Source organism: Drosophila takahashii, chromosome 3L (assembly GCF_030179915.1).
Source record: "Drosophila takahashii strain IR98-3 E-12201 chromosome 3L, DtakHiC1v2, whole genome shotgun sequence".
NCBI lineage: Eukaryota > Metazoa > Arthropoda > Insecta > Diptera > Drosophilidae > Drosophila > Drosophila takahashii.
In genome coordinates, this window is record NC_091680.1 from 539,033 (window position 1) to 678,907 (window position 139,875).

Here is a 139,875-nt window from a genome sequence, read left to right on the forward strand (position 1 = left end):
ATAGTTGCAGTAGAAGAAGAAATAAAAAAGACGGCACACAGAGAAGGCAGAGAAAGAAAAGCACCGAAAAAGAAGAAAGGCTTCACAAAAGATGTTGTTTGCTGCAGTTAAATTAAATGAAAAAGTTTACAACTTTTTTAATGAAATCATTTTATGCAGTAGAGGCATAAACAAAAAACCCGCCCCTCCCCCTTCTCCGTTGCAACAATAGCACAAAAAAAGAAGGATGCAAGACAAAAGAAAACAAAAGAGGGAGCGAAAAAAAACTTGATGTGCAACTTGCACACACAGGCTGAAAGAGATCCCCTTGGAAAAGCGAAAGAAAAGTCCAGGAAAATCAAAGGATGTGTGGATGATGCCGGGATAGAGGCGGCCTATGTTTGTTCTGAACTTTGCCAAATGAAATTGTGTCCTTTATTTGATTTACAATGGGTGGCGCGGAGCAGTCTTAAAGCGTTTAACGTGTCGTATGCGTAATCTGACTTGAAGCGAATCGGAATCGAAGAGCATTCAACTGTGACGGGACCGAGGAAGCCCAGAGGCTAATGATGCCTCGTCCTTGGCCAGGATAACAAGGGTCGGGAATTCTCTGTGTGCTTGCTGGCTGCTAATCCAACTGTCATTTTCAGGGACGCGCGAGCAAATGGCTGCGGGAATTATGCCAAAAATAAACCAGAAACGGAAGGTTAACCAGCAAAACACAAACAGACTTAAAGCCGCGCACTCGAGTGGATGGGCGAAGAAACTAATGATTAATTTTTAGGGAATTTAATTTAAATATATCCATTAAATTGTCTTCCAAACTTATTCTTATGGATATTCGTCATTTAAAACTTTAACCGTTTATTCATTTAAAAAAAAAGACAGTGAGGCCATATCTTTTAAATGTTGGCCAAATACCCTGTATTTTGTTCGGGCTTAAAAATGATTAAGCTTTTAACGATCTTAACTATTATATTTTCCGGAGACTTATAATTAGTTCCCAATGCAACCCTTGAGTTTCCCTTGTAATTATACAACTGCATAAAATAATTGACTGCTTTCACATTCATTCATTTCCATTTCTTGGCTTTACATTGTTTGGGTGTCATCATCACAAATAAAAAACACCATCTTTGTAGCCACATTCTGCGTACATTTCATGCAGATCTATCCGTCCATTATGGCCAACATCCCATGCACCAGTTTTTGATGTTATCGCGATGGATGCAGCCATAAAAATATGACGCCATAAAAGCAGCAACTTGTGCTCAGTCCGGTTCAGTCATCAAATGCGCGCCCTGGCTTCACTGGCTTACAGGTTGTTATCGGTTATAAACCGCTTAACTACCGATAGAACGATGAAGCGACCCTGCCGCGAACTGCTGCTGCACTTCATGCCAAATTAAACTGCATTCCGCAGTAGTTGGGGCATAGCGTTTTTATGATTAATGCGAGTATGCCAAGGAGCGGGCGAGTGGTGCGCCTTGGAGCGTAATCCGCCGGATTCAGCCACCAGAAATCACTGTGCCAATAAAAGCGTGAATCAGCCAGGAGGGCAGGTTGCGGGGGAGGGGCGTTGACAGCGCAACAGCTGCAATAAAACATAAAATTCATGATGGCAGAAGAACAAAAAAGAATTTATATAGAACCAACGCGACCGATGGGGGAAACGGAAATGCGTGCATTAAGGGCTAGAGAAAATGGCGTGCTAGAGGAGAAATAAAGGGAAGTTGTGTAAAGCACCGAAATTACGGTTTTTATTGGCGGTAGTAACTCAGGTTGAAACTGTACAAGAGTGGGATTAGTTTTGCATAGTAGTCCTTCAAAATCAATGAGAATTCGTATTTATTAATCTTAAGGGCTAGTACTCAACCCAACAAAAAGTCGTCCAAAACAAAAACTTCATATGAAACAAAATTTTTTGACGTTGTTTTTTTCATATGAAGGTTTTTGTTTTGGACGACATTTTGTTGGGTTGAGTACTAAGCCTTAGTCGCAGAATTTATAAGTTAGAAATATTTTGAGTTACTTTTTTTTTCATATCCTATATCTTTGTCTTTTACCTCAAAATTGTATCATCAAAATTTGTCTTCGACTATGTAGTTTTGTATCCCTAAACCCCTTATAAAACCGTTAACCCCTTGCACCCAATCAAATGGCTGATGTGGAGGAAGAAGAAGCCCCTCCACTGGCTGAGGATGAGCAAAATGAAGGAGCTGAAGAAGACGAGGGAGATCTCGAGGGAGAAGGAGAAGACTCCGAGGAGGATCAAGAAGGTGAAGAAGAATCCGAGGAGGAGGAGAAGGATCTATTTGAGCTCCTCAATGAAAGCGAGGAGGAGGACGAAGAACAGCAGGCAATGTACAAGGAATATCTGGAGGTGGTCAAGGAAATCGATGACCAAAACTCGATTTTACGAGAGCTTAAAGCCAAGTCAACTCGATTGATGTTCAAGAAGTGCAAGACCTTCAGGGACAAACAGGAGTACAGACGATTGAGAGCGTGCCGAGAGCAGGAAGATATTCATTTGAGGGCTCTGGTCAATCGAGCCATTCAACTGCAGAACTTTGGAGCTCCTAGGCGGTACGAGGGCATAGAATTGGAGTTTACTGAAGCCGATCGGTGTTACTTCTACACCGGAATTCAGTCGCCCTTACCAGGTACATATTCCTCTTCTTGTAATGTGTGCTGTTTCTCCGATTCTGATTCAGATTCCGACTCCGGCGATGACCTCTGCTGTACTTAGTCTTCAGCTGTTTGGTTGGGCATAAAGAGGGGGCTTTGTTGTGGTACCGAATAAAGTGTAGATTTGTAAAGATTTGTAAAACCAATTTTATTTGCTAAACACATTTTTAGGGCCGTTTTCTCAATGTCAGGTTACGTTTTATATCGAGTTAAATGGCTAGTTTAATATAATTTAGTTTTTCGATATCACGTTAGGACCCAAACAATTTCTTGTTAAATTGGCAGTCGACACTCTCACATTATAATACAAGAAATTAGGTTTCCATATTATTAAACGGTAAGTTAACTTTAACTTAACCATAGAATAACATTTAAAAATCGGTGCTTAAGTGAATAATCTGTATTATGTTCTGTTTGTAAGTTAATACCATCAATTTTAAGAAGCATTTTTCCAAAACTTTTAGCTAATCCAACATCATTTAACCCCAACTAACTTGAGTGCCGTGTTGGTACTCCAACTAAATGTCATCATTTTGGCATTTCCTCTACGCCACTCTGGGCACCACAAGCTTCATTTCTACGACACTTTGCACTCGAAAAAAGGGGGAAGACACTTCTTGGGGGAGATTGAGGGTTCAGGGAAAATGGCAGGGAAAGCGTGGCAATCCCCCATCAATTTGCTGCTCATCATCCGCACGTCTTCGGCGGGCAGCTCATTGAGCAATTCATTCAATCGGCGAATTCAATAAAGTACAACTAATAAAAAAAATAAAGAAACCAACTCAATGGTAATGGAAATGGCCAAGATGGGAGTGGGTGAATGACAGCCACAGCCAGCAAAGAGAATTACAATTTTCTCGCCATTTGTTTTTCTCTTTTTCCCACTCGGGGCTCCCTCATAATTCGCACCATGGCAGGGAAAAAATAACAGAAAAGGGAAAACTGAAAGAAAATCCCGCGCATTCTGGGTTCCTCTGTGTGCGACTGTCGTCTGTGTGCGCTTGTGTATCCATGAGCTTGCCTCAGAAAATGCGGTGTTAGTGGTCCATCAAATGCTTGTAAACAAAGCCAACAAACGACAATGGGAATGACGAGAACGATGGGCCATTACATGGAGCATGGAACAGGGGAAAAGGGACATGGAACAGAGGGAATTGGTGGGGTGTCGGGGATAGAGAACGCAGGAAAGGTTCGGGAGCGGAGTTTCACAGTAAAAAATTTTGGTATCAAAAGATTCATTTTCCCTTGCCCAATAGAGTTCGATTTAAATTCCTAAAGAATTCGCGTGTTTTTGTTTTATGTGATAAAACATCTCTTGTGCTTTTAGTTAATAAATTTTATGAATTGTTGGATATAGCTGGACATTTCCTATAGAAAGAACCAATTGAATTTTACCGTTGTTAGAGCTAAACTAAAATTGCTGAAGAATTCGCGATGCTTTTTTTTTTTTTATTGAACGTTTTTATGATAAAACATCTGTAAGGACCCTGGAAATGTTCTTTATAAATAGCACATTGAAATTCTGTTATGAATGAATGTTCTTTCTGTGTAAGGAACTCGATGGAAAGGGCAAGATAAGGGGGAGCGCAGGGGTGGGAATTGCGAATGGCGGGCGAAGTGCAGTGCAATGGCAATGAGCGCAAAAACAAAACGAATGTGCCCCCAGACAGAATAAGGGGATCAAAGCAAAACAGGCGAAGACAAATACCCAAAGGGGGGGCGCAAGCGAGACCGCAGCAGAGTGAAACGAAACGAAATGAACTGAATTGAACCAAAACCGAAACTTCTCTGGATGGTTTCTCTGCTCCTGTTTCTGTGTTTTGTTCCTCAACTCTTGACTCTCGATTCTCGCTCCCCGCCGACTCTCCAGCCAAGTGCCACGCCCATTGTGGCGCATCATCCATGGCCAAGTGGTTTTTTGGGGCTCTCTTTTTTCGCTCTACCCCTGATTATGGTATATGGTATGTCTGTTGTGAGTACAACAGCCTGGCCTGGTCAACTTTAGGAAATATAATAACCTTTTTGGCGCGAAAAAGTGGAAAGGTTCACATTTTGAATACCCTCCATTGGAATTGGAATGCATCCACAACAATAACAAACAATCAATCAATATAACAATTCTTTATTGATAAGCATTTGAGGATACTTGGGTTTTAGGTATAAAAATTTTAAATATTATTAAAATTTGTAATAAAAATTTCAATTTCGTGGAACGCTGGTATTGAACTCGGGCACCTAAAGAAACAAGTTTACTTTCCTACTGTCTAGTGATGCACAATTTTTTTTTTTTTTTTTATTCATGAGCTAATAACGGACAAATAGTTCTATAATAACTTAAGGTTTGAGGCCTTATCAAAGTATCAAAAGCTGTTGCCTAAATCAAATGCAGCCGCGCTCTTAAAAGGGGGAATGTTTTTGGCGCGCAAATTCGCCCATGGAAGAAGAAGCAGTGGCGTCGACTGCGACGCAACGTCACCTTGCGTCCATTCACCCCGTTCATCATTGTTTATGTGTATGTGAGTGTGTGTGTGTTTGGTGCCCAGACACAAAAACAAACATACATAAACGTAGAGAGCAAATTTCATTTAACTGCGCTTCGATTCGATTCCATTCCATTTTCCATTTGGTTCTGTTTCTGTTTTTGGACCTCTGCCTTGGGTCTTCTGTTCTTGGCTCTTCGACCCCCTCCTCCTTCCCGCCTCCCGCGTTATTCTACAACCCTCCTTTTGCAGTCTCCCGCTTGTTGTTGTTTTTGCACTGTCTGCGGCTTGGGGTTTTTTTATGCGCCTGTGCGCCTTCCCACGTTCCCAGTCTCTTCCCGTCTCTGTCCCACCCACCAAGCGCCATCTCTTTCCGCCGCCCGCCAAAACATGTGCGAAAAAAGAACACGAAGAAGCAGAAGAATTCTTCGCGGACTCTGATCTAGCTGAGGCGTAATTATTGTTGTTCTTTTGCGATACATATGGGGAACGATCGGCGGAGCGAGTGAGACTGGGCTAGAGACGTAGAAAGAGACAGCGGAGGAGGGGCCGTAGAATCAGAGTTCGATGCACCACCAGAAGACGAAGCTTCAAAGGAAGGGCGCTGAGGAAGAAGAAGAAGGTGAAGAATCGCGTCTCGTGTTGATGGTTTTATATCTAACAGATGCCACCTTTTTATTGCGATCAGGATGCGGTCACATTGGGTGGGGAATTCCAGGGGAGGAGAATGAGGTTGTTGTGGTGCGCGATCGTCGAATGGGGGAATTCCAGACATTTGCTGGTGGATCGAAGCACAGCGAAGGCATGACTAAGAAGGTTGTTAACCCACCGAGAAAAGAGTCCCTGGCCGTAGAGAGGAGCAGTATATGAGTTAATGAGCGAAATAAACAAGTTCAAAGTTCTTCCTCTGCGTCACCAAAAGTACAGTCGATTCAAAACATCACCCAAATGGAATGTGAGAATTCTGCGGTAGAGATCGTAAATATTTACGTTTACTAAACTTAATGTGGACAGACAAGTTTTAGTAACTGGGCCTCCTCTTGCATGCGTTAAAAAATATAGCTTTATTTATTGCAAAATAACTATTAAAAACAATTAAGTTGAAACCGCAGTTAAACTGGGTTATTATTATTTTATGGACAGGAAATACTAAATTTAGCTGTAGTTGCAATAAAGAATATGGCGGTAAAATCTAATTTACTAAACTGATTCCCAGAAGTCTCTCGTTTAGAGGTAAACATTGTTTGTCACTTTCCTTTCACCGTTATGAGAGCAATTTTCTGTTGGCCTTGTACACGCTGCATGTGAACTTTGACCTTTATGAACTTTTCCTGAAAGCCAAGTATTAACCCCATAAGTGGCACTCCCCTGTTTTAGCCAGAAACGAAACGTATTGCGTATCGTTCGCTATTTGACTGGGTATGTTTCGGTTCCGAGAAAAAGTTTTCTAAATTAATTTCGCATAAAAAAGTGCCAAACAAAGCCAGCAACAAAACAGGCGCCATAAAATTTGATGTGAGATGTGGGCGGTGAGCGGTCGGCGGTGGCGAATGGGGGAGGTCCACAAAGGTCACAGTCATAGTCGTCGTCGCAGAGCCAACAGCAACAGCATCGTCGTCTGAGGGTCAAAGTTCAGAGACGCGTAAATTTTTTGGTGCAGAGGGGAGCTGGAGCAATAATTTCGTGGCTGTCGTCTGGCAGAAAAGTCTACGCTCCCTCTTCTCACTGCGGACCACAAATCACTTGGAGTGGAAGTGGAATACAGTCGTCTGCTGTGTCTACGTTTACGCACCGAAGAAGTGAGGCAGCCATCGGCATTCGTCGTCCCGTTTGACGACAGCTGCAGACGCGGTAACACCGCTGCTCCTCAGCCTCCTCCGCGGTCCCAGGTGCTCTCCACCCATCTCTTTGATCCCCAGGATATCAGCATTCTGGTTGCCTCGAAAATGACTTGAGCTAAGAGCGTACCTGCGTGACACGCGCTTAGATTAACATTTAATCTTGGATTGTGGAATTTATATTATATATTTTACTTGTCTATCTGTCGTTGCTTATCTTAGCATTTTTAGGAAATAAAATACTACCTCTATCATTTATTACTTCATCGAAGCAATCGTTAACCTATCGAAATAATCGATGTTTGAATCGATATAATGTGGTATCGGTATCTATTAATAACTACAGCTTTATCGTTTATCGCTTCCCTTGTGTCATTTTGTAATCCCTAATAAAATATTATTATTAAGATTATTATTAAATGTTTAGCATGAATTTTAATTGTTTATCAATCTGTGTTTCATTTTTTTAAGTAAGAAAATACATCTCGCTTATTGCTTTTTATGTGCCATTAGAGTTGTATCTTTTTGATTAATCGAAGCAATCGATTTTGCCTATCGGTATAATTTATTCTTGAATGTTTGATAATTTCTATCACTCATCGGTCTGTGCAACATCTCTAAGCTCAAGAAGCTTACGGCTCCCCCTATCTCCCTTCCTCAACTTTTCCTATCTTTGGGTCTCTTTTTTTTGTCGTGGTAGTTAAAGCATTTTCGGCTGCGACTTGTCTGCGTCTTTGTCTTCGTCTTCGTCCTCCGCTGCCTTTGTCTACCCGGTGTTCAACTGTCTGTCCTTTGGTCTTTGTTTGTTTTGTCTGCTCCTGATTTGGCGGGCATATGTTGCTTCCATTGCTTCTGGGATTTCTTGGCATTTTTTATTTATCTAAAATAGCTGGCTGGGAAGAGAAGAAAGGGCGCGATGTGGATTTTGATTTCGGATCGGAGGAGCAGGCAGAGCAGGCTGGGTAATGTCGCTTTGATTTGTGGCAATCGCGCGCTAAACGTCGCAAATTTTTGAAGTGAAATTGCTCGAATTGTTCGACGCTGTCGTCTGCGTTTGCCTGCCTTTTGCTCTTGCTCTTTCTCGTCCTCCTGACAATGACAATATGCGTCTGGGATTCTGGTTTTCTTGGGTGGCGAATTTCGGGGGTTGCACTCCGCCTCCTAACGAGTGCTCCTTGTTCTTTTCTGGGCTGTAAATAAACATGTTTGGAGGGCTCCTGTTGAGTACTGACTCCTTTGTCCAATTTCACAGTTTTGCATGCAAATTAAAGTATAGAAAGACGCTTGAGGCGAATGAGTTCGATTAAGATGGTTTCTCGTTTGGTTTGAAAGGGATTTTTTAATAAGAGTTTTATTATGGCTTTTGAAATACGATTAAGCTTCTGGTACCTTTGATACCTTCTGCAGCAGCTTATGCTCTTGTTCTGTTATACCCGATGGAATGACTAATCCCGTTGACCACAAAGGACATTGAACCGGGCCCTTTGCCATCACACACATGCCAAAATAAATAACCTCGACAACAGGCAAACAAATAAACAAACCCAAACCAGGGGCAATCGGCGATGCTTTCAACTCCACCGCCTGCAACGATGACGATGATGATGATGGGGCAGGTGCAAAACTACACATCCAGAGCAGGTGCAATATTTTCGGTAGAGATACGAAGAGGAGGCGCTAACTGGTCCAACAACAAACAGCCGGGCGATTCAATCAACAACAACAGGAGTCAGGGATCAGCTTTGTTTTAGCTTGTTCCCTTTTTTGGGGTAGACGCTGGCGTTTAAATGGTTCGGGTTGCAAGGGTTAAGGGAAGCTCTGCGTTTGGGGTCGTCAAAGGGAGTGGGGTGCTTTATGGGGTTTGGGCTTGTCGCTAAATATTTAATAACGTAACGCATCCAGCTGCCAGCAGCCGCAGGACAATGACGCCAGTCGTATTTTAGTTCAATTTACAGAGAGAAAATTAGTTTGGACGATAAGATACATTCGCTTAGATGTTATATAAAGTTAAATTTAAACAAAAATACAAAACCCAAAAATTAAGCAGTTTTTGATAGCCCGTCGAATAGGAACTTTGTTATTGATTTTCTCTTTTTATCGATAAAATCGATAATATCGATAGTGCTATCGAGCGCTTACCATTGAATTTTTCTGAGGATCGCAATAAATTATTGATTTAAGAATACTTTTTTCTTAAAACTAATGAACAAATTACATCTGCAGAATGGTGCTTGTGCACTACCTCCAAAGAATTTCCCCCATTCTATTTCAAACCCCATACCCATTTGGCATAACCCCCGGCAAATACTTGAATTGTTCACTTTCGTCTGCCGCTGCCTTCACTTCAATCCATGTGGTTTTTGGGTGCCCCCTTTCGACGTCTGTCTGCAGCATCCAACAACATCCATCCATCCATCCAAAGGTTTTTGGATCTGCTGAGCGGTATGAGAGCGAGACAGACTGCTGTTGGGGGTGCGGTTCGAGCGGTATGAGCGGTAGTATGGTAAAAATTTTACGATTTGTTTTGTTTTGTCTGCTGTTTGCCGCCGCCGTCGCTTTGCCCTCGTCAAAATTCGCAATGTCAATGACGCCGGCTGCTTCTTCTTCTGCTTCTGCTGCTTCTGCTACCCGTTGCCGCAGTCGTAAAAAATCAACCCTCGGCCAAATAAATCGCACACACGAAAATACGAAAGCGAGAATGTTGGCTGGGTAGGCGTGGTCGTCGGTCCTTCGAAGTGGACCTGAGCTGAGCTCTCTAAAACCCCGATAGTCTGATTGTGAGTCTGAGCCCCGCCGTAGATCATTGTCCTTGGCCGGGTTCATTCACACTCACATGAAGCGGAATGGAGTGGGATTGAAACGGAACGGTTGGAAGGGCACGGCAAAAAAATAATACCCATAATGTCTTATTTAAAATATTTTTGAATTTTATTAACGGACTCTTCATAATATCAAGTTGATACGTAAAGAAAGAATAATTATTATTTTTATCACAGTATCTCTTCAATTCTGACAGATATGAAGTTATTTTAAACTAAATTCTGATCCCAATCATAAAGATTATTTGGATTAAGAAATCAATATTTTCCACAGATATTATAAAAACAGAATATATACTTAAATGTATCATACTTTCTTACTCATTTATAAGTAAACAGATCACCTGTAATTGTGATCTATAAAATATAAGGTTGATTTATACATAACTTACGACTTGATACTTTTTTATTCACATATTCAGCTGATTCATAATCCTCTATTATAGTTTGTAAAGTGGAATAAAATACTTTTACCTCGCGATCTTTTGACATTATCTTCTACTTCTACCCTGCTTTTGGGCAGTGCATACAATTTGCTGATGATTTTCGTTTGTCGATTTCAATATTGAAACGGCGGAACAGCAGAACAACAATGAGGCAGCGAGCTACCTCAACGCAACCTCAACCTCATCCTCGTCCACGTCCTCGTCCTCGTCCTCGGCCCGCATCTGTCTGGTGTGGAACAGCCGGGTTCCGAACTCCTGTCCTCCTCTGCGGCGAGGCCTCTGGTCTGGTGGTCTGTTGGTGGTGGAGTTGAGCCAGTGCCATTGCCATTTACCATTCACCATCTACCATTTACCATTTGCCAGTGGTGGTGGTGTAACCGACCTAGGACTTGCCATGTGGTATTGTCTGCTGCACTCGGCTCGGTTCAGTTCGGTTTATTTTGCTTTTCACTCCCCCATTTGGCGGGAAAAACTCTGCCTGCGTTTGTTGTGAGCTTCGCTAGCAAAACAGAACGGGCAAGAATCATTGGCAGGGGCATTCGGATACCAGATACAGGGGTGTAGCGAAAAAGGGGGTGCCGCACCCGAGGCACGAGTGCAAAAAAACCAGAACGGCAACGAACAGGGCAACAGGAACAGGCCAACAGACGCGGCAGAATGTGGAAAGCCAAGTGCCAGAAGCCGAAGTCAGAGACAAACTCTCCCGACTCGAAACCCGAAGCCCCTGAGAATGAGAGGGGTGCAGGCCAATCTCTCGGTGGGCCTACAGATGAGGTTGAGATACTAGCAGTGTTTAATCATTATACCCGTTACTCATAGAGTAAAAGGGTATATTGTATTCGTGCAAAAGTATGTAACAGCTAGAAGGAAGCGTTTCCGACCCCATAAAGTATATATATTCTTGATCAGGATCACTAGCCGAGTCGATCTAGCCATGTCCGTCTGTCCGTCTGTCTGTCCGTCTGTCCGTCTGTCTGTCTGTATGAACGCTGAGATCTCAGAAACTATAAAAGCTAGAAGATTGGCATTTTGCATGCAGATTTTAGGAGTTCCTACGCAGCGCAAGTTTGTTTCAAAATGGTGCCACGCCCCCTCTAACGCCAACAATCGCTTATTTACGATTTTCAAATTTTTAATTTTTTGGAAAAGTAAAAATGCAGTTTTATTGTGTTTATCAATACCTATCGAAATGTAGAAGAAATTTTTCAAATCAAACCATTCGTTAAAAAGTTATGCGTGATCAACGTTTTCTATCTCTATCTCCATCTCCCTCGCACTCCCTTTACCTGAGTAACGGGTATCTGATAGTCGGGGCACCCGACTATAACGTTCTCTCTTGTTTTTAGGTTCGATTTACAATATAAAGGTTGTTGAAGAAAAGAGATTGAGGAACTGAACTGGTACTACTTGAAATATTATCAATAATAATTATCAATAATTTATCAATAATAAAGTTCAACAGATTCGCTAGATCGTTGAATAAAAAACCTAAAATACTAGATAGTACTAGAAAATATTTATATAATGCACTTAGTGTTAAAATAGAGTAAGTTACCAGAAAGATATGTTGAAGAACCAAGGTCTTAAAGAATATCTTCATATTTATCAGCTATTAATCTTGAAATTTCTGATTTAAATTTATGAATCACGTTATGATTCTGATTTCTTGAGCTTGCCTGTTTCGTTTAAGATTGTTTTTATTGTGAGCGACATGCGAACGATTCTAAACTGTGGCAACATCATTACGTGCAATAAGGCGGGAAGCGAAGGGCTGCCTTCTGGGGTTCTTGGGTTCCTCAGTTCTCCAGCTCTTCAGTTCTTCAGCTCGTCAGCTCTTTAGTTCTTCGATGTCTGGCCAGTCAGTCGGCCCAAAGAGCCGCAAGGTGAGGATGAAACGGGAATCGGACCGGTGGTAACCCCCTCGTCACTTTACCCCGGGGATTCGGATTCGTTCCCAGCTTTTGCTTTGGGCTACTGGCTGCGTTGTGTGCGCTCTGCCATTCTCTGGTCGTAAACTGATATTGGGGTCGTCGACTGCTAATTTGTGGACAGCAAACAAAACACAAAATGCGTGCAGAGTAACGCAGCAAAATGGCGGGGAGATGATGTTGTGCCGGGAGGAGAAGAGGGTTTCCAGAGGGGTTCTGGCTCTGGGGGCTAAAGAAGCCACATGTGGTGTACAGTTGCGGGGCGTGGCAGTCCAGAATCATGTTCTTTTATGTTCGGTGATGATGAAATGGCCGTTGCAAGGTTCAAATTTATACATTTTTGGCGGGAATTGTGCTTACTGCGTTATCTTATCATGTCTGGCGTGAATCCTAATTTGTGCTTTGTTTTGTGGTATCATAAAGTTGAATATTATGTGTATTCCATTAGGCAAAAGCCTTGAAGAACTTCAGTTCATAGACTGCTGGAATATTTATTTTTAATTATATTTTAATTAAAATACGCTGAGCCTTGGCAGAAAGGCAAACAAAACGGGGGAAGAAGTTTAGGCAAATGTTTATAATTTATGGGCTAAGCAACCTCCGCCCGCCGGGCAATTAAAACAGGGAGTTGGGTGGAGTGGGGAAGAAAAGCTCAAGTAATTTGAATTGAATGAAGTGCGCGACTGCCGCCTCCTTACGCACCAGGAAGTCCAAGGAGCTCTAGACAAAACTCTTGAGAGAAGGGGCGTGGCACCGCACACGCACACGGACAAAAGGGGCAGCCAGTCTGGGGTTCTTCATTTTTTTTGTAGGTCTTTGACTGGGTTGCCTGCCCTCCAAACCCATCCACTCCATATTCTACATTCCCTTCTCGAAGCTCTGATGTTGTTGGTGGTGGTTGCTCTGCTGCTCCAGGCAGTTTTGTTTTATTTTACGTTTCTTTTTTTACATTTCGTTGTTTGTGCGTCTCACCGCCAGACGATACCCACAAGCTCGCAGGCAGGAGTGACGCACCAAATACAAATGAGGGAAGGACCCGGGATCCAAGGACTTTTCAAAAGTGCGTCGATATTTTGTGCGTGCCCAGGAAGCGACGCACGAGCTGGCTGGCTGGCTGGCCTCCTCGTCCTCCGCCTCTCAGAAGCTGAGCCGCAGACAAGGACTAACCGACCAAGTGAGTGAGGAGACGGGAGACACAGGATTCAGGACTCGGTGCTCAGTACTCAGGACTCGTTTCGGGCTTAGCTGGCGTTGAAAGTTTAACGAACCTTTGGCGTTTCCTGCCCAAGGACCTCGCCCGTCTGCCTGCCGCTCTCTGTCATTCAGGGTTCAGCGTTTTATTACACTTTTTCTTTCTTTCCACCGAGCGAAACACAAGAAGAACCAAAGGCCCACCGAGCAGAAACAAAAAAAAAAGGGACTCCAGCGTCCAGTTTTCGGTTTCATTTCGATTCGGACACGGCCGAACGAGCCTTAACCCATGTTGTGCCCCAAGGCGGTTTTACTTTGTTCAGTTCGCCAAACAAATTGTGCTTCAGGTGCTCTGGAAATATTACAATAATATTTGAAAGGGAAAAGATGGGCCTAAAAAAAGCATCCTAGATGAATTGAGAAGGGAAAAAAGATGAGATCAAATGTTCTCAATTCGAGATTAGGAAATTTTTAAATGGAGATAAAAATTGTCTTAAATTGATTTTTCGAGAAAAAAAACTGAGAAAATTTCGCCTTGATTTTAAGAGTTCAAGATTGAATCGATCTTGGATAACTTTTAAGATCAAGAGAAGTTGTAAAGCAATGATTACAAGCCTAGCTAAAAATAAAACTAATAAAGCTTTAATTGTTTAGTCTTTATTTATTGTTTTGATATTTTTTTTGGTTTGGGTTTTTTTGCCTGGGGCATTGCAAATAAAGTTAATCGTAGGGGCTAAGAGCTAAATCCATCGCTGCTTAGTATTCGAAGTCGAAGTAGGAGTAGTCGAAGGTGCCGAACTGGGTGTACTTCTTCTCGAAGTACTTGGCGAAGAAGTCGACGTAGTAGATCTTGACGTCCTTGAAGAAGCCGTTGGGCACGAAGAAGTCGTACTCATCGATCTGGCGGTCGAAGGGATAGCCGAAGGGCTTGGTGTCCACGAACCGGGTGCCGGAGCCAACGCCCGAGGAGTAGGTGTAGTCGAAGTTGGAGAACTGCTCGTACTCCTCGGCGAAGGGCGAGACGAAGAAGTAGAACTGCATGGGCATGCCCTGCTCCCAGCCCTTGGGCAGGACCAGACGATCGGGGAAGGCGTTGTGGGGCTCGCTGATGTCCAGGGGGAAGTCGTACTTGCCCTCGCTGGCCAGCATGACGTACTTGTAGAGCTCGGTGTAGGTGATCCTGTCCTCGGCGGTCCAGCTGAACTCCTTGGAGTTGCGCTTGATGGTGTTGGTTCCGGCGATGAAGGGGTAGACGAAGCTGTCGATCTGCACGAAGTTCTTGCGGTTGTAGTCCAGAGGGATCACGCGGCCGTACTCGTCGAACTTGGGGCCCAGGAAGACGCGGACGACGCCCTTCTGCACCTTGTCGGACTCGATGGTGAACTCGAAGTCGAAGGGCTTGTGGTTCAGGCGGGCCTGACGGGCCAGCAGAGCCTTGTCCCACACGTACTGACCGTCGACGAAGGTCATCTTGTCGTTCAGCAGGTTGGTCACATCAAAGTCCACGATGTCGAAGTAGGTCACCAGCTTGCTGACGGTCACATCCTTGATGGTGATGCCCTCGTAGTAGAGGTCCTTCTGGGTGTAGGGCTTCAGGTAGTACTTGAAGGTGTAGAACACGTCGGTGAACTTCTTGTAGAAGGTGTAGAAGAAGGGATCGCGCAGCATGGTCTCGAAGTTGAGGAAGATGTTGGGGAAGACCTCCATGTCGGTGTAGTCGACATCGGCGAAGTACATATGGGCCAGCATGTAGTAGTAGTTGAAGAAGTATTTGTCGAAGGTATCGGCGTTGCCCTGCAGGTAGTTGCCCACGAACTTGACGGCCTCGGGCTTGTGAAGGTCGAACACCTGACCGTCGGCGGTCTTGTAGTAGCCCGTCTCCAGGGTCTTGTAGACGCGGCTGAAGAAGTTCTGGATCTGGTTGTACATCTCGAAGTTGCCGTAGGTGTAGAAGTCGTAGTAGTTCTTGCGGTAGCTGTAGCCGATGCCGTTGTAGTAGACCAGCTGGGGATCGTAGCCGTACTCGATCTGCTTGTACCAGAAGAACTCGGGGATCTCGCCGAAGCCGTTGGACAGACGCTCCTGGTAGTAACGGGCCAGGATCTGCTGCACGTTGTAGATCCAGAACTCACCGCGACGGTCCTTGTCGAGACCGAACTCCTTGCCGTTCAGGAAGAAGGCGTAGTCCATGTTCAGGTAGTACCAGTAGGCGTTCCAGCCGAGATCCTCGGTGAAGTAGGTCATCTTGGTGTCGTCGTTGAAGAAGGCAATGTCGCGGGTGTAGTCCACGGGCATGTAGAACTTCTTCAGGCCCTTGACCACGTCGACGTACTTGGGATCCTTGACGAACTGGGCGGAGTTCTCGCGCAGGAAGTAGTTCTCCTCGACGTACCACTCGGTGTCCAGGCCCATCATCTTGTACCACTGGAAGGTCTTCCAGTCCTTGGTGTAGAAGTAGAAGTTGCCGGTAAACTCGCTGTAGTCCTTGTACAGGATGTCCTTGTACTCCTTCTCGTACATGGTCAGCTTGCTGAAGACCTCGTAGTCGAACTTCTCGGCGGCGTACACGAACTTGCTGTTAAAGAAGTACTGGGGGAAGATCTCGTAGATCTGGGGCAGGATCAGGCCCTCGAACTCGGGCTTGTGGATGACGGCCAAAGTCAGGGCGTAGACGAACATGCCCTCGTTGACGTGCATGCGGGCCCATGCCACATTGCTGGCGAAGGTCTCCCAGTCCTTGGCGTAGTAGAAGAAGTTGAACAGACCGTAGGCCTGCTTGTAGTGGGTCTTCACCAGGGCTCCGAAGAACTCTCCCTTGGGCAGCAGGGCTCCCAGCTTGTAGGACTCCCAGAATTTCTCCATGTAGTAGTCGAAAGTCTAGAGGGTGTGTTTGGGTGGAAAGAAAGCGAGAACACATGTCTATGGTTTCTAAAAGGACTTGAGAGTAGAGCTTGAAAAATGTCGGTATTTTCACAATATTCTTTCCGATAAAAATCGATCTTTAAAAATATCGAAAATATCGATATTTCGATTTTTTCAAGCTTCACTTTAGATCAGCAGTCGCTATTTACACGCTGTTTGTGCGGCGGCAGAGCTACTCTTTTTCCTTAGGTGTCGGTTTTTTCACAACATTGTTTCCAATAAAAATCGATGTTTAAAAATATCTAAATGTCGTTTTTTTTCAAGCTTCACTTTAGATCAGCAGTAGATACTCACCACATACTGAGACTTGTCGAGGGTGAATTCCTGGCCCAGCTTAATGTACTCCTCGAACATCAGGGGATCTTCGATGCGGTAGACGATCTCGAAGAGGAACTTCTGCCTCTCGAGGTAGTTCTTGTCGGCGATCTTCACCTTTTGCGTGGGCACGCTGAAAGCGGCCACACAGCCCACGAGGGCCAGTATCACCAGGGTCACCTTCATCCTTGGTCCTTCTCGGTTGCTCCTGCTTGCTGCTTTGGTTCTTCAACTGCTCCGGCTTTGGTTCGCTACTCAACGACCAACACCTAAAGTCTGTTGTCTTAACTGCAGCCACCGAGGGTCTTTTATACCCCGCGACGAGGGATTTGCAACTGCACCATATCAGCATAGGTCGTCGCATAGGTCCCGTTCCGGCTGAAAATAGCCTCGCCTCCACCTTATCTTCTGGGATGCTGTCATCCAAGTCCGGTCGCTTCTGCAGCCAAAGCCAAAGCCGCAGCCAGGTGGTGATAAGATAAGGCCCTCGTCTCCACTATGTTCCCGTTGTGCAATTGCCGATGATGATTGGCAATTGGCGACGGTGACTATGGCTTTTTGCGCTGCATCGTGATAATATTTTTTAGAGCATTGTTATGGCCTGTGGCTTTGAACTCGGTGGTCTCAGTGGCGCTGGACTGTTGCCCACCTCACTGATATGTGCATAAGTCATATCAGTTCAAGTTTATTTCGAGGTGTTTTCATTCTATCAACTGAGAGGAATATTTTCCAATGCCATGCGGAACTGTACGATCTGTTTTGCAGGGCTGCTGGTTCCAATGGAAATGTACCTAAATGTTGTTGTGTTGTACCATTGATTAAAACATTGGGTTTTAGAACTTATAAACTTGTTTATCTTAGAGAACTTTTATATATATTTTTATTAGTGGTATTAGAATTAATATAAAACAATTTTTTTGCCAGAGTGACAGATTCCGATTTTCCAAACTGGCGCCATCTGGCGACAGAAACTTTGATTGCACATAACCTTTGAATAAATGGTGCGATTTGAATTTTTTTTGGATGGATGATATTAGTGGTCAAAACCAAATCATTTCCACTTAATTTATTATTAGTAGTAAGCACTACATTAAAATATGTGGAATAAATTTTACACTATCTTAATTCTTATTCCAGTACTTTGTTTAAAATACCTTCTAAAATACTTGTTGGATTTATATTCCTTTGTTATAAATAACATGTCAATTCAACACCTCTAGTTCCTCATGGGTTAAGCCCTCTTTTTTGACCGTTTCTGTGTGCGTCCCTCCCTTGATTTTGGCTCGACCTTAACACTTACGTGATGTAACAATGCGGTAGGTTGGGAATATAAATAAATTTGCAAATAATTTATTCCGTCGGTCCTGTGCGTGTACCTTCTTCAGGTCCTGATTCCGACACTTCTGCCTCTGTATGCTTCCCCTTAGAAATCATCGCTGTCTGCGATCAAGGTCAATGTGCGTGCTGTGTCAGTAACCTTTGCCCATTGCCCACCCCTCTTCCACCCCCTCCCTCAGCAACCCCCTGCGAAAAAGACAGACATATCAGACTTACCCCTGACTGTCCCCTGTCCCCTGCTTTTTATTATATTTGGGTATGTACTTACTTTTTTCTTCGCCCAACCATGTCTGGTCGAAAATAAAAAAGAGAGCAAAAAAAAAAGGGATTCGAACAGATGTGCAAAATGTTGGAAAGCCCCTTCGCTTTTGCCTTTTCGCCCCCTCAACATTTTGTGTTGATTTTGGAGCCGAATTTGATTTGCCATAATCGCATATTAGTCGTTTGCCCAACATTATGTATTTACTTTATGTGTCTGTGACTACATGCGTGCTCCTTGTGCGAGTTCCTTGGCCTTGGCCAAAATGCCAGGGAGTGTGTCTCAAACACACAAGAGTCGCAAATTGAAAGCTGGCTTATCGCACAAATCAGTTATCAGATCCACCGTTTGACAGAGTCTGTTTTTTGGGGCTATAACTTTGATGTTTCGCCTTTCGGGGGCCGGACAGTGATCAAGTTGTCGTCTCCTCATTTCCAGATGTTGGCTAAATTGAGTTTACTGTGGCGAAAGTAATCGCAACAAGTTAAATGACTACTTCAATGTTTGGAATGATTGGCCAAATAATATCCAAATTAAAATTAAATTTTAGGTAGAAATTTTCTAATCTTGGGGATTTTAAATTTCATAAAAATTTCTCTTATTCTAAGCATAAATAAATCTTAAATCAACAATTTAAATGGGTAGGTACTTCAGTATAAGAATAATAGAGTTAAGGCTCAAATACATTAAGTATATAATTAATTTCCCACTCAATGTTCAGATATTTTCCAATCACATAACTAGTCTAACTTCTTAAAATTGATAAATTCAACCAACCTGGGATTTAATTATATATAGATATTTTAATATCTTTCGTTTTCTTTCCATTTCTCATTATTTCTCCACGCTCTCTATCTCATTTTGACTTCTATCAAAGTGAAGTTTAAGTTCTGGCTAATTACCACCAAATTCCATTCCACTTTCCTTCCCTTTGTCTTCAGTTTGTGCTGACAAATAGTTTGAATAATTGCACTCTCCCCGTTTTGTGCAGCATGCCGACCCAGATTGTTGCAACCAATATATCATTCATTATCCGCCATGAAAAATTAGCAATCGCATTTTGTCTGCCATGCTCGCTTAAATGCAAAACTAAAATTCCAAAAAATCAGTGGAAAAACTGAAGAAAAAGGCGGCGAAGAACATGGAAAAGGAGAAAAACTTTTATCAGTGCCCGGGCAGTCGAGGGAAATTGTCGACTGGGTCTGGGAAATGGGGAATGTGCAACAAGGTTCTCGCCCAAGAGGACAGGACCAAGTTTTCTTCCTCAGCTGTGTGGAGCAGCAGCAGTTTTCCTTTGGCAGAGCATAAAAATTAGGTAATAATGATGGCCATAAAATATGATTTGCACCCTGGTTTCGACGGTGCTGGGGGGATGGGCAGTTAGGGGGTTTGAGGTGCCGCTGAGAAAACTTTTCCAATAAAATCAGACACACTCAGAGAGGTCAAGCCGATGCCATCATCGATCATCGCCAGCGAACAGAAACATAAATATTTAAGAACATGCTGTACTTTTAATGAAAAACTCGAAATACCCTTAGTAAAATAAAGGCAGAATTCTATCCAACCACTGATAAAAAATATAAAGCGATATTTTTGTATAACGTATATAATATAATACTAATAAAAATCTTTAGTACCCAAAAATTGTTTGCAATAAAAATGTATTGTAATACAATTTTAAAACCACAGTCTTTAAAACGTTCAGTACAAATTCCAAAAATAAGAAAATAGTTAATACAAATTTATGACAATACCCGAAGTCAGAGTATCGCAATTCAGAAATACGAAATGTATGCCAAAGTTGCCAAATGAATTAAAAAAGTTCTCATCGCGATGCGTTGACGGTAATTAACTCAGCCACCCCCTGCTGCCCCTCAAGCTTTTGCACCCCTCCAAAAGAAGATATGTCCCCTTGTTCCCCTCCTTACCAACCATCAGCAACTCCCCACTAAAGCTGTCCGGAAAATGATTCATAATAATTGCAATGCGGCATCGTTTCGCCCCGAAAAGCTCGAAAGTCATACATCGTCCTGTTGGCACCATAAAATTGACAAATGTGTCTGTAAACTTGGCTAATAATGCTGCGTCCGAATGGGTGGCCAAGTGCTCGCCCGCCTCTCACTTTTCCTTCATCCGCAGAATTTGAGTTCTCGGCTATAACAGTTGTCATCGATGTCGGTGAAGTAGATGGCAGATTTTACGTTTCCAATGAGATGAATTATATTTTCATACGATTAAATAGCAAGCAATTTATTAAAATGCCTTTAAGGCATGTTGATACTTAATATTATTATAATAATAGAAAATTAAATAAAGTTTTTTTGAAGTTCCCCCTTTAATTGGACATTTTTTAAGTATATTTTATTGACCAAAAACTGCAAATATTTGAAACGCATTTTGACTTGAGGTCGAGAGTTCGAGGACCCTCGAAACGGGAACAAAAGATTTATTGTATGCGAAAAACAAGTTAATGAAAATTAGATGATGGCATTCGATAAGCACAAAACGCTCCAATATATCAAAGGCAGTAGCAGTAGCTGTAGCTCTGGTCAGTAAACAAACTTGCCGGCGATGGGGTCATTGTCATTGTCATTGGCAGATGATTAGAAGAAAACTAAGCTCGCTGAAGAGGGAGTGTGGATGGAGGGGGGGGGGGGGGGGGTCTGAAACTGAGTGGCATTGAGATTTTAATGGGTTTTTGTGCGCTCTTCTTGCCCAGCCAAGAATTATGACAATGCGACGAGATATTATCGCTAATCGAGCCGTTCTGACTCGCTGGTCAGTGGGTGAGATGGGTGAGTTGTATAGCAAATGGGTAGAAATCGAGGGGAGGACTTCCAAAAGAGGACTTCAGCGAGACTCTCTAGTGGACGGCTTACTTCAGAGTGCAGTTAACCGAAACCAAGTCGGCTAGACATAATTTATGGTTAAAATAGAGTGCACACATGTTTATGGTATCTATCAAGTGGGCAGTAAATCTGGAGATGATATCATGTAAATATACGGGATAGTAATTGCATGGACAGGAGACAAATAAATCTGCCCTGTCAGAAATATTCACTAGTGATTAAGCAATCATTTTTATTTTATTTAATAAGAATGATAATAAAAAACCTTATCAAAGTCTCGTGTGTCAATATGCTTGTTCATCATGTGAAGCGCAAGCTTAAAGCTTAAATCTTAATTTTGTTATGTGAAATAATAAAACATAACTTTAGGCTTCCTCTTAGTTAATTTTTATTTAACACTCAAAAATGAAAAAGATCAAACATATTTTTAACAACTACCTAAATATTAGGAACAATGATCTATAATGATAAATATACGTAATTTTTCCAAAAATGTCATGTTCTACATTTTTTAGACTTCCTTTTCTTTCAAGATCTCTACCATTTCTCCGAATTATCGATTCATTGACAAAAATGCCGCCTGATATTGATTAAGAGCGACGACAGTGCATTAATTTTGTGCTAGTCTACTGGGTTTATTTGTTTTTTGGTTCGGTTCGGTTTGGAAGGAGATTACGGCACGCTTTTGAAGGACCGACGGTCAGTTCCGAGAATCCGAACTGCAGTTATCTCCGCTCTCTCGCCAAGATTCCCACACCGAGCAGAAGACAATAAAGAATAAAGGACATGATCCGAACCCTTGGATTCGGATTCAGATTCAGCTTCATTTTCAGATCCAGATCCAGGGCGTTAATGTGCGAAGTGCGTCTGAATGGGTTTCCTACGAAAGGTTTGTATCTGTGTGAAGAAGCTGTGGCATCTATTGTGTTAGGTAGAGAGGCACATCTTCAAGGAGACAGGATGGATATAGGTAAATCACCTTTTGTTGTGTTTGCCCTCGAATTTGGTCAACCGGGAGTTCATTGTCAAGTTCAGCAGGCATCGTCTGGCATTGAGGCATCTGTATTTGTATTTGTATTTGTATCTGTATCTGTATATCTTTATATTCCATTTTGTGTGTGCGTTGCGCTTGCGTCAAATTGGTCGCTCAGACGCCCCGAAGAAAAGGGGAAGCCCCTGGCTCCTCCGCCGCACTTCTTTTCGTTTTCGGTTTTGTTTTGGTCCGAAAAGGATGCTCCATAAAACAAAAAGCTATTCGAAAGTGACATTTATGTGTTTTTAATTCCCTTTCTGTGTCTGCGTGTGTTTGTGCGCCAAAAGCGACGGTGGGGGATCTCTTTTTATGCTTTTCCAAGGAATTTCGGGCTTTCGGGGGAATTTACCTTGCAGCAGCTCATTGAACTGCACAAGACTCCGGACTCCAGACTTCAAGTGGGAACTAAAGCCAAATGAAGGTCCAAAGACGGTGGAAAGGAATTTGTGGAATTTTTTCAGGGATCAAGACTATCGAAAAACTTCTGTAGTCTTCTAAAAGTATAATATTTAAGTGTGATATTATATAACTTAATTAAGTTAATAAAATAGTTAGCTAATAACATTTTCTGAAATATTATGATTAACATTTCGGTAAAAAAATTTTAGTACGCCTATGGAACATTTATTCCCCTTTCCTCTCTAAGTTGACTTTTCTAGATAAAAGTCAATTAACTAGAATCATCATAGATAGTTGGGTTCTTAATATAAAAAAGCTATAAATAACAGTTAAATCACCAAGTAAAAGTCAAATGGTCTTCCAATTAATGCCCACCTTTAAGTTATTTGAACACCGCTTCGATTAAAACCTAACTGATCGGCGATCTGCGATAGTGGGCCATATTAATGATTGCAATTAAGTGGAGCAACTTCATTTCGAGTCGAAAACAGAACAAGATCGAAATCGAGAGGAAAGATCCGACGGGGGACTGCCACCAGGAACAGTTCCAATTTGGCCCCAAGGATATTTAAAGCGAAAATCACACGAAAGTCGCCCGAAAGGGCAATCACCTGGCCAAGATGCACAGGGAATTCGGGCGAAGAAGTCGAGAAATCCGCCACTAAAAAATAAGGAATACAAAAAATTATAACGAGCTTTAAAAACGGTTTTTGTTCTGCACTCTCTCGTCTCGAAATCTCCAAGCTCGAACCTCCTCGGGGTATTCAAACAGAAAACGGGGCCTAAACAATGCCTCCTCCCACCTGAGAACTGCGAACTGCGAACTGAGAACCTGAGAGCTCCGAGAGATGGCGATTCCTTTTCGGAGGAGCCATGCTAAAGTGGCCATAAAAATCATAATGAAGCGGCGACTTAAACAAAATGCCATAAAATGCTTTAAATGAGAACAGCGCAATAAAAAGAGCTGGGAGACCAGAAAGCAGAAGGCAGAGAGAGACGGGGAGATGTCCTTCTTGGAATTCCGACGCGGCGGCGACTCAAAGAAAAATCGAATTTTCGGGTTCTAAACCCAAGAACATACTTATATGCAGGGAGCAAAGGAGGCCAGCGGAATTCATTCAACAGTTTGTAATCGAAGTGGACAGGGACTGAAAGAAGCAGGGAGAAACTGCATTCAATGACCTGAGACAGGTAGAATAAGGTCCGAACACGAAAAGAATTTCGCGATTTCTCGTTTGATTTTATTTTCGTTTTCCGTTTGGTGGCGTTTAAATGGCGTCAAGCCAAGATTCGGGATAGTTTACGATCTGTTTGGGACTGTATTCGTTTCTTTTTTCAACGTTTGCTGAATTTATTTGGGAATTTTTTCGTTAATGAATGCAGTAGGTGTGGGCAGAAAACCAAGAGATATAAAAGATTTATAAAGGACTTTACACATTACCCGATAATTAAGGCCCAGCTCATAGGAAAGTCACTTAAATTAAAAGAAAACTTTAATTAAATGTCTTACTCTAGTTTTCCATCTGAACGCTTTCTCAACGAGTTTTGTCGTTTGTTTTCTCCTTGAAAAGTTTTATATTTGTTGCTTAGGTCTCCATGTTGAGCAATTTTTTTAACGTTTAATACTTTGCTTTTTATGATCTGGCCTAACAGATTTTTAATGGTCAATCGTAAAGTTTAATTTCCTCTGTTTTTGGGTGCACTCGTAATTGGTGTCTACAATGCCAAACCAAAATGACAGTAGACATGGAGCATTGAAATGTTTTTGCTTTGAACGCTACATGACTTTTGATCCCCCTTCTTGACCCCCTTTTTTGAGCCCCTGACGTCAACGGGGAAACTCGATAACAGATCAGAGGAAACCTCGAGAAACGGATGAATTACCCTCAATTAAACTGCTTAATTTGATATCTTTTTTATGATTACTCATTGTGACAATTTTAAAACAAGCCCATAAACCTTAACCTTTCAAACCAAACCAACACCAAATTAGCTTTATGTTTACTATCTCAACTCATTGCAAGTATTCAATAAACAAAAGATTTTTCAATACTATTTAAAGACATAAAACTAAATTTCTTAATTATCATTAAAAGATAATTTCTTGGAAATCCAAATCTTTCTCCATTATTCCTCATCCACTTATCTTAAAATATGTAATTAAAACCTTTATGGATTTAATTCGCGATTTAATTGAAATTTATAAACAATTCAAATGTAGTCATTCGTGATTCAAATTAATTTGTCAAGCTTGTCCACTTATAACCAACCACATAATGTTCATAGTCGTGAATCGCTCTGCGGTCTCATGTGAATTAATACAAAAAACTGCATTCAATTCTGCACCAAATTTAAAATAAAATAATTTGCAATCCGACATAATTGAAAGCCTGCGGCGCAGGGGGGCGTGGCAGCTGGTCGGGGCGAATTGGGGGCTGTGCTGGCTGTTTAAAAGGCCATTAAGCAAACAGGCGATGGAAAAGTGGAAAAGGGGGAAGAAAGGGGATCGGGAGCGGGATCAGGAAGTCTGGAAGCCCCGAAAACGGAGCCAATCCATCGGCAGGGGTCTCTTCTCTTCGGCGATCGAGTCGCGTCTTGGCGCCCAGCAACTCACTCAACTGTTTAACGGAGCCACACGCAAATGCAAATATTACCATAATTATCGCACGTGTCCCACAGACCATGACTAAAGCAATCGCGCCGCGTCCATCTCAGACAATCAGTAGTTGCTGCGGCCCCCTTATATGGTGTATATATCCCATGCTCGAACCCAATCCCCCTTCTTGGATCTCTCCTCCTGCTCCTCTCGTTTACGAGACTCAGACACGACGAGGCATGCAATCGAAATCTATTTACCATGCAGCAGCAGCGCCAGAAACAACAAAAGGGGAAACCCCCGAGTGAAGAAAGCGGCTCATTACAGGTTGCCGATGTGGTTGTTAGTGTTGTTTGTTACTGCATCATGGGGTGATGATACCCTAACTTATCGGCAATGCAAGATCTGGTATTGTGCACTTTATTTGATCTGATTCTTCTAGGTTATTTGATTTTACACAGACTTCAAAGCTCGAAAGCTGTAGATCAAAGTACAGATAGACATAACTAATTTTCTAGAATTTCTTTTCGAAATATCTTAATGATTTCCGCCTATTTTATTTGCTTAAAAAGAGGCTACTTAATCAATCTTCACAATTTTAAGCTAAAAGTATAAATATTACCTTGATCTGCAAATTATTTAATCTATAAATCATTGCAATATTCTTTCTTCACCTAAGAATTATTTCAGAATTACGGTTTTTGGTTTTCGATTTTTATGTTATAAACTATTCGATTTCTGCTCATCCCCCATAAAAAAGTAGGACTCTTTTATAGTATATACAAATGTTGGTAAAGGGGGTGTGCCCCTTTTAGGGCAAACCAAATTCGAGGTAATTCAATTTGAGCTCGCCAAAAACTTTGGTTATTCTTAGGCTCTCCGGCGGTAGTTCACTTTGTTTTGGTTACATGCCATGGTTATGGCAATTTATACCCCATAGCGCCCCTTTCGGCCGCCGCCCCTGCCCCTAATAAAAGTCACTTGATTGGAACTGCAAGTGGCTGCGGCGACGGCAGCGGCAACGTTTTATTGGTTTATTATGGCGACGCTTTGCCTCTGGGCCATGGCAAAAGGGGCGGAGGGGGGCGGTGCCAGCCCCCATAAAGAGTATAAAAATATAAAAAAAAATACTACGCGATGCACCTGTCTGCGAACTCAGCACCGAAAAACAGGTCGCAGCCAGTGGGATGACCAAACTGTTTGTTTTTGTGTTCTCCTGTACGGGAGGTACACTTTCGTCCTTTTCGTCTTTCGGCTCCTGGCGCCTCCTTCTCCTTCTTTCTCGACCATCTCCCACTCCCAAGCCTTTCTGGCTTGTTTTTTGGCCAGCAAGGCAATCAAATTTTATGGCCTTGTTGGCCTGGCCAAACATAATAGAGAGATCACAGCGCCGCATCTCGTCCTCTCAACACTCAATCAATGCAATGCACCAAAAGGCAAATGCACAGAGATGGACAGATTTAAGACGATAGGGGATCCAGGAATACCTATATTTTTACAAGGAACAATTAATGGATTAAATTAATTATTCATTTTACAATCAGAAACATCACTTGCTTAACCGATAAAAAATGACTTCAGAATTATATTGCTATTTGAAAGATTAATAGATATGGTTATACATTTTTAATTGTTTCCATTAAGTAATATGAAGTTTATATTAAAAATGTTTTTTAAAATACAAAAAAAGCCTATCGAACAAATGTCGATTTCTAAATTATTTTCGATTATTTTTAAAACTATTTTCATATCATATTAAATATTTAATATACATTTTTGTAGTGTTTTTTATTCTCTAGTTTATACCTAAAATCTTTGAACCACCACTGACTATCGCCTCACGATCCCATTTTCAAGAGCGACCTCATAATTCAAAGGAATGCCGTCGGGCTGCAATTGGTGGCGCTGCAGTCTGCTTAAGTGCCTCATTCAGTCAGCTCCAAGCTCATATCCATCCGCATCGGCATTGGGCATCCTCCTCGCCATCCTTATACTCATCCTCATACTCGGATTCGGAATCGTTCAGATGGCCCCGGCCTATCTCACTGCTCGCATCTAACTGTCGCATGAGTTATGGACCTCGTACTCGTTTTCGTACTCATATTCATCCTCCGATGCCGCCGCACTTGTCGTCCTTTTGTGCCTCGAATGCGGCTACTGCTGCTAATTTTATGGCCTCGTAAAAACATTAAAAATTACAAAATAAAACGAATTCGGGCTGATTCAGCCCAACTGATATGATGCTGCCTGTGACTGCCATGCCGAAAATGGTCAAGCGGCTTTTATTTCCTTTACTGGAATTTTATTGTTTTCATATTTTGTGCAACATTTTGTGCCAATTTAGCAAATGCTCCTCTCTTCCCGGCATTTTGGCATTTACGAGGCCACGCGCAAAACGGAGAGCTAATGAAGTTGATGGGGCAGGTGGTTCACAGTTCTTAAATAGATCGGTTAGATATAGCCGAACGAGAACAACTCCCCGTCGTTTTATGGCCCTCGAATTGAGTTGAGGACATTTCCTGCTGCTTAATTGAGTCGTTCGGCGAAAATGGGTTTGGGAAATCATAAACGTTCACTTTGCGGGCATCAGATTAGTGTTTATCCAAATGGGAAATGTGTTGAAATAAATATAGAAAAATTAAAGAAAGCCCCTGACCATACGATAAATATCACTTGCAATCAATAGGAAAATATATTAGATCCACTGATATGAATCCCCCAGCATTTTACTCAAATTTTCCACTTCATTTGACAAATCCTTCGCAATGGGAATAAAAGACAAATGGGGCAGATGTCGTAAATATAAAAAATTTATTACAAACAAAATACGACAGTTTTTTTAGAGCACTCGAAAGGGAAAACTGAAATCAAACCGAATCGAAGGCGAACTTTCAGCTTAATGTTAATTTTTCGACGGGGTAATTTGAGAGCAAATATTCATTCAATTTGCGTTTTTGTGGGGAGCTTTTTTACGATTACACGGCATTGGGAAATATTCGAAACTTTATGGCCGAGTTGTTTGGTACTTCTGTTTTTCTGCTTTTGGGCAGGGGTAACAATGGGACTCTGAGACAAACACTCGAACTCGAAACTTCCCTTGGCACGCAATTGACTATCAAAAATATTTTTTATGTTTTCTCCTTTTTCCGGGCGGCGGCGACAGAGGGACAAAGGCTAATGGCAACTTCAGGAGTGACATAAAATCCAATTTTATAATGCATATAAAGTTTTAATACACCAATCCCCAGTCCACACACAACACAGAGCACAAAAGCCACCCCCGAAATGTCAGGAGCAAAAATTTCATGCATACACTTTGATAGAAATTTTAGTAGACCATCAAATTTAATGCGCCACCAACAGCAGTGGCAGTAACAGGAACAACAACTTGTGCATAAAATTTTACTTCCCTCTATTGGAGGGAGGAACGGTAACTTAAAAGCACCTCCGAGCACCATCTGAAATTAACCTGGAGTAAAACGAAAGAATCTCTCCGCAATGGAGTTCCTTTTCGGACCAATTAGAATTGGCGTACAATTTTTGGACAGCTTTCTCCGCCGGAAATTAGCCGGGGCTCTATAAGAAACTCCATTTAAGTGGACCCCCAAACAAAAACAAAAGCAACGAAACCGGATATCTGAAAAGGGGTTTCTGGGCGGGGCAATTCCCATTAGATACTACACCTTCACCCTGGATGGCCATAACACTAAACATAACAACAACAGAAAACATCTGTTTTTGGGGGACGGGGGACTCCTGAACTTCCTGATTCCATAACATTTGTGAAGTCTATTAGCCAAAACGAAAGTCAAACAAACTTCACATCTAATCACATGAACTGGGAAATGGTAAATGGTTAGGGAACTTGAAGCACAGTGGTACTGAAATTGGACCATTAAAAAATAAATTAATAATTGTTTTGGTCCTACGAGCCGGATAAACCTTTAATTACCAGAATCCTTTCTCATAAGGTTTTCGATATATCATAAATTTTTTTATCCTTCATTTTGATTTACCTTCCATTGCTATTTAGCCCCACTGTTGCGAGCACGGCTTTTATCCTTGGACAGGATATGAGCGTTAGCATTAACATTAGCATTGACACTAATGTGTGGATGTGATGTGTTTAGTGTGTGTGGCACAGACGGCTTTAATGACGCGTCAGCAGAGAGCCCTCTTCACTTCACCCTTAACCCCTCGTCAAACTCAAACTCCATCCCTGAGTTTCGCCGGTGCCACAGAAGGGTTATTAATAAATTAATTTTTATGGCTTCCCTGGAGTGGGTTGGTCTAAAATAGACGCCCAAGTGCCATGAAATTCAATATATTTGAAACGGTTGCTAGAGGCCAGCGCGCATATTCTCATTCCTTTCAATGACGGCCCATTGCGTATACGTAATATTTTGAAATTTTAATAAACATTTACTGCCTCGAGCTGATTTTGCGGCAGCTTTTGGGCTATTTATAGGATCTTTCGTCATAAACTTGAAGCATAAGGATTATTTTAAAGCCAAGTCATCAAAATCGTAGAAAGTTGGAGGGGAAGGAGCAAACGAAATAGAATTTTGGTTGTTAAAGAGAAAAAACTTAGGACTTTAAAATTGTATTTTTGAAAAATACGAAAAAAATTCAAGAAATAACGTTTTTGTTTATTTGTTTAAACAAGCTCTATTATATTTAAAAAATATAATCTTAAATCTTGTAATCTATCCATGTCAGCTTCATGTTCTCGGTTCTCAAAAACCTCGAGTTCTTAATAAAAATAGGCTAAAATCTTCCGTAGGCTTGCTTCTTCAGTTTCAGTTTTCCTTTTCTTGACAAAACAGTGGCCAATTAAAAAACGAGGAATAAGCAGGGGAAGAAGGGGCCGGCGAGAAGGCATTGAACTTGTTGGACAATAAACGCATTAAGCGTACACGTGTACCGAGTTCGGCTTAATTAAAATTCGACAATGATAAACACAGAAGATACATTAATAAGGCGAGGAAGGCGATAAAAATAGTGAGGATAGGTACGAAAGGTACCAAAAAAAAAAGCGGTCTTAAACGTTTTGCTCGGGCATTTGCTTTTGTTTCTGTGTTATTGTTATTGTGTCGTTTAAGTGCGAGTCGACGCAAAGTGTTTGGCCTCAACACTTGACTTGCCTCTGGCCAGGCCCACTTTAAGCTCCATTCAGTTTCGGTCATTTGAAGTTTATTACCCGCGCACGTGTGAACCAAAAATACCGAAACGTACGAAATGTTTTTGGTTTTTGTCTTTTGGCTTTTTACAATGAAACCAGAAACCGGAAATTTGCCCAACAGCTCCGCAGATATATTGTGCAGATAGGAAAGGGTATATAGAACCAGGCGAAGATGTCTCAAATGTGGCTATGAAGACGTCTAAATGTGAAATTAAATATGCCACTTTGAATGAAATTAGACGAGAGCTCGTGTGTGTCTGACACGATTTCCATATGATTTGATGGCTGCTGCGGTTGTCTTGCCAAAAATTGGACGAAAAGGTGTGGAAATCTAAAAAGATTCACAAAGGATTTTTCTTTGATATTTGAGAAAGAAAACCCGCCTAGAGCTATAAATAAAGAAATATTTATTTACAAAGACTTCGGTTATATTTACGTTTAATCAAAATTTTTGAATTAATATGTAAAAAATAAATGAGATATTTCTTAATCATCAGTAGAAAATAATTTAATTTAAGCATTATTATAAAAGAATTTATTATAGACATTAATTGAAAATAAAGTAATTTAAGCAATAATGGAACATAATTAATTTTAGGCCTTAGAAAAGAAATAATGTATTTTAATGGTCGAAGAAGCAAATAACATAATTTAAAAGTCAGTTTCCCTTTAATACCAAAGCCCCTTTAATCTCCCTCAAATCTGTGATTTATCTATTTATCTGTCATTAGAAAAACCAAATCAATTGGAATTGAATCGACTTTCTCTGCATTGAATTGCATTGCTGGCACTCGAGATCCACTCACCTCAAAACCAGATACAATTCGAAAACAAAACCCACTCGTGGTAGAAACTTCTCGAGCTCTTGCGAAGCGAAATGAAAAGCAACCGAAAAATTGTATTTTCTGCTATTGACATTTTTTTGTTGCCTTGGTTTGGCTGACTCTCTGGCTCATTCATGAAGTTCGTTTTGTCTTGTTTCTGCGTGTTTTTGTAGATTTTAAGTCCCAGATAATTTGGCGAAAAAATCAAGTTGGCTCAAAAGGAGGGGGGAAAGGAAGCAAAAAGAGCTTTTCATTCAAGCCACGTACTCGAAAGAGACCCACACACTCTTTATACATTATCGAGTGTTACCTGTGTTGCCTGCCCCGCCGGGGGCAATCGCATTCGAATCGAATTCAACTGAATCGAACGGCAAACAATACGAAAAAATTCAGCTCCGTTCATTCATTAAATGCTTTTGGGTAAACAAAAACAACTCGCGAATATTTCGACTGCCCGCAAAATATTCACACAAAACATACATAAACTTATTGACTTTAAGCGCAGGCGCAGCGCCTTTCGCTCTCTTTTCCAAATTATTTGTATTTCAATTTTTTTTTGATTAGTCATTCGAAGTCCTCGAACTCTTGGCTCAACTTTTAATCGTAGCCAAATAATTTATATGTATTTATCTCACGTTGTTTTTATCACGAATTTCGTGGCGCATACAAAGCGGGGAAATTCATTTTGGCAATGCCCAAAAACCAAAACAACGAAAAGGAACCCGAAAAGATGAGTAAACAACAACAAGCGCAACTGGTTTGCTTGATTAAAAGGTGAATGAATTCGCAAAAAATAAGAACGCATTCAAAAAAGAAAGAATGGAACGTCGGCCACAAGGAAAACAAACAAATTTCACGCACAAGATTCTTTTTTATTACTGTTTTTAAACTACACTAAAAATTAAAAATATATTTTCAAAAATTATTATATGTTTTAAAATTGCATTGTAATATTTTAAAGTTAAATTACTATTTAGTTCAACAGTAATCCATAGCAATAGAGCATCGCAACTTCGTATATATCCTCTTTTATCCGAACCCTTCCTCTTTCCGGTTGTTTTGATCGTTAAATTATGATTTGTGCAATTCTTGTCTCGACCAAATGTCAATGAATGCATCCATCAGGCTGAAAGACAGACTTCTCTGACGTCAATGCGCAATTGTTTTCGAATACATTTCAATTTGTTTAAATGTTCATTAAAGTGACTAAAATATATATACGTTATTGTGGCTTAGGACTGGCATAAACGGCTTACTAATGAGCAGAGCAAATAATCCGAATATCGGTTGAACTCGAGGTCTAATGGAATTTTACCCACTTGGCACTTTTCGAGCAAATGCTTTTTCTTCGTTTTACTTTTGTTCAATTGATATGGCTAATGTCACTCTTTATATATTTTTTTTTTGGTAGTTTTCCTCTACCGGGGATTTTGTGGAAAAGTTTACAAAAGTTTCCATTACAAGTTGTAAACAACAACCCGAGGCAGACAGTTCAACAAGTCGGGTTCTTCCAAGGGGTCACTACTACTGCGTGGAAATGATAGGAAAAAGCATAGCACGAGACTTGGGAGTGTGTGATAATCGCTTGGCGGAGGGAAAAAATAAAAAGGGCGGAGGGGCCTCTCTGATTATCGACTCCATTGTGCGTTATGCGTTATTATGCCTCCACCTCGCCCCTCGCATTGCATAAAAGGCAGTGGAAAAATCACCGAGGGCCCAACCCTGCGGATGAATGGAAAACAACCAACCACTTGAGGGGCCGGAGATTCGCCGATTAGTTACGAGTGCGTTATTCTCGGAAAATGAGATCAATGTGCAATGTGTGTAATGTTGTTTACGAGTCGTGGGAAGTGATAAGATTGTGGTATCCAAAGGTTAGAGATCACTGATTACTCCCTGCCGATGAATAAGTTTTATTTATGGGTGATGGCTTACTTGCTTATTCATGAGAATTTACATAAACATAAATAAAATGATTAAATGACTTAATGAGTGACATTATGGCAAGTTAGTTAAGATTATTTTAGATATAATCCATAGAGGGAACCCAAGCAAACGGCTTAATTGTTCTGCGAACTATTGGGATCAAACTACCATCCTGATATGGCCAGCTTTAATGACTCTGATCTCTTTGAGGCCACCCACAGTTGCAGATTACTAATTGACGGACCATTTACATCTATTCCCACGTTTCCTCATTGCTGCGTAACCTCGATATGTCCAACTTTGGGTGTACGACGGTCACCAAGATCCACAATCCACTATCCATTCGTCGCCGCCATTCAATGTCAGTTGGATTTTGCAAAGTTTACGCACGCGCTTTGTCAACCCAAATACCAGCAGGCAATTTCCTCGTTTCTAGCCCCACACTAAACCCCCTTTTTTGAATGCAGTTCCAGGAACGCTCCTCCTCTCTGTGTTGTCCCACATGTGATGTGATAATTCATGGAATTCTTTGGCGTTGCGAAATATGAAGGAATGCAGTTGCTGGAGACGAGCCCAAAGTCTGATTTCCAGTCCGTAATCGAACTGAAAAAGGGGGTGAGGTGTGAGACAGGGGCGGTGGTTCTGGTGGCAGAGGGGGGTACAGTTGAGGTACTGCAGTGGAAAATTTCATTTTTTTTTACTTGCATATTTTAGCTAGGCTCTGTTTCTCTTTTAAGCCCAGAGGAGTATAGTCTTCAGGTTCTTCTTTGTTTTGCTTTTTCGGGTCTGGTTTTGTTTTTGCTTTCGTGTGCCAAATTGTTGTCATTCTCACTCGCTGCACTTGCCATTTCACTTAAAAAAATTTTTTAAAATTTTACAAAAAATGAAATATACAATTTTTTATGTGAGTATATGTCACTATTTTGTATTTGGCGCCCCCGGGTGGACGGAAGGGATAGAAAACACTTTAACCTGAAACCAATATGAGTCGCTTCGACTTTTTTAAATATAAAGGTAAAAAAGCTCTAAGAAAACATATCTTTTACAGTATCTCCTCTTCAGTTGCATTTACGAACATGTTTTATTTTGTCCAGTGCTGGATTGTTGTTCTTGTTTATGGCCTGCTGCATCATCCAAGTAGAAGAACGAGAAAGAGTCAGAGTCATGGGCGGGGTGGCAGGGTCACCGAAAGAGGGGTCGAGGGGTGGGTTCATCGGGACCCCACTCGTTTATACGAGTGTTGCGTTTTCAGTGCTTTTTAATGACTTCTTGCGTGCCACATGCAGCCCAGAAGAGACCAGAGAATCGGGAATTGAGAATCGGCGGCGAATGCAAAGTGGAAATGGGAATGGGCATGGGCTCAGATGGCTCAAAAAAGGCGGAGGGGCTGCAGTTGAAGGGGAGCGGTGGAGATCCGCATTTAATGCCGCATGTTGCATGGCCCGCATTTCGCTGGAATTCTCGAGGTGTCGTGGACATTTTTGGTTAAATTAAATAATAAAATGAATCGAGTGGAAAGGGGTGCGCAAATGGGGATGGTCAAAATTAAAACATGAAAATAAATTAACCACGAAAAAGGGACAAGGAAAAGAATCAACAAAAAGCGAAGCCAAACGGTTTGTTCTGCTTCCCCTAATGACGTTGTTCTACAAATTTCACCATTTTTGTTGGTTTTTGCTTTTTTTGGGCGGTAAAATGGCGTGACTGCACGGGCAAATGCATTTTTTGGCGTTCTTGCTGCAGGAATGCTGGAAAAATAAAGAAGAATAAATGGTTTGGCCGAAGTTTACGCCAGGAATGCAGAAGCCAAACCACGCGAATTTAATTTTATTTAAATTGACTTCAATTAAGTTGTACATTTTTTGTTCACAGGAAGAGAGCTACAATAACTTTTTCAATAAAAATATTAAATACTTAAAAATTGTACTTTCCTACCTCAAAAAAACGAATGCTGTAAGGAAAACAGGCTTGGTTTCAAAGTAATCAACTTAATCGCTTGTTCTCTCTCAATGCCACAAAATATTTTTGCATTGTTGCAAATAGTTTCGCTTTGTTTCGCCTGTCAAACTTCAGGCGGCTGTCATGTTGTGTGAGAGGTGGCAATCGCAATCCAAGGACAAAGTTGCCCCTGAATGTCTTCATTTCGAAAATCGAGTCGAAATCAGTTGGGCATGCCACAATCCCTCCGCTGCAGTTGCAACACGAGCATGTTGCTGCATGTGGCATGAGGATGTGGCAGTTGCAGCAGCAGCAACATCAACAACCTGCGTTGGCATGTGGCAAGCCAACTTGTGTCAAAAACCTGGCAAGTGCCACTTTGTGGCGGTTGTGGCAATGGCCCTCGTCCACTTCCAACAGCAACAGTTATGCGTCCGTAGTATCCCCTGTAGCCCCCTAAAAATCATCCCCTTGACTTTGAGGGGAGCAAGGGGGTCACCCACGTCCTGTCTGTCGGGCATTTTGATTGAAATGTGTTTGTTTGGCTGCGGCTTTTACGCTGTCCCTTTTTCCCCTCGCCAACAAACCTACACTCCACCTGCTTTTCCAGTCACCCAACTCTTCATCCAAAAAACAATAAATGCGAGAAAACAAGAATTTTGCACGAACCAAACGAAACCGAACTGAAACGAACCAAACGAGAGGATATCCGTTGCTGGCCATGCACTGCACAGAGAAAAAAAATCAGTATAATTATAAATAAATTATTTTATTGTCTGGGAGACTAGAGCTTGAAAAATATCGATATTTTGATATTTTCACAATATTGTGGCGACGATACGGATGAAAAACAAAAGGAAAACAAAATAAAATCGATTTAAAATTTTATAAATATGTTTCTAATATAACTAAAAAAAATTAAATGTTTGCAAATTATCGAAAATATCGATAATGTCGATATTTTCTACTAGAAATCGCTTTATTATCATTATTTGATAGCCCAAAGGGAAACGATTATTTCTCGCTTTAATGCTTAAGTACTTGTAGTTGGGAAATAGTTACTTGCCATTAAGTTTTACGAGAAGCAGCAAATACCAATGATAAAATGAAAATGTTAATGAGCAATAATATGGTAATGAACGTCAAGATGTCTGATGAAACTGTGTAATTAAAAGTTAAATAACTTTTGCAGACTAAAATACCATTGTAAAATAAATTATATATTTTATAGAGCTACTGAAGATAAAAAAATCAATAAAAATTGATCATCATCTTCTTGAATCGATTTAAGGTTTCGATTTCTAAGTGATAGGTATATATTCTTCAAGTGTAGTCCACAATTCCATTCCAGAGTCGAGTACAATATGACCATGGAGGAGAATCGGATGGACGTGGACATGGAATGCTCCTGTTGATGTTGTTGTTGCCGTCGCCGTCGATGTTGTGAGGCATTTCAGTGGCACACCCACAAATCCGCACATCCGCATCCGCATGGAGAGCGGTATGAAAAGTTGCAACAGCAGCAACAACAAGAACTCAAACTGTTGCAACATTTGCGGTGACTTTAGTGTCTGTCAGATGAAACAATCCAGAAAAAGGTGGGAAACACTGAGCACAGAGCGAGGGAAATGTTAAGAGAATGGTGTTTTCGAGGATATAAACATGGATATATTTAAACTTTAAAGGAAGATAAAGAACAACTATTTAATTGTCTGTAGTCGGTTTATGTTAATTGATTTCACAGCTTCTGATATGAGTTGGTTATATAACATTGAGATGACATTAAGAAACCCATTTAAATGTCAAAAAACAACATTCAAATCGATTAAAAATTTACATAATAATTATTAGTAGCTTCTCCTTGAATCTTTTGTTTTTGGCCCCTGGGTTTTTTGACCAACAGCAGCGACAGCTTTTCACTTGTCTGGGGTCACGCCCCCTTTTCGCCTTGCCCCTTTTCCGCCTTCGAAAACAAAATACCACTCCTCTGGGTATCGTTTAGTTTCGGCAAGTTGGAGTATACAATTTGCTTTGCTTTCGTTTTAATTTATTTTATTGCAAAATGCATTTCTCAGCTCGGTTGACTTGGGTTTGGATTCGGTACTTTCCTTGGCCCCCAAACCGAAAGGCGAAAAACCGAAAAGCCGAACTGAACCCCCTGAAAAGCGAAGCGAACCGAAAGTGTCGCCGCCGAAATGGAAACAAATTTAATTTAAGTGTCAGTGACGGGGTTCGGTTTTCGCGGGGAGACCGCAGAGAACTTGGCCCGGAAGAAGTTTATTTTCTTGCATCGCCTGGTGCATTATTTTCCCCAGTTTTTTGTCCAGAGTCAGCTGTGTCGTAGCTCTCGGGTCTCCAGTTCTCCGGTTATCATCATCGTTTTGTGGCAAAAACGACACGCAACACCATTATTTGCCACACACTGACAGCCGGCAATCGCAATCCGAATCCCGTCAAGGACCTGCGATTGTTTCCCTTTCTTTCCCTCAGTCCATATGGTCCGAGGGCCGTTCGTCGTTATTTGTCCGCCCCGTTGTCCTTTGAGTGTTACTTGAAACAACTTGAACTAAACTGCTGAACACCATGCACTTGCAGAACCCAAACCCCCGCTCCTTTCGTTTTTAACCAGGTTTTTGGCTAGCTGACAAAACTTTTCGCCATTCGGGGATATCGGGGATGTGTGCGCAAAGACTTTTAAGCGCACAAGGACACTTGACAGCAGGCAGCAGGACACCCGTCCCTGACTTTTAAAGCCACGTTACGTGTCCTCGCCAATTTAATTGGACCCTAAACAAGGGTTAAATCGGTACTTTCCCCCCAAAAAAAGCCAAAAAAAATAATGAAAACAAAAGGAGATAGCCGATAAGCAACACGCATGTGGCAGAGTGCAAATTATGGGTCGCGAATAAAATTGGGGAGTTACAAGCTGCATTGGGGAGATTTCACAGAGAATATTGCACGATCGGATGTGACACATGACCGGAATGTAAAGTTTTAGTCATACCACCTGCTTGGGGTTTTACGAATCCATTTACAATGGTAATTAAGAATTTACATAATTATTACCCCTTGATTAATAAATAAATTTAATTTATCGTTGAAGAAAATATCATCTTTCTCAAAAATTATGTAATCGATGAAAAAATGCATTTATTAAACATTATTTACTTTTCTTTATCGATAAACTCGATATTTTTATTAAATTCAATTTTTTCGATACTTAAAATTTCGATATATTAAACTTAAAGATATTTTCGATACTCGATTGAGCTCAAATCATTTCCATTGGCTATAAGAATGCCTTCCAAACGACCAATGAACCCTTCGAACTATGAGGTAATATGTTCATAGCTCGCATATATCGCAACAAAGTTTTTCTCAGATTTCGTACAGCCAACTGCGGACTAATGATCTACTAAGTGATCAAGTAAAACATTTCCTGATTGTTTAACGCGTATCCAAATTGAAACTAGCAATTAGCAGCTGTTTGAGCAAGGGTAAACAACACCCAGCACACTAATTATCGCACTACTGTGATGACCTCACCATCAGTGCAGATCCACTGATCTCATTTGCAGTCCGTCAGAGTCCGAGAGTCCGATAGTCCGCGAAAGCCCAGCTGATCTCAGCCTGAACGCACAAACAAGATGACGTATACGCCGTGTGGCCGCCTCAATGACGTCAGTTTTGCATTCGCCGCCGTGTGTCATCGATTGCAACAGCCAGGCAAGAGCAGCTAGCAGAGGTCTCTATCTCTATCTCTATATCTGTATCTGTAGATCCCCCGATGGCGGTGACTAATGCCCCAGCCGCCGCCAATGTGGGTCAGGCATGAATTTGCATTTGGCCAAGTCTATTTCGGGCCGACGGCAGCTAATGCACAAAAATATAACCAAAATATTTCGGTCATAAAATCAGCGACAACATTGCGAATTAATCATACGGCTCGAGTTGAGTTAAGTGTGTTCGTGGTGGTGCCAGGCAAAAAATTGTGTGGGGTGAATAATGGTTCGGGTCTAGCCAAGGGGATACCCTGGGATTTTCTACAAATGTCAGGTGTTAAATTATAAGTCCATCGAAGAAGAATAACACACCTCAGCATGTTAAAATTTCTCTGATTTTAAGATACAAAATATTTAAGATATCGAAAAATATCGATATTTATTGTATAATAACGATATATTTAAATCAAGATATTGCCTAGCTCAAATATCGAATATATCGATATTTAGATATCACCATTTTCTTTTCAAACATTAAATGTTATCGATTTATTTATCAAAATGTTCGACAACCCTAAATCATAATAAGTTCATTAGATTCTATACCCTCTTACTCCTGGCTCAGTAAACCACACACAAATACCGGGAACCCAAATCGGAGACGGCGGAGTTAGAGGACTAGTTGGCCAAAATCAATTGACATGATTTCCACATGAATTGCCATAACAACAACACAGTGCTAACCCATATAAATTGCAGCTCGCTCGCGGTTCGTGGTACGAATGTTGGCCACCCAAATACGCAAATGTATCTCCGCTGATCGATCAAACTTGGTCCGCCGCCCCGTAACCATTAGTAACTCGATTGCTCCGTCGACTTGGAGGCCCTTGAGGCAAACTAACCTAAGCCAAGTCGAAAGACGAAGCGTTGGCCAGAAATCAGTTGGGCAACAGCGAGCCAAGGAGCTGGGACGCAACGCGCAAAAATCCACAAAAAGGATTCCAGAGGAAAAACTGCAGATTCCTTAACTTCAGATACCTACACTCGGCGAAAAGATGTGCGACTGCGGCTGCTATTCGTACTGTCTGCACGACACCTCCTGCTACAGCGGCCACTACCACTCGCATTCGCACTCGCATCACTGCTGTGCGGGCTACAAGTATCTCAAGTGCCTCTGTCGCTACTATCGCCATGGGCACTGCACCTGCTCCTGCTGGCGGCGGAAATGCTACCTGCTCTAAGAAGGAGGAAGACGCTGAAGAGGAAGCCCCCCTCCCAGGATCAGAATCGGGATCAGGATGAGGAGGCGCACACACAACACCACACAAATCACAACTCAAACAACGTAAATCAGCAAAGAAATCACACGATAAAGTCCTTTAAGCAGTTGCATAACACTTGGCTGCATCCAATCGAGCAGGAGTGAAAAGTGGAAAATGAAAATGGCAAATGGTATGGGGAAAATGGCGAATCAGGAGGGGAGACGAGCAAACAACTAGCGTGCATACGGGTCGTATGTGCAACGTTTTCAGTTGTCGTGTGAGTGAGTGAGTGTGTGACTGCAGCCGTGTGCGTGTGAAAATGGTTCAAGGATGTGGCCAACACTGTTATCGACTGCGTTTTGCATTTTGCATCTGCAAAATCCCCATTCACACCCCAAAATCACACGAACACACACTTGAAACCAGTGAAGCAACTCGAATTAGTGCGTAAGTTTTACTTCACACAATACACACACTCGATTAACACCCACACACACAACACATCGTTATCGAATCTAAATACATCCAATGTTAGAGCGTAGTGCGTATCGATCGACGTTCGAGATTTTCGCCATATTTGTAACGTTTCCAATCCAAAAACAATCCAAAAATAAAGTTTTCTCCAACACCACTAAAGAGATGATGTTTGTTATGGCGGGGGAGGAGAATCGATAACCAAAATCGATAACCTTTAGATACAACCTTGTGCTTTTAGAATGCAACCCTGTTTATTTTTATTTGGATCACCCTAACGAGTAAGATAACCTTTTGCAGACGCAACCTTATGCCAAACCCAAATTCACTTGCTCTAATTATCATCCCCCAATCCAGGCATTAATCTGAATTATGATCATTAGAGTCGCCCTAATGCCACATAATATCTCCGCAGGATTGGCCCCATATTTTCTCGCCCATCGTAATCATCTTTTCTGACTTTGACTTCGATGAGTTTTCTCGTTTGTCGCGTTTTTGTTGACATTGCCCAATTGGCCATATGCAAATACCAACAAAGACCCTCTAAGCTGCTACGAACCCCTCGCCCTTTTTTCGACAGCTGTTGTTGGTTGGAAAAGCGCCACCGGAAAAAAAGTGGAGTCAAAAATGGAAGTCTGGCTGTCATTATGTGCATTGAATTACGTTTATTTGATGGGCCCCGCTCCCCGTGAAGTCCTCCATTCCTTCGCCAGCAATGATTATCCGCCGTAACGACACCTCCCCGCCCCTTTTTTCGGTGCCATTAAAGGTGTTCCGGCCGACAAACAAGGTGATTATGGCCAAGCGACTTGCTCTCTGGACTCCTGCTAATGGACTCGCACTCCGATTGGGTGGGTCAACTGCGGGAAAGCGGGGGAAAAACGGGAGGAAAATCGGTGAAAAGAGCAGGCAAAATATATACAAGTGTATTTGCTGTATATGTAAAAGAAGCAGAAAAACTGAGGGGACAACGCGAGCATTTATTTAAATTTTGCACTGCAGGTTCACAAGGACGTGACTGCGAGTGTCGAACAAATTCCTTGATCCCCTGCTCCATGGCTTTTCCAACCCCCCCTCCTCCCACCCCGGGAGTTGGAAATTTTCCGACTGCCTCATGAATATCAAATGATGACGCAGCATTAACGCAAAGGGATGGGAGCTGTGAATGGTGACTGAAATTGGGACTGGGGGTGTATCAGCTTTGGTATTGGTTTTTGATTATCCTGCAATGCAAGTTGATAGGGGGCGGGGGAGGGGGTTCTGTGGGGGGTGACATTCCTGTTAACATTTTAATTAACATTTTGTTGGCAGATCGTAAAAATTTGTCGGACATTTGAGGGACAGATTCGAAAAGCTTTTTACTACAGGTTTACAAAGCATATTGAGGGAAAACTCGTACTCTTTAATAATGATGAGAATGATAAAAATAAAATATCCAACAAAATACTAAGCATTTATATTTAAAGGTTTCAACGAACTTTTTTTTGTCACTTATCTAGCCAAACTCTTAGCGGATGCGTCCAACTAGTGGCTGCCGAATCCGCAACTATTATCTTTTGGTACAGTCACGCTAATGAAGTCCCCGCCCACCGCAGACCACCGCCCACCTCCCTTCATTTCCACTTATTCCCCGCTTTTTATGACTTCGGCCTCATAAAATTTTCCAGCTGACTAAATTTAAATTGCGCATGCAGAAAAAAAAGCACACACTCTCACTGACAACAGAATAAAGCAAAGCCAGCAAAACAAAACAAAAAATTGATGGAGGATTTTGGGGGGCGGCAGGTGGACCGAGGAGAAGGGGGCGTGGCTGGCGACGAGGATGGCGCTTGACTGCAACAATGTTGCCGCAGCATAATTGTCTGGTGCTTAATGCGCTTGTATGCTCGATTACCGCTCTGCCTTACCGCCGCTTCTCCGCCTCCTCTGGCCACTCTTTTTCGCTTTCTTCACTCCTCTGGCCACTCGGATCAGAAAATTTTGCAACGCCAGACCAAAATGAGGAGAAAATATGAATTGTTTTATATTTTTTCGTAGGTTGGACTAGGGATTTCTAGTCGTGTGCTGTGGGCGTGTGAGTTGGGCGGTGTGTGTATAAATCTTTTACACTGTTAAACCAAAAAAAAAACGAAAACCTTAAAAAACTCACTTCACTTGGGTGGTCTGCGTCCGCCAAGAGTTTATCGATAAATAACCAAGCACTTTTCCTGGAAAAGATTTTCCCTATACCGTATTGATGGTGATTTATTGCATTCAATTTTAGGAAAATCTCCCATTTATTGGAGATACATCTTGGGGTTGATTTATTAAGTGATAAAGCTGGACCATTAAGTAAATCTTGACTTACTGGCATCCTGACTTTTATTGTAGTTATAATTTAAAGCTAATAGACTTTGTTATTTTAAATTTGATATTTTAAAAATAAACAAAAATAAAATGCTATTTAAATAAATATAATTACTCTTTGTAAAACCCATCGAAAATGATGATGATCCCAACTCTCTTCTTCCCTGTCATCATCTTTCCCGCCCGGTTAATCATCATTTTACAAGAACTTCCAACTTTGGAGTCATTAAACTGCACGAGACATACGAAATCGGTTTAACAGGAACTCGTCAGCTTCCCCTTAACCCCGTGCTCACCGAATTAACCCATTGCATCCATCGTCGCTCGGGGCTCAATCAGTTGTCAGTGGTTCCTTTTCACACTGTTTGCCAGATCTATTAGCAGCCGCATGACACAAAATGCTCTGGCCATCAAGTCTGCGAAACCCCTTCCTCTTAACCCCCGTCTTAACCCATTTTTACCCCCGTCTGCGAGACTCTGGCTCCTTCATTATGTCTGTCCGCATTTGGTGCAACAATGTTGCAGTTGAATTATGCTCAAGAGGCGGAGAGGAACAAACAACTTAAGCGCTCAAACTTGAAGTTTTTATTTATTTTAATTCTGCTTAAACCCCGCTAGCCCCTTTGGCTTAACCCTTTCTCACCCCTCTCTCCGGTTGGTTGGTAAAAAATTAAGTTTAGTGCGACCCAAGACGCCGACGACTTAATGATGCCTTTTGGTTGCTCTTGGTCCCAACTTGTTGGCCTCCGTTTCTCCGTTTCTGTTTCTGTTTCCGAACGAATTGAACTGAGTTGGCAGCCCTCGAGCTAGACAACAATTGCAAATCATTGAAGTCATTAGCACGACGAGAGTGAGATGGCGAGAGGTGCGAGCGAGAGGGAAGAGAGGGGGTTATCTTCCATCTTTCCAAGCCCATTTGGAATCATATTTAACTGTTTGGCGGAAAAAAGGGAGGAAAAGCCTGTCTTTGGTCAGAAAATATTTCAATACCCTGAAAATTGATAATCCAAATATTATTGGTGTTCATGTGTTTATCACTTTTAATTATAATAATATTTTCGTTACATGACAAGGAAAGTGTAATTAGTTTCGGGTGAAGTATTAGTATTATTATTATTAGTATTATTTTCCAAGAAAACTAATATCAAATTTATAGGACACACCTTTCAAAGTTTTTCATAACATATTTAATACAATAAAAAACCTGTATTTTTTTGGGAAAAATAAATCCAACAATTATGAAAAGAAATTAAAAAAAAGAAATCAAAATTCAAAAATGATTTCAAAGTTAATACTAAGATTGAATTATTAGAAAAGTTGACAAATAAAATCTTCAAAATGCTATATATTAATTAGTTTTAAAAATCTACTCTAAATTCTGTCGGATACTCTAGGAATTATATCGTCAATTCCTTTGCAACATTATCGAAACGTTATGCATCTTGGTTTTATATTAAATTCCGTAGTCAAATCCTTTTAAAAAAAATCATCATCCTCCATGGATAGGGTATGCAAAACTACAGCAAATATTTTGCCAACTCACGCTCCCATTGTGTGATCTGTCTTGCACCTATCTCCCCCCTGTTCCCCCGGCCTGTCTGCCCTCTTTTTGCACGCCCCCCTCCCTTCAAAATCCCCCTCTAAAACCCCCTCCCCTGATCTGTCCTGGTTTCTTTGCCTGCAATCGCGATCATCTTTCACTTTCTGCCGCTGGCGCAGGCGCAGCATTTTTGCAGTTTTTTCTGCATTTTTTGCCGTCTGCAATCTGCTTCTTTTTTATTTAGCAAATGCAATTCATACATTTCCATTGAGCTGTCTGTCTGCAACCCCCCTCTCAAACCCCTCTGCCACGTCTGTGGCTGCAACAATGTTGCTAAGTGAAGTGGAGGCAAATGTGCAAAAAAAATTGCACATTTTGTTTGCCGTTGTTGCAGTTGCTATTTGTGTGTTGTTTTCTGTTGCGCTGTTTTTGCCGTTTGTTTTTGTTTTTGTTGTCTTCTGTTTCGTTGTTATTTGCTGACAACAAGTCTCTGCTTTGGCCACAGATTTCCTTTTTGCGTGTCTGGCTGTTTTTCAGCGGGTTTTCCCCCTGCTCTTCGTCACCTCGCTGGCAATTTTCCTCATCATTTTCATATTTTTCACCACTTTTTTTCCCATCTCTTTGGTCTCTTGTTATTGCCGCGTTGCTAATTAACAGTTGGAACCAACAAACGCAATTTAAATTCAATAAACAAACAGACAACAAATTACTCATACGCCACGTAAGCCTTGGCGAACACAAAAACATCAACCAAACAATAACAAATCATTATTTTGGCGTTGAGAATTTTTTGTTGACCTTCTCTAATGACCGCCGTGATGATTCTGATGAGGATGGCAATGATGATGATGATGATCTTATCATAATATTTTGCAATTGCAAGGGCGAAAGCAGAAAGTCCAAGCTAAATAACAACAATTTGCAGATAAAAAAAAAAACGAAATTCGGGTGAAAACGACAACAACAAACCGTGAAGCATCAACAAAAAAGCAGAAAAAAGACAGCCACAAATTGACAATAACAAAAAACAGAAAAAAAGAGCGTTCATTGCTTCTCTGTTCATTTTTGGTGCGGTTTCGGCTAATGTGTGTCAAAGTAAAACGCAATTTATGATATTTATTACGTGAGCCAATTCCGATTTGCAAAAAAAAATGAGCGAAGCAGAAAAAAAATCTGGGGTCTGTGGGGTACAAGATAAAAAGCAAAACAATCCCCAACTAGACAACCGCAACGGAGGAAAACAAACTCATTTTAATGAAACTCTTTTGGAATTTCGAATTTTTTCGTTGTATGCTAATAACAACAAATAATAAAAACACAGCAAGGCGTAGAGAAAATTGCCAGAAATGAGGAATTATGGAAAAATCCACGAAACACCAGCAAGAAAAAAAAGTGGTAATAAATGTGAGAAATGTTTGAATGGCGAAGAAGTGGCTTTTTTGCGGAGAGCCTCAGTGAAAGTGGAGGTCGTAGAGTTCATTGAGTTATGAGATCATCGCGGTTCACCGAGGAAGGGAAAGATAGAGACACCAACCCAAAGAAAGAGCGGTTCGCCCAGAGGTCAGGGTAAAATTGGAATTGCCTCTGGGCCATTTAAGCGTGAATGTGAGAACATTTTAAAGACCGCTTAGAGAATTAAGGCACTCTTTCTTTAATGGCGTAAATATGCTAGAAAGCTGTTTTTAGTCTTATAGTTAGTTTAGAAAACAATACCTAATTTTCACTGAATAATAAAAGATTAATTTATTATTTTCTTTGAAGATTTTTTAACTTCTTGCTGACTCAAAATGATGTTTCGAACTCTGCATTTTCTAGGCCTACAACCTACAATTTTTTTTTATCCCAAATTTCCTAAAATTTTATAAAAATGTCACCATTTTATTACACTTTTCCATAATTCACCATCAAAAGCACAATAATTTTAAAAATATTTACGCAAATCTTTGGACCGTTACTTCTTTCAGCCGAATCTTCTCTGAGTTTCTTCTTTCGCCCCCCTATTTTTTTTCTCCTTCTCCGCTTCTTTCCATTCTATGACTTCCATCAAAGACCACAACTATTTCACATACACACATTTTTTTTGGCAAAAACATCATCAACTAAATTACTTTGTTAGCGAATTTTTTTGCTTTTATTGTTGTTGTCATTAAGGCCCAAAAACGCAATCTACACACACCTTGCACACACACACATGCGAATTGAGCCGCCTCAGTCGGCGTCGCAGTCGCGGTTTGTTTACAAAACAAAAACTCTTTTTTCCAGGTCAAATTTGTTTACATTCCGCTTTGGAAACTGGGTCATTGTGAGGCGTGTGCGAGCGAGACGGCCATCGGTTGGCTTTGGCCAGGCAAGCGAGACAGAGATGGGACTAGGGGGCGGCAAAGGGGGCAGCAAGGTGAGGCCAGCAGAAGGGGTGGGAAGGTTGCAACTGCTGGCGATTGTTGTTGCCGATATTGTTGCTGCTATGTGGTTGTTATTGTTGAGCCAAAACTGAAAACAGCTTGAAATCGCCAACCCAAACAACAACAACAGACACTTTGGGGCATGCCACCAGCGGTGAGCGGCTGTGGATAACGAGCTTTTTCGCTTTGCAAGCATAAGCAGTGTGGCAAGGCGCACGCTTGTTGCAATAAGTGTGACCAGAGCTTATAAGAATATTTATTTATTTAATTTAAGCACTAGTACTACTGCGAATTAGTTCAATAAAAGTTGCAATTTGTTATTAGATCACATTAACTACATTTTTAATATTTTCTTTGAGCCAAAACTTTCTAGTTTGTGTTTTTAATTTTTAAGTTGTTAAATTTTATATTTAAATTTCCAATTAAAACGTTTCCCTCTTTAGACCTGGCCCCACTTTGCACAAGATCATTTGAAGATTGCAATTAGTTGATTTTGGAATTTCCGCTGCGAATGTTGTTTTGTTGCAGCAACAACAATTATGCGCCCCAATGCAATGAGTGCCCCCTCCCCTTCCCACCACTCAACCATTCCAACTCATTCAACATGTGTGTGTTTGTCTGTGCAATTTGAAAGCTATTTGTGTCAATGACAAATGATTCGAATTTATCGAAAAGTTGCAATTTGTCAAAGTAAAGTTAGTGTGTGTGCGAGAAGGAGACAGAGGGGCAAAATAGTCGAGGCGGATCTATGGGGCAACCTTGGATGGAATGCGAACACGACGCTGCAGCAGCAGCAGCAAAATGATGAATTACATGGTGGCCGAAGAAACCGGAGATGGGGGTTTCGAGGGGGTTTTACCAGGCAGCAGACCAGTAGCCACTGGGCAAGGCAACTCAACTCAACTCAGCCGTCAGCTTAACTGAAATCAAATCGAATCCAACCGAGTTTTCTCGCCGCCGCCGCCTCAGTCGCCAAAATGTCGCCGTCTGACATTCTTGATTGCCAGCTGACAGGTGGATGTCATGGGGGTAGAGGGGGTTATATGTGGACTAAGAGGGGGCGACGATTGTCTCGTGTCGTGTCATTTTGTCGTACAATCAAAATGTCTCTGACAAACTTAATAAATGCGAAGAATGCGCCATGGCGAAACAAAATGTTTGTGTTACACAAAACGGGGTGATTATATAGTTGTAAGTTATTTCACTTCAATAGTCACTTTAAAATGTGCCAAGAATTTAACAAAAAGGTATTTAAGATATTCCTTTTGAAAGTTGGAATGCAATTGGCTAAGTGCCGTTTTCTCAATGTCTAATTAGGGGTTTAATATTCGTCGAATATAGTTAACCTGAAGTTAATTTGTGCCAACAATTTAACTATGGCTGGGTGAGGAGAACCGGATAATGTTAACCTGAAGTTAATTCGTTTTCTCAATGTGATTTTAAATTTATATTAATTTTTCTTTAATTATAGTTTGGATATAGACTTAAGTCTAGAACAAATTTTAAGTGCAATATTCTGAGGCTTTTTAAATCCGTTTCAATTTAATTCGTCGTTCGTGCACTTTAAGTAATACATTAATCAAGCCAGGGAGCCGCTTTTCTCCGAACCCACTGGCTAACTTAAAACCTTTTAAGCACAATCACCACCCCAGCCACTCTAAGAAATCTCCATGGACACGGCTTTCGTTTTAGTTTAGTTGCAATCATTTTATTTCCCACTTTTTTTCTTTTTCATATTTAAACTCCACCTCCAGCAGGCAGCTAGCCCCCTCTAATTTGGCCCCCCCTCATAGCCGTTCCACTCTGTAACCATAGACACTGCGCTCTGTTGACCATTTCAATTGTGCATCCTCTGCTTTGCGGCACATTAAGAGCCGCCAAGTTGCCCTATATTGCTTTATAGAGACGAAGCAGACCAAGAAGCAACAGGAATATTAAGTATACGCCGCGTGTGGCATCAATCTTCATCCCAGGCGAACGAATGGCAGGGATTGAAGATGGGGATTGACAGGGGCAACTGCAGCAGCAGCAGAAGTAGAAGTACAAGTAGAGATCCATCGCCACATCCCACCCTAAATGGGCGACGACATCGTGCAACAGTTGAAGGCAGAATCGGAATCTGCCCATCACCCTTCCTCTATTTTAAGTTAATTAGCAGACGGATCTGTGAGCCGTATAATAACCAAAATAAGTAAATGGAAAAATGGGGAACAGGAGAAAAGCAGCGGCAAGACAAAGATTGAATGCGGATTTTTCCGAGATTTTCTCGTTGTTCGTCTTTGTTGTTCGCCTAGAAATTTCATTTGGCAAATTGAATTTCAACCTGCGCCGCCCAAAGTTGGCCTAAACCCAGCGAAGAAATGTGCCAGAGAGCAAGTGAAAGCTTAAGTAACCAAAAAGCGCAAAAGTAAACTATTTCAGGCCGAAGATTAAGAAGGAGCAAGGTGGCAGGGACTTTCCGAACGAAAGAAACACCGTTTTGATGGAGATGAGCGAGTCGTGAAAGTTATTCAAAAATCTGTTAAAAATATAATTTAAAAAATCTAAAAATCAAATTATAATATCGGACAAATTTGGAAGTTTTTTAAAAATTTTATAATATACGGTCACTTTGGCCAAAACATAATCTTAGCGTAAACTTTGTCTTTTGCGTAGATTTATAAACTTTAAATAGAAAATTTTTTAAATTGGGATTTCAAAACTTATACAACAATCAGGTGGCCTTATCATCAATAATATTTCAAATTTATGTTTTTCCTCTTTATTTATAAAACTATATATCCGATATAATCCTCCTATGTCATCTCTAAGTGGAAATACGGGAAAAGCGAGCAAACAAACATCTAAGGGAAATCTGCTGCCGCATAATGTGATAATAAAAATCTTTTATTTGTCATTCGTCGTCGTCTTTCGTGGTCCTTTGTCTTGCCCTCGGATGTGTGTAGTTCCGTAAGAGATGGGGGTTTCGGGGGTTCTAAGTCCAAGTCTTGTGGCATACACTCATAAATCTTATCAGCGACTGCAGTTGCTCACAAATTTGACATCGGGATTTTTGGGGGGGATGGGATTCCCCTTCCTCATCGCCACTCACGCGGATGCCTAATTCCCGGCTCGTGCGTTGTTTGCCTTCAAATTAATAGCCCAAAGTCGGTTGGTCCTTCGCCCATGAGTCCTCCCTTCCTGGCTTTCTTTTTTTTTTTTGGTTTTTGGGACCCTGGATTGCGTGCCTTGCTTTTACTTAACGCTGCTCACGTCCCAACTTATTGTCCTCCCCCCATAAGTCCGAGTCCACTCCTCATTTCTCTTCCTGTTTGCTGTCAACGCTGAAACTTTAACAGCCAACTTCCATTTCCACTTCCCTGTCTTTTTTTGTTTTTTGGCTGGGAGCAGGCAAATTGAAGGGTGACTTATTGCAACTCCAAATGAGTTGTCATTTGGTTTTCTCATTTCGTTCCCCCTGCTTAAAGCGGGCCAAGTCTATATATCCCCGGTATCCTTTATCCTTTATCCCCGAATGGAGTCCGCAATCGATATTTCTGGGGGAAGCTGACCCGTTCGGTGCCTTTCTCGTCCTGTCATCGCCGTTATCCACTCACGTTCGAGCCAAAACAGCAGAAAGCAATCGAAAGACAAAAAGAGTCGGTATATGGGGAAGTTAGAAGTTGGTAGGGCTGAGGAGCGGAAGGAGTCGGAATCGGAAAAGGAGGGGAAGCGACTAGATCCGTTCGCAGAAGCTTAAAACAAAGGGAAGGAAATGGTTACGAGGCAAAGAAATTGTAACGGCGTCAAAAACGGGAAGGAAACGCTTAGGATGGTGGAAAAATGACCAGTTAAATGGAAAGGAAACTGTTGGGTTTGCAGCTAAAATTAGATTTCTGCGGATTTTGAATACGAACGAATTAAAATATGTCTTCTAATACTTAAAATAAAGCCAACAAAATTTAACCGGAGCTTAACGGGGGGTTATTCTGAATATAGAATTTATTGGATTATTTTCTCTGCCGGCGCTGTTCCCATTGCATTTCTTAAATTCTTAGTAAATGATCTAATCTTTAGTTGAATGTATGTTTTTTTTCCCAACCCAGCAAATACCAATTTCCAAAGTAGAATACATTTTTAAATAATTTAAAGAACCTAAAGCTTAGTAATCCCTAAACATGTTCAGTTTGTGTATTTCACAAAAGATATTTAGTGATGAGCTAATTTGGTTATGTAGTGTAAGTCTACATATTTCAGATATAAATAAAATCATAGATACTTTGGTCGTTTACCTCACGCGATTGTTCTATAAGAAAACCATTTCAAAAATCTAAATTTTAAGTTCGCTTTTCAATATTTGCACGTTAGACTTTTTTTTAGTGGCAGGGATTATCCGCGTGATTAGCTAAAAATACCCAGAGAGCACAGAGGGCAGCACCCCGTCCCAAAAAGCAGAAGGCCAGAGACCACAGCGTTTTGAACGAAATATAGAAATATAGCCAAAAAGGCTTTCGCATTTCCGGCGCCAGCTAAAAATATTTTGACGTCTTTCGACGCTTCGCAGAGTGGCAAGAGCAACATTTTTTGGGGGGGAATATGAATGTGACTTTTTCGCAAATGCGTCTGAAACGCTTTATGCAAGCCAAAACGTGGCAGTGGCAGCAATCATAAAAATACCGCACCGCAAAAATAAAGAAGCAGTCCGTCACTGGTCTGGTCGCTTTAGTTTGGTATCTCCCCCTGTAATCCCCCTGCTAGTGCCACGCCCCCTGAGCCCCGTGCGCCCAGATTTTCCATTGAGGCCTGTGCGTCATTGTTGGCCTACATTGGCGTAAATCTCATATGAAAACAAACAAGGAAGGAAAGACTGTAGTGAAAAGTTGGCAGAACAAGAAATACCCTTTGTCTGTGGGAAATGGTTAAAATTGTGCGACAATGTTTGTATAACTAGATTATAATATTTTTTTAAATATTACTGTTTTGTGAAAACATCAATATTATCGATAAGTTATTGTGGAAATATCGATACTGTTAAATGTCATTATTTTCACTGTTTTTTATACATTTTTTTAAATTTGATAGAAAATTATAAATACAATATAACACATATCAAGTTTCTTATGTAGCATGTGTTCAATTCGATTATTAAATATTATAACTTTAAGATCTTCCGGGGAACTCAATTCTTTAATCCTTTTATTAGATTAAAAACCCTTATATAGCTCATGTACCCCAACCAGCAGAGTATCGGGGAAAGCATCACAACTAATTGACTTAGTGGTGAGAGGGAAAACCATGATGACATGTTTTCGGATAAGACAAGCAGCCGGATGAGGGGGCGGGGTAAGGTTGTCTGGCGGTGGATGGATCGAAGGGGGCGTGGTCGGAAGGGGGGGTCGAGGGAAAACTCAAATGAGTGATTGCTGTTGGCAGGCGCGTGAGCGAAATATTCATAAGCATTCACAAGGCATTCGCATAATTCATTCATTTCAAAAGCAAGGAAATAAATTGGGGAAAAGAGGTGTTAAAGCATAAAATGTTAAAAAAAATCCAAAAAGGGATTATTATTATTTCGCATCTTTTCTTATGGCAAAAGTTTGAATTACCAAATTATTTTTGCAAATCTGAATCAGCACCTCTTTAGGCAATCATCTAAAATTGTCAACTTCTCGGGCGTCATTCATAGTTTGTTTTTATCTTTCGCAAACAAATAAATTCAGTCACATGTTTAGCAGGTACGAAAACTGTTTGACTTTCCGTGACGTTTGTCGCAAATTTTGCTTCTTTTTTTCTGCAGCGCAAATTGATGAATTGTTCGGTTTATTTTCTTGTGGGTGGAGAGTGAAACCAGCGTAGTGCAAAAAAGACCAAAAATAAAGGAAACAACGAATCACTGAAATTGTATTCCCATTTAGCGTTGAGTCATCTCGTGGCGGAAGTGAATATTGCAGTTGAAGGTGACATATTTCGTGATGAAAGGGGCAGCAGTGGCAATGAACTGCTTAGAATGGTCAGTGAATTGGAAGGGAAACGCATGAAATGTGAGAAGGAAGTGAAATTGTAGAAGGAAATTAAATGGGGGAGTGATTCGATGAAATGCTAATGAATCAAAGGGGTTTCGCCATAATAATCCCTAATAAACCAGGTTGACTGGCTGCTGAAAAGATTCCATTGCCCTGGGAATTTCATTTTCCAAAGCTTTAAAAATATTTGAGTCAAGGTAAAAAATATTAGATACTATGTTAGTCACATTAACTTAAAATATTTTACGCTACTAAAAAACTGAATTTTATATTCAAATCAAAGTTGAACATCTAAAATTTACTAGGTATAATTAAAATCTATGAAAAATATTGCGAAAAATATTTATCTAAATACGAAATCTACTAAGTTATTTATCAGTGTCATAAACCAGGTTGACTTGAAAAGATTCCAAAGGCCTGGGAATTTAGTTTCACAAAGCTATAGCCATAGTTAATTTTTTTATTGATCAATATTTTGTATTAGGAGTATCTAATTATAACCAGGCAGGATATACTGCCAATTACAATCCATATCCATACATCCCGAAACGATGCGATCTCGGCGAGTGGAAATTACAGACTTCCTGTGGAGCCATTCATGACTTGTTTGGCTTTTTGCCTTTCTGCTTAAAGAGACGAAGCCAAAAGATCAACAAAGAAATTTCCCATCATCTCCATCGTCACAGCTCTCACAATCTGTGTGCTCAATTGTTGTTTATTATGCATTTCGACTTGACTTGAGTGACTTATTAATTGGGAATGCGGAAACTTCGTGCCGCAGAGCTTGCAACATTGTGTGGCAGCGCTAAGTGCAACATTCCAGTGGTGCAACAGTGCAACGAGCAATCAATTATGTTTTTGCCTTAGCAAAGCGTTATAAACACTTGCTAATTAGAAGAATTCAACTGCAAAGACAACGGTTGGAGTTTTCTTTTTAACGAAGCGCGTTAAAAATTAACACGAGTCAGGAGGTCACTCACTCGAAAGAGAATAATAAAAACAGAAATACGAGAAACACAAAAGGACAGGTGCTAGCCGAATAATCCTTGATCCTTGTGCCGACTGTTGCTGCTGCTCGACTTCATAATTGGCAATCGTTGGCCCTTTAGGCAGCTGCCACAGCCACAAAAGTAAACACAAAGCCAAACCAAACAAGCGGGGGTAAGGAAAAATATTTACAAGTGGGACCAGTTGATACCCTGGTAATATTTATTAGGTCGCTTGACTGAGGTTTCACTTTATTCGAAAGGAAATAATTCAGTGAATAAGCTATACATTAACTGGGGGATTATGGATCAGCGAATACTTTTTGATAAAAAAAATCGAAAACCGAAATTCTAGAATAATTCAAAGGTGTGAAGTTAGTAAGTAATTATTTTTTAATAAACAAGTTTTGTTTTAAAAGTTTAAATACAAAACAAAAATTAAAATAAATATCTCCTCATTCTCCCTACACTTACTTAGAGCTTGTGAACTAAAATCCTCACATTTCTACTATATCTTACTCAATCAAAATGTGGAATGGATACATATCCCCAAAGAGTACAGGTAACCCCTTCCGATAGCAGCTGTCACAGCAGTACAGTAAGACCCAGCCGGTGGCGTCCTGCACCGCGCACCTGCCACGTGTTGCTGCATTCGGCATTCAACAATCAGAGGGAACAGATGGCAGCTGCCCCTTTTTCAAAAAGCGGGCAAATTACATGGACTCGGTGGCAGGGAGTCCTGTCCTTCTTTTAAGCAGTTGAAGAACCTCATTTCGATTTGTCCTCGATTTCGCAACACACGAAAACTTCGCGCACCTGCCGCCGCTTGTTTTCTGTTTTCTTCTCATCGCGGTGGTCGTCGCTTGGCATCTGTCCCTCGGGCCTCCTTATTTCTTCTTCGTTTTAAAGAGCTCTCTCCTTCTTATTCCTACCTGGCAGGATAAATGCATTTCGCCTGGCCCTGCAATTATGCGTGCGAGGTTGAGGGATTTTCGCAGACCATTGTTTGCACGATAATGAGCAGCAGGGATAAGATCAAGGAACAGGATGAGGAAAATCGAAAGGAGGAGGACCCTCAGCAAAGCAGGCAGGTGAGAATCGGGTCGGTAAGCCATATAGATCGAGTGTTGACACAGCAGGATATATTGGATATCAAAGAAAAATTGTAGAAGGAGCGAAAAATCTGGGAAAAATCCTTTACACAGCACGAGATCATTGGTTAAGAGTTCTGCGAAAATGTAGAGAAAGGTAGAAAAAAGTACATTTTAACAGCATCAAAAATTGTAAAAAATCTATAAAATTAATACACTCAAAATAAATTTAACCCTAAATTTTAGAAAATCGCCATTAAAATTTCTTTTTTCTAAATATAAGAAAGTTATTTCTAAATCTAAGGAAATTTTTCTTAAGTCAAGAAAGTTTTCCTTAAATCCAGGAAGAATTTCTTAAATGTAGAAAATGGTTACCATGAACTAAAATCACCCTAAAATCTAGAAAAAATGCCCTTAAAATTAGAAATAATTTTCTGAAAAATAGAAAGGCAAACGAAAATAATAAAATATTTTGGCAACACTTTCTAAAAATGAGTGCCCTAACCCTAAAATTAAGCTAACCCTAAATAATAGAAACATTTTCTAAAAAGTAGAAAGTTTTTCTAAAAAATAGAAATAGTTGTTTTCACATGCTCTGGCACACCAAAATGTTCAATGCCAGAACTTGTCAGCTGCCGGGCGGCTGTACTTGTAGCGCAGACGGTTAAAGCGCTTGGTTAGAAATCGAATCGACCCTGGTTCGAGTCCCAGAGCAAACTATTTTTTACCTTTTTTGTAAGTTTTTTTAATTTTTTTTTTAAGGTTTTTTTTTATTTTGTTTTTTTACTCTTTTTTTTATTCCTTTTTTTATTGATGGCAAGCGGTAAACCGAAAAAAATTTGGTTTATATTTAGCTATTTACTATATACTACACATAATATGAATTGCGATAGCATAAATATATACATAAGTATATATGTATGTAAATAAGTAAAACGCGAATGGTCAAAATTATGCAATTAGTATTCAAATGTATTCTCCGCTTGACCCTTTACATACAATGCTCGGTTTGCCACAGCAAATTTAAGTGCTACAATGGCCCAGTATGTAAGCCGTTTGCTCCTCGCGCGGGAGACCCGGGTTCGATTCTCACTCCCGTAGTCCACATTTACAACAACATTTAGCTTTGGTTAGATAAGAAATCCAAGCGAAAATACATAATAATAAATACATAACCTTTAACATTCACAATATACAAGACACACAACGCCTGCATATGTATATAGGGAGGAGTACATAATATAAACGTATATACAAAAAAAAATCATGATTGAACATGTTTTTTTGTTTGGTTTTTAATTTCTTTTTTTTTAGGAAAATTTCCTACTTTTTAGAAATTTTTGCCCGTAAATTTAGTAAAATTACCCTAAAATTTAGAAATATGACGTCAAAAAAAATCAAAAATATAGAAAAATGTGACCCTAAAATTTAGGGCGAGCTTGTCTTGAAGACAATAGTAGGGCGATTTCCTTGACTTTAGGGTTAATTTTATTTTGAGTGTATTTAAACAAATATATTAAAATTAAATATATTTAGGACTATCTGAAACATTCAGATTTTTAGTATAATTGGAAAAAACTCTACTTAGTATTATAAGTTCATAAATATCAGTTCAAATTCGCCCACCCTGGATTGTGGACAGTCGAAAAACCCATCGCTAACTCAAATGCTCGAATGCAGTTCAACGAACTTGCCGTCAAAAAACCGATTCCAGTCACAAAAACCGAAAACCAATCCCATAAATACTTGGGAAAGGTCCTCTCGCCTTCGACGCCTCGCCCAAAATCGCAATTCGCCAAAAACTGAAGCCAAATTTATTATGGCCAATATATTTTGTAATTAAATCGCGGCACCAACAGAAACAAAAACAGAGAAAGGGAATCCCGAACTGGCTCGACGGCAATTTAATTGTGTTTTTTTTCCACTTTTTTTCGGTTAACATATTTGTTTACAAAACATTTTTAAAGTATTTCTTGTTGTTTTCCTGCACATTTCGCGCCTCGACTCTCTGCATTTATTTTCAGACTCAGATCGGGCAGAAAAGGAGGGAAAATGTTGATGATGAGGTGTCCGTACTGTCCGTCCGTTTGCTTTCTCTTTCCCTCGCGTGTATGACTCATTGAGGTCGTGTGCGAAATTTTTGGAATTGCTTTCATTTATTTATGCATTTGTTTTTGTATTTGAGCTGAATGCAAATTTGCTTATTTATTGCACGAAACGCGACAACAGAAAAATTCCCTGAAGTTCGCCACAAAAATCACTTGGCAAAAGTTCCCCGGTTGTCTGAAAAACTGCGAAAAAAACAAAAAGCAGAGTGAAATAAATGAAAAGCAAAACAAATAAAAATCATTGAAATTGTTTTTTACATGCGACACTTTGTTGTGTGATTTTTTCGTAGCGATCTTCCAACTTTTCACACCGAAAAAAAAAAAAACTAAAACCAAAACAGAACGTAAAATGTAAACAGTTTGTGCGGTGAGTTAAAGTGAATCGACTGTGAAGGTGCCCTAGTTTATTAAATCTATCATAACTACTTGTAAAAGAAGGACCATTTTAAAGGAAGAGAAACCGATAGGAAAATCAGAATGCAACAGAAACTAAAATCAATAGAAATTCGGAAATAATTATCTTTAAAACCTTTTAATTAAAGTTAGACTACGACAAGTAAAAATATTGGATCTGTATAATAGATACATAGAATTAATATGTATCTATTATACAGATCCAATATTTTTAAAACATTTACTTTTTTAAGAGTCTATGATATATTTTTAATAAATATTAATTTACCAAAATATATTAAATAAATCCTAATCTATTGGAAATTTTTAATTAATTAACTTAGCAGTATTTTAGTAAACTTCTTGTACAATAAATATCGTATTGAGTTCAACATTTTTGTGACATTCTAGGATACCAATGCCATAGCCTATTTGCAATCGAAGTGTCAAGTACAAGTCATTCGACGACTAATAAAGGGGGTTTTTCAACCCGAGCATGATTTGGCAGTTGTGAGCTGGTTTCTATTTATTTGTTTTTTAATTTATTTTTTATTCTGTCCAGCGCGTTAATTACGTGTGCAAGAAACTATTGGGCAAACAACTTGATTAGAGGTCGGGTGTGAATTGTGATGAAAACTTTCGTGGTTCGGCACGCGCTTTGTCGTCGTCCGGCTTCTCGAAGGGTTTTTCACTCAGTTCCATGAATTTCGCCAGCGACTCGCCGATCGGCGGCGACAAAGTGTTAATCATGGGTCGTAAACAACAAACAGCAATATCCGTTTGTTTATAGTTTCGTTAACTGATTTTTCGCGCGGCTGCGATTTTTGCTTTCGTTTGTACAGCCGGGAATACCAGAATGCCAAATAGAGGTAATAACAACTGCGAAACTACGAGCGTCATATTCCCACACAGTTTGTATTGTGTATTGATAATGATAATCAGTTTTCGGGAGATATCTCTACTACGGCATCTATTTTTAGTGCCCCCAAATGGACAGTAGGCAAACAAACAAATGCTGCAAATAGAGTTGACCTTTGTGTAAAAATATTTTTAGTCGCAGATAAAATTGTGAAATCGAATCGATCACGGGATACTTTTGGCGCCCCGTTGGGGTAATTTCTTTCGCTCGGTTCGGAAATAGAATCGAAAGTGCTTTATTTTTGGCCCTCCTGGGCAATCGCTAATCATTGAATTGAGTCACATACAGAGGTTTTAGTTTCGCTCATATGACTGACCAAACTCATGGCTCTTACATGATCGTGGATTTTGGATGTGGTCTGTTGCAAATTAACTGGCAGACTGGCAAAAACACTTGAGATGCGAAAACTATTGGCGGGCTATTGACATTCGAAAGGTCTTGAAAATAAATGTAAGAAGATGGAAGGAAAAGATCATTTGTATTAGAAAGACTTTTTTTAATATTGATAAGCAGGTTATCAGAAAACAGATATTAAAAATCGATTTAAAATCGATAAACAACAAAAATAACTTTTCATGTAGTACATCAAAGAAAACCGTTCTTAAATGTATTAATTTTTTAAATTAATATTTTTTATTCCAAAATTTAATTTGATGTAAAGTTATTGGAAACACTTTTAAAGCGATTAAATTCCCTTTGAGCATTTATTAGATAAAATTAATCGATTTCAAATTATTATCTTATCAATTATGGCCGATATTAAAATTATTACGATTTAGTTAGATTTATGATCATCTTATCGAGATTCTCCCTTGTGCACACGCTTCTTGAACTCTGAGCTCACAAAAATTCTTGGTAAAGTGACGCACACACGAGGAGATAGACGCGTTTGCTTCGCCTTTTTCCAATGAAATTTCATACGCCCCGTTGACGACATTGCTGTTTTTATGGCCCGAGAAGCGCGAGTCAACGGCCTAATGGCGCGAATATTACGCATACGACCCGTGGCCGTTCGCCACCTACAACACACATGTGACACCTTTTGGTTTGTGAGCTTGAATTCCGAGCCCAGAACTTTGTCGATTTCTGGCACGTTCCCACCGCTAGAAATCAAGAACATCAAGAGTACATCTAAAATATCGAGAATGCGGCAGCACTTGAGCTCAGTATCCCAAAAAAAAAGGCACACCGATATAGAAACTGCGCAGTGCAAAGTCTGGCAGATATTTCATCATTGGCTTGTTGGCGCTTTTCATTACAGAAGGCCAAAAAAGAAAGACAACAGCAGCCGACGAGGAAGACGAGACCAAAACAGAATTTAAATATATTTCGCAATATCGGCAAAAAGTCTAGTGAAGAGTGTGTTGTGGCGTAGAAACTGCCAAAGTTCAATAAAACTTGAAAAAGTGTGATCTCCTTTTGCTGCTGCCTCGAATTCGAGAACACTGTGTTCCTCCAAGTTTTTATGTTTAAGTCGCAATAGCCCAGTTAAAAGTGGAACATGCGAGAACATCGAAAGGTGGAGGGCCGAAAAAGTGGGTAAAAGGGGTAGTATTGCCAAAATAGATAATACCAAGCCGGAATAACAGCAGCAAAAGAAACATAAAAAAGAGTATTTCGAACTCTTACATTTGTCATTTTTTTCACATACAATATTTCAGTTTAATTAAAAAATTATACCATTTTATTTGACTGGAAAAATGTATTTCTAAAACTAATCTGAAATCTTGAATTTTCTCAATTTTAATAAATATATTTATTCTCCAAATTAACTGAAAGATCTTCGTGAATAAATTCTAAAGAATTCGCGGATTACTTAAGCTTGAAATTTAGTGAAAATGCCTGATTATTAAATCCTCAAATCAACTTATCACTTTCCTTTACTACCAAAAAACAAAAAAAAAAACGTGTTAGAGCATCGATAATTCTTTTTAAACTCTTGAGCAATCCACATTCTTCCATTTTATAAACGATGTCAGGGGCGTTCTTCAGGTGGTGGGAAGGCTATTGACTTTGGCAGTGGTTGTCGTGATTACCCATCGAGTAGAAGTCGATTGAACTGGTTCCCTTGGCTTAAGGGAGGTAATCGAAGAGGGGTACCTTGAGATAGTTGTCTTGCGAGTAGAAGAGATAGAAAAACGCTCCGCAGTTTGTGGCTGAAATGTTAATGACATGTGTATTGCCAAAATATTGAGAAAATAAAGGCGAAATAGTGTAACAAAGAGATAAAGTGAGTCGCGGTTTGATTTTGTTTTTGGTTTGTAATTCTTCTCTATCTATTTTTTTTGTTATGACGATTGTTTTTGTTATTTTAGGTGTCATTAACCCCACATCGTTGAGAGCGCTAAGAACCTTACTCACAGTTTGTTTTCGTTTCGTTGTGTATTTTGTTATAGAAGCCAAGGCAAAAAAACAATTTTCGCTTTTTATTTCGCACGTTTTCCGACATTTCTGGATTTTGGCTTTTGTTTTGACTTTGACGTTCTCATTTCTGGAAGGGATGGGGGCAAAATGAATCAAAATCAAGGCGAATCCAAGTGGGGGCCTGTTCTAAGGTCACTCAACCCCCCACCCGCTCAATTAACCCCCTCCCCAAATGGGCCACCCAGCTGGCAAGTCATTAAACTTGGCCAAAACAAAAAAATTCTGACGGCGCCATATGCGAACGAGATTCATCAACAAAAGCGTAATAAAACAAAACTAAAAAAGAGAAATGTCAATAGAGGTGAAAAAAAGTTAACTTTATTGCCTGGAATTGATTTATTTTGACAGTGCATTTGCATTAATGCGGATATTTTTCAATCGCACCTTTTTTTCAAGTTCCTACCCCCATTAAAACACCTTGTTGTGTTATCATGGCGTATACGTAATTTATGCGTTCTCTTAATGCTTTGGCGATTGTTTTGCCATTGCATAATGCGATATGGGTCTGCTGTATTCAAAACAAAAGTTATAGAATCACAAGACACTAAAGCCGAGTCACAAGATCCGCTAATTGCCAGACTCCATAAGCCAAAGTGCGCTGTTCAAGTGATCTTACATATTTGCTAAGAGCTTACTGGAACACACCTACCTTCCCTGTTTGCTCAAAGACCCCGCCCCATTTTCCGACACATAAATGCGAACGGGCAGTGTTTTCCTTCTGATTTGATTGTAATTCAAAATAGTTCTTGGTGGGCTAATCCACTACAAAGTCACATGCTGTGCTATTTAGATACTCTGAATGCAGTGGCTTGCACCACTTGCTCATAAGGAAAGGAATAATCGAAATTATCGATTTAGTTCTCATATTTATCGAACCAAAAATTTTTTATCATTGTAGAATAAAATTTTATGGAATCTGTGAATCTTTATATTCCACTTTAATGGTTTGTTAATCGTATATTTATTTATCCTATTTACATACTTGTCTTAATTATCGAAATTATCGATCACTCAATTAATTTTTCTTATTGATCGAATGAAGATTTTCTCATTTCATCAGAGTATGAAATCTTCGTGAATCTTTGAAATCTTTCTTCTCCACTTTTATTGTTTGCTTACATTGCTCCCTCCTTGTTCTTCGTTCTTCTAGTTGTTCTCGTTTTCTTTGTTAAATATTAACTGACACTGTGCCCCATACACACACTTATTTTATTTATCCCCTTCGCACTTTTGTGCGCATTGTGAGCATTTTTTCATGTTTTTCCTGGTTTACATATTTGCCACCCCCCTTTCCACCTCAGCGCCCCCTGAATTTGCCGCCCATTTTACGTACCCCTTTGGCTGGCGTGCCAAGCAACGATTTTTATTTATATTTTGCTTTTGTTGCTGTTGTTACTTTATCAAAATGAGGTTAACAAACGTTCCCAAGGCCATTTTACTACAGAGTAATACCCCCACACACGCGCAGCCCTATTCCCAGTCACACACTTACAAACACACACACACTTGAGTGTTGATTCGCACTTGACATTTACCTTGTAGTAAACGTAAAAACTACAAAAACAATAGGAACCGCCGCACACAAATGGGTCCCAATTCCTCCTATCTATCTGGGCTACAGTGCAAGAAATATATTTTAATGGGGATCAGTTAATTTAAATGGGGGATACTCTTGATAACAAAGTCAAAAGCTGGTACAAATTTCAACTGATATAATGACAATCGATTTTCACAATGACTTTTTTATGAGAGCTGAAAATAAATCATATATTTTGAGTTATCGATAAAGAATTTTAATATGTTCGATTTAAATCGATCTTTAAAAAATCGAAGCCCTAAAAATCGATATATTTTTACGATTAATTTTAATAAAATAAACTCTTTGAGTCTAGTAATTTAAACAAAATTTAAATCCCAAAAATGTTCAAAGTTTTTTAAAACTATTTACATAAACTTACAGCTTAATTTATTTTTTTCTACCGTGTAACTTCCCTGCTCATTCTATTTGCCATTTGCCATTATCGTAATTCCTTTTTTCAACTTTTTATTGTAAGTTTTTGTTTTGGTCGTAAATGAAGAGAGAGGCGCGTGTGTAATCAGGTGAGGGAGGTGACGAAGGGTGCATTAGGGGCCAGTAGGTGCTTAAAAGCGTAGTCTTAGGGGCTGCAGAGTGGCAAGGGGGAGGGGGTCTAGGCCAAATGTCGGCGCGTGTAGACTTCTCAAGTACCCAAGGCGTCTCGAGTGCATAAGCACACTAACCGAAACAGAGTGAAAGAGAGAGACAGGGCGACAGAGGTAGAGGGAGACGGAGCTAGTTACGACACTGCACATTCTACCCGCCATTTTTACAATCTTTTTAGCGACAAAAAATCATTAGAGTCGCCAGAATGTGCGATATAGGGAGTAGGTTTACTATCCGGATTGGATTTTAGTATATGACTCACTTAATGGCTTTTCTTGGGTGATTCGGGGTAAATTAAATAAAAACCTTGTTGGGACTTACAGGATCAACATTTTAATAAATTAATTAATATTAGAAATATTACGATTTAGGGGTATTGTAAAACTGTGGTTTTGGAAGATTGATGTGTTCTAAAAAAATCGAATAAATCCTATAAAATAAAAAATATTTTGAAATAAAGCTTTTTAAAAGATTGATGGGTTTTGAATTAAAGATCTTTAAAGATCTAAGAGATTTATACTTTTTCTCTGTAGAGAACAGTGCATCGGTAAATAGTAAAAAGTAAATATAGTTTACATTTTAGATCCTTATCTCTTCCTCTTGCCGCCTCCACATCTAACGGTTCTTCCCCTGCAGCGTAATCATCTTCTTCTTGACTCCCCCGCTCATTCTCCTTTTTTTACATTTTGTGCATGTTTTATTTGAGGCTCGTAAACATTTTGCGGTATGTCGTTATTTCCAGCGATGCACCTGCTGCAAGTGCGACAGGGAGGGAAGATACTGTAATCTTTTGTTGGTGTGTGTGACATGTGCGAGCTTTGTTGTTGCCCTTTTTTTTGCGACAAAGTTTGCACTGAGTTGCGATGACGTCGATGGCGCTCGACTAACGGTAAATGCAACAAAGTAACGGTTGTTTACCGTTGCTCGTTTCTCCTTTTTTTCCCCCACATTTGTTGCTTTGTTTATTTTCATCCGTTATCTAATCTTCGTTTGTTTGGCGAGGAGAAAGGGGGGAGGAGGTGGGGGCTTAGAGAGTAGAGAACCTGCGTCCGTCCGTTTTGACAAGTGTCCGTAAAGTGTCAAACAAAATGTCAGAAAAAAACTGAAATATGTGAAACGACTAAAAGATACTCACTTTTTACCAAAGATACTCTCTATAAGAAGATACATTTCAATTTTAATAATTAAAAGTTTTACGTTTTTACTAAATAAAACCATGTAGTAAAATTAAACTTCAATCCAAGTTACTGCCATTTTACTTAAGATACTATCTAACCTCAAAAGCGCTCTGGACTATTTTTACCCCATAAAACTTAAATTTCAATAAAATTCCACTGAATTCCAAAGTTTAGGTAGTTAGGTCACCATAAAAACCCATTCCTAGAATTAAAAATCGTCAAAACAATCAAAAATCGAATAAATTCTTAAATTTTTAGGATTAAAAATGTATTGTTGCATATTTTTCTGTCTTACTCTAGATTTACTTTATTGGATCGTTAAAACACAAATAGCATATGCCCTTCTTTCCTCCAAGTACCGGGTGTAAAAACGCGATACACCAGAAAACGAGAGAAAAATGTGCAGTGGAAAACTCGGGCGGAAGAAAAGCGCGCCAGGAAATTTTCACAGGCAAACACTTTGAACAAATCACTTATGACAGTGGCGGGCGAAAGGGGGCGATGGAGGGGACCGAAGTACGACACAATCTGTGGAGAACCCAAACCCCAACCCCAATGCACAACCCCTTGACAGATTGCACTTGCCCCGAAATTGAATCATCAACGGGAATGGGCCACAAAAAAAAAGCAAAGTGAAATCGGGATGAGGCAACGCATCTGCCATGACCTCCCCCAACAACCCACGCCCATGGAAACCCCCTGATCCACTTTGCACTTGGCACATCCTTTTGCTTGTCGCCCTGTCATGTGACAGCAATTAACACAGAAGCGCCAAAATGGAAGAAGAAGTGATAAAAGGGTGTTCTAAGGGGGGTCCAAGGGGGTTTAAGGGGCAAAAGGGGTTCAAGGAAATAAATGATTGGAGGAAAAGCGACGACGGGGGGTTACTTGTGGCTTTGTGCAACAGTTGCAATTGTTCGAGGGCCAGATTTTTGCGGAAATTGAATTTGCGGACCATCTTAAAACGCCATCCCCCCACGACCACCACCCTGGCAGTACGTCATATCACCCATCCATCCCCCTTCCACAGAACATTGCAACTTTGTTGCATTTTCTAAGTAATTTGTCATCGTTTGCGCATCGACTCAGCCAAATGACAGACGTGACAAGAGTGCCAAGCAGAGAGCTGTCATTTAAGGCACTGAAAAAAAAGAAAGTGATTTGCAGTTTTAAAAATTAATGCTATTTCTTAACTTTTACTATATAAAAACCCATTTTAATGTGCAGGATTAAATTATAAAAATATAATGCAAAAATGCTAATACATTTTAAAATCGATAATTCGATTTTGGGATCGATTAATATAATCGATTGATTGGATTTAAGATTGATCAGTTCATCATCGAAATGCAATGAGAGAAAGATACAAAAAATACTGATACATATTAGGATCGTAAATTGATTTTTAAATTGTTTTGATTTTTGTTAAAATAAAACCCTTCTGGTTTTACTTATTTTCTGTGTATTCCTAAGACGAAAGGATGTAAGATATTCAAGTTGAGGTAAGAGCTAAGAATGGGGAACGTGCACTTTTAGGCATAACATCATATTTTTGGTATTTTGTTTATTGTTTTTATGTGGAAAACATCTTACAAAGTACTACTTTTCCCCCAATTTCTCATGTCAACTATGTGTCATATTTGCGCTTGAGAACGTGAAAACCCGGAAGTTTCAATAGATGACAAAAGCGAAACCGACAGAACATTCTTTTAAATATCATTCCTGGTACAATATAAAGTGACTGAAAGCTGAAGAAGAAATATAAAGAAAGATATATTTATAACCTAATCAACTCGAACTTTTTATTAACACATTGATCTTGAATAGGTCAAATGGGTCAGAAGATCATTACAAGCGAATGAAGCAATGTATTTTCTCATTTAAAGTTCTGAATTATTCATTAAATAGCATATGGCTTACATTGTAATTCCCCCTAGAGAATAATCTTTGATTTCTATTTACAGCATACGTGGAATTGTGGAATAAATTAAACGAGAAATTCTGGAGACAGAAATAGAATCGAATTGAATTCAATTCTTCGATTCCATCTGCCGATTCAAGTGCAACTCAAGGTAAATCTATATTGCATAATGAAATTGTTTACTTTAATCGCTGCAACGCGACTGCAATTCAAGCGCCAGCTGTTTGTTGGGGGACCCTCTTTAACTAATTATATTCCCCTGGTATTTCCAGTTATTCATTAGCTATGCAAAGTTCGTTTTTATACTACTGCGATTTTCTGTGAATTTTTCAACCAGTTTGTTTCTCTTTTTTTGCATACATTGTACATCTGGTGAAATGAATTGGACGTTTTTTTGCAGCTAAATGATTTATTTTTTCAACGTAAATTTGTGTCAAGTTTCGGAAAGTAGAGCCCTAGAATAATATATTTAAAGTGTTTCGAGCGAAATCTTTTTAATGAATTATACACATTTTCAACTGAAGAGCAAAATTAAATAAATTATATAAAAGTCGTAAAAAATTTGGCATTGGAAATTGTGCTTGTGCTTTGTGCTACGTGCTTTGGCAACTTTTTGTTGTTATTTTTTCTTAATTCTGCTGTTGCTGTTGTTGTTGCTGTTGCTATTGTTGTTAACGGCCTTCGCTAATGAACAGTTATGCAATGTGCAAAAAAATAAACCAAAAACAAAAAGCCCAAACAAACAGCACACAGAGCAAAGCAGCAAAAGCAGCGAGCAAAAGAGACAGTCAACAACAACAGAAAACAGAAAACAGCCAGCGAAATGAACTGAACTCCAAGCCAACTTTTTGAAACTGAAGCTAAAAGATAAATAAACATTGAAGGCAAGAGAATTGGGAGATGAGACGCCTTGAATACCCTGGAGGATGAAAAATAAATTGAGATTTTGCTTTATTGAGGAAGTCGCCATACGCGAATTCTTGAGCATCTTTTTGAAATATTTACAAAAAATGCAAAAACTTTTAAAAAGTAAATGTGTAATGTATTTTGATGGTATATTAAAATCAGATTGAAATCAATTTATTGTAATTACCTGCCTTTTTTTGAGAAGAAATTGCTTCAACGCGAATTCTTAAGCATCTCGAGGATTTTCCCTAAAGATTAATCACAAAACATCACTAAAAGCAAACCCTCCTCAACCGCGAATTCTTGAGCTTCTTAATAATCCTCTTAAAATATTCCGTACAAAAGTTTGAAAAATTTACAATCCTAACTATATATGTATATCCCAAAGACCCCATATATTATAGATATCCCGGAGATCTGCTACGGTATCAAAATACGAGACAAACAACAGCTTTAGAAAGACCGGCTGTAGTCGGTCCGTTACAACCGAGTGCTTTGAGCTGAAAAGTTGGACTTTGGACCGCGCACGCGAACCTGCCATGATGCGGATTCCACTGCGGATGTGGATGCGGATTTTCGTGTGGACTTTCATGGGGATCTCTTGAGTTTTTCCAACTCTTTTTCCGCTGTGAAGATGAGCTGTGTTTGGTTTGGCCATAGGAAGAGGATCTGTGAGTAGAAAACCCGCCGAGAAACCCAAACAAATTCCATTGCTGATTGTTTGACCCCGTTTTCGAGCAGGTGAAACCATAGAAGAGAAACCCCAACCCCCTTTCCACCTTTTTCCCCCTAGTTATATATGTATGTGTGCTATACAGACGCACTGGCACGCATATTTGGGTTCGGCTTTACGAGCTCAATTCGCCAGGGGTTGATTGATTCGCTGTTGTCTCTGATAAATATTCGAAACGATTTTGTTTATAATAAAATAAAAGTTGAGACCGACTGACTGGGTTAACCTTTTATGCCGCCACTTTATGCTTTACGACTCACTTTTTATTCATTTCCATGGTTATGGCTTGCGATTATTTACACACCGAGTCTCATAATTTATTTGGGTTTTTTCTGGGGAGGCTTATGGTTACTTGTATTTCTAGTACGGTTTCCAATTTGTATCTAAAGAATAGTGTTTATTTATTTGAGATATCATTAAATGTAATTTTTTAAAAATAAAATCATTTTTTTGATTAAAAAAACAAAAAAACATAAAAATTAAAATAAATTTAAAGAAATAAATCGATATACAAAATAAATTTTAAGATTGTAAACATAATTATATTAAAAATGGCTTGTGTAATTGGGACCTAAAATATTGTAATTTCTGTATAAATCGAAATTCCGGAATTTTCCGAAGGCCACTGTGTGTCTGGTATCGCATTTTTGTGGCATTCGAATAAATGTACGTAGATAGATAGCGCCGAGGTTATCCAATATCCAATACGCTCTGCCCCACCCCCCACCTGTTTCCACCCATTTTCTTTATTGCGTCGTTTGGTGACAGCAATTACAATCGAAACAGCAAACAAAACAAAAGCGGGGGAACCAAAATAAAACCAGAAAATTCTATTTCCCATATCAAGAAGATTATTCGAATTTCGGGATCTAAAAAGAGTGGTTGTTAGACTGGGATAGAAAATGGGTGTGAAGGACGGAATGAGACGGGACGAGTTCATTCAACTTGGAGTTGAAAGCGAAAAAAAAACACAGGAGCAATATGGTTCAATTTGTAAACCTTAAACTTTTTTTTCCTTTCATAATATAATAATATTTTAGTTGTACAAAACAATATTTGTAAATATTTATGTTATAGAATTTGAATAGTAAATTTAAATAATAAGTTCTAGAATGTCAATATCCAGTTTTTGAAGTATGATTTATGTCGATTCGACTTCAAATTAGTATTTTTATAGTACAGGTACAGTACAACCCACCTGGCGAAAAGTGGAGCAAGAGAAGAACAAGGAGGAAGAAGGAAACGACGCAAAGCATAAGTGCAAACATAAATGGGAAATACACACACAAACAAAACAAAAACACAGTTGTTGTGATCAATTTACCATTACAATTTACAGAGCGACAGAGAGAGAGGGAAAAACGTACAGTTTACAACAAGAAGAAGCAGTTTGTTACGAAAAGAGTGGGGAGCGACGCAGCCAGCAAAAACAGAGAGCGATTCATTTTTCGCTCTCTTAGCACCCGCTCCATTGCGCCCGCTTATTACGAAAGTGAGTGCATAAAAACAAACGCGAAAAACTAAGAGAGCGGGTGCGAGGCCAAAGGAACGAAGTGGAAACGAGACGAAAGAGTGGATGAACTTGCGTTCCACAGTTCATTTCGCGCCCGCTCTCTTAACTTTTTCTCTGCGCCCGCGCACACCAATGTCAAACTGTACCTGTGTGTGCGCCCGTGTTTCCATTCCACTTCGTACCCACACACCCCCAACCCCCCGCTGACACAAAAGCCCCTCTCTCGACTACCCATCTCTGTCTTACTCTCGTGTAAAAATCAAAATAAATCGTAAATAATTTTTTTCGCTCTCTTCCCTTGTTGCTCTTTTGTCTCTTTCCTTCTACTACGCTTCGTCCGCATGAATGGAATGGTGGGGTGGTGGTGGTGTGTGTGTGTGTGAGCGAGAGAGACAGTGCTAGTAGTAGTATTTTGAGTATTTTTTCCACTCGCTTCTTCTTCCTCTTTCTTTCGGCCGCTGAAATCCGATAACCAGTGTGCGAGCGAGACAAAAGAATAACAAACAATTATAAACTACGCGAGAGTGTGAGTGGGAGAGGGAGTGTGGAAGAGAGCGGGGAATGGGAATTTCACAACATTTGAACGCGGGCAGCGACGCCGACTGCGTGCCAATTTCACTTGCAGCAACAACAATTCTTCCGTTCTTCCCTCTTCCCTTTCCCAGCATAAATTTACGACGTGTGTGTGTGTGAGTGGGAGGGAGAGGGATGCAAGGCGGCCTGGAATGGAATCGGAATGGAGTGGAAAGACGAACGTGTAAAAGGTCTCGTAACGAAAGGCGAAATAAAAACAAAACACCGAAGGCAAGAAGCAGACGACCAAACTGATGACGCCGTTATTGTTGTTTTTGTTATTGCTATTATTACTGTTGTTGTTGTTGCCATTGTGCAGATTGATTTTTGATGCGTGCGTGAGCTGCAGCACGCGTGTGTGTATGAGTGTATTTACAATCTTACAGATGCATTCAAAATAATAGTAACATTTGTAACTTTGCATTGAAAGAGCTTCATATGTAAATATTTTCACATGCAAATATTTCAAAAAAATGGTATAGAATTATGGTAATTTAATATGTAATTTCAAAAATTAATAAACTTATAAAAAAATTTTATATTTATAATGGCTATTATTTTGAACGCAGCTGTATCATTGTTTTTGTTTTCAGTTTTCCCTTTTTTTTTTTGTTCGATAGTGCGTGCCGTGCATCATGTCATTTGGGATCAGATACTGAAAATGCCCTCGTTTTTCCTCCACTTTAGAGTTTCTGCTGTTGGGAAATCCATTTGGGCAGCTGAAAATCACACATGAGGCTCTTTTTTAAGTATCTCAAAGCGGGAGGGAAAACGGAAAACTATTTGTTCAGGCACACTTTTCCACAGTGATAAATGAGAAACTAATTTCCATGGAAAAACTCCACATTCCAGTGAGAAATTTCATTTTCTAGTTTTTTCTTTGACGTTTGCGTAGATTTGTTAAAGTTTTTCCTCAGAAAATGTTGAAATTTAATTTAGTCATCTACTATTGGTCTAAAAAGGGAAATTTATTTTAAATCTTTAAACTAAATTTAAATTTATAAATTAAAAATAAATCAAGAAATGCAACACTAGTATATTGTTGTCCCAAAATTTTTTGTTATTTGATTTAACATTTTGACTGTCCGTATGCACAATTATGTATTCCTTTGAGATAATGTAGTCTTATCATAATTTTCTCAACCAAAATCTAGGGGTATGGAAAATTTCCATCAAAAATGTGGGAAAATACAAATCGAAAGAAAGAGGGAGTCAGATGGGAAAGAAAGATACCACACCCCCGATCCTAATAGATCCCCAGTTCGGAAGTTCTTCAGGCAAATCCGTACGTTAATTCCCTTGATGGATGTCTCAGGTCTCAATATAGAAACTATGTATTCCCCCAGAAAACTCAAGAAAACTTCAATCAAAATGATAGATAAAGAATCGTGATCGGTTCGACTGACTGCTTCCGTAAGGAGAACTTCAAAAGGCGGCGGTTCTCAAAGGGGGTTTTTTTTACTAGAAGTGGGAGGTGGGTGTTTCCATGAACAGAGGGGCTTACTTTTTCCGGCCTTAAGTGCGTACGTGACGCTCATTGCGTTAGTTTCTGTTTCGGTTTCGGTTTCGGTTTCTTTCCAGTTTCTGTTTCACACGCAGCTCGTTGCATTCCCCGTTTTTTTTTTGGTTGTTGTTGGGTTTATGTACTATTACTATACCTTAGTTTTCGGATGCGTGTAAACAAAGCGATAACTCAGCTGTCGACAGGCAGCTTGCCACACTCGCACAAGCAGCCCAAGTCCAAGTCCAAGTCAAAACTCCACTCAATAAACGCCGACTTCTTACACCGAAAAAAACATTTGAGACACATTTTATTTTCCAGAATTCGAAAGATTTAAATTGGCATTTAATAAACCGGAAAAAACGGACAAATCTCTCTTAAACGGACAAATATGTAATACAAAAGGGAGATCATTGTACAATGGGGTATTATAAGTCTTTTTAATGTTGGTCACACTTATAACTAGTAACTTCCCTTTTCCAAATACAGGTATACATCCATTTAGTAAAACCGAAATTGACGGACATCTCTCTCCTTTACGGACAAAAGAGTAACATAGAAAAGAAGATCAATTTGCAATATGCAATTAATGCTGGTCGCACTTTTAATCCAATTAGCAACTGTGGTCTTCAAAATAAATACTTATTTTTGCATTTAGTGAATCCAAAATTAACGGACATGCATTTCTCTTAAACGCACAAATTTATCACCGATATTGTTCATTGATATTAAGTAATATATTAATTACCACTGACCACTTTCTTTCAGTGCACTGTCTTCCCCACTCCCACTTCTTGAACCACTCACCCATCGCCAGTTCCTGAGTTATTATCTGCGGACGTGTGTGCGTGTTGTGGGTTCCACTTGCAGCGTTTCGCTCTAAACGATCGTTTAGTCCCTGGGTTTTCGAGGGACAGGCGACCTGTGAATGCGAAAGAATGAATATGATTAGGGAGATGGCGGCGATGGAGGTAGAGGTGGGGAGGTGGCCCCGTGTTATGATTGAATTATGGGAGTCGGCTGATTTATGGGCCATTGACTCTGGGCTGACTGGGGATAGCTTACTTGAACCCGACTCGGAATAAGCAAATGAGTGATAGCTCCGGGGGAGATTGTCTTGTTTACGGGTTAATTATGGTGCACATGATATAAGGTGCAGGTAGTTGGGAGCTCCTTATCTCGGGATCTATTTGTGGATTCGATGTGAATTTTGGTACTGAGCACTGTTAACTCAATTAATAAATGCATACCAAAAACCATCGAAGAATTAAGATCCGTTGGCGAGTGGGGACCACATTTCAATTATGGAAGTTCCCAGGCTTTTCAGTCTTTTCAGTGCCCCTCCCACACTCAATCGCGGACATTTCCTGACCACTGTGCCCACCTGGATGCATCTACTATATAACTCCGCACACCATATATCTCTTGACCACCTGGCCAAGGATTTTATCTCGCTGCCAGTTGGAACCCAAGACACTCGAACACATCGAACCGAGCGTTTGTCTTTGCCACAGGCGAAAGTGGTTTGCTTTGCCAATTGAACCCCTCTTACACCCCCTTCTGGCACCCCTCTACGCCCCTGCCGGCGTCTCAGCTGCAGACACGTCGCAGCAACAATTTTATGGAGCAAAATTTATGTGCTCAGCATTTGCATAAAACTAATTTTGCCAAAGCGAAAACTAAGACGACAAATGGCTCGCATTGCATTGGAAAAAAAACTATCAAAACAATAAAATTTAAATAGTAAAAGCATTTAACTAGATATGAAGTATCTATCTAACTAGTATGAAGTAGAAAAAAAAAATTTTAAAAAAACCCAAAAAAATAGTTTTATTATTTAATAACTTTTAAAGCAAGAGACTCTTAAATGAGAAAACATTCAAGAAAAAGAACTTAAGTTTTCAAGATAAATTTAAGTATTGTATACCAAATAAAATATGATTTTAGCCATTTTAAGACAAAGTTGCCAAATATTTTGTAGGGTGTCAGAAGTGAAGACCATTATTTTTTCAACAATTATTTGTATAATCTACTTTAAGTAAAACCGGTGTGTTGCAATGAATGGTATAATGTTTTAATCATCATAAATAACATAAAAGAGAAATTAAAAATATTAAAATTATTTGTTACCAACTTTTTCCCAGTGTAGACCCCGCTCAACTTACATAACTGTCGCCGGCACACCGGAGAGTCAGGCAGTCAGATAACGCCTGATCTGTTTGCTTTAGACGTTGTCTGCTGTCCCCAGGCCCGCCACGCCCCTCCCCAACCAATTTTCCCCGCCCCCTTTCCCAAGCCCCCTTTACCCCCGCCCCTTTCTTTTGTGTATTTTTGCGAAAATGGATTAGCGTGGGTTCACACGAGCCGACCAAATGTTTGGCTTTCATAAAATGTGACATGGTTAACCCAACCCCGTATCCCTTACCCCTTTTTGTATACCCCCTTCAACCGCCGCCCCTGTGCTTCCCTGTTTCTGGGCTATTTGTCCACGTTGGCGTGAATAAATATGAAGCAAAGGAGGCCTGTTTACAAAAGTTCCCGCCAAAAAACGAAAACGAAATCTGCAACGTAGCATTGCACGTGCAACCTCAACAGGGACTCCCCCCCTGTCAATCCCATGCCGCCGCCCCTGTCTTCGTCTCCTTCGATGTCAAGTTACGGGCAAAAGTCTCTAATGGAGTGGCGCCATGGGCGGCGTGGCAGGGGGGGAAGTGGTCAAGAGGGGACTCCCAGCAAGTGGCGCTGAAACCCGAAACTGAAAGCCAACCAACCCCCCTTCGGCACCTCCGACGCCCCTGAAACTGAATTTGCGCGCGCAAATTGAAAGCGCCAGACAAATGCAGAGTTGCAACTTTTTGTGGCCCAGACTGCTGGAGGATGGAATTGGATTTGCAACAGGAGATTTTGTTTGTTATTATTTCCCGGGTTTTTTCCTCCGCTCTTTTCTCGGTGGCTTCTCTGCGGGGTTTGTTTAGAAAACTTTGCGAAAAACCAAACACAAACTTTGCTGAGCGATACGGAATTTTCGGGGCCAGAATCTTTCTAAAGATACAGTTTTTGTACAAGGGGAATCCCCAAGATATGAATTACTTTCCAAAGTGCGTCATTATTAGGAAATATTAAAATCATATTTTATTAAATGAATAACTTACAACACATTATTTATTACAGCCTTCAACAGAGATTAGTTATCTTTTGACGTCACACGTTGTTTTCAAAGGGGCTTCCCCCGGAAAGCGCTTGAACTTATGCTAATCTGCCCACTCCCCTGAATAAATATAAAAAACCCCTCCAAATGTCGTTTAGAATATTTATTTATTTTTGATTTGAAACAGGCGACGTGTTCGAGAAGCCAAAACTATAAATTTTGCGGTCCGACTCTGGTTTTTCCTGTTTTCCCCTTTTCCTACTACTTGACTTTGACTGCTCCAAAACGATTTGTTACGCATTTCGTGTCAACTATGAATAAAATATGGCCAAAACCACAAAAGCCACAAGACAACGACGAAAAAAGGCAACATCGAAAGGGAGGACGAAGCAAGAAAGGACCCAATAAAGCACATTGAAAAAATAATACAGAATAACAAAACAAAAAACTGAAACAGAAGGAAACTTTTTCAATAGACATTTATCAAAAAAACGAGGGAAGAATAATTTACATTTTATTAAAAACTTCTGATATGGGATGTGGCATGTGGGTGGGGGTTTAGTTCGAATAAGGGTTTGGAAAATGTAGGGCACAGTTTTTCATCGATAAAGCAGGGATGACTAATAAGGATAATGAGGAATCGAGGATAGGAGCTTTAACTAGTTTTTCTCTCTGTTACTAATCAAGGAAAATCCTTTAAATCAATCTTACTCGTTTCTAGCTACTCCTTACTCGTTTCTAGCTACTCGTTACTCGCTATTCGTTACTCTTTACTAACGTCATATAAATCAAATAAACAAATAAAGCTGCGGTTAAAGTCGTGAAAAGAATATTATCGATCAAGTTTAAGCTTCTTCAATATATTTCAAAACTTTGTGATTTCATTAATTTCATTCAAAGACTTTTCCCTCCGCTCAAAGTCAATCTTTCGTGAGTCCCCTGCTCTGATTATTTTTTTAGAATGGTGTGTGTAGTGTGACACATGACAAACAGCTCCACCCCCCCTTTTTATAAACCCTCCCTCTCCACAAATCACGCAACAAAAAACCCCGAAAAAAACTCGATCGAAACAAAAGTATAAATTTTTAAAATTTGTAAAAAGCAAGAGCTCTTCGTCGTTCTTCCCCCGAAAATGGTCAAAAGGGGAGGCGTTTCTGTCACCCAGCCTTATGTGGACACAAAGGCCCACATGTCCGCCTCCTGAAACATTCCCAAGCACACTCCCCGTTTCCCACAGCCCATCCTAAGCCATATAGCATACACCATACCATTTTCCTTTCATGCCGGCAGTCGTCAACACGGAGAATGAAAACGCATGGGCACAAAATTTCCGTTTCCGCTTCCCGTTGCTGTCAAAGTGGACAGAGGAGGAAGCCACTCCCCATACCAAAGCTACATAGCTGTATACCCATGCCCATACCATCCTGCATCCTCTCCAAAGATGCGTAAAATGTTTTGGACCCAACTGACAACGCGAAGAATGGGGAGAAAGAAAAGAAAGGCACGAAGAAAGCACGATAAAAGCAACTAGAATTTGGAGATTTACGGACTAGTTCCATGCCCAGTACTCTAAATATTCTCCCATGCAAGGCTTCTGAGAAATTGACCTCAAAGTTGGAAAAATTCCAAATATTTGACAAATACAACTCTTTATCTTTCAAATTCCAAACTTGAAATTATTTTTAGGATTTTTTTTAACGGAGTTGTAAACGAAAAAAGACATACTTTAAATACTACACATTAAATAAATTCACAAAAGTTCACTTTCATATATGCTGTTCTTTTTTAAATTTTTTAAGGATCAAGTTATTCATATTATATTGATATAAATATTAATATAGTATAACTGATATGATAAAATATCAAGTTGATATGTTTGAATCATAAATTTGACATTAATCGTCCTTATATTGATATGAAATAATGTAAAATCGACCCTATTTCATATCAAATTTTATTTCTGTTTATAAAAGCTTTCAAATATTCATGAAATTCATAGGATTATAATACAAGATATCGAAAGCTTCCACACATTTCACAAAGTGGGAGCGTGCGACCAAAGACTGGACAAAGGCGGTGGCGCATGCCGCAAACAACGGAGGGTGGGCCTCCGCATCTGCTTCTGCCTCTGGATTTCTGGGCGGGAATGGGGATGGGAATGGGAGTATGAGGACAGGCCAAGGGAGCAGCCATTGTGGCGCACGCCATTCAAGTGCGGAAACGGAAGCAGCGAATGGAGAGGGTAGTGGCAGTAGTAGTAGTGCGGAGGTAGCCACAAGCCAAACACAATAAGCGCTTCATAAACGACATTTTTCACCAGAATGGAAAGCAAACACACTTACATACCCACAAAATGCGAGGAATGGGAGGCAGGCACTCATACATGCAGAGAGCGCTGGGAAAATGATTCACGCACAGGAATTGGGTCAAGTTTGGCTATGCGAGTGTGTGTGTGGTGCGTGTTAAACGATTTCGCAGTTTTCCACTTGAGACATAGACAACAAGAGAAAACTGGGGAGCAGCCAGCTGAAGGAGACTGAAGAAGACTGCCTTGTTATCCTTGACGAGGCCAAGAAGCTGCGAGGACACATCTCTCCTCTTAGAATCCCGCTTTCTCCTCCACATTTCCCATTCAGTCGCTTCTGTAGAGCCATTGACGCAAGCCAACTGCTTTGTATGCGTGCTCTTCCCATTTAAAGCAGTCTGGCCTCTTTTAATTTTCAGCGCCCTTCTCCGCGCTTCTCACTCTTTCAAGGGATACTGGGAGCCTTGTGGTGTTTTTGCAGTTGACATAGTTAATGGAAAATCTAATGGCTATTCATTAGATCACAATAATCTCTCTGCTTTTTAGTAAACAAATTACTACCAAAATTTATTAAATTTTTTTTCAAACTCAACTACCCTTATACATCGAAATATGATGCTTCAATCATCCACACATAAAAATAATCTTTTTTGGGTTCTATTTTTATGTCTACATACATACATGCCCAAAAATAAATTGTTTATTGAAGTGAATTTAAGAGGAAAATTGCTTTATATTAAATACCCTGGCGAAAAAAGCCAAATTCAATTGAATCACAACTTAAGTGCTCAGTGGTTTGGGGCTTGTAAGGAGGAGGAGCTGGAGAGAGGGATGTCATGAGGGCTGGCTCTCGTTCTCTACCTTTCGCAGTTCCCTGGCTTAAGTGCCTCTGTCACTGTCTTGGTCTTCGATTGCCCCTCGGGGTTTATCCATCCATCCAACCATCTATCCACTCTCTCCATTTCGCATTCGTTCAGAAGCCTTCCATCATTTGCCTTGTCCTATCGCACTCAAACTAATTGCGGTAGCTATGGCAAGTAAAAGGGGAAATGGAAAAGTGAGAGGGCCGAGGTTGGGGCAACTTGTAATTGATAAATGTTCGAAAGTGTTGCTCAATTAACTGGCCACGAGTACAAAAAGTCCTCAGGTGTCAGAGGCTCTGATTGAAACACAAACAAATTCCCAACGGGAGGATGGAAAACATGTCTTGATTTGTTAAAGTTGCTCTCAGGGTTTTGATATAATGCAATACTATATTTAAAGATAATTTCCCAACTTAGTTCAAATCTAGCGCCCTTCTCCGCGCTTCTCACTTATTCAAGGGATTGCAGGGTTTTGCAATAGCTAACTATTTTTAGATTTTTCTTCAAAATAAAACATCTGGTTGGCTAAACCACTTATACCACTTGAGATTTGATTCCCTTGAAGTTCACAAATCTGTTGTCTTATCTCTGGACCCGCAGTTGACTGGTCCCATATCTCTTCCATCTGGGCTTCTTCCTGATGGTGATTTCATAGTCGTCGTCTGCTGCTGTGTAAATATTTTTCAATGCAAATACAAGATAAACCGAATCGCAGACCTCGACGTCAACTTGTTGAGTTAACCCGGCATCCACTCAAGCACTCAAATACCTCTGAATACCAAATACCATAAGATACCACCCCACCTTTCGCCCCAATGACGTTGCACTTTTGGTCTTTTTAGTGGAATGGATGGAAAAGCGGGCGCCGCATAAAAATGTAAACGTAAATCAAGATAATACAATCGCAGCTCTAAAAACAGAATCGAGTGAATGGAGGGGAAAAAGGAGGAGATCTATCCCCTTAGCCATCATAACCACCATAAAACGTTTTTATGACGTGCATTTTCAAAGCCCCAGCCAAACAAGAAGTCAACTTTTGTAATCTTTATGGCAGATAATGTCAAATCCATCCGTCTGAGTTGGCCAAGGAATATATATATATGTATGTAGATAGCGAGTACCATGGGCATCCCCACCCACTCACTGTAGTTTCACTTGTGATAACTTATCTTTGGCCCAGTCCCACAAATTGTTTGGTTCATTGCAGTTGATTATTGACATTTTCCAAACTCTAGTTTTATTTTTTTAATGAATGAATTTCTGACTGCACTTATCGACATTTTAAAATAATGTATTTACCTAAATTTAATATATTAAATTGAGGTTCTTTGAATCAGAAACTGGAGGAGTCTTAGTGAACTCTAATTGATTTCTAAGAATTCTACGAACGTTAGGTATTCGTAGAAACAGTTTGCTGTGTGCTTCCTTTTGATTATGCTCTATAATTTCCGAGAAACGCAGTTTTCCGTATTTTCCCGACCCTTGATTAAATTTTCTCTCCACGAAACTTTAAGCCTGCAGCTTTAAGCATTCAACATGTGCACAAAAAGCCGCAGGACAGTCCGCCCATCAAGGATATGTGTGGAAAAAGGGCGGTGTGGGTCCTTGTGTTTGTGTAAACTTCGCATTCAATTGAAAAACCGGTGGACACAAAGGCGGATGGGAAAATCGAGCCCCAAACGACGGCAACGCACAACTTTGTGTGCAATGAATTTTTTAAAGCTCAATTTTAATCAATAGCTTAATGCTTTATTTATAAACAAACAATTTAAGCGGCGGCAGGACCCCCTTTTTCACCCCCCGAGCAACATGTTCTGCTGTCATAATCAGCGGCAATGAGGTGAGAGGTGACAGGCGGAGGGTTTGTCCTGCTGGAAGGACGAAGAACGAAGGATGGGAGGAGGGCGAAAGATGATGGCAGGGTTTAACCTGCTCCCATGTGTAAAACAAAGGCAAGGACACGGCCAACGAAGCAGGCCAGGGTCCCAAAAACATTACCCACACTCGCAAAAACACATTTTATGAGTTGTTAAATTAAAACTAAAAGTTTCAGGGAAGCAAGCGTTTTAAATCCCAATTAATATACAGTCGAAGTGCAAGTTAATAAAATAGTAGCCTACTAAAGAAATATCCAAAAATCATTGAATGGAAAACCTACAAATACTTTGAAATACTTTTAAAGAATTTACTTACCACCAATTCGATTGCCTGTATTTAAGGATCAAAAGTTTTCAAAAACAGAATTTTTCAATACAATTTTTCAACATTCATTAAATGTTATCTAAATAAAAATGTAATTAATTGAAAACTAATTTCTTCAAGTGCCAAAACTGTGGCATTAAACTCGCTTTAACCATGTAAAACTTTTACATAATCGGTTGGCATAAGCATTTCAATGAAATTAGCATAACGAGCCTCGAGTGAGACGGCATCCCCGTCGCTCTTAAAGAAGAACCCCTTTCCCGTCCATGAAAATGAAACAGAAACACAAAAAAGTGCTGCGAAAAAAAGGAAAATCGGCAAATGTCAAACTGATTTTCGATGTCCGAGAGGGGAAAATCTTTTGCATTCTGCGAGTTTCTCTGAACGCCGGACAACATTTTCCGACAGTTGAAAGAGCAATGGGGAAGTACGCCCACATCCACCCGCCCACATGTGAGGTGCAATGGCAGATAGACGAAGAGAAGGAGACAGAAATAGAGAGAGAGAGAGAGCGGGAAAACTCACTCGCATTCTGTGGGCATTTTCATTAATCGAAAATTTCGCGCCAAAGTTCTCCCTTTGTCAGCGGCAAGGAAAGGCAGTCAGTTAAGGTACCTAGTACAGTGGTAACTTAAAAGTGAAATAGAGTTTAAAAAATATCGTAATTTTCCATATTTTTCAATATTTATCCATGTTTGAAAATATCGAAAATATTGATAATGTCGATATTTAAAATAATATCGCTATATACATTTTCCGCTTATCATTTCGTATAACGGACTTCTTTTCTGTACAGCCTGTACACTCAATCGATATTTGTGCTGTTCCCCACTAGGATTTCCCTTTCTCTGGACCAGCTTCTACATGCCATTCCACATCGGCTCTTCGGCTCTCTTCGGGACCCGTCGACCCATCAGGAACAATCCACCCACCGTCCTTTATTCCGCTTTGCGGTAGGCATGTAACGCAGCCTCCTCCCTGTTTTTGGTTTTGCTCCTGTGACTGCGATTGTTGTTGTTGTTCCTGAGCGCCGTACACTGAAAATCCCGGACGGGGCCATGTAACGTGTAACCCGAAAACTGGGATGTGGGATGTGGGAAGGAAGAGGGGTTTTTAACACGGTTTGGGAGTGTACGCTGCTCCAGTTGCAGCTTTGAAGGGGTTTGGAAGGGGGTTTGGTAGGGGGTTTGGAAGGGGTTTGGCAGGGGGTTTGTAGGGATAGGCCCGGTACAGTCTGTGCTAATGTAATTAGTCAAACGGTAATTTGTTGTGATTCAAAACGGATGTTTTGGGGGTTGTATTTTGGAATTCCTTGAAACAGCACATGTTCTATGTTCTATTAAATGATTTTCAACATTTTGGTACATGTGGAAATTTATCTTTGTGATTTTTGGTTAGTTTTGTTTATATTTTTTGTATACCTTCTACTTTACATGGTTTACAGGACTTCTTTTGTTCCCTTTGAAATGCTTAGAACAGACATTTCTTCCTTTGCATGATAGCCTGGTATAAATTGAGGTTGTCCTATTTTATTTTATTGCCTCCCAATCGAAATTATCCCATTATTCTGCCATCCCAAAATCAAAGTTGTAATTTTATCTATTTCGTTGCCTTATTGATAACTTTTTCGGGTAATCGGGGTTATAGTCCTATTGCACCCTATGCCATCCCATCCGTTTTCAATATTTTCCCAAGCTTTTCGATATTCCATCGCCTACCTTTTCGAACTCACCCAGCGGCTATTGAATTCCCAATCAATTTGAACTTATCGATTCCGCAAATATTAACCAGGCATCAAGAAGTCGCACCCAAGTAGATTCGCGCAGCGTCCAAAAGGGATTGCCATTCAATGCAAGTTGGCCGTTTTCAGTTTGCGATTCGGAATTCGGGACTCGTGATTCCCCGTTTTTCGCAGCAGGAAGTTCTGTTGTAATATCGCCACCTTTTTGGTCTCTGAGCGCCGCTGACTTTGAACGCTTATCTTGTAATTATGGCGAGGGATGGGGCGGGGTCCAGGTACACAGATTTCCAGAGGCCTCTCCTCTTTCGCTGGAGAAACAGAGAGGTTTTTGGGGTCTACGGGTGCTGAAAAAGAGAGAGCCAGAGAGCTTTCGCGGCGGCCCGAAATGCCAAATGGAATTCGGATGCGAAGGATGGGATGCGATGCGAAAGCCTTTTCGACAGCCTCACTGCGAATCGAGTCGAGTGCAATGCCCTGCTTAAAACCCACACAGATACTCACCCACACGCAAACAGGCGCAGGTCCTGTGCGCCTGTCTTGGTACTACCACTACTACCCGTACTTATAAAGCAATCCCGAAATTTCAACCCCCAGAAAAGCCAAGCGCACATCCAACAGCCAAAAAAAGCCAGCCAACGAAGTTCACAGCAAAGTGGGAATGCTGCAAAGGGATTTTGGTATCGAAGAGGTCTATATCCTGGTAATAAATATTTTAAAATAAATAATATAGATTTTTTTTTAATTGGTACCATTTAAATGTATTTTAATACCCATCATTAAATAATATTGGTTTTTAATTTATTTTCGATTTTCTTTTTCATTTCAGATTGCAATTATACTGCTGGTGAGTTTATCTCTGACTTTTACTCTCCATTCATTATATTATTATATCTTATCAACAATTATACTTTCTTTCCACGGAGTTTAATTAAACTCTTTTGATATCTTTATCTGTAATATCTTGGATTCTTACTACTTAAGTTGTTTCATTTACTCTTAAAATCATTTAAGAATTAATAATAAGCGATCAATGTAATTTTATATATCTTATATATTTTATATCCAAATTTTATATAATCTCCAATTGATATAATCTATATATGATATCAATATTGTATTAAATTCCTTTTGCGATCCTTCTTAAAAGACCATAAACCCTTAGTATCCAAACTAAACACAGGGTATGGAAAGTACCAAAAATTCCAGACAACTAAAAGCTTTCATGAGAAACTAACGAAGGCAAACGGAGGTAGTTGGGTGGGGGGTCTGCAGTCTGTAGTCCGTAGATGGGGCAGATGATTAGGGCAGATGTCGTTTTTCGTGTGGGGGTGGCAGAGAGAGCATCCCGACTTTCTATATCCCCCCTTACTATATATATTCCCCCCTTTGGCCGTCCTGCAGCAGACGTCTTTATGGCCGCCGCTGCTGTTGTTTTTCACGCTCGTTGACGACTGTACTTTGGTCGCCTGTTCCTGCCGGCTGGCTCCTTCTTACTCCTGGTTACTGATTCCTGGGGTCCTCCTGTTCCCCCATTGTGCTGTCCCAGTGCCACGCCCCTCTATATTAATGCTCCTCCATAACAATTGATTTCCTTATTTATTCATGCGACATCCCCACCCAACTCAACTCAACTCGCATCCTTTGGCTCGTTGACTCCGTCTTAACGGAGTTTTATTGCTTTCGGATTGTCGTCAATAGGTGTACTTGTCTATGAAGTGAAGTGCAGGTGGAATAGGTAGTAGGCATAAAGGAGACGGAGCCTTGTTGTCATGGTTGTTAATCCCTCAACCAGACAAGCGATGAAGTCCTTAGAGTGGACCAAAAACTCCACTTGGGGGTCAATAACATGCCGACGAATTGTAATTAACAAAGGAAATAAGTTATTTCCCGTCATTTTCGAGTGGTTTTCCACTTGAAGCGCAAAATTCGAAAGACTTGTTGAAGAATTCTCCAGACTTTTGTTTCATTTCCAATGTTTTTTCGGGGAAATCTTGAAGGCAGGGTAATCAACAAGGAAAACTTACGAAAATATTTCCACAAATTTTTAAGAACTTGCCAGAGCTCTTTGGCCAAAACTTTGGTTTCTTTTCCATTGTTTCGCTGGTTGTGAAAGAGGAAGAAAAACCTAGGAAAACCCTAGGAAAATCATATTAACAGCAACCGCAAAAGGAAGGGAAGGTAGCGAAAGAAAAAAATCCCGTGGCGCCTTTGATGAAAGGGTTAGAAAAAGCAAACAGCAAAAACAAAGAAAGAGTTTTCCAGTTTTCTAGGGGGCAGGGGGATGCAATGGGTGGGTGGGTTTGCTCATGGAGTTTAAAGAGAGTGGGAGGACTGACTGGTAATAACCCGATCCCATTCACGTTGCCACGCTGCAAAAATAGGAAAATGTCAAATGAAGCGCGCGCGCGTTTTGCATGTCAAAGAGTGAAGGTTGTTGGGTTTTTCATCTTTTTTTTAGGGGTTTTCAGGGGAGCCGGAGCTTCATAAGAGGTCCTGGATCCTGAAGAGCCCTTCAATGGCCCTCTCGACGCTGCGAATCTCCGCGACTGAAGGAGTTTGCATTGACACTTGACTTTAAATTGAGCGAATGTTGTTTTCCGCTCTTCCGAAATAAAAAACGGAAAAAAGCCAGCAAAAAATCGTTGCATATTTAGCAGGGCAAAAAAAAAATAAGGGAGGAGGCGTCCATAAATGTGAGTTACTCGTAGAAAAAAAAGAAGTGGAAAGTGGGCGCCACTAAATTTTAATGCAATTTGTTTTTTAAGGATATGCAGCTCTTGACCTCTGACCCCTCCCCCCTCAACTTTCAGGAACTGAGCAAAGTTTTCCTTCCTCACCTTTTTGTTTTCCTGCCGAGTTTTCTTATTGCCACTTTTTTCCCCGCTTTTCCAGGACTTTGGGGGCGTGGCACGTGCCTTGGCCAATATACAAAATGCAGTTTAGGGCTTATGAACTTAACTTTGATGGGATTTGCACTTGCAAGGAAAGCGAGTTGAATCCTTGAGTTGTTTGTGGGTGGGAAAAGAAAAAAAGGATGAGACGAAGATAAAATAAATTAATCCAGCGATTTCCTGGAAACTTAACTTTCTTATAACCTGAATTGGTTTTCTAAAATCTGGTGATAGGTTAAATTTCAAATAAATCACTGAATATATTTTAAAAGTGCATGGCGATTATTTATGAGTTTTTTTTAAATCAAAACACTTTAAAAATGTTTATTAAATAATAAAAAAGATGTTAAATATATAATTAGAAAATAAATAAATATATCAAATAATATGTTGCATAAGTTTTAATTATTAAGCTTTAATTTCTATACCTTTAATCATATCTTTCCCATTCACATTCTCTTGAAAACCCATATCAACCCCATATATTAATGGTAAAGTGCCCCCTAAAATTAGTAACCGTTAAATTTCAAAATTCTTTCGAATTTGCCTGCATCTCGAAGAGCAAGACAATTGAGCCGGTCAACGACTTCCAGCGGCTTCCTCCTTGAACTCGCGATTGTTCGGGATGCTATATGGTATATGGTATATGGTGTGCTACGGGGGCCACTGATTCACTTCTGATTCCAGTCGCAAAGTCCCGAGAAGTCAAAGTCCCAGGTCCCACTGATCACCGACGAATTTGGTTGTTAATGCGCCAAAAGCGGCGAAACTTTTGTCATGTTTTTTTCGCCTTGTTTCTTTATTTTTCCTGCGCTCTGTGTGTGCCTCAACTGACTAATTTAGTGGCTGGAGTTCAATGTATTCCATAAATTTCGACTAAACGTTCAAGGACAATGCGTATCGAGTGTTTGCGGAGGAGGAGGATCGACGGAGGGATGTTTGTTTGCGAATTATGTTTGGCTTTATAAATGAATTGATTGAGAGGGCAAAAAGAAACACAATACCGAAAGCGAAAGCAAAACGAGCAATACTGCATTTCTTGAATACCCTTTGTGAGGGTCTTTCTTTATTTAATATAATATATAATGTTAAATAAGGAATCAGTCTTGTAAGAGATCGTTATAAATTAGTAATAAATCATTCTTCCCGGAAGCAATGCACTCTTTTTTAGGGTATTGCTTCGTCTTGAATTGCTACGTTTCCACTTCTCTGATCGTTGACTCTTTATCGAGGGTGAGGAAGATCGTTAAGCTCGTTGGCACAGCGGAAGTCATAACGGTCAAAGCTGCAGTTCGGGGATTAGAAAGGGAGAAGGGCGAAGAATTGCGGGGAAGAATTCAGTGAAAGAGAGAGGAAGCAATTCTGCAGACGACCAATCCGAAGAATGATTTATGCCACTTGTGCAGTTTCAGCTTGGGGTCTCTTCGATTCGCTTAGCGCCATGTCTGGGGTGTCGTCTGCCCCCTCGAAAAAGCAAAGAAAATAATACTGCATCAGTACCCCTTACCCCTTCCAATTCTTCTTCCTCTTCTTCTGGTGGCTTTCATTGAGGGCTGAGTATCGGCAATCAGTAATTAATGGCTCTGTCAGTTGCCAGTCCTCTCTTCTTTGGTCTCTAGTCCCCATTCCCAGTGCCCCACAACATGTGTATATAATTTTTGATTCTTTGCATTTTGTCTGCGATCTTCAGTTTGCCATTCGCCCCTCTGATTCTCCTCCTCGATTCTCCGTCTTCTGTCCGATCAAATGCTGGAATTTCGTTGATAGCGCCGCCAACCGCCAAACATCCTGTTGTTTTTCGGTTACCGTCTGAATGCCGAAATGTTGTTGGGGTATATTGAACTAGAGATCAGGAGAAAATGGGAATTTTACCTAGAGCTTAGGAAATATCGATATTTTCACAATACTTTGTCGATAATATCGATGTTTTTCTTAGGAAAAAAATTCCAAGTCCAACAAATTATTCGAATTATGTTTATAATGAAACTTCAGAAAAACATCCATGTTTTCGATAACCATCAATGTTTGAAAAATATCGAAAATATCGATAATGTCGAAAGTGTTTATTAATCATTAATGAAGGACTAAGGATTAAAATGCATACTGTACGTGTTGCGGCGGAGGTCGAGCAGAGCTATTCTCTATATCTTTGTCAAGACCAATTAATTCTTAGTTCCTCGAATTTTTCGATCTTCTTGGGTAACTTTGAGTCGATCCTTTTGCAAACGCCTTGCTTGTTTGCCTTGCTGTGCTTTTTTCTGCTGCTCGCTCTTGTTGTTGTAGCCTCGATTGTGTCTTTTGGTCTTCGTTTGGCATTTTGCGAACGTCTGCACGTCTGCATATCTGACTTCCTTGGCCAGAGGGGGCTTCCCGGGGGCTGCAAAGGAGAGGGGGGGACAGACGTTAGAGCATTTGGTTGCTATTTTTAATGTTGACACGTTTGAAGATCGTTGACTCTCGCGCAGACGGTCAATGTCCACTTGGCCACCAGACGCAACAGCATCAGCTCAGCACTAAGAACCAAGCACCAAGAAATGACAAAGAATCAGCGTTCAGCAGACGAGAGGGAATTCTGCATTGGAAATGTGAAATATGTGCGCATTTTTTCTCCTGCCCGTCGTCGTCTCGGTCTGCCGATGACAGAAGCTGGAGAGAGATCTTCGCGAAAAGCTAGAACTGGATCTTGAAAAAGGAATCGTGGCTTCGGAAGAATCGTGTGCGAGCAGCGAGAACAATGCGAGAGAGTCTGGCTGGGGACCCAAAAGTCCAATAGATCTACTATCGATCACGATCGGCATTGACTGAGCAAATAGATCAGCAGTAGGCAAATGACGAAGAAGAGTGAAGAGCTTACTATAAGCTGATCTTTAAATGAAAATTTCTTAAAAATTGGGGTCACCAAAGTAGCCTAAAATTAAAAAACACCAGTTTAAGGACATTAAATTGAAAATTACTTGCAAAGCTATAGTAGTCTGGTTTCAATAGGTCAAGTTTAGAGCCCCAAGGAGAAATGGGTCACATTTTACCAAAAAATCGGGGTCACCAATCTCTAGTTACTCAGCTGATACGATTGACTGATCTTCTATACATTTTTTAAACAAACCAAAGGTAGATCGTATAAGCTGATTACGATTGCTAAAAGAAGAACGATCTTTCTATGATCCCCAGGTAACCTCTTCGGCGAGGATAAAGAAGCTTGAGTTGAGTTTCTCCCAAGGAGAAGACGATCATTTCTCCGCAAACAAATTCGAAATCCGTAGAGTGTGAAAGAGGTTTTCTTCTGACACTGATGTGACGGCTTCCTTTTACTCCGCGGAGAGTGCTCCATTTCGCCATGTCAGGAGATCGGTTCCTCGATCGGCTCAATTAGCCACACTCCATGCAAATCGCTCTTTCTCCTTGGGAATTTACCGCTGTGAATCTCTGACAAGTGATACGATGATCCACGGCGGCTGTCATAAATCTCACCCACCGCCGCCTCGATGGGATTTGGGATTGTTCCTGGAACTCATTCTCCTCTCGGATTCTCCTCCACTTCTCCACTTGGTTGGTGGTCAGAAAGAAGCTGGTAAAAAGTGCAAATCACTTCATTAATGTGCCGCCATCGTTGGACGTTGCAACATTGTTGCCGCAGGGCAGCATTTGGGCGGCTGCCCATCATTTAGCTTAATGGATCCGCCGGCACCCAGCTTCTACTTGCATCTTCCATCTCGCAGTTCCAAGTTCCCAGTCCTCTCAGTTCCATAAAGATGCCTGACTTGGACCCGCCCTCGTCCTTGTCGCCCCATCTTTCCACCTCCTTCCTTCATCAGTTGTTGACCCGCAAACAAAAACGGAAAAAGTTCGCCAGGCGCTGGAATTCCTTGAACGATCTCCGTCGTCAATGGGTTAAGGCATTTAAAAGAGACCAAGAAAATGGAAGAAAAATGCGATCGACTAACTGATACTTTTGGGTTTACATAATGGTTAAAACTTGGTTGTATACTTTTTGATTTTTAGAACTTATTGAAAAATACTAACATTTACTCACTCCCTATATTATTTATTAATATAATCTGTCAAATATTTTTAAGATATTATTATTTTATCCTATTATTAATAGGATCTATTTCGTTCAAGGAATACTTTAGAGATCTTCAAAAGAAAGGAAACTTTATACTGTTTATGCGCAGCAGAGAAATTATCAAATATCTATCAAATATGCCTAACATGCCATTTAAATAACAGGGTCACAGGCGTGCTTTTCTTAGACCATATATCACAGATACTCCTCTCGATACCCTGTAAAATCCAAAGGGGGCATGCACAAAAAACGCACACTCATGCCGCGGCGATGTCGCTGTTGTCTTAGCTGTTTTTGTTGTCTCTGCTGCACTGGCCGATGTCGGCACGATATGCTCTTCTGTCTGCAACATTGTTGCATGGGAATGGCGGGCTCCTCCGACTCCTTTTCCCCTTCCCCCTCCAGTGAAGTCGCCTTGGGTCGGAGCTTCTTGGGTTGGGAGGTGACCACGAAGATGCCGGTTGGTTGGTTGGTTGGTTGCAAGCTGGAATGCTGCGACTCATTCTGCCACATCAGCGCCGCAGTTTGTCCCTTAATTGAGCGTTCGACAAGCGATAACCGATGTGGCTGATCTCCCCGTCTATAAAGATACAGATATCTCCATCGACTCTCTTTGATTCTTCTGCTTTTTATTTTCGAGTGGGAAAAAAGGCAAAGATCAATGACGACGGAAGACGAGCGCAGTGTTTGCCTTGGTTTCTTCACTCCCCAAGCTGTGTAACTTTAATTGCTCTCGTAATTCTCTCAACACTTGAACACGATTATGGGCCCATTGTCCATAGAAAGCCAAACGAAAGCTTCCGAAAAAGAAAACTTGAAAATTGTGTTAAGCATTTACACGTGCCGCGACCATAAAAAGATTGTCCAACTTTGGGAACCCCCGAAGCGGATGCTCTACAATTGCGGATTTCGATGGGGTTTGTGATTTGTAAGGAGGTGAGCGATCGCCTGAGAGGTCAAACAGGTGTTTGTAATAATACCTGTGCCATGGGAATATCGATTGAGGCATCTTAAAGAATAAATAAATTATAGAAAAATTACTTCAAAGAGTCGGATTCATCCACTACTATTAAAAAAGAGAAACCTTTTCTTTTGGCGAATAATCAATCCACAGCCAAAACAGTAAGACACAGAAATCTAACAAAAAACTCGAAATTCGCTATTAATTCTAAGATTCTTTTAGAAATATATTTAAACAAAAATTAAAAAAATTTTTTTTATTGAGACAATAGTTTAAAAAATAAAAATAAATAGTTAACATTTCTAAAAAATAAAGTTTTACTATTACAAAAAGTTGTCCCTCTTACGAACCACCATCAATGAACTTTGATAGTCTCACTCGCTTTATCGCGATCCCGTAATTATAGGGCATACCAAAGACCCCGATGAATTCCTCAATGGCGGAGAATTTTGAAGAAGGGGGCAGATCGCTTGAAGCTCTTTGCCTGTGTTGTGTAAATTGAACAAACGAAACATTTCGAGCGGCGCACGAAATAAATCTCAAGACCCACACAACAACAACAACAGCGAACTGGTAAACAAACAACAACAACAAGTGACAAGCACAACAAACAACAATGAGCAAACAACACACAAGTCAAGTCAAGTCAGAAAAAAGAAAACGAAACATATAAAAAATGAAGGAGAAACAAATAATAAAAATTTCATGATTACTACGGGCCAAATGAAAAGGTGTCATTGCAGGTGAGAAACGAGAGCACACGCGTATGCCACTTTGGGAGTCGGAAAGCCAGAGGCCCCTGCTCAAATAACTCATGGTATTCATATGTACATATATACCGAAGACTGAAGAGGGCCGCGTGTGATTATGACTTACTAGAAATCGAAGAAGTAGGTGCCCCCCAACCACCCAACCCCCGAAAATAGTGAAAAAGGTTTTCAAGTAACTGTTCATGGGTTTTCATCAATGAATTTATGATGGTGCCCATACCCCTCATTTAATTTATCATATTTTCTTGCCTCTTCTCTTAATTCATAAATTATAATGGTTGACTTTCAGAGCTTTTATAGAAGGGGGACCGGGGACTTGGGGGAATGTTGGTCAATTGCTTGTTGGGGACATTTATGGGCATAAATTACTCTTCGAGTTGTAAATTTCTTGAAAATGCTAAATTAAAAGTTATTTATTGTATTTGATTTGCTTTACGTGCCTTGTTTATGAAATATGCCACAAAAAGTCTTGGTTTCAATGACGTCTTTACTTTTATAAGGAGATGGGGGAACAAGTCATTAGGGGGACAGTAATGTGACCGGATATCCAGTGGAATGGGTAGAGTTTTCAATGTGCACAGGGAAAATGATGAGTTAAAAATGTTTGTAAAATTATCCCGTTTACAATTTACCATGATTTTAAAGAAGAAATGTTCCAAATTCAAGAAGAAATATTTTCAATTCAAGAACAATTGTTCTCAATTCAGAGACAGTGTGCTTGAATATTTTTCTCCGCAGTATAAAATGGAGTAATGTACTACATATTTAAGCAACGAATAATAGTGCATTTCAAAAAGCCTTTTCCTAATCTTAAGTAAGTGTAATTAAAGTCAAAGCCATTAGAGCGAGTCAAATCAACTTGAAAGTGTTGCAATCTGCCCTGAATGTCTCTGAATGTTAATTAGTGATTTCCAATATCGATATTGCCATCTCAGCCAAATGGAGTGGAGTTCCACCCACCCACCATCCACACACACACACATCCTCTTCCTCTATTTTTTAGGGGCGTGGCCGTGTGCAGCCGCAACCAGTTAGCCATTTAATGGCTTGTCTAATATCCTTTAACTGCCATCGGGCCATTAAAAAGCATAAAGTCATTTAGTAATTAATTTTCATGTTGCTTCCCCGTTGCCAGGAGATAGATATTATGATGGGTTAGCAGCTAGAAGTAGGGGTGGGTATTCTATGGATAGGGCGCGGTCGAGTTTGGTGTGGTTTCTGTTCTTTTTTTCTCGTCCTTCTACAGAGTCCCTTTTGCACTTTTGCATACGAAGTACTACGTATATATTAACAAAACAAAACACTCGCAAAGCACACACACATGCAGGCGAAAAACGCGCCAAACATGTCCTACCTCTCGGGATTTTCCAGTGCGCACGTCTCGGGATTCAGGATTCTGATGCAGTTTGTATATGCCGGGTTTTGTGCTTCCAGCTTCCATTACTACGAGAATTTTTACTACGTTTTATCGATCCATTGTGTCTCTATCTCTCTCGTTTTTCGGTGTGTATTCTGTATTCCTGCTGCTGTACGCCCAGCCAAAAAAAGAGCAGGACCAAAAAGAGCCGAAGCTGAATAGTCGTCGGTTTTGGGTTTGGAAGGGGGTTGGAAGGGGGTTTGGAAGGGGGTTTGGAAGGGGGTTTGGAAGGGGGTTTTGGGTGGATGGTGGATGGTGGATGGTGGATGGGGGGAGTTGGGCGAGGCCACATCAAAAGAGCACCAGCGAAAAGAGGCAAGCTCCCATCTCGTTTCACTTTCCACTTGATTCCTTGCGCTTGACAGACCCCCCAACCCCCCCCCCCCCCCTAGTTTTTAGTCAGGATGCAAGGATGCAGCTCTCTCGACTCAACTCTCTCTCTCTTTCTCTCTCTGTCTGTTTCGCGGCCATTGACCTCTGATGTCAAACAAAATCGGCGCGCACTTATTATATAGAGAGATCGGGGCAGGAAAAGGGAGATGTGGAGTATGGAGTATGGAGTTTTGGAGTATGGTAACAGGGGCACTGGATACTGAATACTGTGAGTACTGGGGACACTCGACCACGGTCCAGGGAATTGCAACTTGGAAACGGGGAAAATGGGAAAATGGGAGCAGGAGGAAAGTGGATTGCCGTGGATTGGATTCTGTGGTGCTCCAGGACGACCCCTGGTCTCGACTAGAGTTGCCTTACGGCCAACTTCAGAGTTTGTTTTGTGTTGTGTAAATTACGTTATTTACGTGTATATTGTTGGCCAGAGTTTCGGGTTGCTTTTGTTGTGTGTTTCTGATTCTGATGGGGAAAGCTTAAATTGGATACGCCAGCAATTGGAAATTGTTGCAATTGTTTAACGCTCGTTTGAAAAGGAGAAGGAAGGGGTCAAAGTTTACCGAGGCTTAAGGGAAAGGAAACTGTCACAAAAATTGGATCAATTTAAATATTTGATGGATGGCAGCTTTAAATATACCAATTTATCAACCGATCTCAACCCATTTCTGTAACTGTAGTTTTACATTAACGCAATACAAAATGTACATTTTTCCGGTTTAAAATGCCGGTATTTATCGATTCCGGCTTGTTTTCGATCATTTCCGGTCATTTCCGATTTCCGGCTTCTGGGGGTGAAAAAAAGGGCGACTCGTGCTGCTAAGCAATTTTAAAACACAGGGCGATTTGGGCGGCTTGAAATTGAAAACACAGGGTGACACTTAAATTCACTCAATTCTACATCATTTTTGAGGCGCCACCTACCTTTAATTTGTTAGTTTTACACATATTTTACAAGACTTTATACACATTTTACACATATTTTAAATAGTTCTGCGTTCGGAATCTCCGGTTTGTGTCTACGCTGACTTCTGGTTTGTGAACCATTGCTCAAAAGGTTGTCGGCACGACTAATTGCTTTCAGTTGCACTAAAACTGTAAATTGGCTACAAAACTGTTTTGAAATTCGATTTAAATTTCAACCGAAACTCGACAAAGGAGCTGAGTTTTCACAGGTGTCCTCCTCACTAAAAAACGAATAAGAAATTATATTAAAATTTAATACATAATACGACATACTCACTTATCTATGCGTCGCAGAAAGTTTTGGATCTGTTGATTCTTTCCAATTAATGCATAAAGCGCAGCAAATCCATGGAAGGCCATGGAGAAACTCACGGCGTAGTTGAGATGCGATCGATTCTCCCGATAGTAGTTGAATGCAAAGGAACAGATGCAAACGAGCCACACAATCGCCGTGTAACCGACGTACTTATAAAAGGACCTAAAGCGATTCTTCTCAATGGACTCGAAACTCTTCTCTGTTTCGATTTCCGGCTGTTCACTGATGTAGATCAGACTGAGGATATAGAAGAAGCCGCTGATGGCACAGGCAACAAAAACGGGAGCGTACAAGTAGATCATAATGGACCAATTGCGAGCTGTGGAAACAATGTTTAAATAGAAAATTAGTGTTATGCTAGAAAAAACGCTAAAGTCGAGAAGCTCGACTATCAAATACCCATTACTCAGCTGAATGAGTGTGAGAGAGATAGAGATATGCAAGCAGTCGCTTGAAAGTGGCGCCATCTATCGGAAAACCATTATTTGCTCATAACTTTTGAATGAATGGTCCGATTTGAAAATTAACTTTTACATTTCGATAGGTATTAATAAATGCATACTCTACGAGAAACGGAAAGATTGTCTCCTAATACTCACGATCAAACCAGCATGTATCGCTTCCAAAAATCAGCCGAGATTCGTAGTAAGTAAAGCTAACGAAAAAGGACCAACCCACTGCGATTATAACAATCGGTGTGAAGATGAGCCAAAACATCAGTTTCGTGAAGACCACGCCATGGAAACTCAAGTAGAGCTTAAAGGCAATGAAGCTCAGAATGTAAAAGGAAAGAACCAAGTACATCAGAGTCAAACCGGCTAAAAGGAAAAAAGTTAAGTAATATTAAGATAAGTAGTGACTATAACTTACGTAGAATACGACAAGCTGCATTTGAAATATTTGCTGGGTTGTGCAAAGTCAAATAAGCCAAGAGTGCATAGCCCAGTATCATACAGATGGCGTACGCCTTGATGGCCACACCGTAGAAACTGTTGCGCATCTCGGAGCACAAAAGGTAGACCACCAGCACAATAAACATGGATAGAATCGCAATCAAGAGGCCTGCAAAAAGAGAAATCCAAAAAAAAAGATCATCCATGTATCAATCTTCACTTGCGATTTTCTCTTGTTGTTTTAACAATTGCTTTTATGAGCGTACTATCTATAATTATAAACTCTCGCCCCCGAAGAAATCGAAAGAATATTTGTGATTGTGAATTGGGCTAAATGCTGGAGAAATGTGTTTGCTACTCACATATGGCGTAGGTCCATTCCCGCACACCGAGAACAAATTGAAACTTTTCTGGGGCACAGGCCAGCGGTTGCCACTCCCAAGTGGAGTTCGAGTGGAGCAGCGGAGTGAAGCAATAGTGCTTGGAGAAAATGTGACCCCGATGGCTGATGGTTCCGTTCTGAAATATGGGAAGAGATATTGTAAATACTGTACGTGTGAATGAAGAACGTGCAATTCGATCTGATCTAGACTGAGGAATAGGTTTTTGTATAAAAAAGTCTATCGAAAATATCGATATTTTCGATATTTATCGGAAACGTCGATTATAATCATTTTTTAGATTTTCCTATGTTTGTCCTAAAAAACATTGATATTTTCGATACAATATTGTAAAAATATGAAAATATCGATATTTTTCAAGCTTTCTTTTTCAATACCCACCTCGTGAAGTGTCCAATGAACGTACTCCGATCCCTTGGTGACTGCCTTCATGTGCTCACACGGCGTTTCCACATGGATGCTGAAACGCGACAGCAGTTCTACCTCCCTCACTTTGCCATCGTTCAACTCCACCTCCATTTGGAACTGGGAAGGAGGAATCGCATTTGATGGCACTAAACACTGTCTCCTCTCCAGATCGTAGATATAGCCCTCCTCACAACAAAACCGCACACATGGTTTCGCCTTGCAGATGCAGCCCCTCAGATGTCGCGGTGCCGCTTTCCTCAAACCATTCTCGATGACAAAATCGTAAACGGCCACAAATTGGCGGGGAATCACTGTCCAATTGTGCACATAGGCGCCATCCAAACCGTAGCTACCCGTGATATTTGCCGTGTCGATGAAGGCACACGGATAATGCGTCTCCTCGTGAAATCCCCATGATCCATGGGTCAACGAGAAGATAAGGAGGACGAATTCCAAAACGCCGAACTGCGCCATTCGAAGAGACATTCTCGACTGCCGACGATCTCTTTTCTGCTCTGAATACTATTGCTTTGTTTATGCTAGAGCGTCCAATTTATGCCTGTTTACCTCCTCCAGACGATTGCCAAACCGAAATCGAATCGTATCGAAATGGAATGAAATGAAATGGACTAGATAGACACCGGAATAGTATTGCAATGATGACGTAGCTCCGCGATGGCAAAGGTGCGAGCCGTTAATTGAGTGAGCGGATCAACATCATCTGCACCTGACACGGTACGAACTTGGACTGTGAACCGAATCCGAATCCCGGCGAACTCAATCGAAGGCAAAAGTCTGTGGTGCTTTTTGTGGCATGGCCAGTGGCGCACACCCACTTTGCTTCGGTGGTCTCGCGAGGAACGTGAGGCATTTTGTTTACAACAACAAAAAACGGACGGGGGAAAACAGACGGTCGACGGTCCGGAAAACATCAAAATGGTCAGGAAATTCTCTACAGTTTAATGGGCCAAATTGTCGGATGATGTGTTTAGATATTTTGGTTACATTCAATGGAAAAAGAAATACCTAATTTTATAGGGGCTGCAAATGAATTTTTAGGGAGTTTGAAATCTTTAATAAAAGTGTCTAAAAGTAGGCAACAAAAAAAGTAAATAATTTCCTTCTTTTTTCACTGATTACTTTTAGACACCTTGAGTAAATCACATATTTATTTCATTTGTATTATCTTTAATAAAGGTAGAGTCTTTTCTATTCGCATTTAATTAACACCTCCTCCAGAAATATGACAAGAGGCAAAGAGAACTCAATTCACGCAAAAAAATAAAAGACCGGACGCTCTCTAGACATCGGCAGATACAGCTCGCGATACTAGATATTAGCAAGAGTGAATAGATAGGGATAAAGGCCTTTTGGACATTGTCAATTGCGTCATTAACGAATCATTTGTTGCGTGCCACTTGGCCTGTGCTAATCCAACCCCAAAGACATCCAAACCAAACACCTCGCAGCACGTCATCGAGTCAAGCGAAGTCAAAGGGTGGACACTCGAGGAATAGTTTACTATTAAACCATTAACTGGGAACTTCTCCTTTTGACACGGTAGCCTCGAGCTTTGAACAAATTATTCATAAAGAAAATTAGTTAAAAAGAAGAGGGGAAGGAAACCCTTAGAATTAAGAATTTATTCGCTAAACGCAATTATTGCGTGCGACAGTTGTGCGGATTTCTGGAAGGGATACAGAAAAATACTCAGAGAAGATCTAAGAAAAGGTACTGAAAACTATTTTCTTGATTTCTTAACTGTATTAATGCACATCATCTTGAGTTTATTAAATCATATTAATCTTAGGGCTAGTATACTGAGGCACTTATTTTACATACACTTATCTGTTTGCGACAGACTAAATGATTCATCAGCTAAGTGAATACCAGAGTTCATAGATGAGCAATCATCTCAGTTCTCATTTCGAATTAAAGTGATGTCACTGTCGGTTTGTAGGGAGAATCTTTTAAGGGAAAGATAGGATGTGTTAAAGAAGATAATATAAAAATATAGGCTATAACAACCTGAAGATTTCAAATCGCCCTTCTCATCGAACTTGTAGACGCGAGCATTTATGACACTCAGATCGGTTTGACTCGATTCCCTGTAAAAAAGTAAGAAAATGTTTAAACGATTTAAAGTTTCATTAAAAAAAAATAACTTACACATTGATGGCCCACCAGGTTTTCACGTGCGAATTCTTGCCAAGAAGCAGGATAAAACCAGCTATGGCCAGGCCCAAAATGCAAATCCCACTCCAGAAGTCAATGATGAAGAAGTGCTCTCTTACTCTTGCCATTATGTAGACGACTATTTCGCGAACCCAAACAGCAAACACGCCCACTATGTAGGCGCTGAAAGCATAGAAACTAGAGAGGCACATGCCGGTTAGTTTAACCTCGGGTTAAGCAAAAGCAAGCTTCTTTGCTTACTGGGTCTTGACGATCTTCAGCTGAGTGCCTAATATGTACTGAGTATCTGGTGGCAGTTCGTAAATGGAAAAGTATGCTTTCAGGCAGCAAACAATGCTGAAAATAAGCAGGATCGTAATGGGTGCGTAGTAGTAGATCAAAATGCCCCATGTGCGGACTGAAAATGGAGAGTTCATTTTGATATTATTTAACATTTTATGATTCCTTTTTTAATTTACCATCGAACCAGCAATAATCCTCTCCCATTCCTGGCTTGTAGTGCTTGGGCAATTTGGAGTCCTGGGCAAAGGAAACCAAAAACCTTAATCCAATTACCGCCAAAACTGCCAAAGCATACGACAACCGACGCACCCAGTTTCTAACCGCCTTTTGTTTGAACTTGAGCAGAAAGTCAAGACTGCAAATGGCCAGGAAGGCAAAGGAGAGCATGATGCAAAAGTAGGCCAAAAATCCTAGGGGGATTAAAGATTAAATTAAATGGGTTAATTTCCAGTGGAGAGGATTCTTTACACACCTATATTTCTGCAAGCCGCATGCGAGAGCTTCATGGGATTCTTCAGCGCCAAGTAAACCAACAAGGAGTAGCCCACGATCATGGAGAGCAGGTAGTAGATGATTAGTTGGCCATAGTGACTCTTCCTGGCATCTCTCACAGATCCAAGGAGCGAGAGAATGAAGACGTTTATAATGATGGCTATAATACTGCCTAGAAAAGAAGTTTATATTAGAGTCTTTAGGATTCGAGTCTTTAGGATTGGAGTTCGTTGGATTAGAGTCTTTAGGATTAGAGTCTTTAGGATTGGAGTCTTTAGGATTAGAGTCTTTAGGATTGGAGTGTTTAGGATTGGAGTCTTTAGGATTGGAGTTCTTTGGATTACAGTCTTTGGGATTGGAGTTCTTTGGATTAGAGTCTTTAGGACTAGAGTCTTCAAGATTGGAGTCTTTAGAATTAGAGTCTTTAGATTGGAGTCTTTAAGAGTAGAGTCTTTAGCATTCGAGTCTTCAGGATTAGAGTCTTTTTTAAAGTTTAATTAATACCATCAATAACTTACAAATAGCGTAGATCCAAACACGGTAGCCCGTCTGAAAGCGCTCACAGCTGAGCGGAGTGAGCTCCCACTGCTCGGGCTTGTGTTCCAAAGGACTAAAGCAGTACTCATCCGTGGACCAAAGGCGGTTGTCCCGTTGCAGCGATCCGTTCTCGAATAGATCCCACTCCCAGAAGTTCTCGTGCTTCTTGTCAACGAACTTGTTCCGGCAACCGAGCTCTGTGCGCACCACAAACCGATCGAGAATGCGCACTTGTTCCACCGACCGATTAGCGTAGGTCAGCTCCACGTGCGTGGATTCCCGCGTTTGGTGTGGCTTCGAGCAGTTCCAATTCTTCGCGTCGAATACGAGATTCTCCGGGCAACAGAAGCTAATGCAGGGCTTCAGCAGGCAGACGCAACCGCGTAGATGTTTCTTCGCGCGGTACTCCACACCATCGATCACTTTGAAGGAGTACTCGGCCATCAAATGCGGAGGAACAATTACTCCGCCGTAAGAATAGGAGCCATCCTTCAGCCGGAGACCATCCGTAATGTTAACCGTATCCGCATAGGCACATGGATGGTCGATACTGGCAATCTCCAGAGATTCTACGCCCACGAAGAGCCCGAGAGCCAGAGGAATGATCCAAACCCAAGACATGGTTGGTAATACTAAGCTCTATTCGATCGTCTACCTGACGTCACTGTGCCAAGCAGCACTCGATAATTAAGTAAACAAATATGTGAAGCGATCGCCGTTCGGTTTTGGGCAATGCACGCACACTCGTCGAGTCACAAATCCGAAGCAACAACAATCGAAGCCCAAAATTGACAACGAATGTGACGCGGGTCTAAAAACGGCTGCGATTGCGACAACGACAACGAAAAAAGAAAAAGAACAACCATAAACATAAAAGCCTGATGGAGAGACTCTCCCGGTTGTTGTTGTCTTTGCTCTCTCTAAACGACAAACCGGCAACCGCAAGGCAGCTCCATGCTGGCCAAGAATAAAAAACAGACTAACTGATTAGCCAGTCCCAAAACCAGACGCGACCACAAGCAGCCGGCAAAAAAGTTGGAACCGTTGCCTCCCGCGTCCCTCTCCACATAAGTCCACCGTGGAATCTCAACCAGCGCGACTGGCACATTCAAAATTTATTTTTTGATAGGCACCAGTGTTGTGGCTTTAGCTATTCTAGCAATTTTTAAAACTAAGGTGCTAAATCCTAGACTTGATAAAAAGGTTAAATTAATTTAATATTTTGTTAATTTTCTTATTTGTAACTGTTAAAAAATATATCATAATACCAAAATTCAAGATCAAAAGATCTAGGCAAAGCTTTGCTTTTCGAAATTTAGAAAACTTTAAAAAGGTAAATGTCCAGACTATAAAAAGACAGTCTTACTGGAGGTGTGTGTACTAGCTAAATATCGTTTACGATCTTGAAACATATTTAAAGACTATTAAAATTGCAGAACGGAATAAACCCATTTAAATTAGATATTATAATGTAAAATCCTGCTATCTCTAACTCAAAGAAGTCTAAGCTAAAATCGACTGGAGAATGGAGTGTTTCTTGGCTAAACGTATTTCACAATTAAGTCACCACAGTCTGTGAATTTATGAGTAATGTATTTCCTGTCATTAAAAGACAGATGTCAATTGGCTAAGGAAAAAAACAGTTTTCTTTCACTTTTATCTTTGGCTTTATTAAGCTTGAAATACAAATATAATCGTTGTATTTTATAACATTAGTGGAGATAATGCAGATATGGAGAATGGTACGTATATGCAAAGAGAGCAATACAAATAACAAACAATAGAAATCTCAATTTCAACAAGGCACATCTATCTATATAATGTATTGTGTATGCTGGTGGTTTTTATCTTGGACTTACGACTAATGGAGTAGTACAAAATTTGATCCTCAGCAGGTGTTTTATAATTTCATAGGCATAAATACTATAGATATGGCCTTGCAAAGCGTTCTTATACAACTAATCAGGTTGTTCGTGGTCACGTGACATTTAAAAAAGAGAGAAATGGATAAGGATGGTTCGTGGTTTTGGGGGGATAGGGACTTTCTATCTTATAGTAGTGTCTTTCATAAAGTTCTATCCTTATATGGCTGCTGCTGCGCAATCTGGTAGATATGCTCCAGAATCAGGGTGTTCCATATTTACAGAAAGGATTAATCCTCCCTGTTCTGGAACACACTTCCCAGTGTAGTAGACTATTCGATGCTCGGTGGCCCAAGTTGAGTGCTCAGCGAAAGATGGTGGTTCTTTGGGGATCCACGAGAGGCTTCTCCACCGACGGCTTCTCGTGCAGCGACAGATTGGCCACGCTGCTCGACGTGGTCTTCGTGGAGTACTGACTCTGACGTTGATTACTGCCATCGCGAACACTCGAGCATCTGATGTTTCGAGTTGTGGAGTGGTCATGACGTCCATTGCGTGGGCAGCGTGGAATAGACAATGGCGGTAAATCTGATTAGAATTGGTTCGGTTGAGTGTTTTTTTTAGTCGGAGGGGGAAAAGCACACAAATAGAGAAAAGGGTTTACCTCCACCAATATACAAAAGTAAAAAGTCAGTATGATTAGGGGGTTAGTCAGTATCTTTCAACTACGTACGTTAGCTACTCTTCTAAACTCCAGTTTTACCTTTTTGACCTTTTCGATTAGATCGATACCTTTGGCATAGGATTAGGTTCAGGGGTCTTACCACCTGCTACCCTGTCCACAGCCTTTAGGTGCAGCTTTTTCGGCAGCACATTCGAGTCAGAGGTGATGGAAGTCGAGGTGGTGTTCGAGCTCAAACCATTCGAGCGTTTCTTCTCCAGCAGTCTTCAGTGGCGGACAATGATGATCACATTGATGTTGAGATGTTGGGACACATGCACATATATGAACACACATTGTAGATGCAAACATAAGTTGGTGTTTAGATCAGGGCACTTAGATATGGCTGTTTACTGTTTAGTAGCTACATATACGCGATGCATAATGGACGGATTTCGATTTGGTTTTGGTTCTTGGGGCTTGGGCTTAGTTTTGACTAGGTTATTTGGCCCAGCCTAGGCGGCTGGAGATTCGGGGCTGTGTTGGCTGTCAGTGTTGGGTTTAGAGTTAGAGTTGAGCTTGCGCTTAAGCACTATCGAAAGCGGTCTGACAACGAAATAATAAGTACAACATAAAGATAATCAGAGGCTGTGAGGCTGAGTTGTGTCTTAATCCTGAAATCTCTTCGTTCGTTTCTATCTAAACCAGTGTTTGCCAGCACAACTTTCTCTTATAGCTTGAAAAATTTCGATATTTTTGATGTTTTCAAAATATTGTATCGATAATATCGATGTTTTCACAATATCGCATCGATGATGTCTATGTTTTCAAGGAAAGAAAAGTAAAATCTATAAAAATTATAACTAGATAACATAAATTGATAAAAAATAATATCGAAAATATCGATAAATCCGATATTTTTCAAGCTTCTGGCAAACACTGATCGATAAATCGATTGTCAATATAATAGAGATTCAAGGATCGCTACGTCAGCTAATATTCTAAATTTAGGAGCGGGTTAGTCGAAGGCCACAACAATCGAGCAGAATCTAGAGCCTGCTTACTGCAATCGACTGGATCAATTCAGACTTCGTGGGAGTGAATGCCGCTTGTGGAGCCATTGGCGAAGGCGTTGCGGATCACCACCAGCTTGCGGATCTGGTTGGAGGCGTCCATGAAACGCTGTCGCATGGAGAACGAAGTCGGGCCCATCGTAACGCTCTCAGTCTGCCGCAGACTTCGCACCCGTATCGTTCTGAGAGAATGTTCGGGGTTACAGATTCGATGTGGAGGACAGTAGACACACGGTTCGGGGTGAATGGACAAACGCCAAATTAAGGCGGGACAAAACAGAACTCGAAACTCTGAACTCGAAGCAACACATACCTGTTTGTGATCAAGTGCTTGACCTTCTTCTTCATCACGAACAGCATAAAGATGAGGAAGCCCTGCATGGCGTTGGCCAGATCCGAGATGTAGAAGAGCTTCGACCACTCCTTATCGCTGCCCACGAAGAACGAGACGAGTTCTGATAACCAGGTGATGCCCATGATGAGGAAGAGACGCAGAAACAGGCCAAATCTGATATTGGAATAAACACCACGACGAAGAATTTTTCTAATGAGAAGTTGATTGGAAAAAACTGCAGAAACTCACTTGTCCTTCTCGGTGCGCAGATTCTTGGTGCTGTTCTCACTGGCAATTATCCTGGCCATCTCCCGCTGCACACCGTGAATCTTGATCGCCGTCATTATAAACATAATAGTATTCGCCACCACGATCGCCATAATGGGACCGTAGAAATAGATCATGGCCGACCAGTTGGTCATATCCAGCCAGCAATATGTTCCATCGCCAATTCCCGGCTTTAGATATGGTGGCCAATGGGTTAATTCCTGAGCGGTATAGGTGAAGGCCAAGAAGGCAACGGCAATTCCCCAAGCATACAGCGAATAGAAGAGGAAGCGCCTGTTCTCCTGGAACCTGTTGATTCCTCTGGTACCTCGGAAATTGTGCCACAAGTCAAAGCTAATGACACTCAGCCACAGGTAGGCACCCATGAAGAAGTAATACGCCGTGTATCCGAGAACCACGCACTCTGTGCTCGTAGCATCGATTTTGTACAGTTGAACGTAGCACAGTGCAGTGTAGCCGACGGACAGGCCCACCAAATAGCAGACCAAACTCTTGCCATGCTGGTTGCGGAGCTCGGGAATCAATAGGTAAACTGCTATGGTCAGCATCATGAAGGGGATGGAGAAGAGCATGGCTGCGGGGGAGAAGATAAAAGTGGAATTATTAGAAAAACTTATAAAAAAAAACGTAAGCAGTTCCTAAACGATGCATCACAATGGTTTTTACATGCAGCTTATGCACCGTTTGGAACCAGCTTAGAACGATGCAGCATCCTCGTATAAATGACTTCATGTTACTGCTGCATTGTTTACAAGTAGCTCGGCGATCTTTCCTAGTAAACAATGCATCGGCAGTCTAGTAGATACTTAGCTGATACATCGTTTAGAGCAGTGGTGGTCAGCAAAAGCACCACACACGTTTTACTGCTTTACAGCGTACGTGTGCGTCGAAACACTGGCAGCGCAGCGGCAGAGAAACTGCCTTTCCCGTGAGCCACAACCACTTACCATAGGCATTAATAAGCTTCACTGTGCCCCGGTCGTCCTGCATCTCGCAGTTGGCCGGCCGAATTGTGTAGAAGAGGTCCGATTCGTTGACATAGGCCGGCACCAGGCAGAACTCATTCTTCCGGATAATCAGACCATCATCAACTCGCAACATGGAGCCGTTCTCGAAAATCGCATAGTTATCCCAGTAGTTGATGTCCGGCTGCAGCGAGAACATCTTGGGGCAGGGACGAAAACTCTGGATCGCAAACTGATGGAACATGTTGACCAATAGCTCACTTTGGTTGCGGAACGTCACATTGAGCATCGGCGGATCTGGCCAAGTGCGATTGTCCATGTGGTCCAAGATGCATCCATCTGTCTTGGAACTGAAGACATGCTTCCACGGGCAGCAGATGTTCAAACAGGACTTCAGCTTGCAGACACATCCTCGCACGTGCTGCGGCACCTCAATTCGCTCCGTTAGCGATCTGTGGATATAGTCGTACGTTCCGATCATGTCGGCGGGCACTATAGTGCCATAGTAGTCGTAGCTTCCGTTCGCGAATTTCATGTGACCCGTCAAGTTGACCGTGTCGTAGAAATTGCACGGCACATTGGGATCATCTATGGTGTGATAGTGATCCCTCTCGGCCATTACGTAAGCGCCGAAAGGGATTCCAGGAATCAGTCGGAAGACCACTAGGCACAGGATTCCCAGCAGAGTGACTCCACAGTACAGGGATCCACCTCGATGCTGGATCTTCTTAGACATGATGGAGGTTCTGGGGAGAGAAAAGTGTATTAGGATTATTTTTGAATTTATTAAACACTTTTATTTATTCGAAATATTACTATATAATGAATTTAAAATATTACTATACTTCATTATTACAAGTGACCTGATTATACGATTTTTTTAAACTTTTCTTAATTTTTTTTTATCATTTTGTGATAAATTTAGTTTATTTCAAATATTGTTTTCCCAAATTGAATACTCCTTAAAATTCGTTTGTAAATTTTTATTTTACCTCACTACCCCCAAAATTTTTAAAATTCGGGGTCACCAAAAATTAAAATTTTGGGAACTTTATAAAATTTGTAACAAAAGTTTTGTAAAAATACATTTTCATCTTCTTCATTTACAGGTACTAAGAAAATGTAATGAAGTAGAAAAGTAGGTATATAAATGAAATAACAAAGTGCATCTTATTAGGTCGTAAACTGTAGGAATTATTACGATCTTTAATATTATACCTACAGTAAAATATAGTTATTAAAGTAAGCGAAGAATGACATTATACGTAAGAAGCAAGTAACTCGTGCCAAATGAAGCCACCAATTAATTTCTATTTACCGATTAGTTAGTCGTTAAATGTTTAGCTAGGCGAGGAGGTCACTAATTTGGGCAATGGAGCCCCTTATAAAAAGGACTCATCAGTGGGCGAAAGTAGTGAATCATCCACGCAGACAACAGGTTGTTCGAAGGACTAAAACCGGGGGGAAATTGGATAGCGTCACAGGCAATTAGCAGCCAACGAGTCCCGGGGGGCGGAACTTGGTAACCTAGGAACTGCGGTCTCCGTGGGGCATCAATCATAAGGTCAGGCACACGCAGGGAGTGCAGACGAGCAAACATTTATGGAATCGTGTTAAATTGATAGTAACTGCCGTCCGTCTGTCAATATCGCTGACATATTCTCCCCCCAAAAACCCTGCTCCAATCCCGATCTGCCCACTTTTTAAGCACTCCTAACGAGCGCGCCAGCCCGTCCATAAATTTATTAGCCCTGCGAACTGAAAGTTATACCACTCCGCGCTATCTTATCATGCATCATTAGCCTGCGGGGACCACCTAATTCATTGATCCGCTGATTGTTTGCCTTCAGTGGAGGAGACCTGTGTGTGGGCCACGAAATTAGCCTGAATTTATGATGAAAGGCAATTGGATGGGAGTTGGAAAGGGAGGGGGAGAAGGACAAACACATTAAACTCCATATATAGTTGGCTAATGGGGAAAATGGATACTGGCACTTATCTTGCTATACAAAAATTAGCATAATTAATCGGGGAATTTCAGCAGATATATATAGATATACCCGCCGCACATTGAGAGTGCGAAAAAGTGGTGCTGCGGATGTTTGAAAAATAATCAAAGCATGCGGAACATTAAAATCATGAAAACAATTGCCCATAAAATTGAATTATGGCCTGCGATCTATACGCTTTTTCGAAATTATTTCCCCTGAATTTTTCTTCCCCCGAAGTGTGCCAAAAATTATTTGGCATCGGTTTGATAAAAGCAATATTTCTTTAAAATCTCTTTTTGCGGTTTACGATTTTTTGTGTATTTATATTTTGATTGGCCAAGCACTTATTCAGGTTGAATTGTTTGATTCGACTTCTCCAAACGATTTCCTCCCAGTTCTAGAGAAGTCGTAATATCAGCGAACGGAACGATTAAATATTTTGATCGAGGCTTATATTGTTTGATTGATGGCGCTATCGTAATGATGGGAAAGTGATTCTAGGAATGCCAAATAGGATTGATCTGAATCAGGAATGCCAAGCAGGGATTGTTTACGAATATATATCCCACCTTAATAAGTGGAAAAAATAATTTTAAGTAGCAGTTTTGAGGTTTGAAAATAACTAGATAATATAATATTGGAAGTAATACAGATTTTTTAAAAGTGAAAATGTCATTTTGTTGTTTTTATTAATATCTATCGAAATGTAGAAGAACATTTTTAAATCGAACCATTCGTTCTAAAGTTATGAGCAAATAAAAGATTGCAAGCAGTGCAAGCAGTAGATTTACTGCTAGCATAACTTCATCTCCCTCGCACTCCCTTTAGCTAAGTACCGGCTATTTTACCTCTTGTTTTTTATTTATTTATTATTACTTCATAAGCACAAATTTGAATCGGAATATGAAAGGGCAACTGTTGATATGTTTTCGCAGTCGACTCGTATAAAATGTCTTATTTGTGGTCGGTAACCGATAAGATAAAGTCTATTGGCCAACGACGCCTGCTAATGTCTGACAAAGGAGTATGACTTTCTTGTTTATTAATACAGAGGTATTCATATACCTATGGGTAGAATGTTCCGCGAGCGACTTATCGAATCGATTTGGATCCCCAGTTCCAGTTAAAAATGTGAGCCATTTCTATGATTTTACCGACTATTACTTACAGATGCTCGGCAATTCGACTCCTTAGGTTTTTGGTCTGGGACTCGGTTATTATCTGGTTGATTATGACAGTTGGGGGATTGTCCATGGTCAGGATGTGGGAGGTGTGAGTAATGGAGGAACTGAGTCATCCAAGGCATTAAAATCCCATTACCTTTGGCCGAAGAAGCCAGGGCATTAAACCCCCAAGAAGATTTATCGGTCACAAGGCGTATACGCAATATAAACTACGACACCATCCACATATTAAAATCGAAAATGACCGAACAAAACAAACTTTACACACACGGAACTCGATTGAAAACTCAAACTCAAGTGAACTCAACTCACATAAATTATAATCTGTATATTGTTTTTATCCGCATTCAGTTTTTATACAAACTGTCTTTTGGTTTTTGGGTTTTTTTATGCTGATGTTTTTTGTTTTTTTTAACCACTTTTAGTGCTTATCACGTATGCCTCAAAAGCACTGGAATTACTTCTCATATATATAATGCCCATTATCTTTCCGGAGGGCAACGCGGTTTTCAGTCCGTATCAGAAGAGGAACTAATCGCTAAAAAGGCAGGAGACTCTGCCGTGCGAAGAGCCCATGATTAAAAGTCACCACAACGGCAGAAGTGGAACTGTGGTGAGCTGCGGTGAGTTTTTCGCTTTTCAGTTCTCGACAGTCGGTTCTCCATTCTCCCCTAGATAAGCAGCGATTACACTGGGTCCAGTGTTTTTTATTTCCCCTGCAAACAAACACTTGGCAAACAAATTTTTAATAGCCAACCCATTGACGGGTTTGCTTTGCGCTTGCTGGGCTCGAATATATTTCGTGAGAAAATTCCAACTGGAGTATTTTTAGACCCCCCGATGCTGATGATGTGGATTGCAAACAAAGGCGGGCGGTTCTATCAATTGATTGCCATTAGAGTGGGCGGGTGCAAGTTCGCCAAATATTATTCCACTGACAACTTAGTTTTTTTCCCGGGGGGTAAAATGAGAAGAGAATTGATCGACAGATCCCATTCACGGGGAATTGGAGATCTCGAGACATTAAAAGATATATGGCCCGTCATCATGGATGTCCGTTGGCGCTCTTCACTTTTAATGAAAGACCATTATAAAATTGTGAATTCCTAAAAAAATCCCCTAGAATTTAATTTATTTTTCCTATAAAAGCTTTGGCCAAAGTCATTAAAGAATATAATCCCCTATAATTAAATATTACTTAAATAGTGTTTTCTATTTTCTAACAAAACTTTGGCAAAAGCCATTTGAATACCTAAAAAAAATCCCCCTAAAATTGCATAATTCATAAATATTTTATCTTATTCGTTTCTATTTAAAGATTACCTAAATACCTAATCCCATCCACAGAATAAGAATCGATTATGGTTCTTAAAACGAACTAACTAATTGATCGATCCCATAAATACTTTTGGCAGGCGCTATCTAAAACTCATTTGGAGAAAGAGAAATCCCTGCCAGTGGTTACTCATTTTATATATTTAGACTTTTCTACGTAAGATATAAACATTAAATGGTTTATGGAGTGTTAACTAGTGGAAGAAATGACATTAAGGGAGCCCTAAATGTCTTAAATTGCGTTAGTTATGATCCCTTGTGAGGCAGAAAGGCCAGCTGTAAAAACACACTAGAAAGACTACTACAACTTGAAAATCATTCCACTAATTAATTGCTACATGCACTTGGCTTATCGTGGAAATAAATGCACAGCGGGAAAAGAAAAAGTGCCCCACCCCAAAAACCTAAACTAATGTGCGTGATAATACTTAAGACCCTGCCCCACTTTTAAACGTGTAATATATTTGTGTATCTATCTATTTAGATAATATTCCTGAGAAGGATGCAATATATGTGCTTATGATATATTTTTATCTAATACTCAGGAGGTTGGAAAAAATTGTAGCGAAATAAACAGACCTCAAAGCAAACAATAAACAATATTCCCAAGATGTTTCAACAACAATTCCCAGCCAAATGTGCGAAAGTGTAAACAACATTTAACAAAATCGAATTCTGAATCGAAAGAAACAGTTCAGGTCTGATTGGATTGGATTGGATTGTACCAAGGTGCGGCCTTTGAAAGGGGGTGTATATGGCCATTTCGCTACAATAACCATTTTCTCAGTGACTCAATAAAAGTGCATCGGGTGGGAACAGTTGGCTAAACACTAACCAGCCGTCATTTGGTATTTGTCATGAAATTAGCAGTTCTCAGCTTTGATTTTCTAATCAGGAAACTTCGATTGCCATTACTTTTTTATGGCCATCAGTTTGCACACTTTTCTTTCTACAAGTGCGAAACTTATCAACGGAGTCAGGAAAACCTTTTTATAATTGCATAATATTACAATAAATTATCGTGCAAACAGAAAAAAACATCTTGATATTAATTTTTCTCAATTTGATATTATTTATATAAAAATAGATACTACAAATATACAAATACAAATACAAATATTCTTGGAAAGATTTCTATAATATCAAAGAAAGAACATTTTAATATCAAATTGATCTTAATTTTCTGTGTGCATTATCACCATAAGAGATTTCAGTTCATTCTTTTAAACAAAACGCGGAAGGGTTTCGAATAATATTCCATTTCTGATCCCAGTAGTTAATGGCATGCAACTTACTTAGACACTTCAGGTGATGAATGATGTGAGCAACTTAAAGTTGTTTGCTGATCAACAAAGTTTTTCCTGTTGCTGTTGTTGTTTTAGTTCGCTCACTTTCTAGTTATAGATTAGTTGGGAACTTCAGTACATCAGTAACTAAAAAACACTGACCACGTATAGAAAGATGGGGTAAACAAAAACCGTCGAACCTCTGTGATGAGAGTCTTTTGGGGTTTATGGGCTTTTTGTCGCCTTGCAAAAAGCGCTTCAACGAAACATGGTTTCGGTTTTAAATTCGACTTGCGTTACGAGTTGTGTGTTTGCTTTTTATCAGGTTTACTTATGCAAATTTTAACTGGGAAGAGTCTGCGGCTCAAGGCAGGTAACCACATAAACGTTTCTCAAGAAATCAACAGATCCTCATATCCATAAAATGAGTTGATAAAACGCGTCTCTTTTTCACAATATCATATGGGGAATGGGGAATTCCCTGAGAAGTGGGTGTTAGCACTCGAACACACGCGAACCGGTTATGATAGTAGTTCGGTTTTTTAGACACCGGCAAAATCACACGCTAGCTTACGAGTTAATTAACATTGACATTCGTAATTCCGATATACCGATATAATGATATAGCTAGCGGATATTTTTGTATAGAGTTTTTCGACTTCCGACCGACTGAGTTAGTAGCACCCACAGCCAGCGACGTCTTGAGGTGAACTGCGGAGCTATGGCGAAAAATACTCAAGGAACCACTTAACAGACCTATACCAGAGCCATGTTTCGGGTCTGTTAACCGCCCCCGAGTGCTTTTCGCTCGCCAACTGTTGCGCTAATTGAAAGGCAGGCAAAACAAAGCGCCGAACAATACGAAATTTGATCGAGTGCCAACAGTGGCTCGATTGTGTCTGAGGGCAAACAAAACAATTACCGGACGATGAATGGACTTCTTGAGTGGTGGAGTGGTGAAGTAGAGTAGTGGCCCCCGGGGGAAACACGGGTGATGACTCAAGTTATTTAGTTTACAAATTAATTAGCAGGGGCGCCAGAGCAGCTTTTTTGTAGACCACTGAAGTTCTCCCTCTCATTTCAAACATTCCAGCGAGATTTCTCTTTTGTTTTGATCGAGTGATTTGGCGGAAGAATGCAGAGATGGAACTTACTGTATTCTTAGTAAGGAGATCCTACACTGCTAAATAAACAAGTAGTAATTCCAAAGATTTTAGATTCAATTTAAAAATATTTTTATCATTTGCGTTACTTTTAAGACTTAAAATGTGCAAATGTGCGGACACACGCCTCTCTTGCATTGGGCACACCTCGATACTTCTTTGATTTAATGACTAACATTGTATTAAATATTTTCTACCGTGATTAAAATAATACAAAATTTTATCATGCACATTAATACGTTTATATTACCCATATTTATATGAACTATTTATTATTTTCAGTATAAGCTTTAATTGATCTCTGATCTAGGGAACTTGGTTATAGTGTGATCCAATAAAAGTTATCCAACTACCTTATCGTTTTCAATCTTCTGAATGCTACTTTTTTTGTTTATATAAAAATAAATGCAACGGCAGATTTAAGTCATCAAAAGGAAGCTTCCAAAACCCACGTCTTCAAAGTGGGAAACAAGGCATTAGCACGTAGAGCTACGGATATATTAAGTAAAAATTAAAACACAGCTCGACGTGTTTGGAATCAGCTGTGTTTCTTTTTGACCAGTCCAAGTATAGTTCGAACCAACCATGGAACCCCGAACATTACACACCTCAATAACAAATAAATATTCAATTAAAAATCCCATTTAATATGTTTTACGAACGACGAACGTGTGACGAATGATTCCGGGAGAGGTATTCCCTAAATTTAGCTGCCGTCATTTGGCGAACTTGAGAAAAAGACAAAAAACTGGTTTTGGCATTGAACGCAGGTACACAAACATATAGGTTCACCAATAATAAACTAAAAAAAATCAGTACGAAACAATTGGCGATACTCATGAAGAGACAACGCGACTGTTTGTTGTGGGCCGAGGCGAGACATTAAAGTCGCATTATATATTGTACATTATAACCATCATATAAGCATGTGGAGCTCCTCTGATTTCGCAACTCGACGAAGGGGCGGATTCCCAGAAGCCAAGACCTTGAGCGAGGAGCATTCCACCGAACGATCTCAGGATTTCTTAATTGCCTCCGCACACACAGTCTTTGTTTTGCCATATTTGTATCAGTTATTGTAGTTTTTAATTCCGTCGCTCGACAAATTTACTTTGTTAATTAAAATTTAGTGATTAGTGTGCTTACTGGACCAGAGTTAAAGGCTAGATAAGCGCGACTAGTCGGGTTTATGATATGATATATCCCGAGCGACAAGTTCCCCGATTGACCCGCAAGTGAACTTCTTCATTGGCCGAATTCGCTGCCACTGAATCCACTCGTCTGCGATGCTCCAGTTTTGCTCAGTTTCCTCGTAGCGCCAATATTTTTGGTCGGAAAGCTGCGGCGAAAAGCTAAGCTAGTTGAAAAGAAAGCTTTCGAGCGCCACTTTTTGATTTAATAAAAAGATTTTACATTAGTTTCGTATTAAAAAAATATTTAACCATGTAGAGTAGACAAAAATTCAGAAACAGTAGAAGAATTCGAATGGTTTCAAGACTTGATATTTTAACTGATTCCAAATGAATTTAAATTAAGCAAAATATTTCTACGTGCTTATGTTTTATTTGACTTCCCTTTAATGTGAGAACATAAAGACTTCACAATAAATAATAATAATGTAAATATTGTTCAAAAAAGTATACCCTTAACCGGAAAAAAATTAATATTCCTGCTATGTTATTTCTTTATTTTAAAAATGCACATTTGTTAACTTTGTTAAGTAAATAATAATTCCCGATATTACCATATTAAACATGGCTTAAAACATGGGAAAAGCTTGTGTTTAAAACCTACTTTTAGCTTAACTTACTGTCGCCAATTTCATAGTTCTAGGGCCGATTTCTCAACCGCATGTTAAATTTTAAGTAAGTGGAAAACCCTGAAAAATTTATGGGAATTCAGTGCTTAAAAAGTAAGTACCTAACTCCTGAAAGTTAATAAATTAAGTTATTGTGGTTAAATGCAGACATTTATGCATCAGATGGTGTTCTTGTGAATTGGTTAAAGGATCCTCCCGCCGTGCTCCTACTTCCTTTTGATCTGGTACTGATGGCACTCCACGTGGGTTTAGGATTGTGCCTAGGAAGAAAACATAATTACTAGTATATAACAGGAAAATAAGGACTCAATAAAAACTTAAAACCGTGCAAAAATAAATGAAGCTACATAAGTGAGGACAGGAGACTAACACCATGCTAAAATAAAGCACAATAACTTTAAAGTGAAAAGCAAAAAACCAGGGAACAAGTGTTTCAAAACATAAAAACCCGCTGGATTAGAGTGCGCTTTCGATCTTACATGCAATATTATTTAGCGCTTATTAGTACTATTTTCCAACACCAACAAAAAAATGGGTTCCTTTCGGATTACCTATTACAGAACATTTCGATCATATTTCGTATTCTCTAGCGAAATCTCTTCTTCGCTGTCAAGGGCATCCTCACTCTCACCCTTAATGCTGCTCAGGCGGAGGGACAATGATTTAACCTGATTAGTATATCTCGTTGGCAGAATTGCAAATTACTTACCGATCCCTCAAGAGTTTCAGCGTGCTGCGCTTTAGAATAAACAGCACAAATATTATAATTCCCTGAGACCAGTTAAAGTAATCAGCCACTCTAAAAATTCCTGCCCAAGTTTCGTGGGATTGCACCAAGTAGGATATTATCTCTAAACTCCACGACATTCCCATGATGATGAAGAGCCGCAAAAAGAAGGTGTAACTGAAATGGAAACAGGATACTTTAGTTATAAACTAAACTTTTAGTTTAACAGGACGATTTCTCAATGTAAGGTTAAGGTTCTGGTTATTTATCTGTCACAGAAAGTTAATGACAAGTCTTTAAAGACTGTTATCAGTTAATTACAGTTAACCAGCACTTAACCTGACACTGAGAAATCGCCCCTAAGTATGTATTACGTTTGTTTGTCCGAGTTTAGCTTCTGCTTTCTCTCTTGCTTGTGGGCAAAGTTCTGAATGTCCTTCTTCACTCGAACTATACGAACGGCCGTCAGAATAAACATGACTATGTTAAACACAATCAGTATCAACATAGGTCCATAGAAGTAGAGCATGGCTGACCACTCCAGAGCTGAAAAAGAGGCAATATAAGTCGGAATCCTTTATAAATGATTTACCGAAACCTACTGTATATCCAACAATGGCCTGAGCCGGCCATTCGAGGATTCCAGTACTCATTCTCCACGACCTTATCAGCTAGAAAGGTAATTGCAGTTAAAGCCGAGGCCATTCCCCAGGCGTAGGCGTTGTAGGCCAGAAACCGATGCTCTGGCAGGAAGCGATTTATCATGCCGGAGGTGCCGCTGAAAGTATTCCAGAGATGCAGACTGATGACCGAAAGCCAAAAGAATGCGGCCATGACGAAAAAGTAACCCATGAAACCGGCTGTAATGCAGATGCTGACCGATAATCCCCACAAGTCGAGCAACAGGAAGAGGTAACCCATGAAGAGACAGACCATGTAGCAGATGAAGCACTTGCCGTGCAGGTTCTGTAGCTTTTTAACGTACAGATAAACGCTGATCGTGAAAACCATACAAACGAGCGATGAGATGATTACTGTGAAACGGGATTAAAAAAAATTAAAAGTCTGAAAAGGACACTGATTTCTCAATATCATGTTAGGGTTAACCTGAAGTTAAATTCGTTTTTCCTTTTTAAGTTACTGATAGTTTCTGAAAAAGCAATTTAACCTAAGGACAAAAGTTAGCCTGACATTGAGAAATCGGCTCGTATATCATTCAACTTACGGATGGTCTGCCATGTTCTGGATGGTGTTATATAGCAGTTATGTGGTGCAATTCGTATGAATGTTTTATTACCATCTGAGAAATTAAGATGCTGAAGACAGTATTCTCGCTTGCTCATAATTGCGTTGTCATAATGGCGATAAAAAGTTCCATTCTAAAAAAAAAATTCCATTAAATTTGCCATCGATACCGATTATTGAGCAACTAAACCTCGAACAGTGTGTAATTATCCATTTCATCTCGATCGTCCAGGTAGAACATCCCATCCTCACAGGGCATCGGTAGGTCCCATTGAACGATTAGTTCCTTCTTGAAGTGCCTTTTGACCTCTGACCCATCGTCAAGGGTCACGTCGACGTAAGGATCGAGGTCTAAGAGTTCTTTCTCCGTCATATCATCGAAGCACTCTCCATTTACCATTATGTGATCGTGTGGGCAGCAAAATCTAACACAGGTCTTCAGTTTGCAAACACATCCCCTCATGTGACTTTTAACCTCCTCTTTGGAGTCGTCCGGTAGAATCCTAAAGTCATATATTCCCGTTAACTCGGCGGGAATTAGTAGATCTTCGTATAAATATGACCCATTGGGGAACTTTTGACCTGACGAAATATCGACGGTGTCAAAGAAATTACAATCGGGAATATCAGCGCTGGTTTTTTGCAGGACTAGCAAAATAGCTGCTAAAAACGATATTCGAAATATACCCATTGATCTAAAAATAAAAAAGGAAAGTAACCTTTAGCAATGTTTGGGCAAATTAAAAGGTTCTTAAGTACATGTTAATATATTCCACTGAGTTCCAAATTGGGGTGACCGAAAAGTTCTCAAGCTGGTTTCAAAATCTTGATCCCTATAATATCCGATCCTTGATCCGATTTAAGACTGTCCATTATTGGTTCCTTGAGATGGAGGTGGGCTTCGGTTAACCGACTGATTAGGATGTGGAGTTCTGTTTCAACAGAATTTTTTAATTAAAATGTTTTAAATAAATTTTTTTTGTAGAATTGTAAATTTGAAATATTTTCTGGAAGGGTATACAAAATCCATGCATAGAAATTTAGTAAGCGCAATTTTTTAATTATTTGATTGTTCATCATGGGTTCCAGACCATTAATATTGATGTTATGAATCACATGAAATTTCCTGGTTGCTATCGGCGTTGGCAACAATCTTGAAAAGTATATATAAGTAAACTACTTATTTAATTTCAGATAAGAGGACGATTTATTATTTATTTAACATGACAAATGATCCGCCCACAATTGCGATTTTTATAAACTGAATGGAACAAAAATGGTTAAATTTTGGGTTATTTTATGCAATCTGGATTTTTTTGTTAAAATATTAAAATTATCGTTGGTCGGATTTTTTAGGACGTACATCCGTTTTAAATATTAAACATCACAAAAAAAACAGAGAAATCGAGACAGGAAACTGAATTTAACTTTAATTTTTAAACGAATTGGAATTTCAAAATCTAAAAAAAATGGTTTTATATTTATAAGATAGCCGTGGAATTTGCAGCTTCATCACAAAAAAATCAAAATTTAAAATAAATAGTTATTTAGACTTAAAACTTTAGCATGGTAATTCTCTTATTTTTAATTCTCAATGTTTGATTCTGTTAATGAAAGCCAGGTTTAAATTCGGCGCTCAGTAGATTACAGGTGGAGAAGACACTGTTTGATAGGCAAATCGATAAACGATAAAGACCGAGAGCGATGCCCTCCACCTCTTCGAAAGAAGAACAATGACGTGCTGGCATTATAATGTGGAGGAGATCGCTATTGCTACTGTTCGCCTGTTAGAATGCGACCGGGACTTAAGGTGTTAAGTGTTGTACCACTCAATTAGAAAGTATCTTTGGTATTTATTTTGTTTCAGCTGTGATCTAGTAGATTTCGACCTCACCTACATATATTAAGTTCTTTGTGTTTTATTTTAATTTTCTTTCTTTCGCTGCTGCCCACACGATCGGTTTAAGTTCACCACAACACTGATCGGCCATCATCATACACACCATACACATATGTACATTATTAAGACTGTTAAACGGTATTTTTTCAGGATATTTCAAAGCGGGAAAATTTAAAATGTAAAATAAAGGAACTGTTTTTAAAGAAGAAATTTAAAAGAAACGGTTTTTTTTAGAGGTTAAGAAGTGCATGTTTTTTTTTTGCTTTTGGAGGAAATAATAGACTGATGGTGTGAATAAAAAAAAATGTTGTTTCAGAACCGTCCGATTTATTTTATATAACTTCGAATGTAAAACTATAATCGTTCTAATTTTATACTTCAAGTTAATGAGCAATTTGTAAAAATTAAAAAATAATGTTAAAGTAGAACTGTATCAACAGAACTTAAATACAAATAATTTATAGAAATTTATAAATAAAAAAAATTAGTGTTAAAATTTTTTTAAAATATCGACCAAATTTGTTTAGACTTAACAGTTAAATGTTATCAGTGGGAAGAACCGAGATTAAAAAGTTAACAGAGCGCTTAAACATGAGTGCAACTATCGATAAACTGTTTTTGGTATATTTAAGCAAAATAGAAATGGTATATTCCCTACAGCCGGATGGTATAATTGCCCGATAATTCTGCGGTCACACTGTCTATAATTTTTTTCGCCGTCGGTTCTGTTTCGTTCGGTTTGTTTTCTTTTCCTCCGTTTCCGAGAAAACCCCCAAGAAATGCGAAAGGATTTAAGTTAAAAACGAACTCGCGCATTTTTGTTTATTGTTTAGCGTTCGGTGCGAATTAAATTGTGTTTTCCACCCGAAGATTTGTTGACTTTTCCACGAAGCCGCTGCTGCAGTGTGAGTGTGTGCGTGAATGTCGGTGTCTGTGCACCAAGTGCATGTGTGTGCTGCAAACATATTTAGCATTTATTTAATAAAAAACAAGGAAAAGGAGAAATAATCTAAGCAAGTACAGCAGCGAAAAGAAAGGTAAGAATGTGTGTGTAATTAATTATTATTATTCTTCCTCTTGCCCTCCGTCTGCATCCGTCCCTTTCCCTCACACAGCCCACCGGGAAAGTGAGAAGGTGGTTCTTTGTGTGCTGAAAATCCTGTTCCTTTTAGCAGAAAGTGTTGGAAATCCTGTATCTTTCAGCAGGCGACGGTGTAGGGAAAATGTAAATTCCCTAGGAAAACCACATAGAAACCTCATTTCCCCCTTACTTTTTGTGTCACCCCCGTGTATTTTGAAACCAGAGACGGAAGAAATGTAAGGGGTAAATGAGGTTTAGTCTCTTCCGCTTGTATGGAGAAACCTCATGAAAATATCATATTTTCCACAGGAATGTTCCCGCTGGGAGCCTCTTCCGGATTTTGAATGCAGGCGGGAAAGAGAAGGAATTAGAGGTGGCTCACACACACACACGTATAGTTCTTTTAAGCCGCACGAATGCAATGCAATGGCGGAAGTGACAAGCCAAGATGCACTGCAATTAATCGCTGATTGTTTGTTTACAAATTCGTCAATTAACCGTAACTGCAACTCGGCCACTCCCCCTTTTGATTCGCCCCGTCAAGTTGTCATGCACAACAACAACTACAAATGCCCCAATCAAAAGAAAGGGGGAATAATGAAAGAAACGCAAATCAGCTGCGATTCTACACTGTGAGAATACAAAACAAATTATACTAAAGAAATTCTGAAACTAATTAGTTCGATAGGACAAAGACCAACGGAAAATATAATTTTTTTTTTACATTGACAATTTTATATTTATTAAAGCCATTTAATAATTTTAATTTTAGATGAGCTATACATTTACAGTATTTATATAATCTACTTTTTTTTTTGGTAAAATAGGTCAAAAAAATGTTGTTTACCAATATATGGAAAATGACAATATTATTAGGTTTTTATCTAATTTTATTTAGAACTCTTTGGATTAGTGTTCAGGAATGAACATTTTTCGTCAACCTACGTAAATTTTTTTGTAATTTCAATAGCTTCATCAATTTAATAATTCTTAAAAATCTTTTTTAATTACACTAAATCATTTTGTGCGAGTGCTTCTGGGTGTGTATGAGTGTCGCCCGGGTCTTCAGCCGGGGACTGTGTTGCATGTGGAATATGAACACGAAAATAGCATATTCAGAATGTTGAGCGCTGAACAAACACTCACGGGGTGTGCTCCTTACTCCTCACACCCCCTTTCCCCCGTCTTCACCCTGCCAGTAAAAGCAATAAAAATTAAAAGGCAAACAGCGATAAGCGGACTAAACCCCGCCTTGGGTGAAATACCCCATCCCTTCCTGGGGTCGCCACCCCTTCCACCAAGAACACATGGCAACCCTGAGGCATAACGGTATATGGGCTATGGGCAGACATAAAGTAAACCCAACAAATGCATACGCCAGCCGATAATTAATGCCAGGCCAGCGTAATTGATGCGTCTCCGGCACGAGAGAAAATCAATCGGGGAGTAGGTATAACCTGTTTTTCCCCCCAGAGTTGCCAGCTCCATTTTAAAAGCAATTTCCCGAAGGGTGCCGCCACCAGGTGGACCACAACCCCTGTAACCGGGAAATTCAATTTAGTCCAAGCTTTTTGCTTTCAGCTCCCTCATTTTAATTTTTTTATTACAAGGGAAAAATACTTTTAAAAAAATAATTTAATTTTCCCTTATAATTTAGAAAATTTTATAAAATTAATTTACTAGTTTTTTCGATTTGATAAAAAATACACTATAAGATCTTAAAATATTTATTTATTTAATAGCCCATCCATATGTTTTTCCCACTCTAATTTGACTTTGATTGGGGTTGCCAGGCGTCGAAAGCAGCTCCTTCTATAAATGGAAACCGGCTTGAAGGATGTCGCGTGTAATTGAAGTTGAGTGACATCGGGTTGTACCCCCCCGCTTATCGCCTCCAACGCCACATTGCCCCCCTAAGAACAACCCACATCTGAAAGCTTATCTTAACGCCCCCTTTGTTTTGCCTAGGCTTTGTTGTTTTCCCTGTGGCTGGCATTTCTCGAGTTTCGTTTCCTTGGAAGTTCCACGTCTGCGGTTTCCATTACCTCATATGGATCCAGATCCATTGTGCCCATTGCCCTTGTCTCAGGTCTCCGCAATGGTTTCATTGATTGAGCAACCCCTGTTGAGTGATGAGCACTCTCGACAATCCCAATCCCAAGACGAGATCACAAGTACTTTGCCGAGAGTCGGAGGTCAGAGTCGAGGCCCTAAGAAAGTGCTGCGTTAGCTTTATAGACTCCAACTGGTTTGGCAAGAGCTCTTGTCTTCTCTACTCTGCAGTTCAGTTCAAGCGAACAAAGAAAGAGCCGCAGAAAGAAACGGAAGCTGAGGCTGCCCCCAGACCGTTATTCGGTCAACGCGATGGAGAAAGAGCAAAGAGCTGGGTAAACAAACAAACATAAAATGCAAATATGTGTCCCACTGATAATTTCGCACAGAAAGTCGGTCAACGAACCGAAAAAAACGAGGAAGAGCGGTCAAACAATGGACACCCCAATGGGGAACCTAGGTGTTGTCCATTGCGATTTCGATTTCATAATGAAAAGTCAAAGCGACTGAATGGCAGTCGTCCATTGACAAGCTGCCCTAAATGGACACCGAACTAAACTGGCTTCCGGGCAAATATGGCGCCCAACGTGGGGCATTGGTTTCCCGCTTCCCCCACCATTCATCTAATTTCATAACCCTGTCCCGTGGGCGTCCGAGAATGACGCAACCATTTGTTTGTTTTTAATAATATTCTGATTGTGTTCTGTTTTCGCCAACCTGTTGATAACCCAAGCAAACACAGTGGTTCTCGTTTACCATTTTTTGCAATTGTTAAATGTAAAATGAAGAAAATTATAACGAAATATAAGTCACATTTTCACTCTAATGACACATTTTAAAAAAATTTTATAAAGTAGCGATAAGTTTTTTGCTTTAAAAAACACATTCCAATAGGCACTGCTTATTTTCGATTTCCTCACTACATTTCACTTTGTGTTTGCGCTAATGATTTACACACATTGATAATGAAACGAGGGAAGTAAGGTCGATGAGGAAACCAACCTATTGGCAGTCGATCACTTAAGCCACATTTATTTATTGCCCATTTGTGATTTCTTTGGGCCACCACATAAATTATGTCTTTGTCATTCTTTTCTAGTTAAGTGATAGATCTGGCATTAGTTTTGCTTTTAGAATCTAGATCCGCCTGTTTTACCCATCTGTCGCTCTCTTTCGCCTGACAACAGTCCGGAAACGTATTATTTATTTAGAACAGCATACAGAAATATCTATCCCTACTCTGAGATATTTTTACTTGCGACAATTGCGCTCCCTCCCACGCCAAAGAAAGAAAACGAAAGATCATGGTTTCCTACTAGAAATTCAGGAATCAAGCCAGTGGCTATGTCTCATTTCGTTATCGATCGAAGGCTTAACACCCCCGATATCTGGCTAAAAGCGGCCACTGACTCAAGGGAATTCGCCAGTTAGCGCCCCGTTCGATAATTACTAACAACTGCTTGGTAACTACGGGCATAAAGCTCTGTATCCGACTTCTTGGCCCTTTTTAATTCGCGCCGCTCAACAAAAGCGGTTTTAACCCAGTTCAGAAGAACAGTCAACGTCCGCGGAAAATAAAAATAAGGTTGAAAGGTAAAATAGCTGGAATAGTGCTTACAATTATGCACACACAGATACTTGGGGCCTCTGTGTATATTAGTCGAGAGCATTTAAGCCAATTACACGGCACATCAATCATTAGCAAAGACGATTTGTGCCACACGGCTTGGGGCAAGAGCACTGAAAGAAACGAGAGTTTCCAGATGGTCAAGGTATCTGACGAAGAATGTCGGAAAAATATCGATATTGTTTAAACTCTAATTACACTGCTTTAAAGCAAGCAGTATAGTTTATAATTTCATAACTTTCATATATGTTTATAAGTATATTTCCTATTCTTGCTTTCGAGATGGTTAAGGTATCTGTCGTAAAACGTCAGAAAAATATCGAAAATATCGGTAACATCGATATTTCTAAAGCTCTAGTTAGACTGCTTTAAAGGAAGCAGTTTATTTCATATATTCCTTACATTTCAAAGTATATTTCCCATTCGTGCTTTTCATAAATATTTTTAGAAACGTAAAGATAAGCCGAGCTTTCAATTTTAGGTTTTCAAGTATAAACATGAATTCCAGGAATTGATTATTTTTTGCCTAGTGCACAAATGTTTGTATTTGTGTATTTGTAATGCCCTCTCCACTAAACCTTATCTACAAGTTTGACAACAGTTATTCTGGGCTTTCCGATGGGTTGCGAGGCAAAGAAAGGTCTCAAAGACAAATTATTAGTCACCCAGCAGTCGACTTGGTTTGTTTGTCTGGGTTTGCAATACGTGGAAGTATGCACCATTCAATTCCGCGGGGCATATGGAAATGAGGGGCAGGCCTGCGTTGTTAGGTGGTAAGTGAGTGAGTGAAGTTGTGTGTTGTGTTGGATAAAAAATAACAACTAGGAAAATAAACAACTGCAGCGGAAGAGGAGCGAATAGCTTTTTTCATTGCTTATTATCCAGCCGTAAGTCGGTGCTCGCATAAACCTCGTTTCTCACCAGCTCTCGATTTTCAGTCAATCAGAGATCCATCCACATGAAAAGGAGCCGAGGAGGGCAGCCAAGAAGTTAACTGGAAACAAAACAAGCAGCCAGCATTAAAAGCAAACAGAAATCAACAAATACTCTTGCCAATTTATCGAATAAACAAGAAGCCGAGCCAGGAGGAGCTCCTACTTCTCCGCCGCAATCAGCGCCCTCCACACGTGATATACGTCGACTTTCTCGCCCCTCGATCCCTCGGTACCCGAATCATGGAGTTCATGGAGCTCGGTCATGTTTGAGCGCTTCCGACTGAGCAACCTGACCAGAACCTTTCGCCTGAGAGGAGGCGGCCCAGAACTGGCGCGCGACAAGAAGAACCCGCAACGGCAGCAATGCGTCACCGTCCTGTTCCTAGATGACATCACGCACACCTTTCGGATCGAGGTAAGCAGGGGTTTGTTTTACATAGTTACAACCCTCAAAACCTCATATTCCTAGCTCTTTAATTATAATTGATTTAATGCCTAGAATAACAGCATGTTTAAAGTGGGTATACTGTGCGTGAGGCGGCAGAGAGCAGGCATTGAGAAAATCTCTTTCCTCTGATATTCAAACCGCATTAGCTTAATTATACGATATGCGAATCGCAGTCAAAACAAAGAAAGTTTTCGAGGTTTAATCATCACTATTCATTTATTCACTTTTTATCTGCTCATTTTTTGGCTCAGCACTCGAAACTCACTTTCATCTCGACTAACATCTCCAGACACGCACTTGTCCGCATTGTTTTCCAATCTCCATCCGAGGTTTCACTTTCTTTCACCTCGATGATCGAGTAGTGTGTGCGGTTGAAAATTATAAATCTGTCTACCAAATTGCACCTAAATGGAAGTAGTTTAATCACTGTAATTGCACCAAACACAATAGGGGGAGAAATTCAAGCATAGATTGGCTTTTGAGGTTGCTTTTTATTTGACACCAGTTATTGTCAGTAGAAGTGTTGAGCAAATATTAATTAAAAGAATTAATTTCACTTGAGAAACAGTTCTTATCAAAAACCTACACTTTAGTAAGAAAATTCTATACAAGATAGAGGCCTTTAGTTGGCCTAGAAAATAAAGGGTTTTTCGGATTTTTTTTTATAAACAGCTTAGCTAATCATCATCCTTTCTTCTCCTTTAGAAACGTGCGAAAGGCTCTGAACTCTTGGATCAGGTCTTTCAATATCTCGAGCTATCCGAAAGGGACTACTTTGGCCTACTATTTCCACAGAAGCCGGGTGACGTTGTGGTAAGTCGTGGAGATTTCTTTCCATTTCTTTAGCTCATTTCTAATTTATCTACTTTTTTCCTTTCCACAGAGATGGGTGGATGCCCAGAAGCAGTTCAAGAAGCAATGCAGCAGCGTTTCCCTCGACAACGATGCCGTTCCATTATTAGAATTTAGGGTTAAGGTTAGTTAGATGCTTTCTATTTACTAAATGATAAATTAACATAACATCCTCCCTTCCTTCTTTCAGTTCTTTGTAAGCGATCCCAGCCGCCTGCAGGAGGAGTTCACTCGCTACCAGTTCTATCTGCAGATCAAGCGCCACATTTTGCTGGGCAAGCTGCCATGCTCCAGCAACACCCAGTGCCTGCTTGCCAGCTACACGGTGCAGTGTGAGTAGCGGATCTTTTTGAGATCATTTCAAAGTTATTAATCCAATCTTCCTCCATTTCACAGCCGAGTTGGGCGACTTCAATGCGCCGGAACACCAGCCGGGCTATTTGAGCGGCATGCAGCTGCTCTGCGATCAATCTACAGAGGCGGAGCGAAAGGTGGGAGAGCTGCACAAGCTGCACCGCGGCCAACTGCCTGCGGATGCGGAGTACAACTACCTGGAGCACGCCAAGCGGCTGGAGCTGTACGGCATTGACCTGCACAAGGCCACCGACTCAAATGGCAAGGAGCTGCAGCTGGGCGTTTCGGCGGTGGGACTGCTCGTCTTCCAGCACTCGCTGCGCGTGAACACCTTCTCGTGGAGCAAGATGGTCAAGGTGTCGTTCAAGCGCAAGGATTTCTTCATCCAGCTGCGTCGCGAGCCCAGCGAGAACTACGATACTTTGCTGGGCTTCGGAATGAGCAGCCACAAGCACGCCAAGGCGCTGTGGAAGTCGTGCGTGGAGCACCACAGCTTCTTCCGCCTGAAGAGGCCCCATCGCCTCTCGCGCTTCTTAAACATTAGTTTGGGAAGCAAGTTCTACTACTCGGGACGCACGGAGCTTCAGGCGGTTCAGGAGTCCAAGCAGCGCGGTCGCATTCACAAGGTCTTTGTGCGTTCGCCTAGTAAGAGATTCCTGGGAGGAGCAGCCGGTGGCGGAACTTCGGGCTCCTCGGGCGGAACTCCGATGCTGCAGCACAGCGGCTCCGAGAGCGCCACCTCCCACAATAATGGGAAGTTAGCCGCCGGAGGAGGAGGCACCATTCTGACCATCACCAAGACGAGCCGAGACAACAAGGTGACTTCCAAGGAGGCGGAATCCATGCCCCGAAAGGCCTGGGAGCAGCAGAGCGACGAGTACGACATCCAGCTGTAAGTGGGAAATGGGATTTATAATAGAGCCCTGCATAAATAGATTCAATTAATTATTTTGAATTATTTGTTTTATATGAATGAATTAATTAGAATTTTGAGTTTAATAGAATAGAATTAATTAGAATTTTGAGTTTAATAGAATTGAATGAATGAATGGCATGAATTCCGAAATAATTCAAAATAATTCATTCAACAAAAATTGAATGATCCACGCAGGGCTCTAATATATAATTTATATATTACATTATCTAATATTTAATTATATTACAGCGACGTGGGCTTCATCGAGCAGTGCACGCGGCGCTTCGAGTCCGCCTCACCTTCGCCCATGCCGCCCGCCTACAGCTCCGGCCAGCACAGTCCCCTCCTGCTGCCCACGACCATCGCGGATGCAGTGGGTCAGCAGCAGCAGCCGGAGAGCGGCAGCGACCTCATCACCATCCGTCTGCAGGCCGACGAGCAGGGACGCTACGGGTTCAATGTGAAGGGTGGCGTGGATCTGAGCCTGCCCGTTCAGGTTTCCAAGGTGGTTCCGCATACGCCCGCCGATCGCTGCACTCCGCGTGTTTGCGAGGGCGACGAGGTGCTCATGATTAATGGCAGGGATGTTCACGGACTGCGTCACGAACAGGTGGTGGCCATGATTCGCGATTGCCGTCACCAGGCCAGCGGTGAACTGCTGCTGACGGTGCGCCCCCAGCGCTGTGCTCCGCTGCTCCTAGAGGAGGAACCCCTGTACCAGTACGTTCCCGAGAGCGATGAGATCGGATCGCACTCCAATCTGCTCGACGGCGACGCTCTGTTCACCCAGAGCCTGCTGCTGCTCAGCGATGGCCTCGCCTCGGGCGCCCTGCTCGCCCAGTACGAGCTGATGTACAGGAAGAATCCGGATCTGGCCATCACAGAGGCTCGCAAGCCGGGAAATGCACCCAAGAACCGATATCGAGACATATCGCCATGTAAGTTTCAAGGGAAAAATCTAGGGTTGTTGAAAATATATCAAAATATCGATATTTTTGTATCAAATTAGGATGTTATATCGTGAAATTTCGAATATATGATTATATTGTCTTTGATATTTTTGCGTTGGTTACATTTTCATTCTAAATTTAAAAAAAAATATCGAAAACATCGAAAATATCGAAATATCGATAAAATATTTTTGTAATATTCGACCACCCTAGAAAATCTTAAATAATACTTTTAATCTAGGGTTGTTGATATTAAATCAAAATATCGGAATAAGATATCGATAAAATCGATATTTTTGTATTAAGCTAAGATGTATATGTCTTTGATATTTTTGCTTTAGTTACTTTTTAATTCTAAATTTAAAAAAAGTATCAAAAATATCGAAAATATCGAGATATCATCGATACAATATTTTTGTAATATTCGGCAACCCAAGAAAATCTTAAATTAATACTTTAAACTTAGAATAACCCCCTTTTTTCCCTTCAGATGACTGCACTCGGGTCTCTCTGGTCAACTCGCTAACGGGCGACTACATCAACGCCAACTATGTGAATATGGAGATTCCCGGCGGTGCGGTTAACCGGTATATTGCCACCCAGGGACCACTGGCCAGCACCACGACGGACTTTTGGCGCATGGTGCAGCAGGAGAGCAGCCACCTGCTGGTGATGCTCACGACGGTGATGGAGTCGGGTCGCCAGAAGTGCCACCAGTACTGGCCAGTGACTGGCGAGGAGCTTCAGCTGGCGGAGGGCTTTTCGGTGCGCTGCCTGAGCGAGAAACCAGACGAAACGGGCAGCTTCGTCTTCCGCGAGTTTGTGCTGAAGGACAAGCACGAGCAGCGGCACATCCACCACATGCAGTACCTGGCCTGGCCGGACCACTGTGTGCCCTCCGATCCGCAGCTCTTCCTGGAGTTTACGGAGCGAGTGCGCGCCGCCAGGAATCGCACGCTGCTGCAGGAGATTGAGGAGAGCCTGAAGCAGGTGCGACTGATGGACGCCGATGCGGATGCGGACGAGAACGGTGGCCTGATGAGGGAGCGCAAGTGCGCGGCCAGCAATGGAGCCACTCCGGAGGACGAGACGCCCGTCTCGACGAGCGTGCATCAGTGAGTTAATCAGATGGGAAGAAGATTACAAGATTATAATAACATATTTATTTATAGATGCATCAGTGCCGCCAATCCACCTGTGATCGTCCACTGCTCGGCGGGAATTGGACGCACTGGAGTGCTCATACTGATGGACACCGCTTTGGCTTTAATGGAGGCCCGCGAGCCGGTTTATCCCTTGGACATTGTGCGCACGATGCGCGATCAGCGTGCCTGTATGGTGCAGAATGTGGTGAGTATTGTTATGATTTTCTCTAAATAATTGACTCATTACCTATCTCTAATTTCCAGAGCCAGTACCGCTTTGTGTGCGAATGCATCTGCGCCGCCTACATGAAGATCTCGCGCAGCAGTGCCGCCATCAACGACGACGAGGATTAATCCCGCTACGCAATCTACAATCTTCCGCTTTACACGATTCGATTTGTTTCGAGTTTTTTCTTATTCTATACGAGAACCTACGTCTAAATCTATCTAATTGTTAGTACCCGTAGACATGTACGTTTAAAACTGATTGTATATCATTACTATTACAGACCCCCCATATATATTGTATTATCAACTCTCTGTTCGTAGGGTTTACCCCCAAATACACTCTTAATTATATACATTAATTAGCTCCCGTCAGTCGCCGAAAGTGCTAAGAGGAAACGAGGATTCTAAATTTACAAAGCCACCACGACGGAATGGTAAACGAAGTGAACCAACTACCTAATCGAACGTATACAAATACAAAGCGAAAGAGAAGCAAATGGCAATTTATTTACACCCATCCAATGCTACACAACACGAGAACAATACGATATGCAATACAGCAACCGAGAATAAAACGATCCTTATACATTGATACTGATACTGATACCGATGGACAACACGAGAAGATAAAACTGTTAGTATTTTAGCACCAAATCAATTCATTTACATAAATGTATTTATGCTGAACAAAAATCCAATAAAATGTGTAATTAAAAAATAAATGGTTTTTTATTTGTTACTTGGGTAAATATGTTTATTTTTGAATCTTCTATGGAGTTTTATCCATATTTCACTATAAACAAAATAAAGATTCGCTGAAATCTATAAAATCAGAAATTAAATATGTTTTATATAGAATTCTGAAAAAATCTTGAAAATCAAGAATTTTGGTCAGTTGGGCCGCCAATTTCCAGCAGTTCTAGAGATGATACATTTAAAAACTGTGAAACATCGGCAAAAAAATAGAATATCGATGTGTTCTTTAAAAAGAACCAAAGATATTTAAATATAAATCAAACGTTTTGAAATTTTTAAATTAAAAATCCTAAGAAATTATTCTTATAACAACCCATCATATCACCTTTTCTTTTTGACGTTTGACGCATGCGTGTGATTTCTAGGGCCATCTCTAGTTTTGCATTGGGTTATAGATTTCAGTCTCCAGTCGCGAGATGAGCTCCCCCGGATTCCTGAGCAACTTCCACATTCCGCACTTGGCGCCGGGTGCAGCTCCTCCAAGTGAGCCCATGGACCGGAGCCGCAATCAATCTCCGCCAGCGCCGGAAATCCCGACGGGCAATCGTCTGGTGGCGCCGGGAAAGCAAGTGGGAAACTCTGGTGATTCTCCAGCCATGAGACCTCCGTTGAAACGGAAGGCTGAGCGGATGGAGGAGGATCCATCTCCAGAGCTGGCCTTGTTTCCCGGACGCGACGAGAGTTATCCGGAGGAGCTGAACCGCCTGATAGGGCCACTCAATTGCGAACTGTGCAAGGTGCAGGTGACCTCGAGGAAGTGCGCCCGGGATCACTACGAATCGAAGGCCCACGACCGGCACATCAGCGCCTGGCTGGCCAAGAACTACACGGAGGCGGGTCTGGAGGCTCCCCAGGTGAAGCGGATGGCCAAGCAGGGACCCACCGGCCCGAATGCCTTCTACTGCGACCTCTGCGACCTGGATCTCACCTCCTCCATGCACGCCCGCCAGCATTATTTGGGCAGGAAGCACAAGCTGGTGGAGCAGCGCATCTCGAAGCCCTCGGGAGCGGGTCACTACGATGCAGCAGGGAAGTGGGTCCGCACGAGCAGCAAGTTCGAGGGAGAGGGTTCCAGTTCCAATCCCCCCGATGGTCGTCATGGTATAGGCAGTCTGTTCTTAAAAGCGGAGGAAGTAGTAGCTTCCAAGGAGATGGAGGTAGCTACCCAGGAGAGTCCAAACGACAAGGAGCAGCGCTCCTGCAGCCTGTGCAAAATAGTGGTCACCTCGGCTCCCCAGATGCAAATCCACTTGGCAGGAGCCAGGCATCAGAAGAATCTGAAAGCTGCTGCTGGTCAGGATCAGCCGGTGGCTTCGGGAGATACTGCCTCGCTTCCAGAGGCTCCTCCCCAGAAATTAGAGAAACTAGACGCCGCGGAACTGGCCCTTTATCGCACTCCAATTGGCCAGTACTACTGCCAGCCCTGCAACATGATGATGAACCATGTGACCACCTTGCAGCAGCACCTCATCGGCAAGAAGCATCAAAAGACGGCGAAAAACCTTCCACAGGCGGAGAAGACCGCTTAAGACAACCAGACGATTAATACTTATAGTCATAACTATAGTTAATCAATTAATAATTGTAATGAATAATTATGTAGAAAATGGAAGCAACATTTCATTTATAAATCTTACTTTTCTTGTACATTCATAATGTATAAAAAATTGAAATAATAAGTTGTAGTATTATAATATGAAAAATTCTTTGGACAATGGAAAACCATTTAATTTTAAAATCCTACTTTCTATTCGTAATACGAAATCTATGAAAAACAATGACTTAATTTCCAATTTGCAATATAATAAACATGACAAATATGTTACCAAAGTCAAAAACACTTGTTTTAATAACTGTAATAAATAATTCTGTAGAAAATGGAAACCTTATTTCATTTATAAATCTTACTTTTCTTGTACATTCATAATAAGCAATCTATGGAAAAAATTAATTGATATTCTAATTTTTGTATTACAAATTAAAATTATAATTTGTAGTATAATTATAATAATGAATGAAAAATTCTTTGGACAATGGAAAACACATTTCTATATATACATATGTCTTCATGCAAATTCTTAAGAATTCGCGGTCCGTCGAGGATAATATGTTCCCCAAGTCAAAACCACTTGTTTTCTTGTACATATTTATTTTATATTTCCATTAACATTTTCTGGATGAGCTTTGTAAACTAAAATTGGCTTAAATTATTTATTTTTCCCAGTCAAAACTGAAATCCTCACTCTTTTTAATTTACGTCAAGGGATAGATGTATGGGACTTCAACAGTTTAAATCAAATTCGACTTTAGAGTACACACAACTTACAAAAAAGAGGAAAAATTAGATTAAATTAGATTAGAATGGCCGATGAAATGGATGTTGAGGAGACGGAGGACTTTCACGATCTGGAGTTTAACGACGAGGAGCCATCGGGAAGTGGAGCAGCAGCAGCAGCAGCAGCAGCAGCAGCAGGAGGATCTAGTGCCGCCAAAGAGGAACGCTTCGTGGTGAAGAAGTGGGTGGCGCACGCCCTGTGGTCGTGGGACGTGGCGGTGGACAACTGCGCCATCTGCCGCAACCACATCATGAATCTGTGCATCGAGTGCCAGGCGGATCCGAATGCCAACCAGGATGAGTGCACGGTGGCCTGGGGCGAGTGCAACCACGCCTTCCACTACCACTGCATTGCGCGCTGGCTGAAGACGCGGCTCGTCTGCCCGCTGGACAACAAGGAGTGGGTCTACCAGAAGTACGGGCATTAGGAGGGGGCGATAATAGTTGTGTGTTCTAAGTGATTCTTAAAATTAAGCCTCCTGTTCGGCGGGGGGCAGCAGTTGCTGGGCCGTGGGCCTCACGCCGGTTATCAGCTCAATTTGCGAATAAATCGATTCCCGTTCCTCCACCAAACTGGCGTACTTTTGCTGCAGCTCCTTCTCGCGGTCCATCTGCCGGCGCACATCCTCCTGCAGGGATTCCAAACGACGCGGCACCGCAATGGCCTCCTGTTCACCCAAAAAGCGGAATGTGGACAGCGAAACGGAGTTCTGCTCAATCTGACCGTAGGTATCCTGCAGCTGCTTGATGAGCACCTGGGCGCGCGCCTGGTAGCCGCCGGTGAGGATCTTCAGCTTCTTCTCGATCTTGCCGCACCGCTTGGCCTCCTTGGCCATGTGCCGGCGATTCGTCTCCAGTCGCTTCTCCGCCGACTCCAGGCGATCCTTCTTGCTGGCCAAATTGGCGCGCGTGTAGCGATGCTGGGAGGGCAGGTAGAGCACCTGGCCCAGGCACTCCTGCCACACCTGGGCGTACACATCCAGCGGCAGCTCGCCGTGCGACATGCGCTCCTTGACCACCTCCATCTCCTCGTCGAGCATCTGCCGGGCGGTGGTTAGTTCCTGCTGCGAGATGTCCTCGTAGGGATTGGCCTTGAAGTAGCTCTGCAGCTGCTCCAGCTTGTGCTGCGACTGTCCCGGCACGGGATCCTTCACAGAGTCGTATACTGGGGGATAATATAAGATATATATTTGATATATTAAAGGTAATTTAAGAGGAATACCCACTCGAGCCCTGCGTGAAGCAATCAATTTTTGTTTTATCATAGTATGCCATGAAGTTTCTGATTTTTTAATTCAATTCTATGTGAAACAAATTGAAAGTTTTTACCATTTTTATTTTGAATTTGCCAGATTTTGAGAACAAAAAGTGGAAAACTGTTAACAAATCAATGTTAACTGCATAGTAAATAAAATTCAGGCACTTCATTCTTCAAAAGAAATTGTCGTTTGAATTATTTCAGAAGTCATGCCATTCATTCATTCAATTCTATTAAACTCAAAATTCAAATTCAAAATTATTAAATTCTATTGAACTTAAAATTCGAACTAATTAATTTATATAAAACAATAAATTCAAAATAATTCATTGAATCGATTCATGCAGGGCTAATATATATGATATAGTAAAGGTAATTTAAGAGGGATACCCACACTGCATTGTGATCATCTCGTGCTTGATCAGCTCCTCCGCCTGCTGCTGCTCCGTGAGGTTCTGTTTCTCTGACTGTGGCCTTAGAATCTTTGTGTTTACCTCTGTTGGCCTTGGCAGGCTGCGCTGGATGACCTGGGAGCGCTTCTCCAGCTCCCGCTTGCGTTTGGCCTCCTGTTCGGCTAGCAAACGAGCATCCACATCCGCCTGATCCTCGACAGCGGGCTCTGTGTTGGTTTCCATGGGCTCGCTGTCCTCTTGTTCAGGCACCACGATCTCGTAATCGTTGCGGGGAGCGGGCAGGGTGGAGAGACCCTCGCGGAGCGTGGACTTTAGTTGTTTCTGGTAGTTTTTATACAGAGCAGGGGTCTCAGTAACGCCCATGCTCTCCTCGGGATTAATGCTTAGTTTGTCTCGCACATAAGCGGGGGTATTTATAGCAGCTCCAGTTGCTCCCTTTACTGGAACTAAAGCCCCCGAAGAGGGCGTGAGGAATCCCCCGGGAGTGGCTGCTCCTCCGCCCTCTCGCTGCGTTCTAAACGGAGTGGCAATCACTGTATTTGGAGTAGCAATCGAAGCCGCTTTGGGTAAAACACCAGAGAAATCAGACTCGTGGAGCGGGGTGTTTAGACCTCCTTTTAGCGGAGTCTCTGTGTGGGTCAAGGCCATCATGTTCTGCGCCTCCTGCATAATTCGATCGGTGTAGGGAGCTGGGGTCCTCGGAGTGGCCGCCACCTGGGGAGTGATGGAATAGTCGGCCAACAAAGCATCCGTTGTCTCGATGCCACTTTCCCCCGCAATCTCCTTGGCCATCTCACTGGCTCGTCCCAGTTTAACCACCTGCTGCAGCTCCATGTCGGAGATTTGGGGCGTCGGGAGCACCAGCTTAGAGCGCTTCCTTTCCGGCTCCATGTTCTGCAGCATGGCGGTGGGCACCTCGTTCTCCTTGCGCTGCTTCAGCTTCTGCTTGTCGCGCTTCCTTTCGCGCTCCTCCTTCTCGGATCGCAGTTCTCCATCCAAATCCTGCTGGCGCATCTTATTAAAGTCCGGTTCCTGCTTCTGCAGATGCTCCTCGGCGGTGTCGTAGAATCCCAAGGCGGGTCGCTTCTCGAAGGGAATCTCTGCGTTGTAATCGATGCCCTTGATCCGCTTGCGATTTCCGCTTCCAATTCCAGCGGCTCGCAGTTCCCGGCGTTTTTGGAGGGTGGCCAGGCGACGGGCCTCCTCCAGCTGCTTCTCGCGCGCCTTGCGCTTGGCCTTCTTGCCCTGCGTGTTGGCCAAACGGGCACGGGCCTCGGACAGCATTTCCAGCTCGTCCTCGTCCATGTCTTTGGGGTCGGGACGCGCCGGCTTGGTCTCGGGATTGGGATCAATTTCGCCTGGTTTCAGCTTGCGCGGATCGTCCATGGTGTCCTCGCCATCCTCCTTGCGCTGTGCCTGATCGCTGGGGGGGATTAGGATAGGGATTAGGGGTTTCTTAAGGGGTTTTTGAGGGTTCTTAACTCACAGTAGGTACTCATATCGCTCCAGGCATTGCGCCGCCGTTCTCCCGATGATCGGGGCTATGGTGCGCCATTGTGTAGGCATCAGTTTGGCCAAATGGAGCAGCTTCTCGTCCTCCTCGCGGGACCACTCGGTTTTCTTGATGCTGGGATCCAGCCACTCGTACCACCTGGCCTTGCACTGCTTCGCGGATTTCCTGTGCAGCAAAGAGGCAATGCGACTCCACTGGTTCTTGCCGTACTTCATCACCGCCGCCTTGAGGATCTCATCCTGGAGGGGATTGGGATTGGAATCGGGGGAGAAAAACCGTGTCAGCCATGTGGTAAAGGGTTATCCGATAGGATTACTCACCTCCGTGTTGCGCCACACGCCGCCCTTGATCATTATTCGCGGCATTCTGTGGCTTTTGGTTTATATTTCTCTTTGGTTTTCAAGAATTTTCACAATTTTCACCGGAGTCACGAAATTTTGCCAACTTTTTTTAACAGTAGCCGCTAGTGATGGTCAATCTTTCGATTACCGCGATAACTTCAGCATGCAGAGGTATTTTTTATGGTATATTTTGTGTAATTTTTTTTTATTTATTTACCAGCTTTTTTTTTTAAATAATTAGAACAATTTAAAATAATATTGAACTATAATATTTTACTTTTTTTATATATGTGTAAGAATATAAATATTATTAAGTAGTTTTTCATATTTTACAATTTTTTTTGAAATAAATACAATAGTTAGTTCTTCTTCTTCCTACTTTTATTAAAATATATGTATAATTTATTTTATAATCAGATTTTTTTTTTATTTTGTTTTATTTTTATTTTGTTTTATAAATATTTTCAAGATTTGTTTATACAATTTTATTCAATTAATAAAACGTATAAATTAAATACAATAATTCTTCTTCTTCCTACTTTTATTAAAATATATGTTAAATTTATTTTATAAGCTGATTTTTTTTAGCTTCTATTTTTGTTTATAAATATTATTAAGCCCTCTTTACACGACATAACATCTCAGAAAAGTGTGACCGTAGTGAAGGTGCTGCCAACCTCTGCACAGCAACAGCTGATTTGCTATCAGTTTTTTTATAACCAAAAGTTTTTTGTCTGCGTAATGTAAATTGTAATGCGGAATTAGAAGGCCTGAGCCCAGAAAGCGGACCACCGGCAACCGGAATCCGGCACCTGGCGACCCCGGTGACCACCTGGAACCAGGAACCAGGAACCCACGATGAGCGATGCGGCCTACCCGGGATTCTACGGCAATGGCAATGGCAACCAGGTGAGCAACCAGCGCGAGTTCCTCTGGCCAGAAAAACACGCCGTGTGTCTTCCAGCTGCACTTGCTCCCGCTACCGCTGTCGCATCCCCCGCATCCTCACCAGGATCTGTCGCTCTCCACGCCGGTTCACTCCTTGGAGCAGGACTCCAACTTTGGTGGCTTCTTTGACGACGAACTGGTCATTGGAAATGGAAACGGAGGAGGAGCAGCCGGGGGAAATGGAACCTCCACCGCTGTGTGGCTGCCCGATGGCGCCGCACGATCCCCTGAAGCTCCGGACATTCCCTTTGTCCAGATCCACACCACCGATCTGCAGCAGCAGCCGGAGAGGAGCTACAGGAACGCCTTTCGCAGACGCACTGCGGAAATCAAATCGGAGGCGGAACTGATTAAATCCGAACTGGCGGAGGCGGCGGCCAAGGAGCGTCTGAATGCCACGCCCACGCCGCCCACAAGGAATTCTAGTTGCGCCAGTGTGGAGGGCAAGGCACTGGTCCACCAGGATAACCAAAGTCCTCCTTCTCCTCTCATCCTGCGCTGCCCAAACTGTCCGTTTTTGAGCCTCTGCCAGGTGCGCCTCCAGCAGCATCTTCAACTGGGCAACTGCTACATGGAACAGCAGAGAAGGCAGTGTCCAGGTGAGATTACCAAGGGGATGGGCTATGCTTGGGGGTATTATTACTTCAAGAATGCCCCAAAAAAATCAGGGAAAGTGGGGATTACTTAGATAAACTACGATATATCCTATAAATTTATTTCAAGTCTGTTTTAAACCAATTAGGAAACGGATTTTCATAGGATGATGTTTATACCATCTACTAGAAATTCTAGAAATTGGGATTTTGTATTTAAAATACAATTTGTTATTGATCAACTACTTTACTTCTGATATGATATGAAATAATACAAGTTTTACTGAAATGTCGTATCAATTTAAACTTAAGCATCACTTTAACTTTAAAGAATTGAAAAAAAAACATTTAATTTCGAGAGTATTGGGATCTCAAAAAGAGATTAATCGAAAAATGAAAATTTCCATATTTATTTTAAATTATTTAATAGTTATTGTGAAAAATCTACCTGTGGATATTAAGTTTATATTGAAACTTGTCTGATTTAGCCAAATACTTGTTAATTGGCAACTTCTTTTCTTCTTAATTTTAACCAAAGCCAATATAAGAATTAGCCTAAAATGGCATGTGTGTATTTTACCAGAAATAATATTCGAAATCGTGATAATTAAACTCAAAAACTCTCAAAAACTCTCAAGGCAACTTCGGTGTCATCCGTAGTAATCTCCCCCGCAAACCACCAGCAAACCTTACTCACCAACTCTTTGACAGGCTGCACGAACATCTTCTACAGCAGCGAATCGCTGAGCGTCCATCTCAGCCTGGACCACCAGATGGAGGACAGTGAGGCAATGGCTCTGGCGAGTGGAAAGCACACCAAAAAGCAGACTCAGATGCCAAATCGACCCAAGAGCAGGATTTTCATCAAGAGCGTGGACTGTTTAAGGGAACCTCTTCCAGATTTCCCGCCTTTGATGCCCGATAGCTGTGGATCCACGGGCAACATCCTGGATCTCCTCGAATGTGGAGTAGCGGTGGGTGCATCGCCCAGTGAACAAACTATGCCTCCAGCTCCTGCTGCTAATAATGTATCCACCGCCCCTCCGCCACCGCCAAAACCCAGCCAGAAGATTTCCATCAAGAGCGTCGATGTGCTGAGGGAGCCAGCTCTCCTGCCCTTTGACTTTCAGCTGCCCAATCATCCGCTAATCACGGATAACAGTTTACTAGATGTGCCTGCTCCCGTCGTGGAACCGGAGAAACCGCGCCAGCCGAAGATTTACATACGCAATGTGGACATCCTCAAGGAACCGATGGTTCTGCCTGGTTTGGGTTTCAATGGCAACCTCCCCGCGGTTGTGGATCACGGACAAATTGGACTAGCTGTGGGAGGAGGAGGAGGATCAGTAGGAGGAGATGGTGACGTTTACCAGACCGAGGCGCTGCTTACTCCTCCCTGTCCGCTGCCTGGATTCGAGCCCAGCCTGGCTCCTCTGGCTCAGATGTGCAGCGAAGCCTTTCCCTTCGATTCCGTGCTAAATGGAGGAGGAGCAGGAGGTGGAGCTGTAGTCTCCAGCCTGGAAAACACACGCTTCAGTGCCTTGGATTTGGATTTCGGGGTGGATTTCGAGGCCACTCCGCCTCCGCCACTCCTTCCTCCTCTCAATGATCACTCCCTAAACACAATGGCAGCTCAGCCTGTCCAGCTGGAGCACTATCTTCCACCCCCTGCTGCTCCCACCACCAAGCAGAAGATCTTCATCAAAAACGTAGATATCTTAAAGGCCCCTCAGCGAGGCACTTTGCATCTGCGAACCGTGGACGAACTAAACCTGATGAATCGCACCGAAGTGGAGCACTTGATTGTGCCCAATCTGGAACCGATGGCCATGACCATGATGGAACTTCCGCCTGTAGAGCAGGCGCCATTAGAGCTGGATTCCCAGCAAACTCTGAGCGAGTTTCAACCTTCGATCAATGGTAGTTGGCCTAGCGAGGATGGTTATGACCTCGCCGAGGATCTGGAGTGCTGGCCATGGATGGATGAGGCTGTGCCGGAAGCGGGAATCGGACTGGAAGCTCCGCCACTCGAGGGTTTGGCCAACGCTGCCGAGGATCTGCTGGTTGCGCAGTCGTTTTCCTCGACTACAGAGGAGGTTCAAGAAGAAGCAGTTCCACCTTTAGTGCCTGTAACTTCCTCTGGCGGCACAACAACATCCCTGACTCAAAGTAGCTTGCCTGTTCCGCCGCTGGTTCCCTTGGCAGCCGAGGCAACTCCTGCTCCTACTGCCTCGGAAAAACCTGCCCGGATTTATGTAGCCAATAATCTCCTACCCACTGCTGTGGTGGATCCACCTCTCTTAGGAGGTGGAACCTCCGTTCGCGGGCGTCCCTATGGAGCGAAACACTCCGGCGGAACGGCAACGAGCAAGAGAAAGCCACCACAAGGACCCAATCAAGTGCCAGAGGGCGGCAAGTGTCTCGTGGAGGGCTGCATGTTCCGCTTCAAGTCGCCGGCCACTTTGGAGTACCACGGCAGGTGCCACAATGGAGCACTCAGCTCCAGCCAACCCATGGTTTGTCCCGAGTGCAAGTCCAGCAACTTTAGCAACTGGAACTGCCTGCACACGCACCTCTGGCGCACCCACCAAATCGACATGGAGCTGTACTCCTGCCAGCTGTGCAGCTTCAAGACGCCCATCTACTCGAGGTTGGTCAACACGCATGCCAAGATTCACTCGGAGGAGCGCAACTACAAGTGCGAGCAGTGCGGCAAGGGATTCAAGAACACCAAGCAGCTGAAGAACCACAGGCGACTGCATCGCACGCAGGGATTGGGAATGGGAAAGCCGCCTAGTGAACCGGAAGTTAATCCAATGCATCGCTGCGAGGATTGCGGGGCGGCCTTCAAGCAGAAGAAAACGCTGAGGGAGCATCTGTGCAAGGAGCGCAACGAGCAGCTCGAGTGTCCCGAGTGCCAGCGCGTCTTTGGCTCCAAGAGCAGCCTGCGTCTCCACCTGCGGAGCCACCAGGAGCAGAAGCGCTTCCGCTGCGACACCTGCGACCACGAGGCCAGCGATCACAACGCCTTTCGGCGGCACTTGGCGACGCACAAGGAGCGGAAGCGGTACTCCTGTCCGCACTGCGACTTTCGGGCCATCCAGAGCAACGCTTTTCGGGTTGGAAAAATACCTTATTATATGTTAAAATTTATCATTAATATATTTTCGATATAGATACACCTGGAGAAGCGCCATCCCGAGCAGGAGCTGTCCGCCATCATCTACAAGTGCGACCAGTGCAGCTTCACCAGCATCAATCAAGGTCTGCTGCAGGTTCACCAGGCCAAGCACGAAACCCCATCGCCAGCGAATCAAGCGAATCAATCACAGATCAAGGTGGAGAGCAGTCTGGTGCTCGCCCATTCCAGTACAAACGTGGCCAAGGAGGTGATCCTGGGGCAGGCTTCCTAGGATCGCAATGATCCTTTTGTACATATATTCTAGGAATAAGATTGTGCGAGAACAAAGTGCCGCGTAGTTTGTAACGTTTTTATACCAAAATTGTACCAATGTTGTTAGTGTTTAGGATGCAGATGAGTTCACTTCAAAGAAGGAAATTTAATTGTGTGGTAAAATCGCCTTTAAAATCAGGTCCTTTCTACTTTGAAGTGAAGCTCTGGACTTCGGACTCCACCGAAGCTATTTTCTTTGACTTTGTTTGTCCCTTTTCTTTGTAAATGTTTACCCTAGAATCCTAAGAATTTGTTCTTGTACATACGTATGTGTATATAAAGGTTAATTGGGAAAGGCTTTATTAAATAGAAAACTTCAGTTTCATTCCCCTAGTGTATATAGCCAGCTCCGAACAGAAATACATTTACAAATCTCAAACAAAATCCTCTTTGAAACTATGGAATATTTGAGAAATGATAATGCAAATGAGCGAAGGACATGATTTCGGGAAATTACAATATAACGAGATTTAGGATTACAAAAACAGTATTTTTTATTTAATTCTAAGATAGATTTTTTTAAATGGTCAATTCAAAATTTGTCTAGAATTGAATGTTCTCATATGTTCTCGTCTTAATCCGATATCTGGTTATATAATATTTTAAATATCTGCTAGATCGTCGTAATATTTTTTTTACAAATAATATTGTAATAGTTAAATTCATTCACTAGTTCGCCACGGCCTGCGAACGCTGGAGACGGTCGTGGTGATGTCCTCGGTCATCAGATGGTAGATGACGCTCCAGTGGAGCATCTGTTCCAGGGCCAAGCTGAAAATGGCACAGTAGGCGATCAAAGCGAAGATCAAGATTTTCGGGTTGTCACCACTCGACACGTGGAAGATCGCCGTCAGCTGGAGGTTCATATTGCTCCAGAACTTGATGCAGCACACCAGGATCCAGGGCAGCATTGCCAGGAAGAACTTCTTGGGATGCTTCGTTAGCCAGTGCGACGGGATCATCATGTAGGGTAACATCGCCAAGGCGGTGAGCCCCAGGGACACGAAAGCGGTGAACACGACGTCCGGGTAGAAGAAACTTGCTGTGGGCAATTTATTGTCCCACAGGTGCGTCTGTAGAGTAACTAATGGAGCCACCATAATCGTCGTAAGAAGGGCAGTTGCGTAAATCAATTGGTACACGTTATCGCGACCCATTTGGTAAAGGTTTTTCCACTTAATTTTGGAAAAAAATATAATAATTGTGTACAAATTAAAGACCGAATTTAACGGAATTTAGTAGTTATTCGATTTGGTATGAAGTTGTTTTTAAGATGAATTTATAGACTACTTTGATATAAAGTAGAAAACGTCTGGGTAATTTAAATATTAATGGAAAAGGGAAATAGAAAGTCAAATGTTATAACAAATTATATTAAAATTCTCTATTTCATTTTGTAGATTTTTGCGTTCCTCAGATTTTTTGGGAACCCATTTTCTACCATTCCTATTAACTCAACAACATCCCCGAAAAATCCC

At 41.0% G+C, this 139,875-nt stretch overlaps 13 protein-coding genes and 2 long non-coding RNA genes across 27 annotated transcripts; 7 read left to right on the top strand and 8 right to left on the bottom strand.

Moving 5' to 3' along the window:
- The first annotated feature begins 1,997 nt into the window (after positions 1 to 1,997).
- On the top strand, positions 1,998 to 2,800 carry LOC108066536 (uncharacterized). Its single transcript, XM_017155091.3, has one exon. The coding sequence runs from the start codon at positions 2,138 to 2,140 to the stop codon at positions 2,726 to 2,728; it is 591 nt and encodes a 196-aa protein (XP_017010580.2). The 5' UTR covers positions 1,998 to 2,137; the 3' UTR covers positions 2,729 to 2,800.
- Positions 2,801 to 14,010: 11,210 nt separating this feature from the next.
- Lsp1gamma (Larval serum protein 1 gamma) lies at positions 14,011 to 16,896 on the bottom strand. Its single transcript, XM_017155477.3, has 2 exons — positions 16,586 to 16,896; positions 14,011 to 16,246 (listed from the first exon to the last, which is right to left on the bottom strand). Exons 1-2 carry the CDS (start codon positions 16,790 to 16,792, stop codon positions 14,126 to 14,128), a joined length of 2,328 nt encoding a protein of 775 aa, XP_017010966.2. The 5' UTR covers positions 16,793 to 16,896; the 3' UTR covers positions 14,011 to 14,125.
- Positions 16,897 to 39,670: 22,774 nt separating this feature from the next.
- LOC108066999 (uncharacterized) lies at positions 39,671 to 40,570 on the top strand. Its single transcript, XM_017155812.3, has one exon. The coding sequence runs from the start codon at positions 39,728 to 39,730 to the stop codon at positions 39,911 to 39,913; it is 186 nt and encodes a 61-aa protein (XP_017011301.1). The 5' UTR covers positions 39,671 to 39,727; the 3' UTR covers positions 39,914 to 40,570.
- Positions 40,571 to 56,656: 16,086 nt separating this feature from the next.
- Positions 56,657 to 72,327, bottom strand: LOC138913092 (uncharacterized). Its single transcript, XR_011418671.1, has 3 exons — positions 72,192 to 72,327; positions 71,934 to 72,048; positions 56,657 to 57,066 (listed from the first exon to the last, which is right to left on the bottom strand). It is a non-coding gene; the product is annotated as an uncharacterized lncRNA (long non-coding RNA).
- A 20,558-nt stretch (positions 72,328 to 92,885) lies between these two features.
- Positions 92,886 to 95,462, bottom strand: mthl8 (methuselah-like 8). The gene is made up of 6 exons (XM_017155804.3): positions 94,832 to 95,462; positions 94,412 to 94,568; positions 94,027 to 94,218; positions 93,756 to 93,974; positions 93,118 to 93,475; positions 92,886 to 93,061 (listed from the first exon to the last, which is right to left on the bottom strand). The coding sequence occupies exons 1-6, from the start codon at positions 95,342 to 95,344 to the stop codon at positions 93,013 to 93,015; spliced, it is 1,488 nt and encodes a 495-aa protein (XP_017011293.2). The 5' UTR covers positions 95,345 to 95,462; the 3' UTR covers positions 92,886 to 93,012.
- Positions 95,463 to 96,642: 1,180 nt separating this feature from the next.
- mthl9 (methuselah-like 9) lies at positions 96,643 to 99,413 on the bottom strand. Its single transcript, XM_017155808.3, has 7 exons — positions 98,347 to 99,413; positions 97,809 to 98,000; positions 97,513 to 97,746; positions 97,295 to 97,451; positions 97,028 to 97,231; positions 96,887 to 96,966; positions 96,643 to 96,825 (listed from the first exon to the last, which is right to left on the bottom strand). The coding sequence occupies exons 1-7, from the start codon at positions 98,984 to 98,986 to the stop codon at positions 96,791 to 96,793; spliced, it is 1,542 nt and encodes a 513-aa protein (XP_017011297.2). The 5' UTR covers positions 98,987 to 99,413; the 3' UTR covers positions 96,643 to 96,790.
- A 567-nt stretch (positions 99,414 to 99,980) lies between these two features.
- Positions 99,981 to 108,083, top strand: LOC138913162 (uncharacterized). Of its 3 annotated transcripts, none has more exons than XR_011418805.1 (3): positions 99,981 to 100,107; positions 107,149 to 107,346; positions 107,399 to 108,083. It is a non-coding gene; the product is annotated as an uncharacterized lncRNA (long non-coding RNA). The 3 variants fall into 3 exon arrangements; XR_011418806.1 differs by having other exon boundaries at positions 107,149 to 107,336; XR_011418804.1 differs by having other exon boundaries at positions 107,407 to 108,082.
- mthl10 (methuselah-like 10) lies at positions 100,009 to 111,823 on the bottom strand. 6 transcript variants are annotated; one of them, XM_070215763.1, is made up of 6 exons: positions 106,708 to 106,966; positions 103,531 to 104,294; positions 102,545 to 103,157; positions 102,275 to 102,469; positions 100,991 to 101,173; positions 100,604 to 100,742 (listed from the first exon to the last, which is right to left on the bottom strand). In XM_070215763.1, the coding sequence occupies exons 1-5, from the start codon at positions 106,791 to 106,793 to the stop codon at positions 101,008 to 101,010; spliced, it is 1,824 nt and encodes a 607-aa protein (XP_070071864.1). In that variant the 5' UTR covers positions 106,794 to 106,966; the 3' UTR covers positions 100,604 to 100,742; positions 100,991 to 101,007. The 6 variants fall into 6 exon arrangements, with proteins under 6 accessions (XP_070071865.1, XP_070071864.1, XP_070071867.1 ...); XM_070215766.1 differs by lacking the exons at positions 100,991 to 101,173; positions 106,708 to 106,966 and adding exons at positions 101,953 to 102,143; positions 111,654 to 111,823 and having other exon boundaries at positions 100,606 to 100,742; XM_017155832.3 differs by lacking the exons at positions 100,991 to 101,173; positions 106,708 to 106,966 and adding exons at positions 101,953 to 102,143; positions 109,354 to 110,043 and having other exon boundaries at positions 100,606 to 100,742.
- Positions 111,824 to 112,108: 285 nt separating this feature from the next.
- Positions 112,109 to 116,295, bottom strand: mth (methuselah). Of its 5 annotated transcripts, XM_070215771.1 has the most exons (9): positions 116,193 to 116,295; positions 115,058 to 115,230; positions 114,489 to 114,993; positions 114,279 to 114,432; positions 113,656 to 114,087; positions 113,428 to 113,599; positions 113,036 to 113,230; positions 112,878 to 112,965; positions 112,118 to 112,586 (listed from the first exon to the last, which is right to left on the bottom strand). In XM_070215771.1, the coding sequence occupies exons 3-8, from the start codon at positions 114,987 to 114,989 to the stop codon at positions 112,881 to 112,883; spliced, it is 1,539 nt and encodes a 512-aa protein (XP_070071872.1). In that variant the 5' UTR covers positions 114,990 to 114,993; positions 115,058 to 115,230; positions 116,193 to 116,295; the 3' UTR covers positions 112,118 to 112,586; positions 112,878 to 112,880. The 5 variants fall into 5 exon arrangements, with proteins under 5 accessions (XP_070071871.1, XP_070071868.1, XP_070071870.1 ...); XM_070215767.1 differs by lacking the exon at positions 112,878 to 112,965 and having other exon boundaries at positions 112,112 to 112,586; XM_070215769.1 differs by lacking the exon at positions 112,878 to 112,965 and having other exon boundaries at positions 112,112 to 112,586; positions 116,197 to 116,288.
- A 585-nt stretch (positions 116,296 to 116,880) lies between these two features.
- On the top strand, positions 116,881 to 127,508 carry Ptpmeg (protein tyrosine phosphatase Meg). 2 transcript variants are annotated; one of them, XR_011418803.1, is made up of 11 exons: positions 116,881 to 117,235; positions 121,897 to 122,308; positions 123,047 to 123,154; positions 123,225 to 123,317; positions 123,384 to 123,525; positions 123,590 to 124,439; positions 124,713 to 125,401; positions 125,904 to 126,528; positions 126,586 to 126,763; positions 126,823 to 127,029; positions 127,108 to 127,508. XR_011418803.1 is itself a non-coding variant. In XM_017155838.3 (10 exons), the coding sequence occupies exons 2-10, from the start codon at positions 122,156 to 122,158 to the stop codon at positions 126,910 to 126,912; spliced, it is 2,928 nt and encodes a 975-aa protein (XP_017011327.2). In that variant the 5' UTR covers positions 116,881 to 117,235; positions 121,897 to 122,155; the 3' UTR covers positions 126,913 to 127,508. The 2 variants fall into 2 exon arrangements, 1 of the variants encoding a protein (XP_017011327.2); XM_017155838.3 differs by having other exon boundaries at positions 126,823 to 127,508.
- Positions 127,509 to 127,887: 379 nt separating this feature from the next.
- LOC108066994 (zinc finger matrin-type protein 4) lies at positions 127,888 to 129,369 on the top strand. The gene has a single exon (XM_017155805.3). The coding sequence runs from the start codon at positions 127,959 to 127,961 to the stop codon at positions 129,069 to 129,071; it is 1,113 nt and encodes a 370-aa protein (XP_017011294.2). The 5' UTR covers positions 127,888 to 127,958; the 3' UTR covers positions 129,072 to 129,369.
- Positions 129,370 to 129,671: 302 nt separating this feature from the next.
- On the bottom strand, positions 129,672 to 133,538 carry Cdc5 (cell division cycle protein 21). Its single transcript, XM_017155844.3, has 4 exons — positions 133,382 to 133,538; positions 133,035 to 133,300; positions 131,530 to 132,971; positions 129,672 to 131,042 (listed from the first exon to the last, which is right to left on the bottom strand). Exons 1-4 carry the CDS (start codon positions 133,424 to 133,426, stop codon positions 130,348 to 130,350), a joined length of 2,448 nt encoding a protein of 815 aa, XP_017011333.2. The 5' UTR covers positions 133,427 to 133,538; the 3' UTR covers positions 129,672 to 130,347.
- On the top strand, positions 129,904 to 130,305 carry Roc1b (Regulator of cullins 1b). The gene has a single exon (XM_070214596.1). The coding sequence runs from the start codon at positions 129,904 to 129,906 to the stop codon at positions 130,303 to 130,305; it is 402 nt and encodes a 133-aa protein (XP_070070697.1).
- A 540-nt stretch (positions 133,539 to 134,078) lies between the features above and the next one.
- Positions 134,079 to 138,722, top strand: LOC108067019 (uncharacterized). Its single transcript, XM_017155837.3, has 4 exons — positions 134,079 to 134,311; positions 134,367 to 134,949; positions 135,655 to 138,062; positions 138,120 to 138,722. The coding sequence occupies exons 1-4, from the start codon at positions 134,261 to 134,263 to the stop codon at positions 138,354 to 138,356; spliced, it is 3,279 nt and encodes a 1,092-aa protein (XP_017011326.2). The 5' UTR covers positions 134,079 to 134,260; the 3' UTR covers positions 138,357 to 138,722.
- A 320-nt stretch (positions 138,723 to 139,042) lies between these two features.
- LOC108066986 (uncharacterized) lies at positions 139,043 to 139,683 on the bottom strand. Its single transcript, XM_070214849.1, has 2 exons — positions 139,224 to 139,683; positions 139,043 to 139,168 (listed from the first exon to the last, which is right to left on the bottom strand). The coding sequence occupies exons 1-2, from the start codon at positions 139,552 to 139,554 to the stop codon at positions 139,122 to 139,124; spliced, it is 378 nt and encodes a 125-aa protein (XP_070070950.1). The 5' UTR covers positions 139,555 to 139,683; the 3' UTR covers positions 139,043 to 139,121.
- Between the last annotated feature and the right edge of the window lie 192 nt (positions 139,684 to 139,875).

Excerpts from the sequence above, each read along its gene's own strand:
- LOC108066536 (XM_017155091.3), top strand. The coding sequence starts at position 2,138 with ATGGCTGATGTGGAGGAAGAAGAAGCCCCTCCACTGGCTGAGGATGAG.
- Lsp1gamma (XM_017155477.3), bottom strand. The coding sequence starts at position 16,792 with ATGAAGGTGACCCTGGTGATACTGGCCCTCGTGGGCTGTGTGGCCGCT. Across the intron at positions 16,247-16,585 it reads TCGACAAGTCTCAGTATGTG|ACTTTCGACTACTACATGGA; the intron begins GTGAGTATCTAC and ends CACACCCTCTAG.
- LOC108066999 (XM_017155812.3), top strand. The coding sequence starts at position 39,728 with ATGTGCGACTGCGGCTGCTATTCGTACTGTCTGCACGACACCTCCTGC.
- mthl8 (XM_017155804.3), bottom strand. The coding sequence starts at position 95,344 with ATGTCTCTTCGAATGGCGCAGTTCGGCGTTTTGGAATTCGTCCTCCTT. Across the intron at positions 93,975-94,026 it reads TGCAGCTTGTCGTATTCTAC|CCGGTTTGACTCTGATGTAC; the intron begins GTAAGTTATAGT and ends TTTTCCTTTTAG. Across the intron at positions 93,476-93,755 it reads CGATACATGCTGGTTTGATC|CTCGCAATTGGTCCATTATG; the intron begins GTGAGTATTAGG and ends TTGTTTCCACAG.
- mthl9 (XM_017155808.3), bottom strand. The coding sequence starts at position 98,986 with ATGTCTTGGGTTTGGATCATTCCTCTGGCTCTCGGGCTCTTCGTGGGC. Across the intron at positions 97,747-97,808 it reads TGCGGCTTGCAGAAATATAG|GATTTTTGGCCTACTTTTGC; the intron begins GTGTGTAAAGAA and ends TAATCCCCCTAG. Across the intron at positions 96,826-96,886 it reads GGGCGATTTGAAATCTTCAG|ATTCTCCCTACAAACCGACA; the intron begins GTTGTTATAGCC and ends TTCCCTTAAAAG.
- mthl10 (XM_070215762.1), bottom strand. The coding sequence starts at position 106,793 with ATGGACAATCCCCCAACTGTCATAATCAACCAGATAATAACCGAGTCC. Across the intron at positions 104,295-106,707 it reads AGTCGAATTGCCGAGCATCT|AACCTCCATCATGTCTAAGA; the intron begins GTAAGTAATAGT and ends TTCTCTCCCCAG. Across the intron at positions 102,470-102,544 it reads CTGCGCACCGAGAAGGACAA|ATTTGGCCTGTTTCTGCGTC; the intron begins GTGAGTTTCTGC and ends TTCCAATATCAG.
- mth (XM_070215770.1), bottom strand. The coding sequence starts at position 114,989 with ATGGGTATATTTCGAATATCGTTTTTAGCAGCTATTTTGCTAGTCCTG. Across the intron at positions 114,433-114,488 it reads ATAATTACACACTGTTCGAG|AATGGAACTTTTTATCGCCA; the intron begins GTTTAGTTGCTC and ends TTTTTTTTTTAG. Across the intron at positions 113,231-113,427 it reads CTAAACTCGGACAAACAAAC|TTACACCTTCTTTTTGCGGC; the intron begins GTAATACATACT and ends TTTCCATTTCAG.
- Ptpmeg (XM_017155838.3), top strand. The coding sequence starts at position 122,156 with ATGTTTGAGCGCTTCCGACTGAGCAACCTGACCAGAACCTTTCGCCTG. Across the intron at positions 126,529-126,585 it reads GTCTCGACGAGCGTGCATCA|ATGCATCAGTGCCGCCAATC; the intron begins GTGAGTTAATCA and ends ATTTATTTATAG. Across the intron at positions 126,764-126,822 it reads CCTGTATGGTGCAGAATGTG|AGCCAGTACCGCTTTGTGTG; the intron begins GTGAGTATTGTT and ends TCTAATTTCCAG.
- LOC108066994 (XM_017155805.3), top strand. The coding sequence starts at position 127,959 with ATGAGCTCCCCCGGATTCCTGAGCAACTTCCACATTCCGCACTTGGCG.
- Roc1b (XM_070214596.1), top strand. The coding sequence starts at position 129,904 with ATGGCCGATGAAATGGATGTTGAGGAGACGGAGGACTTTCACGATCTG.
- Cdc5 (XM_017155844.3), bottom strand. The coding sequence starts at position 133,426 with ATGCCGCGAATAATGATCAAGGGCGGCGTGTGGCGCAACACGGAG. Across the intron at positions 133,301-133,381 it reads GCGTGTGGCGCAACACGGAG|GATGAGATCCTCAAGGCGGC; the intron begins GTGAGTAATCCT and ends AATCCCCTCCAG. Across the intron at positions 131,043-131,529 it reads CGAGATGATCACAATGCAGT|TATACGACTCTGTGAAGGAT; the intron begins GTGGGTATCCCT and ends ATTATCCCCCAG.
- LOC108067019 (XM_017155837.3), top strand. The coding sequence starts at position 134,261 with ATGAGCGATGCGGCCTACCCGGGATTCTACGGCAATGGCAATGGCAAC. Across the intron at positions 134,312-134,366 it reads GCAATGGCAATGGCAACCAG|CTGCACTTGCTCCCGCTACC; the intron begins GTGAGCAACCAG and ends TGTGTCTTCCAG. Across the intron at positions 138,063-138,119 it reads TCCAGAGCAACGCTTTTCGG|ATACACCTGGAGAAGCGCCA; the intron begins GTTGGAAAAATA and ends TTTTCGATATAG.
- LOC108066986 (XM_070214849.1), bottom strand. The coding sequence starts at position 139,554 with ATGGGTCGCGATAACGTGTACCAATTGATTTACGCAACTGCCCTTCTT. Across the intron at positions 139,169-139,223 it reads GATCTTCCACGTGTCGAGTG|CTTGGCCCTGGAACAGATGC; the intron begins GTGACAACCCGA and ends TGCCATTTTCAG.